Genomic DNA, 127,722 nt, shown 5'->3' on the forward strand with positions numbered 1-127,722 from the left:
ATTATATATCAGCACTGGTTTCATTTGTTTTTATCCCTTTTGTTATCATGCATCTCATTATTGCTCCTCACTTTCCCAATACAATCTTTGACAGCTGCTGTCAGAGGCTCAGGAGTGGGTTATAAACCATGTTGTGTGTTATCAGTTTACACACAAACTGAAGAAGAGGAAATTTGCTATTCAAACTGTTAAAATTTCAACACTTCAATTCTTCACCTATTTCAGGTATGCCCGTCGTCTTCATAAGACAGTCCGTCGTTTGGTCCCGGACTCTGATGTTCGATTCCTCCTATCGGAGAGTGGCAGTGGAAAGGGCGCTGCCATGGTAACAGCTGTGGCCTATAGACTCGCTGACCAATCACGACAAATCGCAGAAACACTGTCCGAATTCCGCCTGACAACGGAACAGCTGCTGGAGGTGAGGACAGAGAGACACTGTAGTGTGTGTGTGTGTGTGTATAACAACAATAAATAGACATATACACACACTGATACTGTGATAAGTCATTTGTAAGGATGTGTGTGTGTGTGTGTGTGTGTGTGTGTGTGTGTGTGCGTGCGTGCATCTTTAACTGTGTCTCACTTCATGAATTCAAATATTTTTTATTTCTTTAGGTAAAGAAGCGAATGAGGGCAGAGATCCAAAATGGCCTTTCGAAGAGCACTCAGGACTGTGCTACTGTCAAAATGCTGCCAACCTTTGTACGAAGCACTCCAGATGGCACAGGTGACACACACACACACACACACACACACACACACACACACACACACACACACTCGTGCACATACATACATTCATATTCAAGCTGTCAACTTGTGACTGGATATGTGTGTCTGTTGGGAAGAAAAAGTTCTCTGTGTATGTGTATGTGTGTATGTGTGTGTGTGTGTGTGTGTGTGTGTGTGTGTGTGTGTGTTTGGTTACTGTTTTTATTGATCCATCCGTTTCTCTGTCTCTTTTTCTGCCAGAGAATGGAGATTTCCTGGCCTTGGATTTAGGAGGAACCAACTTCAGAGTTCTGCTGGTCAAGATTCGTTCTGGCAAGAGGAGAACAGTGGAGATGCACAACAAGATCTACGCCATTCCTCTAGAAGTGATGCAAGGCACAGGAGAGGAGGTAAGGTCCATCAGTCAGTCTATGTTAAACTGACAAAAGTAATACAGAAAGAGCACCAGAGAGAGAAAGAAACAAGGATGAGTTAAAAGCTTTGAACTTAACCTCCTGTTACCTTGGTGGTACTGTAAAGATTAGGGCAGTTAAGTAGGAGGTTGGGGGGGGGGTAGGATAGAAATAGGATAGAAGCAGGGAAGGTCGATAGGTTAGAGGCCGACAGATATAGAGAGGTTGATTGGTCAAGATTAGCATTGAGTTGACAGCCTTTTAAAACATTGATTCGAACTTGTGCACTGGCTTAGGCTAATCCTGTCTGTCACCTTTTGGCTTTTTCACCCCTCTGTCTGTCACTGTCTTATTGTCATATGTCACACATATACTTTGCCTAGTTAGACCTTTTGCTCACTGTCGTATGGGACAACTTTCTTCTTTTGTCATATTTATTCATATATGTAGTTTAGTCAAGTCACACAAAATCTAATAAACACCTAATATTTAAGGTTCACAGGGTTAAAATAGAATAAAATGTGACAAATGTTGTGTACTGTAGTATCACACATAGTTGTATCTTCCCTCTCCTTCCAGTTGTTTGATCACATTGTGCAGTGCATCAGTGACTTCCTGGATTACATGGGGATGAAGAACGCTCGTCTTCCCCTGGGCTTCACCTTCTCATTCCCCTGCCGACAGACCAGCCTGGATGCTGTGAGTGTGTCCCTCTTCCCTCCTCTCTGATATACTCTGCTGTGTCTTACTTACTCTTACTTGGCAAAACATGAACTTTCAAGCAGCATTTCTGTCGTTAGCTCGACAACAGTGCGTCTCATGAGCCCAAAGACAGTCAGACATCATATGCAAGATATGACAATCTTCAATTCTGTGTGTGTGTGTGTGTGTGTGTGTGTGTGTGTGTGTGTGTGTGTGTGTGTGTGTGTGTGTGTGTGTGTGCGTGCGTGCAGGGCATCCTGGTGACATGGACAAAAGGCTTCAAGGCGACAGACTGTGAAGGAGAAGATGTGGTGGGACTGCTGAGGGAGGCCATTAAGAGGAGAGAGGTAGGAGAAGCAGCATCATTCAGTCAAACATGACACTGCAAAAATGTGATATAGTGATGTAGCATTACCTCATGTGTTTCCTCTTTAGGAATTTGACCTGGATGTAGTGGCCGTAGTCAACGATACAGTGGGAACCATGATGACTTGTGCCTACGAAGAACCCACCTGTGAGATTGGACTGATCGCTGGTTAGTTTACCTGATAATGACTCTTTTTGATAAATGTTCAGTTTTCTGTTCTCTACCCATCTAATGCGTCTGTCTGATTCCAGGCACTGGCAGTAATGCATGTTACATGGAGGAGATGAGGAACATTGAGATGATTGAGGGAGATGAGGGACGGATGTGTGTCAACATGGAGTGGGGGGCTTTTGGAGACAACGGATGCCTTGACGACATCAGGACAGAGTACGACCGCGCTGTGGATGACTTCTCGCTTAATCCAGGCAAACAAAGGTGGAAATCCCCCTCGCACACACACACACACACACACACACACACACACACACACACACACACACACACACACACACACACACACACATATTCTTATAAATGACTTACAGTATCTGTGGTTGTGTGTGTATATGCCTATTTATGTGTATGTTTTGTGCTTGGGTTTTACAGATATGAGAAAATGTGCAGCGGCATGTACCTTGGTGAAATTGTGCGAAACATCCTCATAGACATGACCAGGAGAGGATTCCTGTTCAGAGGGCAGATTTCTGAGACACTGAAGACTAGAGGCATCTTTGAAACAAAGTTCCTCTCACAGATAGAGAGGTAAAAAATGGGCACTATGTTTTGTTTTTCTTTGTTTGCGTCGAGTGAAAATGCATTACTCGAGGAGGTGAAAAGTACTTTTGTCGCTTTTGTATTATCATTATCTCCTGTGAAAGTGGCAGCATCACTGCCTGTAGACTGCACTGTGTAGAACGGCATCTGCATTAAATTATCATTATTTATTTCACTGTCAGGCCTTTGATGTTCTTATCCTTTTAAAGTTGCATTTGCAGTTTTGGTTGAGTTTATTTCCCTTCTGATGTTGACTCTTTTCTGTGTGTGTGTGTGTGTGTGTGTGTGTGTGTGTGTGTGTGTGTGTGTGTGTGTTTTTAGTGACAGATTGGCTTTGCTGCAGGTCAGATCCATCCTGCAACACTTAGGACTGGACAGCAGCTGTGATGATAGTATCATAGTAAAAGAGGTAAGAAACAATAAGAAACCATTATATTAAAATAAGTTTTTCAAATTAGTACCAAATCAAAACATTAGCATGCAAGCATGTCTCGTAGCGTGTTTCGTAGCTAATCCAGTCTCGTGCTCAACCCTTGACAATACAACAAGAGCAGTAATCAACACAAACTCTTGACCCTTTTTGCACCACACATGGTGTTTGGAGAGAATATAGGATTTATTGCAAGGCTGTTGTACTAGACTGCATCAGTTTTGTACCTAATAAAATGGCAGCTGAGTGTAAATACTGGACAGAGAACATTGTGAAAAAGTCTGAGCTCCACAATACATTGTTATCAGGCTTGTCTTGTGAAAGAGCAAGGCTTTTGAGACAATACGAGAGTCAACACAGAGCAGACTCTCAGCATTCTCAGCATTTGTGGAGTTCTGACTTGGCAAACTGTGTCATTTACATTTAACTGCTGCAGTAATGATAACGTTTTTCACCTTTAGGTATGTGAAGCAGTGTCACGTCGTGCAGCTCAGATTTGTGGGGCAGGAATGGCGGCTGTGGTCGATAAGATCAGAGAGAACCGTGGACTGGACCATCTCAACATCACTGTAGGGGTGGATGGGACACTCTACAAACTACATCCACAGTGAGTTTAATACTTCAATAACTGATCATACAAAATTATTCACTGTCTATTAAAGTGCATAAGAAATCAAGGTGAGATGTAACCTATGATGACCAGGCCTTTCAGTCATGCCCTGAACTGACTAGGCTAAAGGACTACTACACACACATTCACCTTATTTACATGACAACAGTATTTGGTTACTGTCATCCCTGGGGTGGAAATTACTATGCAGAAGACGAGCAAATACAAACAAAGGCAGGCTCAACCTGTTGATTAGAGCTGCAGGCCATTATAACTGAAATTTGTCATGGCAGTTTTCTTTCTTAGTCATCTCACGACAACTATTTTGCAACGTACTCAACATTTTTTAACCAGCTTTATAGTAAGTGCACAAAGAAAACCACAATGTCTTGTAGTGATCAACTGATTACATACACTGGTCTGATCCACTGAACTGGTGTACAGCTAATGTAATGACATCATATTGTAAAAAAACTAATGACCATGTGATCACTGAGCCAGTTCATGGCATGCAGAGTACAAGTCGTTAGATTACATTCATGTCAACAGACATGTCTCATGCTTTATTGCATTCAGGTCATGTTGAGTCATGCTTTAGGCATGTCGTGATCAAATATAAGACATGTTGCCAGTTGCACAGTACAAGAGGGATACCTGAGTTTAAATGGCTTCTCTCACTTAACCTCCTGTCTTCAATGTCAGTATCTGCTCAAAAGCTCCATTAGTGAAACATTATTGTTAAAGTGCCTAACCCCTTTCAATTTGCAGCCAGAGTCTTAGTTTCTCCTGAATTTGCCACTGTTTATGCAAAGCTCACATTACCAGCAGAGGCAGTCCCTTGTTCAGATGGAAGAGCTCTGGCTGTTTGGCACCTGCATATACAAACTGTTGTTCAACTTGCTAAACATGTAACAGGCAAGTTTGCAGGCCTCCCACCTGCAGGCTGATTCAGTCCAGCTGTAGCAAACCAGGATCTCACTCACTCACTGAGGTGTTAGTGTTGCACCCTGCTTCACCTCAAACTTACATTTAGACTGCCTCCGTTTTTCTAATTCAGTACAGTATTTTTCACTTCACTGTTTAACATTATGTCAAATCTTTTGTCTCTGTATAGTTTCTCGGGGATCATGCACCAAACAGTTAATGAACTGGCTCCTCAGTGTAATGTCAACTTCTTGCTGTCAGAGGATGGCAGTGGGAAAGGAGCTGCACTCATCACAGCCGTGGGCTGCCGGCTAAGACAAGAGCTGAACAATAAATAGTAAATGTCTCTTCTGTCTCACTGTTATCTCCCCACTTTTCTGGGTTCTCTCTCTACTCTTGTCTTTCACTATTTGCTCACCCATTGTCTCCTTTTCCTCCTAAATCAAACCAGTCCAGTCAATGCATCACGCTCCAGTAGCTGCTTTAGTCTGTCTGCGTGACAGAGAGAGAAGGAGATAGCTTTCTCTGCTGTGTGTAGTAGCAGAGAGTAAGGCACTATCTTGTAGTTAGATTTTTTGATTAACCATTGTAACAATAGCCAAATCCTTAAGGTCTTTGCATTTTTTTGATTTCTGAGGTTAAACTCATCATAGAGATAAAACATGCACACTCAACTCCTGAGAAAATGTGCAGAGCAGAAAAAAACAAAGACTTCACACAGTGCTCCTATGTCGCCATTTGGAGGATTCCTCTGATAACTGAAGTCTGTTGCAATACAACGAGCACAGCAGCTGCAGGGCCATTTCAACAGAAAATTGCAGTATTAAAAACTTGATCCTTGCAACATGTTCAGTAGAGGCAGGGACATAAAGAAACACACTGGTTCAGTCCAAAGTCACCCAAAATGTGTCTGCTGTAGGCTACTCATTTATTTTAAAAGGGAATGAGGTGATATATATAAATGTGTAATGAGATGAATGGGAATATTTTTGTTTTAAGTTTTTAATATCTTACCCAGATATAATACAATATGTTATACATACATTGTTGCTATTTATTTTATTTTTATATTGGGAGATGTTGAAAAATTTTGGCGTTGCAATAATAATGCACACAGAGGAAGCCATCGTCCAAAATACCCTCACACGGTACCTGTGCTGTTAATGAGGGCATGACATGAAAGCCATGTCGCGTGCTCGCTGAATGTGCACATTTGTTCTAATTTAAGACGGCAATCTTATTCTTCTCTAATGTACTCTACTGTAAAATATGTCCAAAGAGCACTTGTATTTTACTAAGTAGAAATCCTGTTGTTGGTACTGATCACAGCTGCTGATAATTTGTTGTCGTCTTAAGAAGTGCTGACTTCCCTCATCACCACAGTGAAGCTTACCAGTCACCTAGCAACAGCCATGAAACAGTAATGAGGTGCTAACATAGATGCCAGAAGAACAACAATGGCCAAACTGTGTATAAGAGGAATGTTACAGTAGTTGAAACTTTAAGGGGAATTTAAACTTTTTGGAAATAAAGCTCCTTCCTACTTTCCACACTCCCTGTTCTCCATGTGCTTCTAACGGCTCAGAAGGGTGTTTAAGTGAACTACTGTATGGCTCCAGTCAAGTAGCACAATTCTTACAAATTCAATATTTATTTTTCTCTTTATTAAAAACAAATAATCATATTAATGACTGCTACTTATGATACTCATTGAAGGATTTATATTTACAAAGGTTTATTTGGTCACTCGGTTTTCTGAGAAATTTTTATTTAGGCTGGCCTTTTTTAATCTCACATAAATATATTCTCGACTATAAGAAGAAAAATGTTTTTAATATATGATATATGCATTCTTACACTTGGTATCCAGGACAGGGTATCATAAGCCAATGGCAGTTGTAATGCAAGGATGAACCCTTGAGATGTTACTAAAAATTTTACTGCCATCATAGTGAACCACTGTTGAAATTCTGGCTTGTGGGGACAAGATAACACCAGTCCAACCTGAAGCCAATACTGATAACAAATTACAGCCATGAAAGTACAAACTAGTTGAATTTCCATTCCCACCTACTGCCAAGATAAAGAAGGCCAGCCGCTCCAGCAGGTCTTCAGCTACCCTGCCCTCAGAGGTCCGTCTAAAAGCCGTCCCCATCACACAAAAACCTTAATCTCTTTGCCTCTGTTCACGAAACCCAGACTGTATCTGTCCAACACTGTCAATCAACCAGGCACTAAATAAAACCAAACCTGTGTCAATCTGCTGTTGTAGTTCTTTACACCAGAGATTTTGTACTCGTGTATGTATAGATTTAGTTTGATGATGGTGTCACTGTTCTATACAAACATAAGCTCAAACCCCAATGTGTGTTACTATTAGTCCCAAGTGTTGCTGAGCAGTGCACTAACTCTGCACCAGCTCCACACCTGTTTACAGTAGTTCCAGCAGTCATACATGTAGAAAAACCTCAATGGGTGGGTATTTACTGCACTGCAATTGTATTACTGTTCACATTTATTAAGCATATTACTTAATTTTAACAAATACAGATGTTTCACACCGTCACTGTGCGTATTTTCAAAGTGAAAAAGTTGTTACAACGAATCAAAAGGTTTTGACTACATTCTGAAATGTTTACACTGACAGGCGACATTACTTACAGCATCATGACTTGACTGTAAATGTGCAACCATCACACAAGTTGCCTATTTACATTCGGACTTCATGAGTATATCTTACATAAATCTACTCAATAGATGTCAAAGTTACATTTCACATCAGAGTCTTCTAAGTAGCAGCACTTTTTAATTTTTTTCAGATTTTAATCTGGACTCCACTGTACACACTAACCATGAAAAATATTACAGTTGTATGAACCAGTGAGATCACAATATATGAGCAACCTACTACATGACTGCACACTGTGTGACTGACATTTCAAAGAAAAGCATACTGTACAGTAATAGATATATGCTGACAATATAATTCATGTTGGAACGATTCAGCTAGTTTTGTGAAATAAGGTAACTTCTAACTAAATTAATGTCAGTTTTAATGATGTATTTATGTTAGAAACAGGAGGTGCTTCCTTCACTGCTTCCACTTTCACACAAATTGTTGTTGTATGGTTAGAACATGTTGAGGTTGGTCCTGCTGCTACACCTAGAGTTACACAGTCATAGTGTATGTGTCACTTCCTGCTTTCTGTAGCATGGCATTTGTTATAAAGTCATCAAAATGACCAATCTCAGACTAACTACAGGGGCTAACCTGCACTTTGGTGCTAACTCTGAATGATGGCAAGGTTTAAAAAACTTTTTTGAATAATGTGAGTAACCACAGAATGACTTTAAACATCACGTTGTGTATGATGATTGGAGAAGAAAATGAATGAAATAGAAAAATTAAAATGCCCCTTTGAAGTGCTGTGTCCTGTGGCAGACAAAAAAGAAAAAAAAAGAAAAACCCCAAAACATACACATTAACAACATTAAGGCTTAATGCTGATGCCACTGGACTGTTCATCCATTGTACGCACTAGAAAACCAGTAACCACAGACAAAAACTCCACACTTAAACTACAAAGAAAGGATTTACAAGATGGAGAATAGGGGAAGGAGAATGAGATCAAGTAAAAGAAACGAAAGATGGAAGAATTTATCTTCAGACTTTCCCACTAGCAGCAAATGCTAATATGGATGTCAGAGTAAGTCACTCTTATTGTTTGGTGTGCAGATGTATTTTCTCCCATTTACAACTGTATTTTCACGTGTTCACTTTGACCACTTTGGTATTGATGGCAAAACATCCATCAGCTTTATAGTCACATTCATTCATATACCGCTGTAACACAGAAGGTTCCAGGTCCCAAGTCAGGTCTAATCAACATTTCCTTTCCACATGGATGAAGGTTTGATCAGCTCTGATTGGCTGTTGGCAGCCTCTCGTTTATCTTTGTCTCCATTGGCTGCAGTCTTCACTTCAGTCAGCTCTGTTTTAGCTATAGAAGAACCCCGTTTCCTTCCTATAGAGAACATGCTCATCATGAGTTGTTTAAGTTGTCAGTAGTTGTGCTCCATAAGTTTGGCAGCTGGTGATTTTGTATCATCCGGCCTCCTCACCACATGTGCGTTGTGTGCGTTGTGTGTTTTTGACGACATGGGGTCTTTAAGCTGCATGCAAGTGTCTTGCTCTGTGTTTCTCAAGTTTGAGTCATTGGTGCTGTTTGTTTTCATCGAGGTGTGTCCGTATGAGATGTCGTTGCGGTGACTGCGTGTCATGGTGACTCTGAAGGTGTGTGTGTGCTGCAATTCCATCTTGTCCTCCTCTGACACTTTGACGAAGGGACACCAAGCAAATGCATGACGGAAACCAGCACGAAACCTGCACAGAGAAGGGAGAGGTGGTTTTCTGCTTCACGTTTTGGGGAACAGAAACTTGTGGAGGTCAGGATGTTGTTTACCTTTGGTTTAGACAGCAGTAGATGATGGGATTGTACATGGTCGAACTCATCGCCAACCAGAATATGGCCAGGTACACCTGACAAGGAAAGGAAACATGATGCCCAATAAATAGATAATCCAGACCAAAAAGAATAAATAACAGGCAGAGAGGCAGCTTCTAACCTGTTGGATGTAATGTTGCTTATAAATGTCTCTGTTAAACGATCCCAATATGAAGTAGATGTGGTAGGGCAGCCAGCAGAGGGCAAAGGTCACCACCACGACAACCATCATCTTCACTACCTATAGGAAATCACAGACAAACAATACGCAGTACAAGTCCATGTTACAATTGTATTTTCTATTGAATTTTGTCACATTTAATATCACGTAGCTCAGTTCAGCTCAGCTAAATTTAGCCCATCTTGTCTGAGTATTCTGATAATGCTGAAACTTTTAGAGTCCAGAGTTGTAGTTTATGACGGCAGAAAAGTAGAAGGGTGTGTGACCTTTCTCTTGGCTGTTATCTGGCTGTGGTAATGGTCTGTTGCCTCTCCGGGGATATGTCCACCCCACAGCGACTGGCCGACCAGACTGTAGGTCACCAGCATCACCAGCAGAGGGAGCAAGTAGATCAGCAATATCACCGCAAACTGGTAACTACACACAAAAAGAGAAAGCGAGAGAGAGGCTGGTGACTCCTGGAGATTTGAAAAAGAAAATATAACGAACATTAGATTCAGACAAGGGACTTGTCCTTAGTGATGATTAGTGACGTGACCACTTGGTCATTTGATTTCTAATGATACCACATACCTTGAGAGCTTTTAAGCCTGCAATTACAAATGTTAATAAGTCATTAATAAATAGATTTTGATCCAGACTTTTGGAAACTAGAGGACATGAAACATCCAAATATATGTATCCTTCATATACATGTAGGCTCACAGAATTTGCTGTATACTGATCTGCAAGTCACTGCTGTCATGTTATGCAGACTTTTACAGTAAGTATGCCTTTTCTAAAATGTATAACGTCACTGAGACAGTATGTGATAACTTACAAAATGTATATATGTACGTATGTGCAAGTGTATGTACATGTGTGCATGTATTGTTTTATATTATTGATCTGCCTTTTTGTAAATGTCACTGTTTCTCTTTATATCCATGTTTTGTTTTTTTTTATAAATGTTGTTCTTTCACCTTAGTTGATGTTTTCCTCCATAATCATCAGGCCAGTCGACCATGCACACAGTTCTGGGGTAATAAAATCTTGTCACGCTGTAGTAGCACTGAGGGAAAGCCAATGAAATGGCTACAATCCAAATCACAGCAATCACAACCTTTGTAGAGGTGGAGGACAGGCGGGGCTTCAGAGGGTGGATGATGGCCATGTACCTGAAAAAGGAAGAAAAGGTTTATTCATGTAGGCTATATGTGTGTATCTTGACCTAAAGATACACAGTCAGAATTCTGATGTTTAACTCTCTGCGACTCTAACCCTTTAACCCCTTTAACCCTTTGTGGCACATCTGTGCATTTTTAATCTTTGTGGCACAGATGTGCCACAAAGGGTTAAATGTTGAGTTCTGTTTTCACCCATAAAAATATACCCTGTTATTCATGAAACCATCAGATGTGAAATAACAATAAAAAATCTCTTCACTCAAAGTAATTTAAGAGTTCATGCTGTTTGTTTTTTTAATTAAACATAAGAATTTATATTAAATTAAATTTTGAAAGGAGAAAAATGCAGTATATGAGCCATCATCCTGAACAGGTTATTCTCAGCCTAATAAGCTTTACATTTGAAATATCATTCAATTCAAACTACTACTGATGTATGAACGCCCATTCACCTTTAATTCATTTAGTACTTTCACATGAGCACAAGCCTCATATTTTGCTCTGTGAAATGTTCATGAAATGATTACATTGATTCTTAGAGTAGAGGATCAGCTCAATGAAAGAGGTCTACTCTACAGAAAGAAACCATTCTGCAAAAAAATACCACAGCTCTTTTGTGTACCACATTTTGTGTGGTATTCAGAATTGTCTTGGTTTTATCTCAAGGGACTTTAATAGTCGTATGAACAATAGGCAGAGGCGTATTCATTTATAGATCTGGATTTGTATCAACATGAGGAATATTTATTTACTATTTATTTGTCTGTATGCTTGTCTCTATCTGTCTGTGGTTATGTCCTGGCCATCTTCCAAAGTTATAATCACAATATTTTATTCCTCCCTACATGTCTGTATGATAGGAACAGAATTCAATGTACTGACAGAGCGTAGAGTAATTGAGGGAAAGAGAGAAGAGGGAAAGACTGAATAATCAAGTAACTGCAGAGACTCACTGGCCATTTACATGTAATTTAAATGAAATATAAATGACCAAGGATAATAGCTAGTCTACTGTAAGTATTTGCATATCTGTTGTGCAAGAACAAGAGTCTTTATGCTCAATGAGGTGAAACCTACATTAAAAAGAAACAGTGCCTCCTGCTGTATCACCTTAAGAATAGTTCACTGACGGCAGCTTGTCATTCAGAGGGTAGAATAATACTAATAAAAATGAAATAATAATACTGAATACCAATAATCCCAGTAGCCATGGTAACCCATTGTGAATCTTATACAATATACTTAAGTCATTTAGCAACATTACTCAGTATTGCCGCCATAATAGTTCAATTAATCAGCTATGGCTATGAATCATTAATCTAAATTATTCAGGACTGAGAGTGGGATCTTGCATAAAATGATTTGCATCAAAATGATTTGCATTAAAGATGAAATTTAAAAATAATTTCTTACAGCATTCTGCTGTTAGAACAATTGAGAAAAAAAATCTTTAAACTTGTCATCTAAACCATAAAACATAAGCAGAAATAATAAATAATAAATGAAACAAACAAACTGTAAATAAGACAGGAGAACATGATATTATGTAATCAGTTATTGTGGCTCTGTTGTGTAAAACAATGACCCCTCTCAGGTCTTTTACTTGCATTAACCTTAACTCTCACTTCTCATTTTTATTTTACTTCCACTGGCCTCGCTCTTTAACCTGTTTTGATAGGCACATGTTACGTCAGTCCTGTCCAGGACAAAAAAGTACTGTGAGAGTTGTTGCTGCAGTGTGGAAGTAGCCACACACCTTGTGCCAGTTTATGAATGTAGATTGTGTTTCACAGCTTATCTGTTTAATGTGTCATTGGTTTTCCATTTGCTGCTGCAGCTGATTACACCAAAGAAGTGCCTTGAACACAGTCACTTTAACTGATGATTCAACAAAGTGGAAGTTAATGAGGAGGAATTATGGATTTATAAGCAGATTTTACACCTGATCTGATCCCTGCATATGGCTCATTCATCACTACACCTGTCCTGAGCCACAGAGAGCCATGCATCATATATGTCATGTAGAAATATGAGAGAATAATGAAATGCTGCATGAAACTCTCCTCTGGAACAATTGCATTGCAGTGTACAGTTACAAGTTTAGTAGCTGCACCTGTGCTATGAAATGCAGTCTCATACAACAGCCCTATGAAATTCATGTTCAGTTTGTGCCAGAGAGAGGAGTGGCTTCAACTCTGTAGTCATTTTTGAGGCTATGATTACTGGTGTACAGGACTGAAATGTATTAACATTCAGTCCCCCCTGTGTATGTAAATGGGGGTGGGCAAAACATTGGCAACACCCGCAGTCCAATGCAACACCATCACTAACCACAGCCTCAAAAATGATCACAGGTTTCATATAATATTCATTATAGCACTGTTGTTTCAATTTTATTGCATTGGATTGTAAAAGTTTACCTAATAAAGTAGTGACTATACATATCCTGTGTGAAGCACAGTTTTATAGTAAGAACAGACTGGCCATTCATGTTCCAGTAAGCATTAATGACATCTGTGTCTCTGCTGCCTGTTGACCCATATCTCCTTCATGCAGTGTTTTCATCTGTATTGGGTGAACAGTTTCTGCCAATGATGATGTTATCAAGTGATGCTCATTTGTCTGAACAACTGTTTATTTCATAAGAAGTTGCTGTTTAATCTCAAAAGACAAACCCCTGACTGGGCATGCCCGGGTCTGCCAGTAAACCAAACCAAAATAGACCGATCAGCCACAACGTTAAAACAAGTGACTGGTTTTAATGTTGTGGCTGATCGGTGTATGTGGGATGACATGTAGTTTTCAGGATATTTAGTATTCATCAACCAGTTTGTTAACCACATTTACAGTGTATACCATAATTATAATCCGTAAAGAAAGAAAAATTAATATATCACAGATAATAGCAGTTAAATGGGATATTCGCTAATACAACATGGTTTCTGTGCTGCTGAGTTGACTGTTTCAGTAACTGGTCATCCATCCCTTTTTGACTGTTTGCATAATGCATCTCCTAAATGGTGGATTGAGTTGAGGATCACTCATTCCATCAGTGTCTAATTGCTGGTTCAAAACAGTCTCCCAGGCACTGACTTGTCCATGTTAATGGCATTTTGGAGGAGAGCACCATCTTAACTGTAATGTATTAGAAACACATTAAATGGTTCAAGTTAGACCTAATAGGGTCTCTGCACAAGAGAGCTGTTCTTACCTGTCCACTGCGATGGCAGCCATCGAGTATATTGATGAAAACATTGCGGTGATGGGGAAGAAGTTCTGAAATCGGCAGTAGCCCAGGCCAAAGTACCAGTCGTTGTGAAGCGCATACACAAAGTTGAAAAGAGTGTTGAAGGTTGCCATGGAAACGTCAGAGAAGGCCAGGTTGACAATGAAGTAGTTGGTTACAGTCCTCATGCGTCTGTGAGCGAGGATAATCCAGATCACTGTGACATTCCCAGTGATGGACACCAGGATGATGAGGGAGTACGCTATAGCCCACAGAGCCACCTGAGAGAGGAGAGGAGAGGAGAGAATGATACTGAATTAAACAGATAATACTATCTCCAAAGAGACTTCATTTTCGGATTTGAAATCACTGGTTTTCTCTTTAAGACAAACAGGCCTCAGTCTGCAAGTAATTGTGAAAAGGGTTTGAAGAATGCATTCAACAAAGACGCTGCCCATTCAAATATTAACGCAAAACTTTTATTCAATTCTAATCGTATTTATTTCAACACTTTCCTTGAGTGTCTAATTAGTAATATGACAGCTAGATCAAAAGATGTTTACATTTTTAAACATATTCAGGACTATTTCTATTTCACTAAGACTACATTTGTCAAACATCTGATTTCTAGAAACGTACTTTTTTTGTTAAGAACAGCGCTTTTACAGAACTTTAGGTCCAGAGTCTCGTTCTTTCTAGTCTTTGATCAGACTTTCCTCTAAATGCTTGCTGGCTCTGCTGGATGTAACTCTCCCAGTGAGAAAGAGCTGTCTCTGACATCCACCAGTTTCATTTCTAATCCTCCCACCTGCCAGTCGGGCTGCTGGAACTGATTCCCAGTCGTCTCGTTTCCGTCCTCCAGCCAGTCGGCGGTCACAGATAAGGGCAATGAAGTGGCCTCCATGTCTCGTTCAACGTGTTGAATAAGACTCTCTGCGTCCATATTTTCTCCCAGTTTACCTGGTGACAGAAACTTTATGTATAACTGTCGGTGTGTTGTGCGCCATGCGTAATGAGACTGAAGGAGGTATAGATTGGTTATATTCTCTTGAAGGAGGCTTATACATGGGTAAAGATGTCTATGTGGTGTGTATTTTTCTGTGGCAAACAATAAAACATATTTCATGTATTTAAGGCTAGAATAATAATAAAAAATATTTACCCATCAACTAGACCATGTTAGCTGTACTTTATCAGAGTAAAATGCATTTTTCTTTTTGAGCCGCGTTACCTTCACTAGAGCTGCTTTAATATTTATTTTAATTTAAAGTTTTTAAAACGACTATACATTTCAGATTTAAGTTAGTCATGTTAATTACTCAGTTTCGTTGTGAAGGCATTTGGCTTGCTGAGCATCAGCAGAGTCGAGTTAATAATCATGCATCATATCACTCTGTTGGCAAGTTTCACAGTCTCCTGATAGCCTAATCTTACGGTAGCATATGTTAGTTTCAATGAACATTGTCCTTGTGCGTTAAATAAAGCTGAGCGCACTTGGTTTTTATGCACATTTGATTGAAAAAAAAGACTTTAACAACTATTACTAAAGCGAAATAAATTCATGAGCTAACATGTACATAATCCAGGCATTTGGCACATACACTCACAATAACAGGGTAATTTGACTGCAGAAGCGCAACAGCAGTGATAAATTCATGCAGGTGGACGACCCCGGGGATGTTCTCCTCAAAAATAAGACAATATATCTGTCAGATTATTACTTTCATCTTTCTTACCTCTCTATCTACGCTGTTGAGGGGTCAGTTTTTAACATCCGTTTGCCCAATCCATCGCAATTCCTGTGAGAAGATTAGACTCCTTCTGCGTAATGGACAACCAGGTCCATCCAATAATCCATCAAGACATCTTGATGTGCGCCTCTCTCTCTATCTCCCTCACACACATAGACACACACACACACATACACACACACACACACACACGCATATACAGGCACTCTGTCTCTCTCCTAGAATGTGTAAGTTGCTTATCACGGCACAAGCTGCAGAGAGTGACGGAGGCGCACGGACAAGCAGGCACGCGACTGTGCGCGTGGAGCTGTGCCAACTCCACGTACAAAGAGAGAGAGAGAGAGAGAGAGAGAGAGAGAGAGAGAGAGAGAAAGAGAGGGAGAGAGATAGAAAGAGAGAGAGAGAAGGAAAGAAAGAATCAAATTTAGCTCCTGTTCTCTCTCTGATCTTCAGCTGTAAAATGTTGCAAAAGCAGCTGTTAATGAACCAGAAAATCTTGAAAGAGAAAGAGGTGAGAATGGGATCCATTGTGTGTTATGACTCCAATCTAAAACAAGAGGCAAATGAATACACTATGAGTGGAATAGAGACTAAATTAGCGACATGAGAAAAGAAAGGTGATGAGACCTCCACTGCTATACCTGTAATTTCTGCAGCCATCAGCTCCCAGCTCCCTTGAAATCTGAATCAGTTTTGTGGTGGTTTCACGTGAAATTGCCTTTAAACTAGCCATTATCTGTTTTCCTCTGTGTCTGTTTGTCACAGCACACAGGAGACACACAGAGAGGGCTCATGCGCAACATGTACAGGGTTAGACCTCTGTGTCTTTGCATGATTTGAGAACAGATAGAGAGCTCTTTGGAGATCTCACTATTCATATATTTTCATTATATGTGGATGTAAGCAAAATAAATACAGACTCACTTCCTCAGTAAGATGCTTCTTCATTAGAGTTTATAATCAATTCCATTAATACTACATAACCTCTTGTTTGTTTGTTTGTTTTTACACTAAAAACTCTTGGGGTCCATTCTTGTGGTGATGGCGGTGTTCAACCTACATGCCTCCAGTATGTTGTAGGTTCGGTAATCCACAATCATCGTCATTGTAATCATCATCTGCAATCATCCAGGATCGAGTGAGATTATCCTCCTGCCTGCTCCAGCCGACAAGACCTCTGTTTTTGAGGTTGTGCTTGATGTTTTTTTTTTTTTTTTTTGTTCCTCTTAGCTAGGCACAATCAGCACATGACATTATTCATCATTATTTTTCTGTTGATCACACTCTCATTTAATGAGCTCTGTTGCTGCGAAAAAGCGAAGAGGTGTTCCATTGAATGGCTTGATATCTAAATTAATTGCAATGTTTCCTCCAGGATGAGATTTTATCTGAGTTGAAGTGATTGCAGGGTTGAAAATGAGGAGATTGATCAAAAAAGCTGAAACACTTGCAAACTACAGGGCTGTGTTTGCAGATTGGCAGTCGCATGTTTAAAGAAGCTGCTGCTGTCTGTGCTCCTAGTTAGAGCTGTGGCATCTGAAACATGACAAGACACTTAAATGTTCCCCCCAGAGACTGAATGAGTCAGTGTTTATGTGCTGCTGCTTTAAGAATATAAACATAGATAAAAGTATTAAAATATGTGTGTGTAAGTTAAGTCCACAGGTGTCTGTGTGCCCTGGTGTTGTGTACAGTATGTGTGTTGTGGAGGGGGCAATTGTTGGCCTGGTGTGAAACACATGCACTGTGTCTATGTGTGTTTGATACAGAGTAAATATGTACTTTTTATCCTATCACTTATCACTAACCATAAGGTGCCACTAGGACGCGTACACTTACTGCGCTTTCACAATGTCCGCATTTCACATCTCCACAGTTCAGTGCGTAATAGCTTCTATGCCTCTCTTTCCTCCTGTTTTATCTTTCTTCATGCTTTGCGTTGCTTTTACTCTCACCCACCTACCACTTTGTTTGCTGTTATCCTCACATTTATGCTCTTTTTTGTGGTTCTCCTCCCTCCTGCTCTGTGTGAGTCTCCCTCCCTCTCAGAGGAAATCAACTGTATGTGTTTGCATGTGTTTACACAGAAAAAAGAACAGATAGTCGTAGAGTCTGATCTCATTCATCTGAACTCATTCTCTCTCTCTTTTTTTGTTGCATGTGTACAGTATGCAGTGCATGTGTGTGTTTTCACATGCTCACAGATCCTTACTAGCCTGCAGGGCCTGCTGTGGGGCGTGTTGAAGGTTTCAGGCAGGGGAATGAAAAGTTTCAACACAGCTGGTGTAACTGTATTTAATAAGTGTGGTCTCCTGAGTGAATTTGAAGCCCGGGGCGTTGTGGGTGAAGGAGTTACCATGGTGACTATCTGAGGCTTGATGAGGAAGGGATGACATCTCCTGTCTACCCATGACTAGCACCAACAAAGACAAATGGCTGCATCAACTCACATTTCCTTATGTCTTCTGTTAAAAGCTGCACCTGAACACACCACAAGGACTACACTGACACACAAGAACATTTTGCAAAACATCACTGAAGGACAAAAAAAAAACAATATATATTTTTTGCTAAAGAGAATCTGATATAACGGCCTTGTTTTATTCTTGGAATACAAATTAAGAATAGGTCTGATTTGCTTTACTTGACTTTGCTGTCATGCCAAGGTCTTTTGCCTGTTGAAAAAGATAAGAAAAGATGGAGGGGACAAATAAGGAATCACCGCACTAACCGGATGAAAGTAGCGATCCACTTGACTGAACAGCCACTCAGACAATTTTCTCGGCTGCTGATAAGGATCAACTAGAGCCGATACAGACACTGCATACACTAAGGGAAATCATTGGTGATGCTGCCTCTCGTTTAGGTGTAAAATGTCTCTGTGGTCCTTGGCTGTATAGTCATCAATACTTTGCACGCTCTGGGTTTGAATCCGAGCTTCAGAGAATTTAACTCAACAGCAGTCATATTATATAAAACCCTTTCAAAAATACCATGCAGCAACATTTTAGATTCATGAGCTTTCACTTTGCACTAAATTCAGATCAAATTATCACCTATCAATTAGCAACAAACATTACAATGTTTTAATGATGATGTGTATGGAATGTGCTTGCATATGTTTTATTGATCCAGTGTGTGGTTTGTTTGATTTGCCAGTCACAGAGGTAGTGGTGAGTGTGTGTCGCTTTAACAAAGATGCATCAAAAGTTGTTGGCAAGTTTATCTGAGGGATTCATTGGCTGTTTCCTTCTTTGGGACACAACACAATAGTAGTGTCCCATTCTGTGTGTCTCTCTATTTCACTTGACCACTAGGGGGCAAAATGACATGTTTGAGCACAGACTGTGTATGGTTTTAAATGACTGTTTAATCCATTAAAAACCCGTGCTACTAATAGCTGTATTTGAAAACTTTATAAAATCATGCTTAAAAAAAAGAAGAAATAAATTATTGAAAGTGTGTAATACTAATCCTGTTTCTGTGTGATTATACTATACTCCACCATGTCCATCTGAGGCTCATACATGTCTGTTATTAGTAGATGATTAATACTTCATGGAAACACATGACAGTCCTATCTGGTTGCACAAAGAAAAAACATAGTTTATAATCTTTCAAATTTACCAGTGGTAAAAAAAGAAGGGGGGTGAGTATTAGTATGTGTGTGTGTAGGAGCACTGTTTTTGGGGTTATAACCTGATCTCAATGAGGCTTTTACCTGGTTAAATGAAAAGAAGCGGAAATATAATGAGCCAATAATTCTTGGACACGCCCCCTAGCAGAGGAGGTTATAGGTATTGAAATCCATTTTGAGGTTCATCGGTCTAAAACAATTGTATTTCACGGAAGGCATCATTCATTAAAAAAAACAACTCTCAATAAACATAAAAACTGTTATAATGTAAATCTCCCCGTCCCTCCCATTTTCCCAGTTCATATCAGCCCATTGATCTCCCATCCATCCACCCATTCATCCGTCCTTCCATCCCTGCTTCACGCTTACAGGTGTGGTGACGAAGACAACGCGGAAGTGTGCTGTCAACAGCAGCGCAGTAAGCCGCGGAAGTTAACTGTCCCTCAGGCAGACACGATGTCCAACAACAACGAGATCCGATACTGTCACAGGTTTTCCTACATTTGTCTCAAGTTCCTCCTGTTCTCCTATGCCATCAGCTGGTGGGTGAGTACTGCCATGGTTATCTTTTGTTAAAGAGGAGCGTTCGCTTTGTTGGGACAGATCCCGGCTGGAGGAGGTGAGACAGACAGGGTGTGTGTGTTTCAGGGACAGCTTGTGCTGTTTAGCTCCATAGGGAAAATACGAGTAGACCTTGTTGTGGCAAGGGAAAGATCGTGCCAAGACTTGGTCTCCTTTTGAAATTACAGCTTTGAGTTTTGTGCTCCACAGCTTTGAAGCGACAGGTGTTGTACCTGTTGCTGTAATGTTATTTTGCAAGGTTGAATCATACAACATAACCGTCTGCCTGCTCCAAGGTAGCCACACCCTCCTCTGTGCACCTTTACCCTACTCTTATCTGACTTATATAGACACTGTGTAAGTACATAGAGAGAGGAGAGAAAAGATAAAAAGAAGAAAGAGGATCAACAGATTCAGGCTATAAGAAAAACCCCAAACTGTACCCGAGTCATGTGTGGGCCACCACCTGACAGACCAGCAAAGTGATTTCAGGAAATGAAAATGAAATAAAGGGACAGCATTTTACTGCTTGAAATGACAAAGTTGGTCAAGTAATGGTTCGTCCTTTTAGGCTACTTACAAATATAATTCTTCGTGTGTGGTAGCCTAGAGTTAGGTATTAGCATATCTTTGTAAAGTTTTCAAATATATTTCTGAGAATATACTTAATTTTTATACAGAAGTAGACAAACAACATTAACATACTAGAGTGGAAGTAGTGTGTAGTTGAGTGCAATTTAAACAAGGAAGGCAACACTAAAATTTAAATAGATAGGACTAAGTATAAATGCAAGACAAATACTATTGGCAGACAGCTCCTTGTCCCTGGTAATAAACAGTACATCCATCATTTGATAGACCTGCACTGTCGTCTTAGCTCATCCACTTGCTCTAGAATAGTTGAAGCCACAGTCTACAGGTGCTTGATGTAATTTTTAATGAAAATGAAAGAGCTGCCAAAAAAAGGCCCATCATCTGATTCGGGACTCATTGCTGTGTCTTTTAGATCAGACGAAATAGGAGTCTCTCACACACGTGAAATGATAATAATGCATGATTCAAGTGCCACTGTTTTGTAAATAAGTTACTGAAAGCCTGGCCTAATTGTTCAAACCATTAATTTCCACGTAATTGATTGTTTTGGGCCTTTATTATAGTAATTTTCTCTAAAGTTGTCAATAACTGCTTATAGAAATATACTGTATATGAACAGAGCAAGGTCACTAAGAATATGAATGGATCTGTTGATCAAACAGCTCAGGGAGGGTAACTGATGGCTTTGTGCTGCCTCCGCATGCCTAGATTACTCACAGGGACAGTGGGCAGATGTACAGGGACCGAGGACCATGAAAGGCCACAGAAGCCACAGTTAGGATAAATATGCTGTGTCTTTCTTCAAGGAGAAATTAGGAGTCTGTGTGACAGAAATACAAACACCTACACAGGAATAAGGGGCTACATTTTATCTCTAAGACAGTGTTTTCAGTCGAGATGACAAGTGAAGTCTTGGCAGAAGAGCACTTTTTGTCCTACCTATGTACTTCCTAGATGAATTGGGGAAAAAGGAAACTAAAAACATACATCATCTTAGCAGAAGACGTGATACCTAATAGGGTATAAACAGTATATTTGAGTCTATTGATTCTACGAATCATATTCAGCTGCAATGGACGGTTTGTCTGAGTCTTTGTCCAATGTGCTTAAATATGTTCTGAAGATGCAGTGATTTGTCAAAACAAGGATGGGAGGCCTTAATGATAATAATTTCACTTAATTTTTTTGCCTTGAAACAACTTTGATCTCACTAAAACAAGTTGTTCTGATGGCTTACATTATGTCAGTGTTTTTAAGAATAAAGATTTTGTGCAGCCTAGCCAAACCCCACAACCGCTCCCTCTCATAGACAACATGACAGATTGTATATTTGTGCAGACAGATGGCTGATTGAGACGACACTTGGTGCACGAAGAAAATCACTTTTTTCTGAAATGCTTATTTACAGAGAGAGAGAGAGAGAGAGAGAGGGATAGTGGCATAGTGGGATAGTGTGGCAGAGAGAGGTGAAGGAGTCGGTAATGGGTGTATTATGTAGAATGAATGCTGCCTTGATAGAAGGCGGTGAAACGGATTAAGAAGTTATATTTACTTTGCTGCGACAGCTTGTTGATTCAGTCGTATTAAAGAGGTATTCTAATAGCACACTGTTCCTGAGGAATGTGGTGCAGGATGATACTGTCGAGAACAAGGAGTTGTTTAGGTCATATTGTCACATCCTGTAGGAAAATGGTCGCACACTGAGCGCTAAAAGTGGTGTCGGTGTATTATAACGGGCCACAACAGAGATCCTGCCAAAACGTTTCATGAAGCAGGTGTGTGGGACTTATTTTTAGCTGGCTGCATGGTGCTCTCAGTGACACTTCCACATTTCTTGTCATGATGGAAACAACAAATGCTGATACAACTATGGACTATGATACAACAACAGGCAGAGTTATTGGCAGCATTGCAGAGAAGCATTGGCCAAGTATTCTGATGGTGATTTATTAGGAAGTTGCCCAAACAAATTTCCATGGCGCATTTTTGACCTCAGACCTTTGCTTTCTCATATCTTTACTGGTCTTTTAAACATTTAAAAGATTATTGAAGAATATTATTGGCTCAGCTGTCTCGTTTTCAGGTTTTTTTCAATGACTTGTTCTTCGCATTGACTCGGTGTCCCAGAGGACAGGATATCCGTGTAGTGGAGATCAGCTGCTGAGGCTGTCAACAGCCAAGCAAAGTAGCATACTTTGCAGGAACAATGCACAGGAGATGGTGAGTTATTTTGTGCTCACTGTGGAAAATGATTTGAGTCATGAAAGGACAATAGCTTAATGTGATCTAGCTTTATTGTGTGTGATCAAAGATGTTCCGGTTGACAAAGACTAAAACCAAAACCAAAACATGTGGGCGAGAATACTGCGGGCGTCTTACAGTCTTTGGAAGCCGCTCTGAGGTAAATTGTTATTCCACAACAGTAGAGACATAATGCAAACAGAGCATTTGCTAGGCAGAGGTTATTATTTTAATTACTGGGACGTCATTGGAGGTATGTAAAAGGATTTCTGTCAGTTGTCAGTTATGATTGTTAACTGTAATAATCTGTTTATTCTTGTCAGTTTAATGTCAGAGTAATTCTAAAACAACAGAAGTTGTTTTTTTTTGTTTTTTTTTAAGATAACGATCCTAACTGTGATCCCAGCTCTGAACGTCTTGTTCTCTTCACTCCAGTCTGCTGCATGAGGTTATCTGCCTTTCTTAACTTGTATTTACCCAGTGAAGGTTTATTTAACACTGGTTCATACAGATAACACACGGAAACACCTTCACACTTTGGGACTTACCAGCTTAATGTCACTCTTTGACTTTTGACCACTGAATTTATGAATTGTTTTTTTAGACGTCTGTCTGCAGCTTATCCTGGTTTCAAAGCTACATTTGAGTTTCAGCCTTTGAGTTATGCCCCCATAGAGCAGTTAGTCAAGTGCACTGATAGGACCATGAGGTTGTTTTAGCAGAGTGTAATAGATTTTATAATCCAACTTAACCTTGGACTAATGCCCTGATATTTTCACTAAGTCATCTGCTGCTAAGTGCATGAGGATAAACACAGTACTGCCTGTGCTATTATATTATCACAGCTATTTTAGTTAAGATTTGTTTGCATGAACCATGAGTGATTCACAAACCATCAAGACTCTTTGTACAGATATATCACTCCTGAATGTTGACATTTTATTGTTGGCAGAAATTTAAAGTTGCTCTGTTTAAAATGCTGTCAGCTGAATGGAAGTGAGTTTCAGGGTGGGTGGGTGACCAGCCAGCAGCAAAATACCATAACAGACAGCAAGCAGGGACATGTAAGGAGAAGACATCACGGTGGAGTATAAACAGTGCTCGGACCTTCAGAACACAGCGATGAGTACTAATTTTCTTTCCTTCCCTCCTTCCTTTGCTTCCTCCTCTTCTCTGACATGTTGTCCATCTTAATTTGGAAAGGCTGAAGATAGATTGTGGGGAGGCTGACAGCAATTAGCAAAAAATGTGTCAAAGAATGAGCAGTATTCAGTAGCAACATGCTGTGAGTGTACGTGCATGTGTATGTGCATGTGTGCGTGCGTGTGTGTGCGTGTGTGTTTTGAGACTCTGAATCAAAAAGGTTGCCCCCACCTTTTAACAGTTTTTCTGTTGACTGACTGCTGGTGTGGGGTAATAACCATCTCAGCAAGTGTGTAGTGTGAAGACAAACAAAAATGTAATCAACTGTAAAACCACTGAAAATTGTTTAAAATGGTTCAATAGCTGTGTCTCGTGAAATTGGCTGGCCTGTGCTACAAAAACAAACCTGAAGTTTTAAAAAGTCTTTTTTTTTTTTTTTTTTTTTTAAATACAGGGTGTCTTCCTCTGGTTCCTTGTGCAGCAGAAGCTCCAGTTTTAGTGAAAAACTGTATTGTGTTTATTGTGTTTGGCAGCCTACAGGTAAATGTAAAATGTACATGTGCTGCAGAACATTGCAAGGACGCACACTCACTTGACCCTTACATAAAGGTTGGGTACATACATAAAGGACAACAAAATAATTGATGTCACTATAAATGGGTCATTGGTATTTGGCCAGTTACTACATCAGTGGCCTGCTCACATTACAGATCTGCATGTGCCCTTGTGCAATTTGCCAGTAATTGAATCTATGCAAGTTGCCTTCTTAATTTTAGATTTGCTCGTAGCACATTGTAGCTCTCTAGTCTGTGTCACGATCAACAATAACAGTAGTAACGACTAGTACAATGAAGTTGTATGTAAATGTATTCTTGCATTTTAGCATATTACTGCTGGCTTATATATTTTTGTTGCCGGTAACTGCATTGTTTCAGTGGACACTTTCATCAGTGATCAATTGAGCTTCAAAGTGATTGAGCTGTGTCTGTGTCTTAATTATTATTATTATTATTATTTAACAGGGACAGATTCAATATTCATATATAGACAAACTGAAAACAGCTATCCAGTGCAAGTATCATAGTGTTTATTGTGGATGCTAATTTACAACACATTTAGTAGTAACTCAGCTACAGAAAATCAGAGTAAATCATGAGTTAAGTCTGTTCCTTGGTGGATTCCTGTTTCAGTTTAGTAAAAAAACAGACTTGATGTTATCAGTCTCTACACACTGTTCATGACCTTTTAAATAAGAGTCAAACCATGACCGTGACCGTTATGACAAATTGCACATTGAGAGTTTTGTGTTGTGATTTATGGTATGAAATGCCTCTTTTTAAATCCATGAACACTGCACCTAACTACATTTCCTTTATCAAGTCACTGTCTTATATTTTCTAATAGTAAACAAGTGGCCGACTCTGTGGAATGGTTATGTCTGAGGCTCAAATGTAAAGGGTGCAAATTATGGTTTGTCTTCAAGTAATGGAGCAGTTGTTCTGAGACAGTCTTCTCCAGACAGGACTGGAAGAAGACTAATTGGTCTGTAGTTGCTAATCTCTTCAGCGTCCCCGGATTTTAAAATGGGCATTACCAAAGCATTTTTTCATCCATGCGGGAATAGCCCCGTTTTGATGGAAACATTAATAAGATGAATAAAAGGCTGAACCAGAATGCTGAAGAAACACAGTATCTAGGTTATGTAGGCCTTTATCCTTTGAGGATGTGGTGTTTAGATCGTTAAGATTTCCAGACAACTGATGGGTCAACTTCCCCAATCGCAAGTGATATGAGGGGAGTTTTCTTAGACAGACTGAATGAAGAAATCATTAAATCTGTTAGCAACTTGTACATGATAAAAGATGATGTCTTCCCCATTTGTAAATTCATGTTTGTGGGTAACACTGGCCTTCAGTTTTATCAAACTATTTAGTTGTTTCCAGATTATATTACCTTTTCCTTTAGTCTCTGATAGGACTTGAATATAATTTTTTGCTTTTTAAAATGTGTGGTTCATTTACTACCTGATTTCCCAGTCCTGGAAATAATTGCAATTTTTTGAGAGTTTATTTTCTACTGGTGTAGAGGTGAGTTGAATTCCACTCACATCCTTTGTAGCATCAAAATGTCATATCTCAGAAACTTAGCATAAACAACCAAAACCATCTTCATGTCTCGATAATGTTATAGCTAAAAACAAAAACAACTTGATTCTCTTTAATTATTATGTTTACAAGAAGGTTTGTTATAAGTTAATTAAATTGACCTTTTAAGGAAGCATCAATTTAACAGCTTTAATTTCTACTTAAATGAGCATTGATTTGATATATTCTTCACTTAGTAGCTAGTGCTGTATAGCTGCTTGAAGTGGAGGGATTCTTCCAGTCTTTAGTTGCGGCCTTAAACTGAATGTCTCACCGTGCAGCCCAGACCTCTTAAGGACCCTTGGAGGAGTCTCTTGTGACTGACCTGTTTACATATGTTTGAGAAGAGAGCCTGCAATTAGTATCCATTAATGGCTGTACCGTACTGGTTGAGACCACTTCTATTTCTGTCGTACAAACACAAACCAGGCAGTTGATTGGTGCACGCTACTATTTGAACACTAGAAAAGCCATGCGACAAATTATATTTGGCCCCTTTAATTGGAGGCTTGTCAGATCCTCTAAATTGTTGAAATGAAAAAATGTGATGCCATTTGAACAGAAGAAAAGACATTTCAGTGGTGATGTTGATAAATTGATTTTCAGAAGACTGATGTAGTGGGTGTATGATGGCGCCTTGTTCTCATGGTGTACACAAAGCGCCAGCCAGTGACCCTTTTAAGTTTCTGAGTTACAGAGATATTATTTTAGTGTCTGAGTCGGTGGCCTCACAGGAGGAAAGTCCTGAGCCAAGTCAGTAATTCTGTGATACACTGAGTCTCTGTACCCACCTTTTAGAAACCTGATCAATGAAGGTCTGTATAGAAGAATACATGGTTAGATGCATGAAAACCGAACACTGAAGGACTGAAAAAGAAATAATCACAAAGACAGTGATAGAGAGAAGTGTGTATGTGTGTTTCTTTTCACAGTCTAGACAGATTATCTGCTTCACAGCATTGACAGTTCTTCAAAATTCTAAAGTCAGGCCTGAATTAATTATTGAATTATGGTGGAGTAACTGAGTGAGAGAAGGACACCGAAACTGATGTGTGTGTGTGTGTGTGTGTGTGTGTGTGTGTGTGCGTGTGCGTGTGTGCGCGCGCGCGCGTGTACTTTAGACATCATTGTTCCCAGTAGATTCACTGTATCCCCAACTGAAGAGCCTCAGAGAACCTAATTAAAGAAAGCTGTCATTTACAATAACAGCAGTGAATTGTCTGTTACTGCAGTCCACTCCAGTCTGATGAAAATGCAGGTTATAATTAGTATAATTCCCTTGAAGCACAGGCAGACACAAGTTGCTTTCTTGCTACTGATAGAGTATATCTCTCACCAAATGTACCGTGAAAACACACAGTATAATCATATTAGCTCAACATAAACATTAGCAAGCGCAGCGTGTGGCTTTTGGAATGACAGTTTAACAAAGTAAAATAAAGACAATCAAAACAAATACCTCGTTGGCTGCATGCTACAACAGAGGGAGTAGGCCTTGAGTCTTGTCCATGCTTGCTGCTTGTATCAACCTTGTTGCATGTTGTGCAGTGGCTTTATTTTGGTTTTATAAAACATTACAATAATGGAATTAATAATAAAACTGGCACAACTGCCAGTGAGTAATGACATATTGTCACCTATACAGGATTCTTCACATGACACTTAAATAATTGCATTATTTATTCCAGTAAGGCAACAAGATAAACATGTTTTCCAGTATTCGACATCTCTTGTTCATTATATATATTACTCATAATATGTGCAGTAGCCATATAAGTATTTACATAAGTACTACATGATTGTTCTGTGTTAGTTATTTAAGTTTGCTGGGTAGAATCAGTAAGGGATGTGAAAATTATTCTAATTGAAGAAGCTGATTTAATACTGGATTTAGATTTGACCAAACCCCAACACTTGTTTATAGAACCTGCCTCTGTCATTGTATCTTGCAACCTGGTGACACCATGACTGTCCTCCGCCAATGCTTCTTTATTCATAATCTGTTTTTCATTTGTCTATACTGTATATGTGTGGAGACAATTTTGAGCCTTTGTCTTTGGCCCACCACATGCTTTCTTCTTTTAGTCATATTTAAAGCTACTGAAATTATATGAATTCAGAAATACTACCTGTTTCCACTTATGTTCAAGCTGATGACTGACCCATGCTATCTACTTCACCTTTGTGTTTCCAGTTAATTGGTGGATTTATCCTGGCTATTGGCATATATGCTGAGGTGGAGAGACAACGCTACAAGACACTGGAGGGGGTGTTTTTGGCCCCAGCTATAATCCTGATCCTCCTGGGAATCATCATGTTTATTGTTTCATTCATCGGAGTCTTGGCTTCACTCAGGGATAATCTAACTCTCTTGAAAGTGGTGAGTGTTGTCCTTACAGCCAAAAAATGTATTTTTTAAACAATAAAGTACCTGCTAGGATCCTTAGTCTGTAAATGTTCTATTTATTCTTTGTTTCTGTTTTGTTTTTTATAGTGGCACACCATAAGGGCAGTACTTTCACTGTGTATTCATTGTGTGATTTCTGGTCTTAAAGCTGCTTTACTTATAAACCAGTGTGTTGACTTTCACCTTTATTTGTACCCATGAGTCAGTTTGAAAAAACTATAAAACCTGCAAAAAATATAGATAAACATACACTCGGAAAGCACTTTATTAGAAACATGCTGTACTAATACTCAGTAGGGTCTCCATTCGCTCTCAAGCTGCCTCAGTTCTTTGTGGCATTGATTCCACAAGATGCTGGAGACATTCCTTTGAGATTCTGGTCCATCTTCATTTCTGCAGATTTTTCATTTTCACATTCCTGCTGCCAAACTCCTGTTCTATCACGTCCCAAAGGTTTTCTACTGGATTCAGATCTGGTGACTGGGGGAGGCCACTGCAGTACAGTGAACTCATTGTCATGTTCATGAAACCAGTTTGAAACTTGCTTTGTGACATGTTGCATTATCATGCTGAAAACAGTGACTAGAAGATGGTTAAATTGTGGTCATAAAGGGATGCACATGGTCAGCAACAATACTCAGATCGACTGTTAAACCATTCAAACCATGATTGATTGGAATTAAAGGGCCCAAAGTGCGCCAAGAAAACAATCCTCTCACCAGTATACCACCACTGATGCTATCCTGTCGATGCTAAATTCTGACCCTACCATCTGCAGCCTCAGCAGAAATCCAGATTCATCACACCAGGCTACGTTTTTCCCTGTCTTCAACTGTCCAGTTTTGTTGAGCCTGTGCTCACTGCAGCATCAGATCTCTGTTCTTGGCTGACAATGAGTGGAACCTGACGTGGTCCAAGGTTCAAGGTTCAACGTGTTGTGCATTCTGAGATGTTTTCCTGCTCACCACGTTTGTAAACAGTGGTTATCTGAGTTATAACCTTTCTTTCCATCCACAGAACTGCTGCTCACCAAATGTTTTTTGTTCTTCGCACTATTCTGAGTAATAACGCTAGAGACTGTTATGTGTGAAAATTCCAGGTTATCATCAGTTTCAGAAATACTCAAACCAGCCTGTCTGGCATCAACAATCACGCCACAGTAGAAAGTCACTGAGATCACATTTTTTCCGCATTCTGATGTTTGATGTGAACATTAAGTGAAGCTCCTGATCTGAATCTGTATGATTTTATGCACTGCACTCCTTGCACAAAGCACACTGGCCAACAAGCAGGTGTACACGTGTTCCCATTAAAATTCTTGGTGGGTGTATAGTTGCAGTATAACATAGTGCTTATTTAAAATTGTGTCCCATAATAACTTAGTTAGTATCAATGGCCAGTTCTTCAGATGTTGCTTCATTGTAAGGCAACTCCAAAAAAACATTCTTATAAAGATAAAGATAAATATGTAAGTATATAATGCCTCCTCTCTCTGTTGTCTGATTGATTACAGTTCATGTACACCCTGGCAGCGTGTCTGTTCCTGGAGCTGCTGGGGGGAATCTTGGCGCTGGTGTTCCGCAACCAGGTGAGCTGTCCGAGGTACTGATCAATAATCTGCTAGACTCTCCCACCTCAGAGCATTTGTCAGTGAGGTTCTGAGTCAGGTTAGTTTTATTTATATGGCTTAATATCACAAATAACAAATTTGCCTCAAGGGGCTTTACAATCTCTACAGCTTAAGAGACCCTCTATACTTCAGCCAAGCAACTTCCAGGTGCCGCTCCACCATGAAGACCTGGAAAGAGGACAGATATGCTGTATCCATAATGTACCTCTTACAGTGGAGGAACGAGAACAAACAAAGCTTTATACATCAGTAAACTGATATGGACCGGCCATTACATAAAAACAATAGCATGATTGAGTGGGAAGTTAAAGAAAATATTAATGTCATTATGGTTCTCATTTTTCAAAACTGATAGTCACCAAGTGGCGTATTGTAGACAAATAATGAGCCAAACCATGCAAGTGGTATAATATCCAGAGGCTTCACTGACATCACACTCAAACCTTATTTGCTCATATTTCTCGTCAGGAAATCTACTGCGACAGTATAACCAGAATTAATCTGTTCAAAAAGAAGATAGGATTATTATTTGTGTGATATCAGTGTGTTGATGTCATGTTCTGCTTCCCTGACCCTTCTTTGTGTTGCTGTATCAATCTTTCTTTTGTCTGTCTCTCTCAGTTTTAATACATCGTTCCTAATCCTTCTCTCGTATCCTTTCTTTGTTTCTCCTTTTGTCTCGCGCTTCAGTTTTTTTATCTCATTTCCCTCCTTGCAATAAAATCCAGTTACGTTCCTGTGCATGCTAACACAGTGTGATCACTTGTTTTTATTTCGTCGTGACTCAGCAAGTGGCTTCTGTTTGCGATCATGAACAGTACTTTTTGTGAAAAAAGAAGACTGAAGGAAAGACCTTAATGTGACATGTAAAGACTGGACATTATTAATTGGATATTTTCATTGTTTGAAATTACTCAATTGAATATAGTAACCATTGTGGTTGTTCAGTGATGCACTGCAGGAGGATGATTCAAAATGCAGTGTTTTCTCTGCCACTGAGGCAACCAGCCATGGAGTCTAGACCACCTCCCAGTGAATCCCCATCGCACAACATGACTTGAACCTCTCATTTGCTACTAGTGCTATAATGAACTTGTATCTGATTAATCTGCCATCAATGTGCACCAAACAATTCTAGCTATTGCCTCAGATTAAAAGCCCTTCATGGTAGGAACTTGAAGGCAGTTGCAGAGAGTGAATCCTAATCATGAAGTTTAGTGACGGCGTTAAGTCTCTGGTCATCAAAAGCATCGAGATATTTTTCTGTGTTTTTTTTTTTTTTTTTCATAGAGGATCAGTTTAAATATTGAAAGGCAGGAATGGTTTCAGAAACAGAAAGCTGTAGGATGCAGAGCTGCAGGAGGCAGGAGCTTGTTTCAGTTTAGGTGAACCTCCACCGGATCCTCAAAGTAAACAACAGGGTAACCATGCTGAGATGATTGGAAACCCACAGTGTCCACAGCAGAGGCTCAGACCATGTTTACTCATGGTACAAAAATTCAACGCATCATTGGTGAATGTTATGAAAATTAATTTATAGCAAATACAGTCTTAACACTCCCACCTTTGTTGATTTAAATTTGAATGTAAAGGAAACAACAGTGTTCTGTGCTTTAACTCACTGTTTTATACTTACAATACATACACATACAATATATACAATTCTGACCAAAACTATTAGATCATTTTTATACCGTATAATATGTTTATTATATATAGCGAACAACATTACGAATTAACTGTTGGCACAGTGGAAAAATACTAACTGTGCTTACTGTATGCTAATGAGAATGCGCTATATGAATAAAACTGCCTTGCTTTTGCCTTTAGTGGCCAAAACATACATAGCGGCCAAACCGGTGTAAACCCAATGCAAAGTAGACTGTTAGAGTGGAATTAGGAAATAGTTTCTTGTCATAACTCTCTTACTCACACCTGCATGACATGGCTTTAAATTTACATCCAGACTAGGAGGAGAGCTGCTGTTGCTGTAGGAATTACTACAGTGTGCTGAATAACACTGAAAATGAAAAACATGTTGAAATTCGTGGTTAAAATCAAAATTATGAATGAATTTGTTGGGTCAAAAATCACTCCTTGAGAACTGAGGTTTTATGTAACAGATATTGGTGGAGGATTACAGCTAATGTGCCTGGGATTCCCAGAGGCAAAGTGGTATGATACCGACAGTCCTCTACTGAGATATTCATTGCATCAGTTTTCTTGATAAAACGCTCTCTCATTCATGAATGTTTTAATGTGGCTCTGTGGGGACCAGCTTGAGTTTCTGGGTTTGTGTCTTTTTAATGCTCTTCAATCATCTCATTTACATGACTGTGACATTAAACATAATAATGGCCTGTTGTCGATTAACTTTTTTAACAGTGCCATGTAATGCATTTTAATATTTGTCTCTGTTTGACAAAAGAAAAGCTAAATTATCCACAATGTGTTTTTCATTCCAGGTTATTAATGGCAGTTTTTTTTTAAATACAATAAAGTCTCAGCTACTGATGTCATTTTTTATTTTATTTTACTTATCTCATTTACATTGAGATTTAAATAATATAGCAGTGAATGAGAAATGTGTGCATATTAATAATATTTCAGTTGTATAAGTAGATTTTTATAAAGATGGATTTTTCTTTGCTATCTCATTTCCAGTAACACCATGTTTAAGATGATAATGCCATGTGAGCTAATAGTGAGCTCTTTAATAATGGTCCAGTTTCATCTTTCTCACAGGGAAATGCCTCAGTAGATGAACTCCAAGTCTATAAATCTGCTCATTGTAATGTGGTTTAAATGTGGCTGCCTTGCCCCTATAGATTCACTGTGAAGACGTGATATATTCTGAGAAGGAAAGAAAGAAATTAAATGAAAAGCTCAGTCCCTTAAATCTCTGACTCTCATGAGGGAAGCAGTCTCAATTCATTATTATTAGTGGGAACAAGAATGAGGGAAAAAAAAGCCCAAAGCCTAAACTATAAATAAAACTAATACATTAGAAACAGAGTGCAGTGAAGTGAAATTAGTGGAATAAATGAACGGCTCACTTAATGAAAACATTCAATGAAAACCTCTCCATGAGTGTATACTTAGCGGAGTTCCAAGTTTCAAATATTTATTCTCAGTCTGTGGATAGATTGATACATTAACCTAATGTGACCCTGCTGCACCAGATTGTGACTGACAGATGTGAGCTGTCAGACTGTCATATTTTAATATTCCAGTTCATTGGATCAGTCACCTTGACTAATTACAGCATTTCCTCTCCAGAGCGGAGCTGCCTGTCTGACACATTAATGGTAGATCAGCTGTGTCGCTGACAAAAGGAACATGGTCACATGACAGCCCTCCATTATCATTAACGCACCCAAAACTGTTTATTTTCCCCCTTATAGACGCTGGAATTACTGAACAAGAACATCCGAAGGGGCATAGTGAACTACTATGATGACCTGGACTTCAAAAATATCATGGACTTTGTTCAGAGGAAGGTAAGGTTATGTCACTCACACAGAGGAACATTCCTGTCCACAAAAGACTCAACACAAAGGTGTGTTTTAGCTTTATAAATGTGCTATAATGCAAATGCAGTGCAGACAGTACAGACAGCTGATTTAAGGTCTGTGTGAGTAGAAAGAACGAGTGAACTAAGATGATCACAGCAAGTCGTGTCCAAAATAATGAGAGAACTGTGCCGAGCCATCACTGTGCACCTGCTCCCGGAGTACATCAAACAGCCACAAACACAGCCTAAAGCTGAAGCTCTCATTACCAACTTTTGTCAAACACATGGGGATGCTGGGTCTGGGGGCAGGAGAACGATCACTCATTGAAATTCACAAGCAGCCTGAACAAACTCTCTCATTAACAGAAGAGAAAAGAAAAATGCTCCTTCAGTCTGCAGGCTTCACACCTTGTATTATAAGGGAATATGTGGGTAACCAGCGCAACAGTCACCAGCGGAGCGAGATTGTGACTTTATTAAATGATATTCAAGATGCTTGAAGGCTCAGAAGTAGTTACTTAGCTGGTTGTGTGGCAGCTAATTTGGTGGTTAAGCAAATGGAAGCTTAAGCACCTGCTGGGGACCTGGTCAGCGTTTAAATACTTGAATCCAAAAGTCTTAACTTTCTCACATTTGTAGATTGGCAGACTCGTCAGGTGCCTTCCCATAATGTCCAGTGTGCTAAGGCGATTTAATTCCACCATTCATATTGGTTATTTACTATGACCAATGGGCCTACAAGAACACAGTATTGTTTCTGTCAAAGTTGGGGCTGTTATGGTCATTTCACATGAAAGATTTCTGTATTTGTGGAGGTTTTTTCTCACTGGTTTGTAGAACTATGTTCAACATTTAAATCTAAATGTGATGACAGTTATAGAGTTGTGAGTCAGATCTGATCAAACCACACTGACACACTTCTGAAGAGTTTTATTTTAGCATTAAACTCTTACTTAAAGTGACTATAATCAGTATTTTATAATAACAATGTGTCAACATGAAAACAATGTGACAATGTGAAAATTGAAGAACCGACACAATTATAACCACAATCTGCAGCTCCTCTTGTCCTTTATACTGAGTTTAAGCTTATTGTTTGTCCGTCTGGCCCACGACTTTCAGCCGTTTTCACTGAAGAAGATCTAAAAACCCACTGTACACAAACCGCTCGGCACCTAACAGCAGACACACAATGTTGGCGACTAACTGGTGAACACAGTGGAGCATCTAGCAGCTAAAGACACAGATATTTCCTTCAGGATGGAGGAGGAGACCAAAAAAAGAGCTAGAAGAGAGTGAATATTGTGCTAAAATTCTCCACGTTGCCAACCACAATGACTCCATGATGATAATGTTGATTAGGCAACTGTTTGCTAACAGGTTCTACATATAATGTGATATCATGCCAATGATGTGTTCAGAGCTTGTTTTCACCGCGCTAAGGGCATTTATTGCAAGATTAAGACATTCATGAATGTCTCAGTTGATTAAGAGACTCTGTGCCAGTCGTATCAGTGCTGCCAGGAATAGTTGTTGTTGCTGGAGAGACTTCAGAGCATGACGGCTGTGTAGTTCAAAGTTTCGGTCAAAATATGACTTTGGCATTTTAAATTTTGACACGACTCCACAGCGTCGGTTAACCTCGGTTGTTCACTTCAAAAACTGTTCCACTTCATTATCAGTCCAAATAAACGGAGGCCAGCTTCCTTTGGCGGCAGATTTTTCATGTTTATCCTGTGATGTGCTCTTTGAAGAGCTTAACTTACCTGTGCTGTGATCTGCTCGCTCTGTTAACAACAAACAGCGCTTCAGTAATGGTAGAGAACCATTTGGCAGCAGTGGTGTAAAGCTATTTCTGTATTTTTCCTGTCATGGTGTAAAGCTGATGGTGTGCTCAAATGTCCTGCAGCAGGAGAGATTTAAGTGTTTTCCCGGAGGACTTGGACAATCAGAAAACCTTTGTGCGGACTGGGGCCGTTTCCACAACCAAATGGGGGTTGTGGATTTATTTGTGACGACAATGGTCTGAATTCTGCCTTGCTTGTGTGTTTGTGTTGAGTAAAACAGACAATGGTGATCATAGACTACGATGGTGACACATCAGTTACTACTGTTGCGCTGAAAATCCCTTTGTTGTGTGTGGGTTGGTGACTGCATAGATATTTCGGGTGTGTTTGTGTGTGAGCAGTCAGAGTGAGCCTGCACTTTTTGTTTTGTTTTTGCCCTGTTCTTTTTAAGAGGTAGATCATATTCCCTGACCAAGTACTTTTGTTTTAATGTTTTATTGTATTGTTATTCTGTGTTCCTGTCAGTTATTGACAGCCTTATTTCCAGGCAGTAGAACATTTTCTAGTGCTTGGAATTTCAGTTTAGGAATGACAACTATGATTTGAACAGGTCACATGAGTCTTTCCTGGAAAATACCAAGTTCAGTGAAAACTAAAAATATAATTTCAAATCATATCCTATCATCAGGGGTGAGATGTTTTTGTACAGCTGCTGTTGTTTTATCCATCAGATTTCCTGCCAGATATTTCAGTGTTTGAATCAGACTTGTCACTGTTATCTCATGTGTTCAGACCAGGTTTGGCTTTAGATGTGTTCAGATAACATTTCATATGAATGAGTGTAGAGCTGAAATGATTAATTGATTTGCTGATAGTTAATCTGATAATCAGTATGTTGTCATTTTTTTCAAGCAAAAATGTTGAACATCCTCAGGTTCCAGCTTTTCGTTTGTGAGGATTTGGTGCTCGTCTTTGTCTTCAGTGATTGTAAGTTGGACTGTTTTGGACTGTTGGTTTGATGACATCACTTTGGGCCTCAGAAACGCGTGATGGTTACTGATCCCTTTAACCCAGTGTGTCCTGTGACAACCCCCACCTGTGAGCTCTTTGGACAGGACGTGTAGCCCTAAATTGTATCAGGTCTGCAACAACGGGAAATGAGAAAAATCTCATCTTGGATCCAACACACAAATCTATAGATTAGTGGCAGGTCATGTCATATCCTGAGATGAGTTAATTTATAGATGGCCTTTCTATATCCACTGCGCCTCGCTATTCTAATGGAAATGTGACATTTGTTTCACCAGAAATGGCCGTCTGTATCTTCAACACGGGGGGAGGCAGTGACTGCCCTTTTTCCCCACATAATTACATTATAATTAATCATAACACTAATCTTAATGTTGAGTACTGCAATGTTTTATTGCAATAAGCTGCCATTTTTCATTTTTCTCATTAGAGAAAACCTTAGCAACTCCAGACGCCCGTCCACCATGCAGCTCAAATAGTTCAGACCATTTTTTATTCACTATTTATATTGGAGTCACAGCTATGAGCGTTCTCACAGCTGCCGCAGTAGGATTTTGTGGTTCATATCAAGAAGTCTTACAGCACCACAAACAACAGAGCTATTCAGTCATTCAGACAGACACTGACTTCATTTCCCCAGTGGTATGTGGTTGTTTGACATAAAAGTGATCATGCATATTTATAAGTTCATTTTTGATTCATCACAGGCAGCATTACTGGCATTTTGGCGAAGCAAGCCAAAGCAATTTTATTTACAAAACACACTTTAAACTGTACCATGTAAATTTTAATATTTGAACTCGGTGTCCTTTTACATACATACACGTGTGTGTGTGTGTGTGTGTGTGTGTGTGTGTGTGTGTGTGTGTGTTTGTGAAAGAAAACATAACATCAAAACACATTAGTAAACCTTACACACATGCACACAAACACACACACAGACTCATCGTATCTTAGTCTTGGTGGTCAAGTCAAGTCAATTTTTATTTGTATAGCGCCAATTCACAACAGAAGTTATCGCAAGGTACTTTCCGAATAGAGCAGGTCTAGTCCTTATATAATATTATTTACAGAGATCCAACAATTCCCACCAACTGCAAGCGCTTGGCAACAGTGGCGAGGAAAAAACTTCCTTTTAAGAGGCAGAAACCTTGAGCAGAATTGGACTCCTGGTGGGTGGCCATCTGCCTCTACCGGTTGGGTCTTCTGTCACTCTCCAACATGATTCATAAAAGCCTGACATCTAACTATCAATGCTGAGAAGCAGATAGTCCATCTACACTGCGTACACAACAAACTTATGCAGTTATAAAACCACTGCATGACCTGAGACCTGAGAGATCTGACTCAAGGCCAGTCCATTTTATTTATATAGCCCAATATCACAAATCAAAAATTTGCCTCAAAGGGCTTTGCAATCTGCACAGCACACCTCACCCTCTATCCTTAGACCCTTGGATTGGAGGCAGTGAGAAGGTCAGAGGACATGGCTTTTATCAACAGTTTTTGTTGAAAGATTTTTTTCATGTGTGTTTTGTGGATTATTAGAATCAAGCCACTTTTTAGGAAAATAATGGAAATGCTTTTTGAGTCACTATTGATGTAGATGTCATTAATTGTCCCGCAAGGGCTGTTTTGGTGATTAGCTCTTAAACCCAAGTTGACACTTCATATACAGGACATGTATCATCTAGTTTTCCCCGTAGCCGAATTATTCGTGGAGTTCCCCTCCTCCTCTCCAGAACAAATGGAGCAGGTGATGAAAACCGGTAAAAACACTGAATAGAGCAGTTTCACAGGATTGTCACTAACGTGTGCTTGGCTTGTTTCTCCGATAACTTAAGATCCAGCTACATCCAATGACTAAAATCCTTCATCTGGTTAAAATATATTCTTAAAAACAACCAGAATGTGGCTTAAATGATGCAATTGGTAGGCGACTAAATGAAACTAACCGTTACCTTGATTAAAATTACCGATTTCTCTTGGTTTGAAAATTGATGGAGACATTTGGAATAATGTAACTCAACAAAATCTATAGCCGAAAAAAAAAGAAAAAAAAGAAAAACAGAGTTTGCCACTGTGGCTCCTGAAATAATATGAGTCATAGAGAAAAACCTGCTTCATTCATACTTGTTCATACATGTTAATGAGTATTAAACACCAATTGGTGGAATGATGTAACCAAAGGGAAAGACTGACAATAAACAAAAATAAAATGAAGAGAATCAAAGTGTTGTGATATTAACATTATTTAAAATCTATAGGTCAGTTCTCTCTGAAGAACCAATCAATAACTACATTTATCTATTATTGATACCTGGCCTCATCTATTAGACCTGGAGAAGCCCTGATTGATCAGTTTGGTCTACAGACTATGTCCATCCATTAGATAAGATGCTGGCTTGACACTGGCAGGAACAGTCCATTATTTATGTAGAGCGATAGATTGTTTGTTCAGGTTGTGTTACTGTAGATCCTCTGCTGCTCAAGAGGAGCATCACTGTAAGATATGAGTTCCTCCTTCTTATTATGTAGCATTGGTACTCTGCCTGGTTTTTCATAAAGCATCACTAAGTTTTGCATCTGTAAGCAGGAGGCTATATGTAAGCTAACCAGTCCCCATATTACATATTACATATAGATGTAGGGGAGATTATTTTTATGATGTTCCAGTGTTTATTACAGTGACAAAAAAAATACTGTACCCGTTGAGTTGCTACTGTGCCATTCATCAACTCTGTGGATGAGTGGGTGTTGACACCTAGACTGTTTTTGTAAGTATCTAAGGCAGTAGGTTCCCGGTGTCAGTCAGTCAGTCAGTCAGCCACTCGCTCATTCACTGACATTCGTTATTATTGGGTTGTCCCGGCTGTTGCGCTCCAGCCAACAATAGTAACACAGCGTGTGACATAAAGAACACACAATAAGTTAAAGCTCACAAAGGTTGATATATCAAGAAAAGCATATTGAACTTTCATTGAACTCGGCCTTGAAAGCAATTTTACATTTCATGCAAATCCTTTGGTCCTTGTCTTGATTACTGTTAATTTAGACAGAATCAGCTCACACTAATATAAACTCTGAGGTGTGAGTTTTTCTAATACTTTATGGTGCCACTAAAAACAATTTGAGGTGGAAGGGGAGAGAATGAGCCAGCAAGTTTAGCAAAATTATTTAAAAAACATCTTTTAATTTTCAGCCTCATGCATGCCACAGTGTTGCTACATGGGTGCCATGGCAGGGAGCACAGGATGGACTGACTTGTGTCTTATACAGCCCACAATCTGAGCAGCCAATTAGCCATCTAGTTAGTTATTCATTCAGCCAGTCTGCCAGTTAACAGCCGATCATCAGTCACTCAGGCAGTTGACTACAAAATCAGTCATTCCTTCTGCAAATTCTGCGAGACATGACTTACTCTGAGGATTTTCTTCCATTAATTGACATATGAAGAATATTTGCCATCCAACAGTGAAGAAGACGGTAGAAAACCACAGGAAATATGCAAAAAGAAAAGAGAAAATGGTCAATAAAGGTCCATCTGTGAAACCAGCAGAGCAGTCTTTGTTTCAGGGTCTAATAGAAACAGTATTTGATTGAGACAGGGATGAAAACAGAAGAGAACACATTTCACTTGACTCTGTGTTTTGCTATAACAATACTAAGTAAACTGTTCTGTAATCCAGTCATCACTTTGAAAGTGACTGCAAGGAGAGTCTCTTTATGGTCGTAGAGGATGGAGGGCCTTCACCCTTCTCCTGCAGTCTCAAATGTTTTGAGAGACTGGTGCTTCAGGTTGGTCCCCTGAACTGCACTCAACATCAATTTTCCCGAAGAAAGGATTTACTGCAGGACTGTTGGATTGCTTTATACTGTACAGCTGCGCCTGCTAAATTGGAAACTTAGTCTCAACTTGTAATGTTTTCAGATTTATTTGCAGACATTAATCACATCATAACTGCTTTGCCTTCCTGTGAGTCTTGTTTGGGTCCTGACCCAGTGCTGGCTTTCTGTAGTGTCATGCCAGTGAGAAGAAGGAGTAACTTCCTAGCATACTGGCATCATGTCAGCATACTGATCACGCTGCCTGGCAAAGAGCAGCCTCATTTTTATTCATTTATTCATCTTCTCTCTTTATTTCTTGTCTCATCCCCTTACTGTCATCCTGTTTGTCCTCCATTTCTCTCTTACTGCCTTTCTCACTCACTTTCTCCTTGCTCATAAAATATTTGCCTTAGTAAATGACTACAAAGCACAGCTAAAGCTCCTGGGTTATTCTGAGTGTTTACTCTCCACTGCAACTGTGCAGCTGCTATCTACCCAGTGAAAGTAAAAAATCAAATAGAAATTACTGATTACAGATTACTGAGACATTAGAGGGTTGGTGTAATTTGGATTGAGTGTTATAATTTGAGGCTGTGTGCGTATCCGTGTGTGTGTGTGTGTTTTTAATTCAAATACTGAAAAGCATTTGGTCTCAGGTGGTTGTCATGTCTATCCTATAAACAGACACTAAAAACTAATAACAGCTGCATCCCGTGAATGTTATGCCTTTACTGCTATAAGAAGTCAAAATGTCCTCTATGACAAATGCTCTGTTGTTTGCATCAGATGATATTGTTTTACATTATCATGGTTGCTCGACAGAGCAGTAATCTAAACAGCATTCAAACAGTGTTACATAGAAACACTCAATCAAACCAAATAATGAAGCTGTTTCAATGTGACTCAAAAGCACTCTTCCAAAAGCAATAATCATACCTTAACAAACCTCATTTGTTGTCCCTATGAAGTAATAATGTTTTTTGAGGGTTTGTCAGTAATGGCTGAAATAGAGGGCAATAAAAAGTAATTGGTTGGTGTCACAGTATTTTGTGCCTGTGAACCAACAGCACGAGGTTGTCAGGTATCAGTTTGTTATATGCGGCTGCAAGTGTTATTGGCTCAAGGGGAAACACTTCAGTCTGTGAGGCTGCTGCTTTCAAATGTTGGCTAAGTGTGTAGGAAGGGTGAGAGAGACTTTATATTGATTTTGGATTTTAGTTTTCTTTAATGTGAGCAAGAGGACACATGGAGCTTTGGGGTCCTTGTTTGGATAACATCTGTGTTTTTTATTATTTTATCCATAGAGCAAAATGTGAGGTACACCCTATAATTCAAATTTACCACAAGACTAGGGAAAGGGTTCATTTCAGGGTTGTTGTACTGCATTGGGTTTTATTTTCAGTTGTTAACTTCACTGTTTTCTTTACTGTACCGATTGTATTGATCATATATTATTTACAAATTTCTAATGTCCAAATTAATGATTCAGAGCAAATAATAAAAAACAATGTTTTTGATTGATTTGCTATATTGAGATACAGTATATTGATACAATAAAAAAGGTATGTTGTATTATGATATTGTAATAATTGATTTGATGATTGATTTAAACCATGTGGCCCAGCCTTACCACCACCTGTACACAGATTTTTGCCAAAGTAAAAGAGAGACAAACACACACTATAAAAACAGACTCATAATTACATGCAGATTGTTGTTAATTATGGTTCATTTCATAGCAAATGTTACTGGCGTTGCGTGAGCACAGCAGTGATAATGTTTAGTTGTTTACTTTTTTATCTCCCCCCTCCCTCTCATTCCTGCCTACCCTCTCTCTATCTCTCATTCACCTTATACATCTTCTTCCATCTCGTTCCTTGTTTTTTGTCTCTATTTTTCACTCTCTTTCTCCTTCCAATTTCTGCACTTGTGTCTCCTCTTTTCTCCTCTCCACTTTTCTCATCTCTGGCAGTTTAAGTGCTGTGGAGGTCAGGAGTATAAAGACTGGGCGGTCAACATGTACCACAATTGTTCTGCACCTGGTCCATTGGCCTGCGGTGTCCCATATACCTGCTGCGTTACTACTAAGGTCGGTATCACTATCACTTTTACTGTTAGTGTCATTACAACGTTATCTGCTACAGTATCTGACGTTGCTGTCATACAATAGCATATACTGTTGTTACTGTCTGCGTTTCTTGTGGTAGGTAATATTTCTACCATTTCTACCACTCTTGGCACTACTTGGTGGTGGTACTGTATATGTGTGTTAACCAGTTTTGAAGGTCAGTGTTAGATATTAGTATCTTTAACATTATGGATAAAGTCATTCTTGTCTCTATTTATTTATTTATTACAGGTCTGTGAAGCCCTGAACAGTCAGCTCAGTTCGTATTTCATTATAGTAATAGCTGTAATAATAAAGAGTTGCATTTAAAATGCATCTCATCATCCTTATAATGGTGATTAAGCCTGTTCCATGCCAGACACACTCACAGGCAATTTTCTCCCACGCAAAACATCACAGTTGCTACCTTCAATTTATACACCTACACTCTCTCTGAGTTTATAAAGAGAGAACAAACAAGACTTTTATTCTGACAACAATTTGATGAACAAGATTACATTTCCCGAACCTACAAATATAGAAAGCTATTTCATACATCTGTTTGAACACCGTTCTTTAACAAAAAAACTAATATCCCACATGTACAAAAAATTAATGATGGATATGTCAGACAATACACTACACATCAAGCAACAATGGGAACTGGAGCTGAATGCAATAATAGATGATGACTCTTGGGAAAACATATGTTCCAGATGCCATAAGGGGGTTGGAAGCCAACTATACAAAGAATTTGACTGGAAGGTCAAAATTAGGTTCTTCAGGACACCACTAACAACTTTTGTTTCCAAGAACAATCCCAGCAACAAATGCTGGAGGAACTGTGGTATGGTCGGTGACCATACTCATATATTTTTGGACTGCCCGAAATTACAGACATTTTGGAAAAATGTCAAAGAAGAACTGGAATAAATTCTGGCAGTGGACCTTCCTATGGACTCTTTGTTATTTCTATTAGAGGTGTTTCCTGATCACCTGTTTACCACTGAACAATGTTATATATTACATATTTTATTGATGATTGCAAGAAAAATGATTACTATCAGTTGGATGAAGACTGACCCTCCCATGATCACTCAGTGGTTACAGAAAGTAAAACATGTCTACATGATGGAATATATGACTGCCCAATTACAGCTAAAAGTACCTGTTTTTATGAGAAGGTGGACCCCAGTTACTGACTATCTCGCTTAGGACTCTTATACACTTATATTATACTCATTTACTATTATTTTTTTTATTATTATCTAAAATATCCCTTTTTTGGACTACAGAACTAGATAAGATGTGTGCTATACCCTTTACAGTGCTATCTCTGTGTGACAGATGATTTTTTTTTCTCTCTTTTTTTTTTCCTTTTTGTATTCCTTGGCGATGTTAATTGCCTGTTAATGTACATTTAAGGCAATAAAGTTAAAAAAAAAAAAAAGATTACACTTCCCCAGGCTGAACTCATGAAAGTGACACCACCAGTCCTTCACCCTTAGTAAATATTCAATTCAGTTACCTACAGTCCACATACAGTTAAGATTTTCTTATTCCACAAGTTTGCATTGTTGTGAGCCAGTTCTGATAACAAGGTGAGAAAAATGTCAACTATTTATTTTCCTATTAAGGGGTAGCATGTGATGTCTCCTTTCCTTTTCCTGGTTCATTTCCTTTTTTCTGTGGTTGTAATTTATTTTTCATTCCACTGTTTTAGTATTTAGTATTTTCTCTATAAATGTTGTAGCTGTGTGGCTCACTTGTGTTAACTGAAGAGGAAACATTGTTAAACTGCCTAAAGGCAGCCAATGTAATATTTTTACTGCACTCAGTCCTGCTGTTTTCATCGTGTTAAGATATGGAACAGTGACAGACCAATAATTAATTCTCTTGTTATTCACTGTTTCCAGTTTCCCATATTTGTCAGTAACTATTAAAATAGGCAGAGCCACTGCCACCAGGATTCATCTTCTCTCCGTATGAATATACCAAGACAAAATTCTTACATTGAGATAATATGGTTCATAGGTCGCGTTGCTCAAACAACACATTTGTTCGTGACACACAGTAGCTGATGGATAGAAAAAATGACGAACACAACCCTGTGTGGCAGACAACACATAATAGGCAACAGAAGCTCAGAAGCAGAATGCATGTCATATTATACTTGACTGACAACTTTATTTAAAATACTTAAGTATTATGTGAGAAGTAGCAAGTACCAAGTGTGAGTTAAAGTCAGAGACAGCATATATAATTATAAAATGCATGTGCACTCCATTCTTCAAAATGTTGTCCATTGGTACGAATGTAAAATAGATACAGCTGATGTCTTTCTTATAGGTCAATTGTTAATCATTCAGATAAAAGGTTTATCATTCATATTTAGATGATATATGATTTCCATATTTAGGTTCACATCCATTTATTATGCATTATCACTGACAGTCCATGAGGTGTAGCTCCAGTGACTGGTCAAAGGTCAGGCGACGGTCGCTCAAAAGTCCAGGTGTCTGCCTTGTAATCCTTGTAATTATGCTTGAATTTCAAGGCTGCATGTTCAAATTAACATGAAGCAGCAATTAACTACACTTGATTGAGTATGGTGTTTCTTTTTGGATGGAGGACTCCAATGAAATGAATGCAGCAGCGTCAGCATCGCCTGCTATGTATCAAGCTCATAACTGTACCCCGATCCTTGTAGATTCTTCAGTAGTAAGGAATTTCATAGATGACGCATGGGGAAATATGGTGACAGTATTGTGAGTTTTCCTCACATTGTAATCGTACCAATCCCATAGTAATGAATTAAAAATCTCCAAAATAAAGTCATTGAAACAATGACTTAAATACGGTGATCACTCCTTCCCTCCTCTTCTTCCTGTGCCAGACAGTCATGAGAGACTGGCAGTTTATTTCATCTTATTTGAATACATGAATATATTTCAATATTTGAAAGTGGAAAAGGCTTGTTCACATGCTCACGCACGCTCATGCACACACACACAACACACACACACACACACACACACACACACACACTCTTCGAACAGTCTCAGGCAGTTGAAGTGTGTGTCTTTGTGTGTGTCTCTTTTACAGATTGCCTCTGGTTTTTTTTACAAAAATTTTACAAATCCCACCTCTAAGGATAAATTTTGACTGAAAGCGTGTCTTCCTCTTTCTGCTGTTCACTCCCCTTGAAGCTCAAAGCTTTGTGCAGGCTACTGTCTGTCTCCCATTTACCTTTTAGGTCTAACTTTTAACTTTATCTCCTGTGTCTCTCTGCTTCTCTCTCCTCCAGCCTAATGAAGTGGCCAACACTTTGTGTGGCTACATGGTGCTAGCAGAAGAGGTAAGATAATGAAGACTGACTTATATGACAGATGTCTCTTTACCCTCATTAAAGTGCAGTTCCTCTCTTTTACTGTCAGCTTAAAATTCCTGCTTTAAAAGCTTAAAGTTAGAGTTTAAAGTGACAATGGACAACTTTTCAACAGGGCTACTGCTGTCAGCCTGGCTACTGTCCAAACCAAGAATCCCAATTTGAACCAGAAACCCAGATCTCAATGCTCTGATAAAGGCTGCGAAAAACACCTGGTTGTATTAGTCAATATGCAGGCTTTGTTCCTTATGCATCTAGTAGAAATAAGGCTCAGCTGAAGTTTGGAGCTCTGTCCGTAGTTGGACTGGCCATCATCAAGATTAGAAGGATGAATCTCGGTGGGCCAGTGGACTGTAAAAAAAAAAATCCATAAAGTTTTTACTGGCCCGGCCAGTCTCTTAACCTGCCCCCCCGCTGGTCCTGGCAGGGGGAGGGCCGGGGTTGAATTTCTGTCCCAGTGCGACCATGGCATTCTCCATCAAGTGAGTGACCATCCGAGGTTCATTCTTGATTCAGTTTCTACCACTCTCAGTCTTCACCTTCTTTGCCTATTCTACCCTAAACCCATAAATTAGGCTTATAGGGAACCAATGTAAACACAGATGGTGTCATTATTCTATAGCCATTACAAGTGCAATCAATATTTACTTCATAATGATAAATTAAAGAAAAAAATGCGTTAATTTCCACTTAATAATTAAACTGGCAGATACAAAACATGGGACAGTTACTATGTATTTGTTTAATGTTGTGAAAGGTAATATAAAACAGGTAAAACAAGTGATTATTGTTTTCTCAAGTACTGGCTGTAACTATTATATAACTGTTTATTTTGTTTCCAACAGCGTTTGTCATTGATTGAAAAGATTCATATCAGAGGCTGCACCGACGCTTTCTTTATCTGGCTGATGGACAACTATAAGATTATGGCTGGACTGCTGTTAGGGATCCTCCTGCCTCAGGTACACACACACACACACACACACACACACAGAAACACCTACAGTGTAGAGCCTCACTGTATGTGAAGCAGAACTGAACTACAAGTCAAAGTTCAGTGTGTGCACTGTTATCTATATAGACACAGGCAGGTTTACTGGTCTCCCTGAAGAGAAAAAATGGACTTTTGTGTTTTGAGTGAGTTTGAAGATGAAGTCCATTTCATGATTGTTCAGTAAATGATGATTTATGATTATTACTAACCTGTTTAATCTTTTAACTGAACTTTTTGATACTCAAAGGGGAGCGGGGTTGTGTCTTTTGTACCTGTGACATTCACAGAAATTTGCTAAAACTGCTGGAAGGAATTAAAAATTGCAACTTTAGTTTCAGTATATTTGTGAATATCAGTAGCACAGTGAAATAAAACATTCATCCATATTCAACAGCCTGTCTAATGCAAGCAGCTCCGATGAGCAGGAGGAAATGTAAATTACTTTACCTCAGGTACATCTGACAACTCAGCTGCATTAGCAGTGATAAAATAAGCAGGGCAATTTTCCCAAAATGCTTTGCATGCTAGTCCATTTCATTAAGTTTTAATGCAAAATTCTTGATACATCAACCTAATGACAAAAATAATATTATTCAAATGATACATCTGAGTTTACATGAACATTTTAACCACAAACCTTTTGAAATTGTCTGACTTTGTTGTTTGTCCAGCATTGGGAAAAAAACATCTACACATTATGGGTTCATACACTACATCTGCCATTTCCCTTCATATCCATTTTCTTTTTTACCAGATCCAGTAGAGGATGTGGGTGTGAGAGACACGGAGCTATTTTTCATCACTTTGTCATTTCTGTCCTCTCACATCTCATTTTAACTCACATGATGCATTAAAATCCAGACACACACACACACACACACACACACACACTGGCAGCTATGAATGTATGAATAGAGATGATGCTTGACTTTAATAAGCACAATGGGCTTTGGTGAGCAGAAGCTGTCAGTCACTCATCCAGTCCATACATGTGGTGCTTCTCATTTCATGTCTCCTCACTCATCGCACTACAGCTGACTTGAATTAATCTGGTCCGCCATAATGAAGGACATCTCGGTTCCCTTATTTATGTTCAGAGGTGCGAGGACACATCCTTCACAGAAGTCTTCTGATTGGACCGATCTGATATGACATCACTGCAGTCTGATATCGGGACACAAAACAGATGCAGTTCTGGTGCAATATCTCCACCAAGTTTAGATTTTAATTTGTGTTCTGATTCACCATTTAGTTAAAAAGTATTGGATCTGTGTTAACTGTTGGTCTGATTAATGAAGGAAAAATTCAACATTTTTCATCATTCATCAGAAAGATTTTCCTTTTCATTGTTGGTCGTTTCCCCATTTTAACCTGTATCGTGTGTATTTAGCATTTCTGCGGATATATGCTACTAATTATTCTTAGACTTTCTGTTGTTAATCAGGCTTATGTGTTTTCAGTGTCAGAGCAAGGTGCTTTGATGGATCTGTTTACAATATACGGTAAATACAAGTTTGTATTGAATGTTCAGATGCAGAGGTATTTCACGTTCACTTTTGTCATGTTGGAGGACATCACTACACCTGCAGGGTGACAGTGATTCGGCTGTACTGTAGTCATCAGAAATTGATGTTGATTCAGATGACGGTTTAGAAATCGTGTTTCCTCTTTTCTTGTATCTTCCTTGTATCCTACGTGGAAAGGACTAAGACGTGAGGGTTAGATGCAAGAGAGGGAAACAAAGAGACATTTAAGACAAATGAGAAGCACCCATGATGACCTTCCCTTCTCCCCTTCCCATACTTAGCCTCTGTCTCTCTCTCACTCTCTCTAGTTCTTTGGTGTGATAGTCAGCTGGCTGTATATCACTCGTGTGGAAGATGCCATCAGTGAGTACAGTCACTACACGGATGGGTTCCTGGACTCAAACCCACAGGAAAGACAAGCCAAGAGCCAGGGCCGCATGGCCAAATGGTTTAAGTGTATGCCAGAGATCGACTGATGGAGACAAAAAAAAAAAAAACAGAAAGCAGCGAACAGCTGCTCCAGCCAACATTCACAGCTGGTTAAATCACTCCAGTCAATCAAGATACTGCTGCAGCCACTGTGGGAATCTGCCTTTGAACTGCAGGTTTACTACAAGCTCACTGCACTGTGGGGAAATAATGTTTGTTTGTGTTTGTTTTTTATTGGGAAGAAGGAATTTTTCAGGAACCAGATTATATGGAGTTTACTATTCAATTGTTATTTTTTCCTATAAACTTACTGTAGAAATAGAATAATTATCACTTTATGTGTTAACCACAGTGTACTAATGTACAAGTGTTAAATAAGAGCTCATTCAGATATGTGCTTTTAGCTGCACTGTGCCTCAGACAGTCTCAGGGATACACACAGTGATAAACAGAAACACCAACACAACCACTTTGCTTCTGGTATTATGATATGACATCAAATCCACAGCACTGACTTACTTTCATACCAGTGTTCATTGTGTGTTTTCTACTACCAATTAAAACATTTCTGTACTCCTCTACAACCTCTGATCTTATCATCCAACCACTACTGTTGCCAAAACACTTGCAGTGCTAGATATTGTAGAACACCATTTCTGTTGTGTGAAAGCAAGACATGTCTGCCTTAGTTGTATATAGAACTGGACATACGCTGAAGTTTGAGACTGATAATGAATTATTTTCAAATATTAGCCTGAATAATAAGAATGTATATGCTGCATATATCGCAAGTGTCCACTGAACCTCCATGATCTGTCCCGCTAAAGAAGTGTTGTCTATAATGCTCATTATAGACATTTTCTTAATTTGTTAATCAAAACTTTAACTTTGTCTCCCTGTTTGAACTCAAGTCTGCTGCTGAATGAAGAGAAAATGCAAAGCATTATCCTTTGTGAGACAAAGGGCTGAATATTGAAAATAAAATAGTCCAAGATGTAGAGTAGATGGAATTGCCTTAGAAAATCCTACAACATATAATCCTGTGGAGTATTACATTTTACAGATACACACTTGATATGAGTGAATAATGTGAAGTTAATGTGCTACTTAAGCAATATCACACTGCAGTGTGTGCTGAAGTATCCAGGCTTCTTCTCTTCATCCTCTTCTGACATCCATACATCATTTACTTCTGGAAATATATTCATCTTTGCAAAGTTTGTTACAATCCAAGATAGATACCGACCGTAAACATAACGCTAATTAATGGTTACACGGGGTGATACATGTAGTTAAAAGTCCCAGTGCTGTTGTACTCTCCATCAGTACTCATCATCATGCCTCTTGTCCAATCTAATTACTTGGTCAGAACTAACTGTTGCAGGATGAACTTTGTTTGGTTTGGTGTGAAGATGGAAACTGAGACCAAAGACCTGAACTCTCTGGAAGTTGATTTTTATGTCACATCTCTCTGCCTTTGTCTGCTTAATATATAAAAATCCATGTTGGATTGATCACTCAGTGCAGCTCAGGCTCAGCTGGCTGCAGAAAACAGTCAATTTACAAAAAAAAGTCACTAACATGTCGGGTTGTCTCTCACACTGATACGTTCTGTTTGGCTTTGAATAGGTGAGGGGGTTTTGAGGTGTCAGCTTGGTCCCTGTTTGACTGTAACTTGTGAAGGTATTAGCTGGTGGGTTGAAGGTAAACATTATATGTATGTACTCACTTGGTTTAGGTTTTTTATTTATTTGTACTAACCCTGCTTCTTACAGTGAGGCTGCATTCACACACGGATTTTCAGGCTTTTTGACACATTTTTTTTGTCAGTGATCATGGAAATAAGTCAGATTCAACATAGAGTAACATATAAGGTCTGAGTTTTAGAGACTATATATTTTTTTAAATAAAGTCTGATCAGACAGTTGGTTTCCACTTGGGTAACTTCATTTCTCTGCCTCATCAAGCCAGACTAATCTAATGGTGATGAGTTAAAAGGACTGTCCTTTAGCAGACACACTTTTCAATCCAAGTTATCAAGGGAATTTGATTATGAAATGTGAATGTATTCACCCAGCTCGGATAGAAACATAACTATTACTTTATATACTCTGTATTTTATAGTATGTATGTCTGTTAGTATAGTATGAATCCTAAGCATACTGCACCATACTTATAGTCTAACCAAAGAAGGTCCATACATATTACCTGTACTGTGTACCACATGTCAGAGGTTGTAAATATTACATGACAAAAAGTTTTATGTAACTATCATGACTAGTTAAAGTACCAGTGTTTTCTCTTTAAAAGAATAAGATGATACATAGATGTAAATTCAAAATTCAAGGGGAAAGTTCAAATTCAATGGAGTTGCACAAAACCACAATTATTAAAAGAAGTATGGTCTGTTGACAAAAGGTTTTGCCTGTTCGAGGGTGGACAATAAAATGATTTGCTTTTTGATGAGTTGTTTATCTTTGAGCTGACTGTAGCTCTGAATGGATCTTCCGGTAAAGCATTTTTTAGAGGTTGGGGGGCTGTTAAATAAATAATGGCTGATATCTCACTGTGTGTTTTTGAGGGCATGCCTCACACTGAGCCACAAGCAGAGTCTAAATTTTTCATGCAAAAGTATGCAAATGAAGTTTGTGAAAGGTCTAACTGTGACTACAGTGTAGAGGGAAAAGTAGAGAGGACCCGCCAGAGGGCATTTTAAAATTACTGCTGCTACTATCTTAAAACAAGCTAATTAGTTGAAAGTGAAAATAGTGGCTTTCAAAGTCATTAAATTAAGACTACAATATTAATTAAAAAAAAACATAATGGGAAGTGAATTCATTTTTCTACTGAAATTAATTTCTTAAAGTTAATTGATATAATGTTTTTAAAAAATTGTTTTTACAATCAAAAGAAATAAGTGAACTCAAAGGAATTAAAGCCAAAGGTAAAGGTTAGGAAGAAACATCTGTTCTTAAAATATGAAAATCAACAATATACTGTATACACCTGTAGGAAATGAAATCTGGTGAGCAACATTAAAAACATGATTTTAAATCAAAACAAAATTTCATTGTTACCCTCCAATGAAAACGCAAATGAACGCGTTTGATCACCTTGTTCAGTCGCTCATTATGTGAGTGACAGTTTTAAAACTGCAAAACAAATTATTTGAACTGAAGGAACCTGCATTACAGAGGGAAGCAAGATTTGTTTCTCATACACTGAGGTTATCTGCGTGTCATTTCACCATTATGTGGCCCTGGTTCAACCAAGTTCAACTCCTTTACTCAGAAGAACTTGTGTGGAATGCAAAAAAGACTGAAACCTGGTGATGTGTGGGGAGTGTCCAGTGTGGTTTGGTGTTTCTTTGTTGTTTTATATTTCCTGCTCTTACTCCTGCTTCTCCTGCTGCTTCGAGGACTTCCTGCTGAATAGAACCTATTAATATTTTACTCCTACCACCACAGCAGAGGAGAAAATTATTTTCCTACATCACCAACAAGGAAGGAAGAAGCTGTTGCGAATGGTCTGGATGTAGTGCTCATGTTGCTATGTTCCACCAACATACAGCTTAAAATAACTTGTTTGGTTTCTTCCCACCAGCTCTTATTCTTGCTACTACTCCACAGTCAGAAAAAATATATATATATTATTATTATCCAATATAATGTTAATTCCTATAGACACTGGACTGGTCTAGTGTCGTTGGTCATTCCTAACAGTTATGATCACATTATAAGATCTGTGCATGAAGCATCATCCCCTACTCTCCATAGTAATGGACATTTCAAATGCTGTCATCACTAAAACTTTGACTATAGATGCTATCAGTTTCTCACACTGCACAGAACCTTTCTAACAGTGTCGCCCATCAACAGTCAGCTGCAGTGTGAATAATCCTTTGGGATTATGTCATCAAGGTTATGCAACTAAAAATTTGGGTGACATTAAGAAAATGTGTCTTGACATTAAAATTCATGCAAAGAAATATTTACTTTAATGAAAGTTCAAAGCAAATACTGTCTTATTGTTTGCCTTCTGCCTATTTCATTCACATTAACTCGGCCTCCTCTTATAAAGTATAAAGTGTGTGTATGTGTGTGTGTGTGTTGCTGATCGTAAATACAAATTTGAGATGCTCTGCCTCTCCATCAACTACTTTATAGACTCTCACGGTCTTTGCTGACAGTTGTGTTTCCCTCTCTCTCTTTTTCCTGTGATAAAGTTTGAGCTGATCTGTGTGACTGTCCGTCATCTCTGCCCATCTCCGTCTTGCTGTTTTTCCCCTGACTTTCACTTCTCCTCTTCAGCTGTTCTCACTGAACCACATGAGGAAACAGATGTACAGAGAGCAGAAGAGAGTCGGGCAGACAGCCAGCCTCACATGACTGTGCATGACATGGTTACTGCACTGCTTTAATTCAGATTTTCCTGCTATTTCATTCTGAAAACATCATCAAGCATGTTCATGAAAGGTTCTGTAATCCTACTATTCAATAATACTAGGCGCATTTTGTGACTTGAAAGGATGTCACTCAACTATGGTGTAGCTTTGACGAAGTACAAACTGAAGTATGAATCAGTTTATATTACTTGGGAGGCTCCTGAAGCAGGAGCACCATAACACAGAGACACAAAAGTATAAATCCACTTTAAGTGTGCTACAAGCCTTCACTCCACCGGCTTACACGCGCAACTTAAATTCTCCTGCAGTTATTTACCATCACTGTCAAACTTTAAACGAACATACAGAAAACTGACAACATCATGTTTTATATTCTTCTGGGGATACTTTGACCAGCAAAGTTATCAACACACACACACACACACCCATCCGGCCTCTACTAATGGACTTCTTCTAAGAAGTTAATGGTCCCAACACAGCTACAAAATTGTTAAATTAAAAGCATGCTCTGGTTGACAAGGCCAATAAAGTCTATTCAAATTAGAGCCAGTGGACTGGGAATGAAGCACTGCACACCATATCTGATACGTCAAAATCAATCATTATCAATCAAACACGGAGCTCAGTAATACCACATTTCAGTTAATGCAAAACAATGTAATGTAATTCAGTTTTGGCAACCATTGTCGATTGCTTGTTTAAATGTTGTCATATCCGTCTATATGAAATAAAACAAACCTAAGGCAAAACACAAACATAACAACCAACATAACGTAACACATCTTTATCATTCATCATTTTTTGTATACGTAAGGAAGTATAAGTGAGTCACAGCTGTTACTGATGTGGAATTTGCAATGTTTCTCCCTGACATGACATGACAAAACTCTGCACACATTAAATTAAACTTATCCACTAACCCTAACCAACAAAACCCTTAGAAAGATATCCACATGGTGGTGGTCAAGGACGAAAATAGGAATGTCTACCTGCAGAGGGTTTACGGAGTAATTGTGATATTTCATTAATTTTTTTTAAACATTTTGATTGTTAAACTAATGTTGAACAATATATATACAAATATTCAATTAACAGTTAGTTGAACCATTTCATGGTTAGGGTCAGGCTTACTGAATTGCTGAAACCCAACTAATAACCTGTAGAAGTGTTACAAAATTACCCCAAATTTTGGCTAGTAAAATATTAGGAGGTTAAAACTTGGAGATGTACGTGTAAACATTTAAAATTCATCATAAATGTTTGTGTGCTCTAACTATAAATATGTAGGAAATCAGAAATCATGGAGCATTCAGCTTCTTAGAAAGTAGACCATTGTGTTTGCACAGATATATTCTCTACTCTTCACACTTTATAGACACACATACCCTCTCTCACACATACACACTGACACTGTGTCACTGTGTCCAATAATGTGTGGGAGGACGCTGGTCATTTATTACTCTGATACATAGCCCCGTGTCTGGTCTGATGTTGACATTTAGCCCTGCACAAGGAAACAAACTAACCTAATCATTCAGTGTGGGCAGCGGCGGGAACGCAGGCGAAGGGGGGAATCTTTAGAGCCAGGTGGCTTTTTTACACAGACATTAACTCACAGGTTTCTGATGCTACTTTTTCCTCTGTATGCCTCTTAGCAGGGAACAGATGTGAATCATTTCAGTCAGTTCCAACACATCCATGTATAGGCTACATACCACATCAGAAAAATCTAGTGGACCGTGGCATGAATTCATACACCACATTTATATACTCCTCCCTCTGTGACTGTGGAGAAATTAGACATTCATTCTTCAGGGCAGACCAAACAAACCCACTGTTTTGAATGTATCAACCAAAGCACCACATCATGACAACCAATATCATGTGCGACTCATTTATCGGTCTTATAATCAGTCTGATCTGATGCTGGCATTTAACACCGACGACAACACTCAATAAACAAACAGTAAGAATAGATTGAGTCTGAGATGCAACAACAAACAGTGGGTCCACAACAAATAATCATCAGCTTTCCTTTACGAAGGTAAATATGCAGTAAACACCGTGGACCTTCACTATAGCTGTTTCTCCTGTACCTTTGCAGTAATTGAAATGATCGAGCAGTAAGGAAGTTTATTGTTTCAGGTGGTTTTCTGGTGAGTCCTCAAATGAAGAGTTTATTTTTTGGAATGACACTGGGCCCCAGGAGACAAACTATATCGACTCTGTTCGGGATCCAAGATCATGAACCAATGAGTTTGAAAATTAAAAAGGTCAAGTAGGTAAAATAAATCATTATAAATAGCCCAGATCATTTTTAGGAGAGCAATAATTTCCTTTCCCGTGTCATATAAAGTTGAAACTTATGCTCAGTCATGCACGTATTAGCTAGCTTTTACATTCTGTTGTTGTCTTCGATGATGCCAGCAACTGTCCGTCAACCGCTATCAATACACAACATTGGTTTTAAAGTACAAAACAGAACATTTCACCATATTAAAAAAAATCTACAGCCATGCTAGCTGCTCTGTGACACTGTACTTGCTGTGCTGTACTTACAGCAGGACTTTGCAAAAAATATTAACTGTAGCATGGCAACCTGTTCACAGTGGAAATGCTAACATGCTGATGTTTAGCAGGTTGAATGTTTACTATGTTCACTATTATAGTTTAGCATAGTTTAGCATTAGCTTAACTATAGCATTGGCACAGTTTTCCAGGTAGTTGTTTAAAAACCAAAGTAGACAAATGAAAACTTCGACCTGATGATGTTGCTTGAGGAAACGCTTAGGGATCACAAAGGGTTACCACATGCTCTGAAGTCACAAATTCACAGTTAGTAGTGTGATGTAGGCTACTACTGTGTAGCCTCCGTATGGCTGTATGCCAATATGGTCAGTGTCATTTACTGAGTTCAGTGTGTGATCATTTGCTTCAGTGCAGAATGTGGCTTTATGAAATCACTGTTTAAAAATCTGCATTGCTGTGATGAAATTGCTCTCTGCTGCTTAGTTTAATGAATTGAATACAAACTCAGACATTTTTCTGTTGAAGCTGATTTTATAGGTAGATTTATTTTTGCTTGTAGGTGGAGGTCGGGTTGTGGTGGTCCAGGTTATGTGCAGATTACACAGTGCAAAATTCCATTACATTTTTTGTTATCACACAAGCACTTCAAAAATTGACTGTGAAACGGTTCGGTGATTACTGGGTCAGATGCATAGCGAAGATCATAAAGATCGTGGTACACAGCAACAGCTTGTGAATAGTGAAACAGCAAAAAATGTTGGGTCGTTACTCCAGAGTTGCCAGCTCAAGTTTAAAGCCTGGAAGAATATGATGAATGAACCAATTAACAATTCTCCTCCTATAATAACTTCTGTCCAGATGCCCTTGAAAAATGCTGTCACCTTTGACCTCCCCTGGTGGAGCTGCTCTGTGGCCAACAATTGATGGTATGTGGTTGTACTAAGTCAATGTGAAGAGGTATAAATAAATGCTCTGTAACATTGTGCTCCCAAAAGAAACAAGCATTTTCAGTTAAAGTAAACATTCAGCGGTTGCTGTGCTGTGCTGTATATGTGCACTGTTTATCCCCATTCTGTGTGTGCCGAGATGAGATGAGATGACATTCAAATCAACTTATTAATTATAATTAATTCCTGCACCCTGCCCCACATCCCAACATGCACTTCCATTGCTTCATTGGCTTTCTGGCTGATTAAACCTGAATCTGCATATATGAGGTGCTTTCACCTATGTTTAAGTGTAAGGTTAATTGAATTTGTTCTTATAATGAGGTGATATTAAGGTCATCTGCCAGTTTCTTATATACTTACTTACTTAATGTGTTGCAAACATTGATGCACTGATGCATTTCTAGTGCAGGTCTTTAGGTCTTTTTCACACATTGTGACTTTTCAGAATGAGGAAAGCACAGATGTAAAAGTACTGATGGACGAATTCCAATTAACTGCTGCAGTTTTTCTTGGTTGTGTTGGTTCACAGTCACACTGTTATGTCTTACACCTGTGACAAGTCCAAATGTCTGCCGTGAAAAAGGCCTATTACTGTAAGTAAAAACAAAAATCTTACGTTTTAAAAGCAGAGGAGATGTAATTTTTACAGTAAAACATGAATTTAATGTGGTATTTGTGTTTAATAGCATGGTCTGTGTAAATTGGATTCATAATTTTGTTCTGTTGTACCATAAACAGTAGGACAAAGTAAAGATGTTTGATTCGGTCAGAAATGAGTAAATTATGATTATTTGCTCTAAAAACGTGGGAAGTAACATTACCTGATAAAAACAACTTTCTGCTATAAAAAATAAATACATAAAATAGAATTAAAAAGTCTCTTTTATTTTTATAAGTAAAACAATTTAGATGAACAAATATGTTACAGTGCAATTATATTCTGTGATTTGTTCAGTTTGTTAATTTCTTCAAATGCTTTTTAGAATGGACAATGGACTATACACACATAATATTCAAGAGGCCACTGGAAAATCAATACGGTGATCTTTATGGAATCTTTAAGTAGACCAGAGGAGGACCATGAAGACGACAAAAATCCAAACAGCAGACACTGGGAGGTAAGAACCCAAGAATGTCAATAAGAAAAGAGAGAAAAAGGAAATGAGTAGGAAAGTAGAGGAAATTAGGAGGTCAAAAGATGGAAAGAGGAGAATTTTCGACACACAGATATACCATGAAATTGGTCTGACATTTTTTTAGTCTTTCTCCAACCATATTAATGCTTCCTGAATGACATTTATGTAATGTTGTTTGGCTCCCTTGGCTCTATCAACAGAGCAGAGCTCTGATAAGTCAGATTCCCTCAGGTTACACTGTTAACAACAGCAACGATTTCACACACACACGCACACACACACACACACACACGCCTACATACACATAGACAGGCAATATCTGCTTCTGCATACCCACATACACACATGAAATGCCTTTGAAATCTTCTTTTATTGTGTATTTATGTGTATCATCATATGTATAATATGTATCAAGTTGTTGACACAGGACTGAAACCGGGGGGGGTGCTATTTGAAATTTGAAGCTGTGGTTGTCATAGGCGGGATTTACTGGGTCAGCACAGAAACTATGGATTTGTTTTACAGGACATAAATGTATATACTCTATATTCTATGTGTATGAGTGTCAGAGTATGTGATGCATCATTGAAAAGTGCAGAGTAGTTTACGGAAAAAGAAAAGAATGGGATTTGGATTTTTTTTTAAACTGATCTTTGTGATCTTGACTTGGGTTCAAACACAAACTTACATAGGAGCAGTCTATTTAATAAAAGTGTTTAATGATTATTTTTCTGTAAACAGGCAGAACCTCTTGCCCTGTCTTACAGAGACAGTATTGACAACGCTAGAATAGTTTATTATTCTACACAATACTATTCTGTTCTGCAGTAAAACAAACTTCTCTCTGTGCATGAAAAGGTACGGACACATATAACTGCAGATAAACCCAGCCACCTTGAAACACAAACAAACCAGTCAGCTCAGATCTTGATAATGATTTAGGGAAATATTGTTGCACAACTTTCTTTTTTTAAGTTGTTGTAGTTGTTTGTTTGTTTTTTTGGTTCATGAAAGTTAACAGTGTTGATAAGATGAAGATAGACATGCACACAGACACAGGAGAATGGAAAGAAGTGTTCAAATATAGCCTAACTGCCTACAATTTGGCTACCTGCTGCAATTTGACATAATGTGTATATTCAGAATTCAGGTTTGGCTGATTTTCATGTGCATGTTGAGGATTCAGGTTGGGATCAGGCAAAAATATAGATATTATTTTCAAACATCAAACATTACTTCAGACTCTTACTTTCAATATTAAAATTCCAATGATAAATTAGATACAGTATATTATAATGTATTTTTCCTTGTATTGCTTCATGTCACACACACATGCACCACCCTACAGATAATCACCAAGCACCGCTTCCCAAAGCAGTCCATGTTTCACAAAGTCAAGTTAAGAAGTGCTGCTCAGAGAATATATTGTTCATCATGCACCTGCTGCTGTCACACACCTGACAAAGGATATAATGGTGGCTCATTTGGCTTGGCCTGGACATGAAACATCACAAACACCAAAGTGTGATTAAAAAATGTCAGACAACAGCTGGACCACGGCAAACTGTATAATCCTGATTAGAAAAAAAAACTGAGCTTTGAACTTCTTGCAAGTCAGGTTTTGTACATCTAACACCCACAAATGTCATTCTCAAAAATGATGTATTCCACGGGACCTAATCATTGAAGAAGAAAATCTTTGTGTCTACTTTTGTACTACCTGACTGGGGTTGACATCATGCCTCTTCCAATTCACATGGTGTCGCAGATGCTTCTCTTCACTTGCCAGCAAGGAGCCTCAACAGGAGGGTGTACGATGTGAATATGTTCGTGCCATTACCGAGACAGCTCTTCCTTGAATTGTGTCACATGTCCAGATGCAGCTGCCACCGTCATCTCAGATGAAAGCTGTTTTTGCTAGTGACCAGTTCTTGGGCAGCTGCTCTAGTCTTAACCCTGTATTTGAGTTTTTGGTACAGCAGACAATGCCACGTGCTCAGGTTCAGCTCACCGTGTCAGCCTGTGACGTTAGATGGATGAGTTTTCAGAGGAAAAAAGGGCTCGAGCTCTTCTTTGATCAGCTCAGTGTTGTCACATCCCGCTATCACATCATAACACACCAGCTGTCTTTTATAACACAGTATGATGTTTGTGTTGTGTTGTTGTTTGTTGCGTTATTGTGTAGTTCTCTTTTTTTAGTTTTGACCAAAGTACAAAAAAACAAGGTTAATAACTGAATAAAGAGGTTTTACAATGCAGTGTCACTATCACTACAGCATTACACCACCATGTTTAAAAACTGTTGCCCCGCCACCAACTTGTTCTTATAGTGTATTTGAGGTATTTGATTCGCTAAGAAAACACGTATTGTCTGGTCTCATGTTATTGGAATGACATTATCATGCAGCTAGAGAAAAGAAATCAAAAAAATTTTAAGACTGAAAACCTGGTGCTCAAAATCATGAAATTGGTCTGACATTTTGTCAGTCTTTTTTACCAGCAATATCAACATTTCCTGCTTGACATTTATAATGCAGGCTGGCTGGCTCATGTGGCTCCTGAGGAAATGGGGAGGTTCAGATTGTTCAGTTCCATCAGTGGTAATGTTAATAATTTTGTGATGAAAATTAATGGACAAGAATTACCATTAATATCCTTCTGGTGGTTGGTGGGACATCCATTAAGAGCCCACTAGGATTTAATTAGCAATGTCAGGGCAACACAAGGACTCACCGGTCACTTCACTCTCATCTGGTGTGTCATTCTTTTGTCCCTGTTGTCAAAGAAATCACCATGTGGAGAAGAATAATCTTACTGGGGAAGAGTACACATTGTGTCAGACGACCTTACACCCCTCCTCCCCTCCTTTGTCTGTCTATCACACTATTTTAAAGATTTTCTTTTCATCTTTTAATCCATCAGTCTCTCAATTACATGATTAAAACTTCAAACACATGAAGCCACTTTCCTTAATAAAAGGCAGACATGTGCCAAAAGTATACTGAAGTTTACATGCCGGAGGTTTATATCACTCAATTTACTGAGAAGCAGAATCAGAGTCAGACAGCAGCAGAGCCAGGAAGGACAAATTTAAACCTTAGTTGCATTTCACAATTACCTGTATCAAAGAAGTGCTCTTGGTTTTTTCTGGGAATATTTTTGTATTTCTTTGAAATATAATGTTGCAATGTTGGTTAGGAACGAGTTTTTGCAATGTGATTTTAAAAGATTTTGAAATATACACTATGTTAATGGCTAATAGTGCATATTTATGCAAAACATTTTTGTCAGGGTTTGACCAAAAAAACAAAACATCAAAGAGACAAAATAAAAGCTTTTTTTCAGTTTGCCCAATGGAGTTAAAGTTGTGCCAGTCTTTGATGAACTACATCGAGTGCTTAATGAGCAACGCATGCTTGTGCATATCAAAAAGCTTGATCATTAACATGTAGGAAGAGATCGAAAGGTCGATTTATTTAGGTATCCAGGTGATTTGCTTTGCCACTAATGAGTCTAACAAAGACCAATTACCTCTCTGTCTTTGCCTCTGTCTCCCTTTTCTGGCTTTCATTCTCTAAATTTTGCTGTGACCTTTATAAAAAAGAAAGAAAGGAGAACGTCTAGGGCCTTTAAAAAAGACAAAATGAAATAGTAAAGAGAAGGGAAATGAATGAATGAATGAATCAGTCAGTCAGTCAGTGGAGTGACTGGGTCAGATTGTGTTAACATGTAGTGAACACCAGAGTTTACTGTGAGTGATCCTCATCCCAGAGCTGTAGCTCCTTGATAAATGCATCATGGAGGTTCACAGTCAGCGTGGGGCACACATTGATCCTTTAATCCCTGTGAGCTGCTGCACCCACACTTTGACAACATATCAGAGTTTCAGCAGCAGTGACCCGACAGCTCTGCGGCAAATTCATATCAACAGATTTCCAATAAACAATAGGTGTCACCTAAAAGTCAAGCTCTATATTGGTTCTGTGACCTCTGGAAGCCACAACTTTGAATCAAAGTATGGCTGATTCCTTTGGAGCAATAATCTTTTCATATGCGACAGAGTAAAGCAATAAAAAGATTGATTGTGTCATCTTGTTTCTTCCTGTTATGTTTCATTGTCTCTTTATTACAGTCATTAAATACAATGAACTTACCAAACAAAAGCAGATAGATGTGATTATCTTCAGTGTGTGCTGCGATTACAGCATTTCTTTCAAATCTATATTTGATAATTGGGCTAATTAGGGTCACCTAGCGAAGACAACATTCTGATCATTACTTTGTATGACATCCATGTTAGCACCATGATCTTTCCTTTGTTTTCAGTATTGCCAATTGAATATACTCATGACACTCCAGCTAGTCGAGTATTATATTATACAGTGTATTCTATAAATGAACCTCCATTACAGTCAGTATCCAAGAAACAGTTAGTTTTATTTTTAAGTCACTGACATGAGCAGTTTGACGTGTTAGGAGACAACAGCTGATAATAAACACCTGGTGTGTCAGCTGCTCAGTTATATGCAGATGATGTGACTGGACTAAATTGTTGGTAAATGGGCAGTACCTGTGTTCTTTTCTGGAGGAAGTCTTTTACAGTTTTGTACTAACAGGAAATTAGATGTGGTATCCTTCCACCTGCAACTCTGTGCTACTTTATGCCAAGAGTGAACAACGTGTTTCTTCCAAAGATTTGTTTTGCTTTAATATTTTGAGATCTTTCTCCAGCTGTCGCATAATCATCTGTAACCAGGTCTAATGTTTTCCAGCTGTGAGATGCTCATATATCATGAGCCCACTTAAAAATCTGGTGTCATTGAATATTTTTTCCCCCTTTTTCAGTCTGACTTCAAGATAAAGTCCAACCCTGCTTACAATAAGTATGTATTGATTATTGATTCCAGAGAAGAAACAATGAGAGCAACCTGATCAGAATGAAATGAATGTAAGCCACAGAGTACAGCTGTGTTGCACTCACTGTACTCTGTGGTGCAATGAAAGGACTAGTCCAATTTTGTGACAGTATGATAATGGCTTTACAGCTCTTTGTTAAACATCTAACGTAGATGTCTAAGAAGAAATTACCATGGTGAATTACATCTCAGGAGTTTGTCAGCTGCAATTAGAGGGATTATAATTGCGAGCGTTCTGACATGAATTGAACTCTTGAAGTGAACTGAAAAAAATCTAATAGACTGGACCTTCTGAAGATCCCTCAAGTGCAATGTGAGGGAGATTAAACACCTGAAATGCTATAAATGGCACAAGGATGTTTTCTTGCTTATGTTAACAGCAATACAATAGCAGTAAAGAAGAATGAAAGCAAAGCCTCAAGTTGCTGCTAAGTGTTTGATTGACAGCTGGACCTGCAGGGGAGAGAAAATGACATTTACACATTACCCACAATTACCTACAGATGATACAGTTCACTTCATATCATTGATCTCTATTTACCACAAGCTAAAAGAAAATTATGAGGTATTATCTTCTTTGTCCTAAGACTATTTTGCAAGTGTTTATACTGTACCTGTTCACAGTATATGGTAAACACACAGGACTCAGTGTTAGGATGTGTGTATCAGTGTGCACACACCAGAAATATTCACAGGTGCCACCTGTGAGCATATTCACTTTAAAAGCTAAAATTTACTCTTCATTTTTACTGTTTGATTTGAAGCTGAGGACACAAACCAGATGCAAAGCTCTATATTACTGTGACAAAAAGCAAAATAAAAAAGCATTTTAATTTTAACTGTACTTTGGGAGCAAAGAGACAGAGGTGTGGGGTCTGTGCAGAGTGAGCTGGTATAGAAGCATCTGTCATGTTGGCATGTAAAGTTTACATGACGCCTGACCTAATGTCTGATCTGCTGTGCGTGTGTGTGGGGGGCCCCCACTGGTATGTTATTGTCTGACCATACACACACAGTGAACTTTAATCCTCACATCTCAACTAACAATACCATGAATGGTATTTCTGGTATTTTTCAAAAGCCTGATGGGCTAATGCAAAGGAATAAGTCCATAGAAAAACAGACAGTAAAAATAATGTATAGATAAAGTAGCAGAAATGTTCAAGTAAATGATGGGAGTAATGAAATAAATCAAAATAATCATCAAAATCTAATTATTAAAATTAAAAAGAAGACATTTTCAAAAGTAAATCAGTATAACTTGTTGTATATTTTATGTTAGAAGATAATCATCAATACTTGACAAGCATTATGCTTACCGAAAAAAGGATAAGTTGATGACCCAGGAGGTTTGAGTCAGGTTTGAGTAGATGAGTGCAACTGAAAAATGAGGGGGGAATAAATCTGATGGATACCACCACCCGCTGGCTGCAGCTGTGACTGAGGCAAATGTCACTCACAACAATAAAAGCATTGGCATTTTAAAGTAAAGGTAGTCAAGTGTCTTCAAAATTTGCTCAAGGTTTACCAGGATATCTGCTGTCACCTCCTGGTCAGCAACTGCAAATACAAACTGCAATGGTTTATTGTAACCAAGGTTTATATTTAGATAGACAGATAGATAGGTGGGTTGTTTCATAAAAATAAAACAGCCCTGAATTTGTTAACTGTTTTAGTTCCTCAAATTTTCCACATTCATCCTAAACTGCAAAGTGAATATATTTTCAACATAACCTGATATAAACTGGCAAACTTACTGTTGAAAACAAGATTTTTACAAGTGCATCTTCCTCTGGTCTTGTTTCAGTGTTTTGCTCATTGACCACTGGGGGGCAGCAAAGCTCCATCATGCAGAGGGACTGGGTCCATTGTGTGCCTCAGCGTCTGTCAGCAGCCTGTGTTGCCATGTCCGTTTGCTTTCAGCGACTTTGCTTCTCCACAGTGTTGATTCGGCTGCTTTTGGCAGTTTCCTTGGACATGTTTAGCGCATATTTATCGTCTTAAGTTATCTTCGCGTTATCTCGCCGTCTGTCTGTCTGTATAACAGAGCTGAATGCATCACAGATAAAACTGTCAATCAGCCTGATTCCCTGTTTCTTTGACACACTGCCCTCATACAGCCCAAAAGCACGATCCGAAGCACAGAGGCTACTTATTGACATACGTGAATAATTATTAGCCTATGTGAACTAAATTACATAAATAAATCCAGTTGTTCCGAGATTTGTTGGCAAATAAAATAAAATAGATTTTCATTTTATGTGCCATAACGCATGCATATTGTATTTTGTTTTAATTAAAATAATAAATAATTAAATAAAGTTATATAATTGTATCCTTGATGTTTACCTTTAAAAAAAAAAAGTCTTAATTTGAAACACATAGCTAAACCAGCATAAACCTCAAATTCGCACTGGCTCGTTCATTATAGCATAATAATTATAAAAAGAAGTTTACTCTAATTAAAGTTTGTGCCTGACCATTAATCCCATTGCATTTCAAAGGGATGGCGATGGTGTGTATCTTTTTACCTCTTACAAACAATTTTTCTCGCGATATTTGGCAACCCAGCGAGCAGGCAGTCTACAGCTGTCAGCCCGTCAAAACACGGACTGGAGGCTCATCTGTCTCCCGCGGAAATGTTCAAAACAGAACAACTAAAAGCTTTGGTCAACGAGCGCCTGAAGGCAGCTGCGGAGGAAATATTCAGCCTGTTTGAACAAACTATTAAGGACTATGAGGACGAAGTTTTCCGCTCAAAACAGCAGATCGACAAACAACGCAGGCGTGCGGGGTGGAAAGGTAACGGGGGGACGGACTCAGGTTAACTTTAACATTCACACCACTAAGCCGGGGAGTCGGACACTTTAACCTTGTTAATGTTTGATCAAATGCATCACAACCTCCAGTCTTCCGGGCCACTCCTAACACTCAGTCCGTTACACAGGAGATAGAAAGTAGCGCCATTTTGCATCCCTGAGTGTATCAGGAAGGGGGATGCAAAATGGCTGGCTATACAGTATGCCACATTAATGAGCAGGTATTTCCCCTGGCATGCTTTTAAGTAAAGCAAGTAAAAGCAGACTTCAGCTCATCTGCTCTTCCCATCTTAACTATTAGGACTTGAAAGGAAGAAGGTGGAGGATGTGCTCTTTATTGCAAATGTTCAGATTCAATTTAAACTGCAGTACCCATATTATTTACGTTATAGTTTTGGATTATGTTTAATCTGAGTCTACTACTGGTGTTTGTAAATTTGCCCTTTGATACAGATAGACAAATGTGACAGTTTCTTCAATGACTTCCTTGTTCAAATGGAGTGTGATGTGAATCTTCCCATATAACAGGAAGTGAAAATAACAGAAAATCAAATTATCACCCAAACTGCCAGGTGTGAATTTTTTTGAGAGCTTTTTTTTTAACTTGTTGTCATTGAGCAGCTGCAGTTTGAAAATGCAGACAGATATTATAACCTTTGTTTTTACATCAAAATAAGCCCTGTGAGTCTCATACAGAGACAAATCTACAAGCAACAAGCAAACACAGAGGCACTTTTACCACGTCTATCCGTCATATTCCCAACTGCATCAGAACAATAATGCTGTGCGTGCTGTAATGAAGCTGACTTCTTGGCTCTAAGTACATTTTAGATATCATTGCATTTGTAAGTTGATCAGCATTGTTTGTGTACTTTTTTGTTTGCAAAGACACCATCGCAAAGCAGACTTTTTCATTTTAAGAATGAGCAGCTATTAAAAGATAAGCACCATTACACCTGCTGTTGTCTTGAGCAAAGAAAGACTGTACTTACAGTGTAGCTGTTCCCATCTTTTCCCCTACACATTGTACCATAACTACACATCATAACACATTTCAACGTGCTGTCTGTCTGGTCTAGCTCTGTTTTAAACATACATACAAATCAGAATGTGTTTTGATCAACCTAAAGCCTAAATTTCTTTTCTCCTGTGTGATACTATCCAGCCCCCGTGCAGCTCTCTGTGCGGGAAGAGGACATCCCTTCTGAACAGGAGCCCTGTGAGAAGAAGACTGGCCCGGGTGAGGAAGAACAGGAGCCCCTGCATATTAAAGAGGAACAGGAGGACGAACTGTGGGCTGCTCAGGCAGGCGAAAAGCAGGAGGAGGCTGATACCAAAGAGACTATGTTCAATATAATTTATGTGCAGAGAAGCAATGAAGATGGAAGACAGTCACCATATCAAAACCAAGAAGTTGAAAATAAAGGGGACCCTTTGCCCAGCAGCTCATCTGAACATTTGACAGCAGAACCTGACAGAGAAGGGGCGTCAGAGCCAACCAGTGACTGTCAGATGAGTGGAGACAGTGATGATGAATGGACACACAGTGGGGGACTTCACTCAGGTATTAAGAAACCACAGCGAGCTGGTGAGACACTAGACAGACCGTACACCTGCAGCGTTTGCAACAAGAATTTCAGGATTAAATCCATTCTGACTCGCCACATGAAGACACACACAGGAGAAAAACCTTACAGCTGCAGTGTTTGTGGCAAAAGCTTCATCCAGCGCTCCTATCTGCAGACTCACATGAACTCTCACTCTGGTCAGAAACCGTACACGTGTAATTTCTGTGGCAGAGGATTCACACAGGTTGGAAACATGAACGCTCACATACGAATCCACACGGGAGAGAAACCTCACAGCTGTGCTGACTGTGGTAAAAGTTTTAGAGAGAAAGCAGACCTTGTCAAGCACACAATAATACACACTGGCGAGAAACCATACACTTGCACTGTATGTAATATGAAATTCAGCGCTCAGTCCAATCTAACACGCCACATGAAGACTCATTCAGGGGAGAGGCCGTATAGTTGTGCTGCTTGTGGGAAAAGATTCATTCGTCGATCCCATTTAATCATTCATATGAAGACTCATGCAGGAGACAACTCATGAAACAAAGCGAAAATTATACCTGGTATTTATTTGATAATTTCCAGTGTAGAGCAATTCAATGCTCCACTCTACAAACACATAATCATCTTTCAGTTTGTTACAGTGGACATGGACTCGCATTAGAGGAGTAAAGTGAATAACAAAAACCTCTTTCCTCAGAATCATCATGTTTCATTCTGCTTGTAGTAATTCTTCAGTTTGTTAGTAGATGCTCTTTGTGCTTTTATTGGATGATGAGTTTTCAATTACGCAACTGTTTAAAAACTCCTTTAAAATGTTGATTGCCTTTGTCTGTCCAAAGTGTAATAATAAATGATACTGTTATTGCACTTTTAAGTCTCACAATTTCCTTCAGGTAAACATTCTTAGGAGACAGATCAAATTAACATCATATAGCAATGCAAGCAGCTCTGTGAGGTTGCTCTGTGATGCTTTGAGCTAAATGCTAACATTTAGCACGCTGACATACTCACAAGTGACAATGTTAACATGTTGGTGTTTAGCAGGTATAATGTTTACCATGTCCACCATCTTAGTTTTTTGCAAATTTTCTTATTAACTCTAAACACAAAGTGCAACTGAGACTGATGGGAATGTCATTAGTTTGTATTTTGTCATAAACCAAAATACTGGACAAATTCAAATTTTGACCTGATGATGTTGTGAGGTGAGGGTCACCAAAATTATTAGTCCTTACATACCCAACAACCTATCTGAGGCAATACGGTTTGTTTACACTATATATTAAACCTGAACAGCACAACACATACATTTATAAAAATGCAATAACTTCCTAAAGCTCCCATCATGCTTTAGTACTTAAATGTTCTACTATAATACCAGTCTGGATGTTGCTGAAAGAACCTCAGCAAGCTTAATGTAGAAGCAGTGTAAGTTCTCAAACTCTGATCAATACTTAATACTCTGGCTGTATAAATATTTTTGGTTTATTTTCTTTGTATACTACCGTGTTTATTTCTATACATTTTAACTGGTGTGATAGAAAAAAAACCCAGTAAGACAACTTTGAGATAAGATTTTTATAAGATTTTTTTCTTTTTCAGACAGAAGTGGTGGACAATAACTAAGTGCATTTACTCAAGTAAGTTTACATTTGATTTACTTACTGAGCATTTTCTTTTCTTTTGCACAGTAGCTTATGGTATATCACTCACAGTGCCATTTTTGTGTATTCAGTACTTTTAGTTTTAATACTTTGATTATACTTTTATACTATGATTTTTGACTCAGTTTGCATTTTTAACTAACATTATAGGTCCATAAAAAAAACACGAGTTTTTGGCGGAACTGCACTCGACGTCATTTCCGTTCCGCGAAACAGAAATTTTGGCGCCCCGGATTTTTAAACAGCTAAAAACACAGAGGGCGACAACTGAAAGATGATGAAGAAGAAGACTACAAACGTCGAACCAGCTCGGCAGTTTTAACGGAAAACATCGCTGGCTCAGGCCGGCAGGTCAGTGAGTAATCCCCCGGTTCTGGAGACGTAGAGTCGGTAGAAATGAAGCAAAATAAGCTCTGTTCCTGTAGCTGAACCTTGTGCGGTTAGCCTCCTGTTACAGTTGGTCCGTTCGTTAAAAACATAATGCTAATAACAGCTCATTCAACACACAGATACACACACCTGCCTGCGGTCTAATCAGAGGCACCATGAACAGGACCAAGCTGAAGAAAACCAAGGTGAGCAGAGCCTCCATGTAACAATGCTGTCTTTAGTTTTTCTTTCTGGGCAACAAAAATAAAGGACATCAGACACAGAAAGGACGTTATTCACAGATTTATATGTAAACAACAAAACGTTTCACCCATTCTAGGTCCTCAGTAGCTTGCCAGTTGTTAGCATGTCTTGTATGTGAGATAGTGGTGAGGGAAGTATTCAGACCCTGAAGTACCAGCATCACACTGGTAAAATACTACTACTGCTACTAGGCCCGTATGAGTGTAATATTGTTCTATAATTATACTGTATGATTATAAGAGATTAATATTGGTGGTTCATTAATGTGTAACTGTAAGACAATGAAAAGTTATTATTACGTTTGAGAAGCTAAAACCATGAAATGTTTGGTATCTTCTCATGAAAAAATGACTCAGATAATTAATTCACTTTTTTCGATGATCAACTAATCAATTAATCGTCTGTGAGTGTTTCAGCTCCAATTATACACATCACTGGGGAGTTTACTGGCAGGAGAGCAAGAGACTAAGCTGTCCACTAGCGATAAAGTTGAACCAACCACTCCTTCACTGGAGCTGCTCAGTCTGTATTGTCTAAATTAACGGGGTGATTTATCGCTGTTACCAGGATCAGCTATTGATCACTGGGTGTGAAGCTTTGGTACCTAAAGATTTTTTCTACAGTCTAAAATGTCACATTTTTTAAACGTGCTGTCTTTTTGGACAACAAACAAATGGTGCTGATGAAATGTTGGTACATGTTTGTTTGTTTGTGTGGTTTCTGACAGGTGACTCTAGGAGGACAGAAGAACATCTCATCCTTCTTCTCCTCTCAAAACCAAAAGGTAAATAGGATTTTTTTCCCCCTTTTTTAATTAGTTGTTTCTCTTTATGCTGCTTTTTCTTTGCTTTCTTCTAGGTTTTGACAGTTCTGTCGTAATTTCATTTTAATATTAATACTTAATGCCATTGGTGCTAATCTAGACAGATGGAAGTTTAGAGATAATTGTTGGTAATGTCCATATAAGAATATCGGGTTTCTGTTTGTTTGTTCTTTTAGTTTAGCTTCTTTTTTCTTAAATCTGTTTCTATTCTGCTGTAATACACAGTCGCATTGCTCTGTGATGTAATAAATGTGCTGTGCATAAACTGTTTGCTAACACTGTTACTGGTACAATTTTCTGGGTTATGTATTGAAATACTCATTTGACTGTGTTGCTTTTAGGATGAGTCACTTTCAAAAAAGTCATCCATCACTGACACTGGATTTGTCAAGACTGAACCTCGGATCAAGGATGGAGAAACTGCTCCACTCGGACTCCACTCCCCCTTAAAGAGACGTGTCCTTGGGGACCTTGAGAACCTCCTGCCCTCCTCGCCAGATCTTCTTCTCTCCGTGCCAGAGACCCCCAACAGTCAGATCAGGTGTGCCTCCTCCTCCTCCTCTCCCTCCAGAGAGGCAGGTTGTCTCAGTCCCAAGCCCAGCAGAGAGAGGGTGAGCCTGGTGAAGATCGGCCAGCTGTCCCCCATCTGTCTCAGTCCCCGCTCCAAAGGGCTGAGTGTACGGAGATCAGTCACCAATGAGGGAAGAAGAACCAAGAGGGAAGAGGGATGCACTGACTCCCGGAAAAGACTCTTCAGCCCTCCTGAAGAGTCCCACAATGCCAAGAGACCAAGGACTGTGATGAGCCCCACGGGTAGCAACCTAAAAGTAACAAGTCCTGTGATTGGCCATGGGAAAACACCTTATGTCTCCAGTGACCAGTTAAAGGGTCAGTCTAAGAGGTTTGAGGGTCACAGCCGAGGTACAGACGTGGTCTTTAACGACAGCAGAAACACAACAACGTCGCTGAATTCGGTTTCTTGTCACTCTTTGGGGGGGCACAGAAAACATCAGGGAGAGAGAGATGAAGATGACAAAGATTCTGGTTTTACTGTGATAACGAATGGAAACCCACATACTCGTCTGGATGAGGACACTCACACACTTACTGCTCATGTGCACAAACCCAGAGCACAAACTATCACACCTGCACTGCAGAGAAGTGCAGAGGAGGAGGAGGCCGACCTAAACAAGAAAGAGGCTACAAGAGCAGCCATGACATCACCGAACGGAGACGAAGACAATGTGCCACCGTCCAATCAAGAGCAAGGTGCAGGTACACTGACAAATTTGGGATTTTACCTCCAACTACATGTTTTGTATAAAATTGTGATTATACTATCAAGAACTGCATGTTGGGTTTTTCCAAAGCAAAGTGTGTGACTGTTAAAACATGGTATCATCTACCATGAATGCATCAATTAACACGAAGAAAAAACAAGATTTAAGCTAATTTCACGATTTTATAAAATCACAGACTACTGTATATACATTATCTTATCACGACATCTATAATATTATAAACACCGCTCTGATTAACATCCATATCTTCGAATATGTTTATTTTTATGCAAATCAGGAATGACATCAGCATGTCCTATGGAAGAGATGGTGGATGAGAGCTGGTTTGCAGAACATATGGATGATAAAGAACGTCGTGTCACAGAAGACAAATTCAAAAACCCCCGGTGAGAAACACATGAGCACGCTGGCTCGAGGTGTTGCTTCAGAGTTTGGTCTGGTTAGGTGATCGTAAGGTTGCCTTAAAGCGAGAGCACATAACTGCTAGGTATCTTAAGAAGAGTTCAAGCACTTGACTGTGTGAGAGCTGAATAGTTTCTGTGTTAAGAGGAAAATAGCCTCATAGCTGGAGAAGTGAGCTGTAAAGTGACAGGAAAGTTGATAACTAAACAAATTGCTGTAAATTTCTCTGCAGTACTAATTAATTCACTTAGGTTTACAAAACATATGCATGAGATATGATTGAAAAAAGAACCATGGGAATGTATGATGATAACAGTCCCTGCTGTCCCTACAGCAAGGTACCAGACCATGTGATCCTTTCTGGAGGCGTTAACAACCGCTACTGGGTTTTGGATGTGGAGGAGAGGCCTGGTCACAAAATACTGACCATCTCGTGCTTCAAAACTCTACATCCAACGGAGACGTGTCTGCTGAGAGATGGATGGTAATGCTGTGTGTTTGGAAATCTGTTATTCAGTTCCTTATTTTAATCATAATGTGCATCACATTTTTTCCCCTAAAATTCAGAGATACAGCCCAGATTTATGAATTTTGCTGTAAATTTTCAACTTCCATATGTAAAAGAGCAAATATTAAATACCAGTTAACGTGCAAAGTTTCAGCTTTTCCTACTTTTAATTTAAAAAAAAAAGATGAGTAATGCATAAAATTCAGTTTGACTTGATGTTTTATTATGCATTAATTACGTTAATCAAGTTCAGTGCATAACATGACAAAATTTGGACAAATTCAATGGGCACTGTATGTTTCTGTTTACATGTACGTATTTATGTTCTCCCCTTGTAGAAGTTTTTCACACTTAAACATTCAACACATGTTTAAGTGTTTTCACGTTCATATATGACGTGCTGTTGAATTTGTGGGCGACCATGTATCTGTGCGATAAATTAACCATCTGTGATGATCAGAGACTTTGGGTTTGGTATGTGGATGTACTTATCTTTGCATATAGGCTTTCATTATGTGTGTGTGTCTCTGTCTTTATATGCTCATAATGATAATTTCCTGGGTGTTTCCAGGGAGATGACGCCTGTTTGTCGTGGTGATGTGGTGCATCTGGAAGGCCACTCTGATGGTGGGTCCTGGTTAGTGGACAGGGAGCAGGGCTTTCTGGTTTTACTGCCTGACAGCCTGATCTCAGGTACCAGCATCTCAAGCTCCATTCGCTGTATGAGGCGTGCAGTACTGGGTGATATGTTTAAGGTAAATACGATTTATAACCTAGAATATATCCTATTTTATCTTGAAATGGATAACCGACAGGGCACTTCGTCGCCACAAGGGCAGTATTTTGACAACAATACATCATAATATTGTCGCACCCAAATACTTTTACATCTGACTGTGTGTTAGCAGAAGTGGTAAATTCAGTTTGTTTAAGTGAGCAGTTGTAGTGCTTAGACAGTCTGTTCGGTATTAAAACATGACAGATTAAATTCCTGTAATAGTTTGTCTACACCATCACACATACAGTATATCATGTTCAGTTGCTATGAATAATCAGCTGAATACCTAACACTTACACAAGGTGTTAATGCAATGGCCCAGCAATAACTTGTACATAGAGTATAGTGAAATTTTCCTTTTGTTCACTATCTCACCAAGGTTTTGATTATTAACTCTGTGGTAATCTTTGAGGCCATAGATTTATGTAGTTCTATTAGATACATTATATTTTCTAGTGTTCATTTTATTTTGTATACACTCACCTGGATAAGACAATGCTATACTCTTTACCTTCTCCTATTCTTTCTGTTCGTGATCCAGAGTTTTGACGGTGGCTCAAAGCAGATGCTGAACGGCACCATGGTCCATGAAGTCTTTCAGAGAGCAGCTACAGCAAAAGATTTTTCTTTGGAGACGCTGTCTAAGCTGGCTGACCAGGCACTGCACAGTCCTCAGTACCTGGGAGACATGTAAGACCCATTCAGAATAAAGTATTTAAACAAAGCGTTAAAGACTATAAAGAAATGATAAAAAGCACTGACCAGTTAGTTGTAAATGACATTTTATGATCTTTGTCTTGTTCAGTTACGTTTGTGTTTTGTCTGTGTCTCTCCAGGTACAGTTTGGGTGTAAGTCAGGAAGAGATGAAGCAGGAACTGCATGATTATCTGCCTTCACTGGAACATTGGGCAAAGGAATATCTCAGCTCCCCAACGCAAAAAGCCATCACTCTCAAAATGTATGTACACACACATACATACACACACAGAGTTACAGATTTGCTAACAAAATCTTATTAGCTCTGCAGTCGCCGCTTGATTGTTTTGTGTCCATATTTCAAATCAATCAATGTAATAAAGGTGCTGTCACATTTTTATTTATCCAAGGTTTTGACTAAAATGCTGTGAAAAGTGAGACTCGTGATACTGAGAATATTTTTTGCAAAGTTTAGTCACAGTTTATGAAGTAATTACCAGAGTGAATACAGTTTTGTCAACTGAAAGGGCTGATCATATGTCTGTCTCCATGACTCCAGCCCTAGCAACAGCAGAGCTCCAAGCAGGGATCAGGACTCTGCTGCTGTTGTCACGGTTACAGAGCTGGCAGATATAGAAGAGAACGTGTGGTCACCAAGATTTGGTCTGAAAGGGAAAATTGATGTGACGGCACGGGTTCGAATCCAACGACCCCGAAACGGCGGGCACAGAACCCCGGAGGAGAAGACTCTGCCCCTGGAGCTTAAAACTGGAAGAGAGTCAAACTCGATAGAGCATCGCAGTCAGGTTGGTGGAGCACAGTGTGTTCAGCAAGGTAGATGCACACATGCAGACTGGTGGGGTCAGGTGAACAGGCAAATTTAATCAGACTCACAATTAAGGTTTCAAAATGTGTTTCCATGTGTCTAGGTGATTCTGTACACTCTGATGAGCATGGAGAGATACAACCCTGAGGCTGGCCTCCTGCTTTACCTCAAGACCGGTAACCTGCACCCTGTAGTGGCCAGCCACATGGACCGCAGAGGTACATTATATCCACATGTGCTTCACCAACCTGCCAGCTGTGATCAATCATGTCACAGTCTAATTTTGTATAATTTAAAATCATGGATTATTTTTCAATTCCACAAAATAAGAAAAAAAAAGATCAAAATGCATCTAGAAAGAACCTGCTCACTGACTGTAGTTGTAAAGAGAAAGCTAAATGTTAAACCCTGACCGCACACACACACACACACACACACACACACACACACACACACACCCAATATTACTTTGCCATTGAAAGTCCCCTTTCAGCTAAACTGTAAACTGAGAGTATGACCACAACACGACAACCAAAGAAGAGTCTTGTCTCCTTACATGCCTTGACAGCAGCCTCTCCTCCATCACCTTCATTGCTAATACTCTCTGTGTTTATGTCAGAGCTGCTGAAGCTGAGAAACACACTGGTTCATCACATTCACAACTGTGTGGAGAAAGAAGCGGGGCAGAGCCGCTTGTCTAGACTTCCTGACATCCTGACAAACAGACAAACCTGCCAGTATTGTCCTCAAAGGAGCAACTGTGCTTTATATGAGAGGTAAATCTTTTTAAACTAAATTTCAATCGTGGAAATCTCAAGCATTAGATTTTTTTTATGACACTAATAAGCTTTGAAATGGTGACTTTAAATAGTAATTGAATGGTCTCATAACACTATGATTCCTTCTCTGTCTGTGTTGTCCTCTTTTCTGACCACTTCCTCTCTTATTTTCCCTCTTTTCTCAGAGCGGTAGACAACAGCTCTCTAGACACCAGCGAGGATGTTGTGCGTGACTTCCTGCAGCAGGAGACAGGTCATCTAACTCCACCACATCTGAGCTATTTTTCCCACTGGCTGCTGCTCTGCTGCCTTGAAGCTGCAACTATGGAGGCCAAGAATGGCCGAAAGCGTGTGTGGCTTCAGACGGTTGAGGAGAGGTAAGAAGTTGGTCTCTCAAATTTAGACCTGCAAGTTCTCATAGTCTTTGGCCATTACTGAGTGTTCCAGCTGCTGTTGCAAGCCTCCTAGTAAAGTCAAATACAGTATTGGGTATAAAAACCTATGTATAAAACCAGCCCCTTCATACGGTATAAAACGCTTTGCAGAATTTAATTAAATTCCACAATCTATGTTCTTTTAGCTCAGTATACTCTGGCTTGTGTTTGTAGTGAGAAGAAAGGGAGCTGTGTGGGGAATTTGCAGCTCAGTTGCCCAGTGATCATCCAGTCTGAGGGAGTTTTCCTCCATCGCTTCCAGAGAAGTACTGTAGCACCACAGCAGGGTTTGGCTAACAGCGGTCTGGCCAGCAGGGATCGCATCGTTGTTAGCGACCAGGGAGGTCGTCTTGTTGGCTTGGCAACAGGATACCTGTGTGAGGTCAGCAGGACATCGATCAGCTGCACTCTGGACAGGTGAGAACAAATCCATGTATAGCTGCCTTCTGAAGTATATCAGCCCAAAGACAGTTAATTGGGCTTTTCTTTCAACAGCTGCTCAGTTGAAGTCACTAACTTGATTTGCACCTGTTTTGTTTAACGTGCTTTACAGAGACTTGTCAAAGTTCAGTGATGTGTTGTTTCGACTGGATGGTGATGAAGGTGTGGTGGGCCTCAGTACTCATCTCACCAATCTCTCAAGACTCATGGAAAACTGTCAAGACAGGTGGGTACAATAAGATAAGATGTCAAGTTATAATAGCATAGGATGTAGGTAATAGTAAAACAGGCTTATTCCCAGTAAATTAACTAGGTGACAGTTTAAATAGTCACGTACATTTTATCACTCATCTTTGTTGTGTGTAATAGCACCTCTGACTTTGTCAAGGAAATTTGTTATTATGTCTGTTCATGTGCAGCGATCGTCTGAGGGAGCTGGTTGTTGACCTTCGTCCTCCAGAGTTTATTTCCAACCTCAGTTCTGTTCTTCCCAGAGAGGCCAAGGACACTGTGGCCAACATCCTCAAAGGTGACAAAGCTACTCTGCCTGTCTCATGTGCTTTCTTTTGTTCTGGTCTGTATTCAGTTTGGTTCTTCCCATTACTGTGTGGGACAATGTTATAAACGAACAACGTCATGGAAAACCTGTGTAGGGTCAGTTTATGCATTTGTGTGTATATTTGTGTAGGTCTCAACAAACCACAGAAGCAGGCCATGAAGAAAGTGTTGTTATCTAAAGACTACACACTGATTGTTGGCATGCCCGGCACAGGCAAAACCACAACCATCTGCACTCTGGTAAACTCCCAAACATGACCTGTAAACCCATTACCTGACCCATGAATCAGCAATATCTACTCCCTGGAGACCAGAACTCGAACCCTCTCTAACTTCTTTCATGTGTTATTCTCTACCATTCTCTCTTTTTTTGCTCCTTTGTCTCTTCTTCACTCTTTCCTCCAGGTTCGCATCCTGCATGCATGTGGGTTCAGTGTGTTGCTGACCAGCTACACCCACTCTGCTGTTGACAACATCCTGCTGAAGCTAAAGCGTTTCAGGGTCGGCTTTCTGCGTCTGGGGCAAGGGCAGAAGGTATGCCATAGTTGACGTCTGTCTCTCAGTGTGTGAAGTACTGTTAAAGTACAATAAATACGTTATCACTTGCCAAAATTGTTTTATAACAGTAATATTAGTATATTATATATATATATAATATATATCATTTTGTATATATATCTGCTTTTTAAAAAAATAAAATAAAGCTGGTAAGCTGGCATGGTAATCCCCCTCCCACTTTCTCTCTCTAACTTGCTTTGATTTCTCTCCTGTTTTCTGACTCGTCCTCCAGGTTCATCCAGACATCCTGCCTTACACAGAGGAAAGCGTCAGGAAGAAGGGCGTTCACACTCTCTCAGAATTGGAGCAGCTTTATAACAAAGAGGCGAGGAACTAGTTTGTGGAATATTCTAATCATAGCACTTTACATACACTATACCCTGAAATCAGCTATTACATAACAGCTATAATATTTTATGCCTGATCTCAGTATTTTCCCTGCTTCAAGACATCTCACTTGTGGATATTGTAACTTATAACATTTAAACAAAACCAGTAAACAGCTTACCATTCAATACCAATTTCGTTTTTCTCTTTCTAGCTGGTAGTGGGAACCACCTGCATGGGCATCAGGCATCCCATTTTCACACGTCGGCGGTTTGATTTCTGCATCGTAGATGAGGCATCGCAGATCAGCCAGCCTATCTGTCTGGGACCGCTGTTCTACGCCAAGAGATTTGTCCTGGTTGGAGATCACCAACAGCTGCCGCCAATAGTGCAAAACCACGAAGCTAGGTAAACGATGTGCATGTTGATCTGTGTTTCACTCTAGGCTGGGGAAAATGGAAAAACTATTGTCATAAGTAAGTGCAGGTATTGTAGATGTTTGTCTTCATGGCGACACACTATCAGACTTCACGATAAAATGGTTCATTTAAAGGGAAGATTCAACAAGACGTGAATATGCTGTGTTCAGTTGGTAATTAATGCAAACTTTAAAGGAACTTTTGTTTTTTGTTTTTTTTTTTTTTTTACTCCAGGTCACGTGGAATGGATGAAAGTCTATTTAAGCGACTAGAGCTCCATTGTGAAGCAGTGGTCCAACTCAATGTCCAGTACCGGATGAACAGGTAAACCTACATGAACAGGTAACACTGTATGTTTCTGTTTCATTTGAATGGTCTTGAGGATGAAATCATGACATCAGAAATAATATGAATACATTGGACTTTATTATGAACCTATGATGAAAATGATGATAAAATTTGGATGCACTTTGATCTTTAATACAGTGTGTTAGCTACTTTGGCATGGCAGAGAAAACTTAATTCTATTTAGACGACAGCTACAATAGTTTCCCCCCTGTATGATAAACAGTGTGTGCTCTCTTTATTCAGACAGATAATGTCTCTCAGTAACTCCCTGATGTACGAGGGCCGGCTGGAGTGTGGATCAGAGAGAACAGCCTCGGCCCTGCTCACCCTGCCTTTCCTGCTTTCTGTCCAGTCGGACCTTAGTTCCTCCTCTCAGGCTCATCCCCAGCATGACCTGGCGTGGATACAGGCCACATTGTCACCTAGCAACCCTGTTTGCTTCCTTGATTGCTCAATGGTTGGTTGAATATTGAGAGTACACTTCAAGCAGTTGTGTGTTTTTTAATGTGTTGTGCGTTGAGAGCTGAAATGAGTCAGTTCAAGGCGAAAAGGATTTGGTATTTGAATGGAAGATTAAAATTTTGAAAGAAGGTTCTGGTCGTCCCAGCCTTGTGAGGTTTGTAATCTAGCAATACTGCAAATTGTCTGAGCTTCACGGATTAGTTATGTTATTAATCTTCTTACATCCGTCAGTTTGGAGTTGCAATAAAATATTTTTTGTGTGTTTGGATGTTCTTATAAAATGTTTTTTTTTACTCTTTACTTTTTTATGCATTTTTCTTCCTCCTTTAGGTACCAGCACTGGAGTCGGTGGAGCAGGGAGGCGTGAGCAATCACACCGAGGCTGCTCTCATTCACAAGTTGCTTTCACTGCTGATAAAGGTAATCCAACTGGTACTGGTATAATAACAATTCAATACAGTTACACTAGTGGGCGTGAAAAATTGTTTAAAATCAGAGAAATGATCAGTGTAACTAGATATTGTACTGACCCCTGCTTATTTCTGTCTCCAGGCAGGGTGTAAGCCCAGTGATATAGGTGTTATCGCTCCCTACAGACAGCAGTTAAAGAGTATCTCTGCTCTGCTGCAGTCCTCTGCTTTCATCGGCGTGGAGGTGAACACAGTGGACAGATACCAAGGACGGGACAAAAGTCTAATTGTGCTTTCTTTTGTCAGGAGCACTGCAGAGGAAGGAAACGTAAGTGTTTTCCTTCCCATCTCCCCTTTTTGACTCTTCTTTCTGCTCTCTTCTCTGTGCCTCTGTCTCTTTATGCATGAACAAGCAAATGAACAACTGAGTAGAAACCCCCCCCCCCCCCCCGGTCCATTCACAGTTAGGAGAGCTGTTGAAGGACTGGCGTAGACTGAATGTAGCCATTACCAGGGCGAAACATAAGTTGCTGATGGTGGGCTCTGCCATGACGCTACGACGCTACGCACCTGTGGAGAAACTGCTCAACCATCTCCAGCAGGAGAACATGATATCCTTTTAGAAGTCTTGAAACTACCACTCAGCATTTCTTCATTTTCAATACATTAGAAGAATTAAGCTTCACATGTAAACGAAAATTGTCTGTCACAAAACAAATACTTTTTTTTTTTTTCTCCACGTTCTGTGTTTATTCCTGAACCCTTACTTCACATTATCCAGCTCCCGCCAGCTGCCCACAAGGCCTTACCCAGCATGCACCTGTGACAGAAGGCTGTGAAGCCATATTGGTCTCAGATCAACTGCCTGTCTCACAGAAGAGCTGACGACGGCTGTGGGGAACTTCAGCAGAGCAGAATTTGAGTACCAGTCTGTTAAAGTACTCCATAATCTGTCTGGAGGTTTAGCTGGAGAGATAGGTGACACTGATCAACAAACTAGCACCTGAACAACAACATCTAGGCTTTGAAGTGAACGCTGCGTCTGATCCACACCACACTCGTTTTGTAAGTTTTGTAAGAGAATAATTTTATATTAAATCCTTTATTCTACAAAGAACTTAGACGTGAAGGTGGCTCTATGGCATAAAAGTGGTATTTTGGAAATTATAGCAGTTTGTAACGTTTGTAGACAACAAAATGCTTTACACAAGATAAAATGCTATTGTGATTTCACATGCACCTTTCAACTGAATATCTCCTCTCACTGACCGATTTTTGCAGAGTGTGAGATGGTCATGTGGCGTTCTCTAGTATTATTGTAAAAACATTCATATTGAATTAAGTGGAAAAGACTTAGAAGACCTCATAGGCTGAATCTACAGACTGAACCTCAACAGGCTTTGTAGAGACCTTAAGGGTGTGTCTGCTCCAGCTGCTGTTGGTTTATTTTACAACGTGTGCACTGTGTCTGTAATTGTCCTTGCTGTGAAACACTGAAGAATGACAACTTAGGAACTGACCACCTAGTTGCACACAAAAAACTAAATCTGTGGTTAAAACATGCTGAGCTGACTCCGTCATAGGTTAAGGTATGAAACATCAAACTAGAACTGTTCACTATTCATAAAGTCTGATATTTATCAAATACCTCTATCAATACACTGTGACAATATTTAAGGCCTGTCTTTTGGTACTTTGACAAGGCATTTCCACACAGCACAGATCTTCAGTAATGTGAATATGGAGACCAAACAGGTAGAGTTATCTATAGTTCATTTCACTTAGCTATAACAGTCAGATAAGCCCATAAATGACTGTCAGTCAACTGAATTGCAGTCTTAAGGAATGACAAACCTTAGACTAAAAAGTTTAGCTACATCACAACATTACAATTACCTGCAGTCTTAAATCACAATATCACAAAGCAAACATAGTTTTGCAGCTTAAAACTCAAGTAGCTGTTGTGTAAAGGATGAGGTGACAGCTGCAGTGCAGTGCGTGACTTCTTGTTTAGATCGCAGGACATCATACATACTTGAACTTCGTTATATGTCTTGTTGTAGGCCATTGTATCTTATTCAAAGACCTGGAAACCACAAATTGGTTGATAAATAATTTAATTCTCTTTTAAAAATTAACTTTACAGCATTGTATTATCAGTAACAGCAAAAACTAAAGCATTTAAGTCATTTGTCTCCATTCCTTTGTGCAAGGCAGAGCTTGTAAGCTATACAGAGACTGAGAATAATACATGGTACCATAACAGGTAAAACTCTAGGAAGTTTTGTTTGAAATATAATACTAATGAACTGTGATGATTTAAGTGATGATACTTTTTTTTTTTTTGCCTCCTTAATGTGAGCAGAGCGTTACAGATGACGTACCGAAAACCAGGCCAACTGTGATTCTACCACTGATCTGTTTTACTTCCAACACAGCCTCTGAATTTACATGTTTTGTTGTTGCATTTGTTTTTTTTTATTTATATTGTAATTTTTGTTGTAGTGTTACGTGAATAAATAATACAAATCTGAACAAAATGTGCAACGTTCTTTTGTTGGTTAGCTAATTGATGTTCTGATATTTAGATTGAGCAGTCTGCACTTGAGTCTGTTTTGTTTTTTTATTTAAATTCATCCCATTTTTATTAAATGGTACAAAGCATTCGTCTGCTTCTCTGGACAGGTGCATGTTGACTGTCTTGGCATCTCAAACCCTCTGCTTGCATGTGTCTGTAACTACAGTGTGATTGTTCCCTGCAGTACAGTGACGGTTTGTCCAGTTATGTTGATTCTTCCGTCGTCTTTCACTTCCAGTTCCAGCTCCCCACCTCGACTGGAGCACTGGTAAGCTACACACACACACACACACACACACACACACACACACAGGATGGATAATCTCAGTGTCAATATGGTTCAGTTCAGTAGTAATGGACAATTTATTATAGTGGGAAACAACACCTGTCATCAAGTAAATGATTTAAATGGTTGTTAAAAGACTTTGCTTCTAAGTCAAATTGTTGCTGATCAAATTATAATGTGAACTAGATTAATTACCCAGCATTTTCTTCTTTCCTAGTTTCTTAGACCAGTAGCTACCTAGAACGGTGTGGGCCGACCCTGCAAGGACAGAAAGCGCAGAACACCAGAAACTGATAAACAAAATTTACAGACCCGCACGGAACATTTAACAACTGTAAAAACAAGTGAAGTAGTTAACTGCTGGACATCTGATACAGTCCTGCCTACAGATGTTTTTGGAGCTATTGATCTGATGTAAATGTGTATGTTTCTCAGATGCATATTTTTTGAGAAACAAAATCCATCCTACATCCAAATGAAGCCTGTGTGTGAGTAGATGTGCAGGCATTGGGTGGTAGTAGTAGTAGTAGTAGTAGTAGTAGTAGTTGTTCACTCACCAGTGACAGGATCCTCTGGGATACCATTCCATGGAGCAAAGTATCTGGAGTAGAAGTCGTATCCCGGCTGGCAGTCTGGAGACCCTGTTAGCAGACACACATTGAAATTATTGTTTGTGGTCTAGCCCAACAAGACATAAAGCTGTCCAATAATATCCCCCTGGTCTCGCTAAAGGATCTAATTTTTTACCTTTCATGGTGAGGATCAGCCCTTTGACTCTTCCACTCCTCTCACTGCTCTGAAGAGCTACAGGGTCAACTTTCAGACTGGTTAGCACTGACCTGTAGACAACACACAATGCAGCACATGGAGGGATCTAGGAAACTGAGCATGACCTCTAGACAGAGAGGTGTGTGGTGTGTGTGGAAGGTTAGTGGTCTGGATTTCTGGCTGGCTTTGGTTAGGTTTTTGGGCAGGTGAATGAGTAACCTGCTTTCCAGCTGGACACTTTGTCCCTCTTGCTACTGTGGAGCAGCTTAAGGGCCAATAAGAGACACAGGAATATAATTGAAGGGTATTGCTGAGTAAATGTTTGGCAAAGAGCTGATCACTAAATAGAGGAATTCACCAGGAATGTGTCTTTGATCCTTGTTCAACTGCTCTTAGTCTCGATTCATCATTTAATTACGTCAGCAAGCTAGTACAATCAGTTTTCTGTGTGTGTGCGTGTGCATGTATGTTTTGCTTATAACCTGTCACAGCTGTCAGCCAGTCGAACCATCAGTTTCTTAGTGTTGGAGCTCAGATGAACATCCTGAACTGGGTGGTTTCCAACTGCCGCCTGTATTACACATGCAGAGGCAGAGACACAGTGAAACACACGCATACACTCACAAAAACACGACAGTGAGATCACACTGATGCAAACTGTTGAAACTGATGGGCTCGTGGGCAGTAAAGCAGGAGGCAGTGCTGTAAAACATTCGCTCACAGAGGAGGTGTCTGTCTTACTGACCTTGATGATGTCTCTGAACTCATTTGGATCCTGGGGGGGAAAAAAGGTGTTACAATTGCAAGATTTCTTAGTCTGTTGAAACAGGAGCTCTGCTAATCCATCGGCAGCTGTGTGTTATACTATTGAAAGATGGTCGCAGAGTTTCTGGGTATCACAAAACTTGTTTTCTTAATAGTGATGCTGAATTACATGGTAGTGCTGTGGGCATTGAAGAATGAATAGTACTGACTGAAAAGGAAATAAGGGACTGTGTGTGTGTGTTTTAACTACTTTTTCTTCAGTTAAGTGAATTTAAGGCCTCGGTATATAGTTTTATTTCTCACAGTTGCGTGGTGTTGATGTCGATTGTAGATGTCGGCTAAGAGGGCCTTGTCCTGCGACATTGTCCTGATGTGTTTATCTGACCAAATACTGTACCTTCTGGGTGGGTGGGTTAAGAGGAAAGTCCATGATGTAACCGTCCCCCTGCTTGGTAACAGCCAGATCTCCACTCTTGGTCTCAAACACCAGTACAGGATTCACATTCTCTAACAGATGTAACATATATAACATAATATATAATATTATACTCACAGACTAGCTGATGAACTAAGTTTACTTAAGTATTTATGTGTAACTGACTAACCTGAGTGTCTCGGCTTAAAATTCTTTGTACTTTAGTGTATTACTCTACATTATGTTTTACACGGAAGAGCTTTACAATAACAGGATAACTTCAAAAGGCTGCCAGTTAAATTAGTGTTGGTACCTTCGACGGCATGGCTTCAATAGCCTTGTGCTTTGTACCTTGCTGCCAATGCATTACCTGACTGATATAAGCCTTGATTTTCATGTCTGTGTGTGTTTGTTTTGAATCTTACTCTTATGCTGGAACAGCACTGCTGCAGAGGCCAGAGTAGCATGACCACACAGATTCACTTCAGTGGTTGGTGTAAACCATCGGAGGCGAAACCTTGATCCTGTTGATCGCATCACATTTTCAGACGGGTGCTATATCACACAGGACTTTAATATGTTAGTCTACTCTACATGTAACTGTCAAAAGAGCCCTAGCATTCATAATCACAATTATCAAAAATTGTTTCAAAAAATGGTTTGCTTTAAATTTAGCAAAGCCTTGTCCTGAAAAGGGAGATGTGCATATCCAACATTTCTCATGTGAATCTAAAACGTGTAGATGTTGCATTTATCTGTACAATGATTAACTGCTTGGCTGCAACCAAATCATGTAAATGAAATGGACATTCCTCTCTGTGCAGCTGAACCATTTGTGAAACGCAGAGTGATTCCATGCTGCATTTTAACTGTGGCAGCTAATTGACAGCCTTGTTTTTCCCATTCCCTACAATACAAGTCTTAACTGTATGTTTAACATTGTTACGTGTCAGACTGCTGAGGACAGGTGTTTTTTTTTAGTTTGCGCACACACAATGACCTTAGTAAACTGCACACAGGCTCACAGCTGTGTCCTTTTATCCCTACAATCACATACAATCATTTACATGCATATTATGACTTTAATAAAATTGCTGCTAAAGACTGGTATTAATTTAATAATTAAATCTGTTTGTCTTTCATCAGTGTGCCTGGATTTTACAAACTGATCCTGTAGCGAGACATAAATGTTAAATGAATGTTGTCCAGACTTGCAGATATAACCTGGGCTTTCCTCTGAAGGTAAAACTGTTTGTGCATTTTGTTCCTGAGTCTGCTGTGTTTTATGTACCGTGCTCACAGATGCACAGTATGTAAAGTTGCTGTTGTGCCCATTTAGCATATTTTATACAATTTTTATATTAATGCCATCACCAAGCAAAAATGTCCACTTCTACAAATATCAAATTCTTATGGGCACACTGTGTGAGATTGCTGCACAACATATCCAAGGGCTGATCTTTTGTGAAATTTGATGTGGATATTGACAATCATCAGAGGGTGAACTCTCTGGACCATCACTCTCTTGCACACGATTACCATGAGAAAACAACCTTTGCATACTGTGATTTATAGTTTTAAATATAGTATTAAATTATAATAGTTGGCTCCACTGAGTTGCTTGAATAGTCCCCATTCAAACAGCCTCAATAACAAGACATGGGTCATAAATGAATAGTAAAAACATTGGGGTTAATTGTAGTGAAACATTATCTGACCTGTAGTGAAATCATCAGAGGGGTTGATCCTGGTGATGAAAGCAGTTTCTGATAGGTTCATCTCCACTGCTATCTTCTGATACAAATCATCACTCAGCTCCTGTTAGAAACATAAATAACAGAAATATAAATATTTTGTTGTTACTAATAATCATTGTGCTCTGACGTCCATGCATACAGTAGCTATAGATAGATAGGTAGAAAGTATGTCAGGCTCTTTAGACTGTGCCTATTTTACCACAAATTGTGTAATCATGTTACACATGAACAGCTTCAACTTTGCTGACTGACAATGCACAATCAACAAATGTTTCAAAGAACAACCCAGGTATTTGACCAAACAACCAAAGGATACATTCCAGAGGCAGCAAGTTGAAGTGTCTTGATATCTTTTTTTAGTGCATTTTTCAAGCCCTAGTGCAGCAGACGAGTGTACAATATGACATGCGGTACATTAACCTAACTGATCTTACTCACATGCATGAGTGGACATATTGCTGCGGGGTTTCCTTTGAATGGTAGATTAGTGAAGGCATCCAGCGTAAATACTGGAATCTCCATCGTGCTGAGGATGAAAGAGAAAATGACTTAATACTGACAAGTGTGTCCAGCGAGGCAGTGAGTACGGCGGGGTTTGACAATGTAGGCTCGCACTGCTGCCGTTGGACTTTCGACCCCGTCTGCTTGGTTTCAGCAGTCTCCCCTCACTGTCAGGGTTGCCAGATTTTAAACCTGTTCTCCATGTGTGTAGTGTCAGACGCTCAAAGAGTGTTTATTGTTATATCTGGAGTACTGGCTTACAGAATAAGATCTGCGCCTTCATATATAAACAGCTGATGAATTAAATGTATAGCCTAGTTCAAAGTGTATTGCTTTGGATGAGTGTCAAATCTACATTTTCTTTTTATAGCCAGTAGTTTTTCTTGTCATATATGCCCTATGCATGACTAAGAGGGATACATTTTTTTCTCCTACAATTTCCATACTCGATGTCTGATTTATGATTGTAGATGATCATAAAAAAATGACCAGCATGTTTTTGGTCTTATATTGTGTATTCACAGTGCATTACTACACATGGTGCAGCATTCAAAGTGTTCTGCCTGAATGCAATGTATCCAGACGTGATCATTAAATTAATTTACTGGTTTATGATTAGAATGAATACATTTCATTATTTGCTCAGGAAAAAAAGTCTGTCCGGCAATATAAACACACGAAGCACTTACTCGAGTACAGTTTTGAGGTACTTGTAGTTTAGTAGTTCCATTACGCTACTTTTTAATTCTACTCTACTACAATCCAGAAGCAAATTCAGTACTTTTTACTCCACTACATTTACATGATTTACAATTTGATACAGTTTACAGTTTCATAAAATATATTTTAATAAGACTTAATTGATCTTTATTGAACTTTACAAGCTATCCAGCAGTGTCATGTCCTTCAAATTAGCCCCATCTTCACCACCTGCAACATTAAAGCGATGTACACATTAATGCAAATTATAATAACCCAAATAATATGCTTGTACTGAAATTGGCCAGTCTGCAAAATGAATACTTTTGGTGCTTTACTTATATTGTGATGGTAATACTTTTGTGCTTTTACTTTTTGCACTATGTGACAGTATTTCACAGGTAAGTAGCTATAACAACAACAACAACAACAACAATAATAATAATAATAAAACTAAATAATAATTAATAATTGTTATTATCTGTGTCAAACTTTATCAACGTTGTCGCCTACATATCCAAGTCTCGCGATAGCATACCTGAGCGCTCTGTCTGCAGTTGTCACCTGAGACTCGGGAGCTCGGGACAGGAGCAGGAGTCCGGGGATAAGAGGCGACTGTGAGATCATTTCACCGTTTTCAGACGTTTTTCACTGACATGTGACATATTTCGGTTTGGAGTTACATTTCGATACTCAGTAACATCATACGTCCGTTACGGAGTGAACTTGTTTGTCTCGTACGTTTGACCGCTGTCTGTGTCCTACCGTTAGCCTTAGCTGCTAACGGCTAATGATACCAAGCTAACGTTAGCTCACCAGACTGATAGAGAAACGTTAGCATCATTAGCTTACCATGTATCCAGGCTGACAGATACTGTCCAATGGCGAACTTCAAAGACGCAACTCTACTTAAGAATAGATAATGTCTTGTAAGGATATGTTTGAAAGGTGTTCGTGAGTTGAGGTTGAAACCCCTTGGATTTACTAACACTTCGTGGATTAGTTGAAAGGAGGAAGTAACAAACGTTAAGTTAGCTTATTTAACTGCTGTCACAGCTGCAGTAACTTGCATTATAGTGCTAAATTAGGAGATATTTCCTTTTCTCCTATTCCATACTGTTACTCTTAATTCTGAGTACAGTGCTGTTGTCCCTGGCAATTGTTTATAACTAATAAAAGCTTCTTGCAAAATGATGATGTGCTTTGTGTTATTACACAGAGGATATTTGTGAACAATATGCACGTTTCACACTTGAATGCTCTGTTTATAATAACTGTACAAATAGAAGTAACACAATGTAAATTATATCTGTCGTAATTAAGAGTGATTGCACCCATAAGCCAAGTAGAAATGGCAGACAGACAAATGAGACGAGCAGTAAGTTACTTAATGATAGTTAATAAAAGCACATCTAATGCTTAGAATTGCTTCGTTCTTATTTTAGACCTGGACTCTAGACAGTGACCAGAGCTCGAAGGTCAGGGGATTTTGGAAGCACATCGTTATTTGATGATGGCAATGCTGTAGGTAAAAGTACAATTGACACAGTAATTTAATGTCTTGCTGCTGTGTTCTGCTCTCCGTGGCAGTGAGAATGTCTTTGAATGAAGAGGGTTACGTGGTTCGGATCAGAGGACTACCCTGGTCCTGCACTCAGGAGGAGGTGGCCAGTTTCTTCTCTGGTGAGAAGGCATGACACATGAACAGTTTTAGTAAATTTCATCTTTAACGATAAACTCAACTTTTTCGCTCATTATTACACTGTCACGGTTTTTGATCCATTTTAGTGGATATAATAGTTTTTATGCAAGTGAACATAAAGGTAATGGAAAACTTTCTTCATATTTGCATTGTGTTTAGAGTACCTGCAAACACAAAGCTTCACAGTTGCACCTTAATTATTTTTATTAACTCTGCAAGTCAAACAGTATTTTGACATTCAAATCAGTGGGATTTTAATCATGTCAGGGCTCCGTTGCAATGCAGTGCTGCTCAGACATGCAGTAGAAACCTGCCTCAAAACTCTTATTGGTTGCACAAGTATAAGTGGAATCTATCTGGTCTGATTGCCATTTGATTTGTGACAAATTTCAAAAGACTTATTTCCCTCCGACTACATGTCTTGTTGTTATGCACAGAAACGGTCAGTGTTTCTCCACCTTTTCTGAGCTGTAACCTCATCTTAATGTTTCAGTTTTCACATGACTCCAGCCATTAGAGTGCTGTCAGGATCTCCAATGAATCAGCAAATATACCGTTGGATATTATTTTCTGGAGCTCCAAACAGTTCAAATTAGATAGGATCCAGTTATAGCCTTCAATGTGATTTTTCCTTTCTGAATAGGCATCCTTTAAAGAAATCTCAAACAATCTTTAATTATTTACAGACTGTGACATCGTTGGGAAAGTAAACGGAGTGTGTTTCACCTACTCAAAAGAAGGTCGACCGAGTGGAGAGGCATTTATTGAGCTCAAAACAGCCGAGGATTTCAAGAATGCCCTTGCCAAGGACCGTAAATACATGGGACACCGATACATAGAGGGTAAGCAGCATAAACTGGCATAACAGACTGATGGTCCAGTGAATGTTTTTCTTATTGTGTTGATTTTCTCTTTGAATATTTGCTGCATCATGTGACATTACTGCATATTACTCAGTTGCTAACATCTTATCAGTTTACCGTTATTGTCCTTGTATTTTAAATGCATATAAAGGTTTGTGTCATGGCTTTCCTGTACTGATTTCCATTTACAGATATATGTTTCTTTGTCCTTTCAGACAATATATGACATGTTTGTTATTCTATGTCCATCTGTTTGTGTATCTGAATCAGTGTTCAAGTCAAACCGTAGTGAAATGGACTGGGTGCTGAAACGTAGCGGTCCTGCTGACTATGACAGCTGCAGTGGCTGCATGCTGAGACTTAGAGGCCTACCCTTCGGCTGCAGCAAGGAGGAAATTGTTCAGTTCTTCTCAGGTACATGAACACTTTTAATTACTCTATTGAATTGTACTGATATTACACCATTCATGTTGATCTGAGGGATAGTTTTTACACACTGTTTAACAAGAGTTGTAGTTTTTTTACACCACAGTGTAAGGTGCTGACAAAACTACAACTAGCAAATATGCAAAAGAACCTCTTCATTTGTAGTAAAAGACAAAACCTGAGACAAAACTAATACTCAGTCACTTGTCAATATTTGTATATGGCCCTCTATTACCTAACCATAGGCTTCACAGGCCCTTAAGATCAACAGTTAGCCGCAATATGAAATACAGGCAAATGGATTTATAATAGCCTATAATAGCCTAATATTATTCTAATAGCAAGGTTATGTTTGTAGAAAAATTAAACACGATCAATCAACTTTACATTTACAAGTCCTTTCTTCAGCACTGACATAAGATCAGGAAATGTGACTGATTGTATCTTGAAAAATCCAAAGTAGTGCCGACTGCACTTTGAACGGTGCTTTGCTGCACAGTAGATCAGCCTCACACAGCCACACTACAACATCCATATACAGCAACATTTAGTCTTATAGGTAGACAGTTTTACCTTATTTGCAAACATCTGTCCCAAAGGTAGGCAGGCCGACGCATCTGCATACAAGTGTCTTTGTGTCATGGCCCAAAGGCCTAATGTTTGTTTTTGTAGTATAGTAATACTGTGTTGACTAATTTGTCCTTGTAGTGAATCATTAGTATGATTTTTACCACAATAGTGTTAACACGTTATTTAGCATATTTGTGCTATATGACCTTGATATCATGCCTCCTCAAGAGGGTTTAACGGGCTGGGCTGGTTTGGCTGAGGGAGACAGTCCTATGACACTGATCTGGGGTCAGTACTGTGATTCTACTTATTGGCAGCCTCTTTCTAGGATTATTAACAGCAAATAATTATTATTATTATTACATTGTGTGTCACTCAACACTAAACAATCATTTGGCCATTGATTTAAATTCAGTAGTGTAACAGAGAAAAAAATCTCCTCTGCATCCATTATAATACTCTGACTCCAGGCCAGTATTTCTTTTATTCCCTTGCTGGGCACTTAACAAGTGTAAATTCAGTCCTCTGAGATGCCCCTTTCTAATGCAGTCTTATGAGATACAACAGCTGTTGTTTATTCGCTGTCATGACGTATATTAATCCTGAAAGCTCCAGTGATGCAGTGGGTGTTGTTCTATCCATTCTATATCAGTCTACCTACCGACCTATGTATTTATGTGTGCTTGGGTTGAAGGGTTGAGAATCGTGCCAAATGGGATTACTCTGCCAGTGGACTACCAGGGGAGGAGCACAGGGGAAGCCTTCGTGCAGTTTGCCTCAAAGGAGATAGCAGAAAAGGCTCTGGGGAAACACAAGGAAAGAATAGGGCACAGGTGGGACAGACGGGAAAGGGACGGGCTGGACTGGGTTGGGCTTCTACTGTAGTATTAAATGGGTGGTCATATTAGTATAATTATGGTATTAATGGGATGGGTCTGTTATAGTTGAATGATAAGCATGGGTTGGTGTGCTAGAATAATTGTTAAGATAAAATTGTAAATTAATTGGGTGGGCCATGTAATATTTATGAAAATGCTAATGGGCTGGGTTAAATGGCTGGTTCTAATGGGTTTATGTATTGTAATTATGGTGACATGTTGACAATTGGGATGAAACGTCATGTATCTAATCTTTAGATTAAAGGTGGTGTGATCATTTTATGCCATAGACAGTTTTATAGGTGGTCATTTATGACATGGGAGTTCTATTTACCTGTGTTAGCGCAACATCATCATTTTATTGGCACTTCCTTTATATCCTTTCATACATGTACCATATAGATAATTTACTGTGAAGATGGGATTAAGCATAGAAGTATAGCAGAGGAAAGACAAGGCAGCTTCCACCATTGATGCATCAGACTTATTTCTGCTGTGCTAAATCATTAAAATTATCAATACAACAGGTAAAAGCCCTGTAAGGATTTCTGTAACTGTAAGTAACAAGAGGTGAGGTTGGTATAGAAATCTACTACAGCCCTAAGCCCAGCTAATGATGAGATTTTGTTGAGGTTGTTCAGTCATTCACTCAGCTCCAGGTTAAAACAACTTAGACCACTATTTAGAATATTTGTTTTATTTGTGTGTGTTTATCTTCTCTCTCTGTAATTCATATCTCTGTATGTAACCTGAGCTAAGCCATTTCTACACCGTAACCCTCTCCTCTGCCCCCTACACCCAATTGGCCTCTTATATTGCAGGTATATAGAGATTTTTAAGAGCAGTCGTAATGAGATCAGAGCCTACTATGAGCTGCCCCGGCGGGGAATGGGAGGCCAGAGACCAGGGCCATACGATAGACCCATGATGGGGGGCCCAAGGGGAGGGTTTTTTGGCCCCGGGCCTGGCCGTGGTGGGACTCTGATGGACACCATGAGGAGTGGAGGAGGTTATGGAGGAGGTAAGCAGCTTTTTGTTTTCGTGCGTACAGTAATATCCTGCCAGTGCTTAAACTGGCAGAACATGTGATGCTGTAGAAGGCAATATAAAACTATTTTTATTAACTTCAGCCCATGTTCTGTTTTTGTTTTCACTGGTGCTGTTAAACACATCACATCAAGTCATGTGAAATAAACAAACTGCAGGAAACACAACCATCCCAAAATGAGATTCAAACAAGAACAATTCCAGTTTTGAACTCACTTTAAGTAGCAGTCATGAGTATTTTCAAAGAATGCTGACAATTGACTGGTCCCTTAGCCACACATTTTATTTTATATTTATATTTTTTGATTTTGTCAGTTAAGTAAATAAACAAGCCTACCTTAAATTCCTATTTTCTTCGGTCAGTTTCATTATGGTTATTTTTTTGTAGCAGTGGAAAACCATTTAGAGTTCCATTCTTAATTACAGTATTTATCTATAAAGCAGTATAATCAATAACTTGCAATGATAAGTATAAACAGACATTATAGAGCCACTTGAATATTCACTTTGATGGTGGAGGGGTTGACTAATGGGTTCACCTGCCCAAATTAAGTTCTTTTGAGCCTGCAGAAGTTTTACTGTTTGTTTTATTTGTGTGAAATAACAGTTTGAGTTTTCCTTTGTTTCTCTGTCTTTGTGTCTGTGTCCAGGTTACGGTGGCTTTGACAGCTACAATGGTTTCAACAATTACTGTTTTGGCAACGGCATGTTTGACGAGCGAGTGAGAGGAGAGAGGGGAGGAAGAGGTGAAGTCCAAATTCTATTTACCCTAGAGTCTGGCATTTAGATGTAATGAAATGGTGTTTGAAAGCCTCAGTTCATAAATACAGTTTCGAACCCCTGCTGAGAGGCTAAAATGTTTTCCAAAAATGTACATTTTCATCATTTTTAATTTTTCATGTTTTCACTTTGAAATGAATGACTTTGGTGCAAATCTTTAACTATTCAGCATTTTAGATTTTACATTCTTGATATGAATAAATTAATAAAACCAGAAGCAGGCTTTGTAAAGCAGTGGATTTTGACCATCTTCACTCGTCATTCCCAAAATTAAGACTTTGAAGATTTCACATCTTTAATAAGAAACATTAACAACTTCAAAAATACATCAACAACTACAGTATGTTTTCATTCTTATCAACTGTTTCCATTTGTTCCAGTATCAATAAGACAAATAAAGGTTGATATGTATCAGATTACTTCTCTCTTCTACATCAGTAAAGGTGGTATTGGTAATCTGTGGGTTCGTTTGTGTGTGTTTTGTCTCAGGGATGGGTGGCCATGGCTATGGTGGTCAAAGTGACGGTGGCTCAGGCTTTCACAGCGGCCATTTTGTCCATATGAGGGGTCTACCTTTCCGTGCCACAGAGGGAGACATTGCCAAGGTACTGCTAAGAACACACACTGAGACCAGTTACCTTTATTATTTTAAATATAAATGAAATTTAGGATTGTAGCGACTGGATCGTGCCGGAGGCTGAGTTTCTGTCAACACCATCAGACCATTTGCAGCAAACAGTTACTGCTGTTAGCTACTGCACCTAGGAAGCTCAGTCTCATAATGGTGACAAGTCGATTTTAGCAAAAATGTAACTGAAAAGAATTAATCATTTTAATTGTTCAAGCCATCCATCACTTCTTTGGCATTTATTCGGATCCAGGATGCATTCATTTTATTAATTATATTATCAGGAATTATTGTTGTATACTGCTGAAAAATGCCTTAAAATTATAATAACTGATTGTGAAATAGGTATTAAATTGCATTCATTGTGCTATTAAAAAAGACTTAGAAACTCAGAAATTTAACTTGGTGAACCCTGTTTCTGTTTATGTTGTATTCATACTGTATAATGTTGTTGGTCGAGAAGCCCATTAAGACCAGCTGCTACATTTGAATAAACACTGAATGTTGATGTCATGAAAAAAATTTGGACAGATGGGACTGTCTGCCTGCCTATTCATGTGTATATATGTATCTGTGTGTGTATATGTCTTTTTTTCCCTTCATGCAGTTCTTCTCTCCTTTAAATCCACTGAGGGTCCACATTGATGTGGCTCCTAACGGCAAGTCAACTGGAGAGGCAGATGTGGAGTTTCGCTCCCACGAAGACGCTGTGGCAGCCATGTCCAAAGACAAGAACCACATGCGTATGTCCTCTTTTTCCTCTTCAGCTTGTGTGTCCTGCTGTTGGTCCTTGGGAAAGCACTTTTTTTTTTTTTTTACACAACAATACACAAAACTACTTGTTGATTAAAAGCAAAGTAGTGGATCAGTTGTATCTACAGAGGCAGAACAGTAGCAGAGATTTTCAAGCTCAGTAGATAAACTGCCAGGATTTTAGTTGGCCGACTCAGGGTCGGGCAGGTTTTAATGTTGGAATCAAGAGAGCATTAAGTAAGCACAATCAGATATATACATGTGTGCAAGTATTTTTCGTGACAGTATTTGCGATATTGCAGATGATAGTTCAACTAGTTGGGAAAGTAACCAGGTGGATTTAAACCTTGAATAGGTTGAGTGATGAATTGATGTTGTTCTCCACAGAGCATCGCTATATTGAGCTGTTTCTCAACTCAACAGCCAGTGGAGCAGCTGAAATGAGTGAGTTTTCATCAACAATTTTCATCTAGGCGATTTTAAAATTTTATCACCATTTTATTTTATCCTTTTATATTGTAGTTGTATTAATTCACATAGTGTCATCCTGTGTAAACTCCTTTCAGGTCGTGGCGGCGGTGGTTACTATGGTAACTCAGGAGGGGGCGGAGGCTCACGGAGCAGCGGGCTGCGAGGTGCATACTGATAAAGTCATCCCACTCTTCAAATCCATCCTGGCATTTGTCTCACGTCTCCTTAGGCCACATTTACTCAACTAATGTTTCGAAGCAGGAAAGCTGCTACGAAGTCACTCGTTTGTTTTGTTACAGCTGTTCTTAGGTGAAGTTATACCACGACCCCACAGTACTAAGATACTACAAACAGGCCAAATATGACCTTAGCAAGCACCATTATAACACCATTCCTAAAAGCATATGAAGAACAAAACAACTTGACAATATGAAAATGTTGGAGCTGTTGAAGGTGCTGAACATGGTCAATAAGTCATTATTTATTGATCTTCTATTTCTAAAATTGGATGTAATAGATTTTCTCTAGCAATCTAAGAGAAATCAAACACCTTTTTATTTTTCCAGAGATCTGAATGGGATTGAAAGGGCAGTAGCTGAATATGTTAAAGTTTGTAATGACTTTATTTGGATGCACTTTAATTCATCTTGTTACACATCTGGCTTGTTGGCAGGAGATGTAAATCAGTGCAGATGCAGCAAGGAGGCAGACCTTCATTGGACACAGACTAACAGGTGTGGGACTTTGTGTGATACACAAGAAAGAACAATTTTGATTGTCAGTACACTGTCAGGACCAAGCATGTTCACTTTGATCCCATCACTTGATGATAACAGTGCTCTGGCTTGGGTGACGTGTAGAGGTGAATGATGCTCTTTAAGAGGCCAAGCAGTGGAGGGCAACATCAAAACAAGGAACTTTAGCTAAGAAATTCAGATGTTTTAAACGCACTCTAAAAAACTTATTTTCAGCAGAACAAATAACCAACCTGTAACTATTTTATACCTGATTTCAGATTGGCTTTCCTGCTTTGAAAAGTGTACCAAATGTGAGCCATTGTGTTTTTTATGAATGTTTTCACAGTTCATTACAGAATTTAAAATTAAGTTGAATATTATATTCCACTCTCAAAGAGTGGAAGTAAAATAAAGTCTCTATATTTGAGCTGTAAAATAGCTTATGCAGCTGTTGTACATTTTGCCTAATAAATTTTATATTTAATTCTCCATCTCTCTCCCTGACTGATGTCACTTTTGAAGAGGTATTTGTATCATGGTTGTGAATACATCTGAATATATTAAAAATAAGTGATTTCTCTCCTTAAGACAAAATCAGTGAGCTGATTTTAGCTGGATACAGGAAAAAGACCTCAAAGTGCAACAACAGTAAATGATAAAAGGAAAATTTCAGTCACCTACAATAAAATGACAGTAAACCAACACGAGCGAATCTGTCTGTAACTTGATTTAATCTCAATCTGTTACACAGTCAAGGCAACATACTGTTGGCAATAGAGCTGATATTAAACTGGCAGGATTTAGTAAGCTAAAGGGCCACAGTGATTATCAACATTATGTATATACAACATACAGCTGTATCAACACTGTACAAGTCCCACTGAAAGCTGGGAGATTTGTAAGAGCAACACTGTACAAAGTGTTTCAGGCCTGGTGCAGTTCAGAAACATTTGCCTGTAGTGCTTAATGATTATATGATAAATTTGTGATATTTTATAAATATTTGAAACAAGAAAAACACTTCTTGAAATGAACTAAGTCCTGTTTTATCTCTTCATGGGAATGAATTCTTCCAGTTCTTAAAAAAAAAAATCACAGGTTGTAAACACTGTATACAAGTACAAAACCAGAATGTGCAGTGGAACTTGTATCATAATCCATCTCTGAAGAGCGTGTACTTTACAGTCATCAGCATTAGTTTGACAACACAAACATCACATGTCTCAATCTTGATTTAAGAAGAAGAAATAAAAATGGTTCAGAGTTTCAAACTTTCCCTCACAGGAATGGAGCAGCAGTAAGATGTGGATCTTCCTCAACATCTCCATCTGCACAGATTACAACTAACTTCAAGTGAACAGGGAAACCTCAAACAAGTTCCCTGGACTTCTGAAAGTAAAAATGAATGTGCATAAAACACAAAATCTAATATAAATACTTTCAAATTAATCTACATTACAGGAAATATAGTATTGGAAAATGTTCAAACATCCTGGCTTACAAACAACTGGATATATTGTCAGATGTGTGTAACACTCAAGTCTATTCTGAACAACCACTGACTAGCCAGTGAAGTGGTCATGTTGTAAGAGCCATCAGTGGGTCATCAGCAAGAGTCAGACAGACTGACCTTGATTTAAATCACCTACCAAAGATGTAATGATGCCACCTCTTGCTTCTCTTGGTCCTTTAAGCAGAATCTTCTGCATTAGTGTCTCAAACAGTGAAATGTGCCTTTAATCTAGACTGCTTGCTTGGCTAGTATAAGCTAGTGTTGCTACTTTAAAATATCTTGGGCCATTATTTTAGGCTGCTATTGTCTCTACAGAAATCCTCTCTGTAGAAATACAGGGTTCATTTGGCAACATGAGAAGCCCTAGTAGGTGATATTCAATGCATTCACACAGGCACAATTAGCACCAACACATCATAAAGGAAAAAAGTTTCAGTTCCTTTTAAAGTCCCATGGGGAACTAGTACAGTTATTGTGTCAACTGAGCTAAACCTGTTTGGAGCAATGAATGTTCCTGGAATTAGTTTGTAGATAAGTGGCGCATTGCACACTTCGTATTTTGAGAGTAGAGATCTGACCAGCAGGACTTTATGTCCTGAGACCTTTGATGATGGCAGGTACAAAATATAATCATGTTGCTTCTGTGAAATAACTGCACTTCAAACATGAACAGAAAAACTGAGACCAATTTCATTTTGTGGCACATTTCTGATCCAAACTAAACAGAATATATCCAGTTGACGTCAGTTTAGTATCTAGTAGGATTTAACCTGTCAAGTTGATTCAGTCTTTTGCGCCTGTGCTAATGTTGCTTTAACAGTTTGTGTCACCCCACCTCAAAGGGCAGTGCTTTGGAGTCAGACTCAAGAGTAACAAGGCCACCGTACTGTATGTATAAATTATATAATCACATCTGTTTGGCTATACACTTTCTGTGTACAGTTTGAGGCTTGATGCATACATTATAATGCAGTACCACATAAGACTGTAGGTTTGGCTGAAAAAAACATCTGCATTAATCTGCAGCAGTGCGAATCACAGACAGTGCAGTTTCACTTTCAGTTCATTGTTAAGCTGTTCCTCTTTTTTTTTTCTTTTACTTTTTTTTTTTTTTTTTTTTTTTTTTTAAATATGACCACCAGTCACAACGTTTCCTTTATTATGTTTTAACTTTGTTGTATTGTGTTGAGCATATTTTGAATTTTGGAAAGTGTAGTTGTCATACGTGGCCTTTTCATGCCCTCTAAGTCAGGCCAGTGCAACACTTGGATTCACCCAAAGGCAATTTGTACTCTCTCTCGACAGAGGAATGACATGATTGTTTATGACACTAAAGTAGACCAAGGACTCTTACTATTTCCTTTTCCAACTCAACTGTTATCAAGTAAGAAATCTTGGCCTGTATAGTGGACTGATTGAATGTTTTACACAGCAGACAAATTGGTGATTTCAAACAAAGACGGACCTGAAAGAAAAATGACTGTGAGGTGACTGGGTACCTGGATACTTCCTTCTTCAACATGTAATTAGACTGATCAAGTGGTCTTCATGTTCATGCACATGGTCCATTCCTAGCAGCAAAGATAAATTAGGAGATGTGTCTTACAGAGGACTGAAGGGTGGGTATTTACGGGTGTAGTCTGTTATAGTTTGAAGCAGTCCTGATAGATGTGTGGGACTCCCTCACGTTGGATTGGAGGAGCAGCGCTGGAGAAGGAGGGCGTGGCAGGTGTCACAGACTCGGACTGGTTTTGGTGAGGCGGGCAGAGGAAGCTCATTGTCCGAGCAACTGTTACAGAAAATCTCCCCGCAGTTCCTACAGTGGTGCTGGAGACAGACACGGGACATAAATATTAGTGGTTTGTGTTGGGATTGCAAATGTAAATTGCTGTTTATTAATTTTCTATTGGTTGTCAGTTTCCTTTCATTATTTGTTTAAATCTTTACAAAAAACAAAGTTCATTTCTAACTCTAGTTGTGACTGTGGGATTTTCAATGTGGAAATGCAGATGTGTAAAACTGACCTTTCGTCTCGAGATGGAAAACTCCTTCTCACAAAGCTTACAGTGGCTGGCTTCCTTGTCCTTCAACCAAACCTGACCCCCCTGAAACAACACCACACATTAAATCCCAACATTATGTACCCTACTTCACTGATCCCAAATCAGCTTTGCCAATAACACATAACCAAGATGCAGGTACAGTATGCAGTATTTCTCTCAAGTTCTTTTAATGTTTTATATTTAATAATGATCAAACTCAACATCTTGCTGATGGAGAAGGTTTAGATTAAAGACTTTGTTCTGCTGTTTTCTTTTTTATCTCTTGAAGTGACTGCTGCTTTACCTGAAGAGCTTTGTTGGCTTCTTTGATGTCCTCAATCTTCAGTTTGGATCTGATGACAAAATGAATAGGACAGCGCAGGTAAATGAAATAAATAAAATTAACCATCACAGGTCATAAACCATTTATCTTTTGGCTGCTGTTCTTCAAGAGTTATTAATAGCAAAAAAAAAGTTTTAGTACTTTAATCCTTGTAGAATAGGTTTTCTTAAAGGGCTAATTGTTTTTTTTCTCCAAAGAAAACCTAAAAACTAACTTTGTTACATATTCCAAATCTTACATTGGACAGACAATCTTCAAGCTTCGTAAACTGTCTGCAAAAACAGCATGATTACCATATAGAGAGAGCATTTTTAATTTAAACATGCATACTCGCTGAGTTTGGAGCCTAGTTCCTCGAGAGCTTGTTCTTGGTCTTCACAGATAGTCTTCAGCTGAATGTTTTCATCCTGGAGACGATGGAACTCCTGGAAAAATGTTAAAACACAAACAAGAGAAGACATGTATCACATATAGTATAATATTATATACATGGTTATGTTTCCTTGTCTCTCCCTTCTTACCTTTTTTAGTCCATTGATCTGCAGCGCCTCTGTGCTGAGCTGAGCTACTGTCTCTCTCTCTCTGTCCAGATCATTTTGTAATGTCTGCCTCCACTCCCTCTCAATCTTCAGGTCTGTCTCCAGCTGCTGGCTACAGGAGCACCGCAAACATATGCACGCAACAACCAATAACAATAGTAAGGAGGACAAACGGGTGAGGAATAGATTATGTTAGAGCACATTGATTTATATTTGTATTAAATGTTTGTCTTGCTTTTTAAAATCACACATCATCAACAACAGCTGTATAAGAGGAAGTCTCCTGAGCAATTAAGTAAACAAACCTTTGCTAAGAAAAATGTGCCATGCTTCAAACTGTTTTAATTGGTTCATGAATTAGGACCCCAACAAGTTTCAGTTCTACCACGATACACAGGTTCTCTAGATTAAGTGTTGATGTGTGTGCATAAGTCTACCAGTCAGTCTGTGTTTGGAGGTGTTTTTCTTACAGTTGCCTTTCTCTGTGTTCGATCTGCCGCTGCAGACTGTCGGCCTTGTTGGCAAAGTCCAACTTGAAGCGTCTGGTTCCCTCCTCGGCCGAGGTGCGGTGCCTCTCTGCCTCCTGTAATCTGCACCATTATAACCAGGGACAAACTCAGGACCATGGAGAGAAAAAACTGGGGGGTTGGGGTGTTGAAAGCAGAAAAGGACAGAGGAAGATGGGAAGGACGACAATGGGTAAGGAGGGAGGTAAAGAACTAAGGTTTCTGGCGGGGGAAGATGAAGGAAGTATGGCTGAGGGTGAATGAAGAAGGTTGGGGTGAAGGATGGCGTTGTAATATGCATTGTTGGTAAAATTTAAGAGTGCAGGGATGAGAGGTGAACAAAACAGAGCTCAGTAAGGAATACAAAGGGGTGATGAGTCCAAAATAAAGACACACGATAAAACAACTGCCTTAAAGCAACTGAATGGACAAGAAATAAAGAGAATATCTAACTGAATGCAGCATCTTAGAGCACTCAGACAGAGGGAACTGGAGCATAGCATCACTGTGTTGTCTTTTACAACACTATACACACTACTTTGTTACACAATCACAGCATTTTGATTTTGAAAAATATGCCAATGTCATTGTTTTTCATCCAGTATCGCACAGGGAAGAAACTTATTTCATTGCATGTTTTGGGGATTTGGGGAATTTAACAAAGATTAAGATCCACTCTGATCATGGCCAAAAACTCAAACCACACTACTTTCAAAACATCTAACTTTATTTGTCACGGTGGTAAAAGACAGTAGTTGTGAGTTTTCAACAGCTGTACTGAGCTTTTATTCTTCTACAAACTGAGAGGAGTTACAGTACTATGAACGTGGAGTTAGAATAGGTAGAATGATTACTTCCTGATATATCACAAAAGTCAATAAATATACCAAGACGAGACACAACAACACATTCAGGGTCCCTTGACAGAAGCTCCAGAGGTTTACAGCTGTGTAACTACAAGTCTTTACACTGGGCTTAGCTGTCTGTTCTGCAGAAACAAAGCACATGAATTTTGCTAAAGCTGCTGGTCCCACTGAGCTGTTTACATCTACAAAACTTGACTGAACCTTACAATTTTCAGCGTAGGTGAATCTTCAGGAGGACAAGGAGCAAGAACGAGATGGGCTGTGTCCGAAATCGCTCCCTTTTTTAAAAAGGTACAGTGCACTACATCTACCCTCTGCCATTTTATTTGAGTGTCGAAATTTATAGAACATATGCTCTACTGTATATACTGCCTAAATGTTTGTTTATATAATCTTATTATGTGACACACCAGGGATGACACAAAATGATGATGGTTTATAAGTGCCCAAAATCTCAATTTACTTCTCACCATTGTGTAAACTACCGAGTCTATTATATAGGGAGTAGTGACTGAGTGAGTGAATGAGGGACTGATTTCAGACACAGCAAGGGTCATCACAGCTGGTCAGAAGCAGGTCAGGAGGTGCAATACATGCAGAGCAAACTGGCAACAAATTAAAAGCAGGAGGTGTCACACTCCTGTCTGACTTAACATCTGTAGTGGGCACCACTGACCGACTTTGATGAAATGCAGGCAGCTGTAGAAACACTTTGTCTGGGTTGTATGATAGGTTTCATGTTTACCGCTCTAGCTTCAAGCTGAACAATAAGGTTAAAGCAAATGCCCCCGTCTGACAGACAGCAAAGCACAGAAGCAGTTACTCAAAAATCTCAGCAGAGCCAATATGGAGGCCACTATGGGACAGGACAAAAATTCTTAGGAGGGAAGGAAGTTCCGAAAAGGAGGAGTGTGTTGTAGGAAAATACCAGTTCACTCATGTGGCAATGTGTTTTGCTCTGTGTGCCGGCCCTAAGATAGCTCCCCTAATGTGTAAATCGCCCTTCCTCAATAACTTTTGTACAGTCCCTACTGTGAATACTACAGTGTCTCAACTCTGTCAAGCAGTGGCTCTGGGGATTGCCAGATAAAACCTCTCAGTAGTTGTGATATGAGTGGTACAGCTCACTGTACTCATTTAACTCAATGTGACGCCTCGTTAATTACAATTCAGAGTCCAAACAGTCAGTTATCTTACTGTCAGTGATACTGCATATAAACTGACTACCAGAGAGAGGAAGAATGTGTAGCATGTGTATGTACGTGTGTGCATGCCTGAGCATGTGAGTGAATAGATAAAGTCGTGTGGTTAATTTTAAATGTTTTTTTTTCAAGTTTCTATTAAAGTATAACTGAGGTAATATTCAGACAGTTCTCTGACGGCTCAACACAGCCTTTGATGATGCTAAGTGAGGAACAGCAAGACTGACAGGGCGTATCCTCATTTAGCACAAACCCAACTGTTAAAAGTTGTATGAATGCAATTTAACTAAAGACCATGGAACATGTTGTGGTGGTCTCCATGAATCCCAGCTCTCTGCTGATGATGATCATGTTTCAGTAACTAAATGACCAAAACAATGCATTCTAGTTTCACCTGATTCTGTGGCTGCACTCAGGCCATAAAACCATCTGAATATTATGTGCAAAAAAACAGGAATGTTACTTTAATTTGAGTCCACTTATTCATTCATTCATAAGCAATCATGTGTCTGCATGTGTGTGCATATGTGCATATGTCTGTCTTCAGAAGGAGATGTCCTTGACTAGCTTGTACTGGTGCTCTGTGTCTGTGCTGGCACACTTAACAAATGACATAGCAAGCGTTCTGGTCTGACTTAGTAGGTCCTTATCACTGTACAGAGGAGCAGGGATAAAATCAGGAAAACAGACAAATCATAGAGGTTTCAAGGGAGCAAAATGGACGGATGATTGGATGGATGGTTTAAAAGAGATGAACAGGGAGGAAAGAAGGAGGAAAGAAAGGAGGGAAGGAAGAAAGGATGTCAATACATCAGTATTCTACGTGGCCCCGGTTACACTAAACACTTTAAGTGACTTTCAACATCACAAGCACAGCAGGAAGTGTAAATGAAAGGCATTAAAACATCAAAATCTGATTTCACGCTGCCAGATTCACTCTGGGATCAGATTTCTGCAGTCTGGATATACAGTATTTCCTTTCACAGTAAGTGTATGAGTAATGATTAGAGGTGGGGAGGAGATGCAGAGAAAGGTAATGTGGTCAGATAAATGAAATACAACTACAGCAGACAAAAACTGGTGAAAAGTGCAGAGCTTTACAATCATAATGACAGTTAAGCCTGGAAAGCAAGCTCTATGCTAACAGCAACACCTATAGTAGTCATCCCTAGTTCGATCTCTCTAGCCTCAACGGCATGTTAAATTCTTTCTAATTTCTCATTAGATGGCATAAATAAATGATTTGATTTTAAACAGGGGCTCTGATCAGAGCAGTTTTAACTTCTTCATTAGACTTTTCAACCACAACAGCACAAAACTCACGGTGAAAATAACAAGTGTAACCAGGGTCTGCATCCTAGCAACCTACAGAAACCTAGAGCAGCAAAAAACATTCACAGCCAATCACAAATAGGATGGAAGAGATTCAAACCAATGGGACTGGGGAGGGGAGGGATGGACTGAGTTGACCGGGAGACGATGGGATGAGGAGGGACCATAAGCTATCAATGAACCAGCAGATCTTATAATGACTGAAACAGATATGGAGCACTTACACACTGACTGAGGGAACTTGGCATGCATGAAAATATCTGTGTCTTATCAGATTTGATAAATTAAGGAAACACAAGGAAACTGTTTAGCAAACCCTGACATATCTCATCTTGTAATCTATGTAGTTAGTAGATGATGGCCTAAAAAATAGCTTCAACCAGTCAGTATACGGTGTGGCATTTGCTGTCTGAAATAGCAAGTCTGCTCGTTCCCTGAAGGTTAATATTTTATTTCAGTGAAATCTATTCAAAAGAAATGATGTTATGATGTAGGTGGAGGTGGCACCCTGAAACCCTGCACTGGCGCAGGGACTTCAAGCATATTTTTGGTAATTTTAATAGAACTGATCCGCAGGAAAAATGCAAACCTGTATTGTCTCGGTGTCTTGTCCCTTGTCTCTTCGATAATGCAAAAAATGTTCTTGTTTTTCAATAACAATGTGCAATTTTACTTCCAACTTCAACTGGACAGTGTGTTTATAACGTACAGATTTAACACACAAACAATTTTTTTTTTTATCTATTTACTTTACTAGTTTAATTTCACACACTGGTTTCAGACAGTATTAAGACACCTTGACTTGTTGCACTTGATATTGTTGTAAATGAATAAAACTGCCATTTTTGCCCATCTTCTACACCCTAACCCATAATAACAAAAGTGAAAACATGTTTTTAGAAATGTCTCAAAATTTACTGAAAATCAAAAGGTTCGGAATAGTTTCTGAATCTTCTTCAGTTACCAGGGTTTCCCACAGCTATTTATAGCACTAATCCACTAATTAAGACAACCTCTGCTACGATCTAAAGTAATGAACACTCCTTTATGCAACAAAACCTTAGAAATGTGTTATTTCACTGACAAAGACTGTGTAATTGATGACTGCAGCTATTGTTCAGACTGCCATCTAGTAACTAAATAGATCACAAAAGACAACGTGAGACTCAGCTCAGCACATGACAGACACTTGCCAATCATATCCCATGTTGCGATGTCAGGTAAAAATCTCAATGGTGTCACTTCAGTTAGTGAGGTTTTGTACTCTGAGAAATTTTGTGTTTGCAGGATGGTGTTTTGATTAGTGTGTGCTGTTATTTTACAGGCAGTGTATCTCACCTTTGCTCCAGCTGCTTCATGGTGGCAGTGATCTGATTGGTCTTCTCCTCCAGACGGCTGATCACATCGTTCTTCTTCTTCATCTCCTCATCGGACGACTAAGAAATGAGAGTTACTGGCTGTCATAGGTCATAGTAAGTAATGATTACAATATTTCTACTTCATTCATTTATCTCACAGAAGACATGAAGATGAGTGTGTGTTTGTGTCTGTACCTGCATCTTCTGGTACATTTCTACATTGATGGCTTTGACCTCGTCCAGTTGATGTCTCAGTCCGATCAGTGTGTCCTGTAAATCAAAAGCAAAAGGTTTCAGGAGTGTTGTGGCCCAGTACTGGCTGTGCTGTTGACACTGTCATGTGACTGCTTGTGGTTTCCTACAACAGTTACACTAAATGAAGTTCGTACAAGATGGAACTCAGCACTACATACACACAGATAATTACTTTGGCAGTTTTGGAGTTTAGTCGTATTTCTGTTTTCATATTTCATGCAAAAGTACTAAACAAGCTGAAATAAAAATAGGACAAACTTCATGTATCAACACATAACACAAACATTCCCATGATAATGATGCTGACATTATTCCCAAGTCTGACAGTTGAGTCACCCGTTGGTATTGTTTTAATGATCCCAGCAGCTACCTGAAAAAGCTGCCATGATGAAGCCACCATGGCACCTCCTGTACCTCACAGCTCGGCTACAAATGCCAGCTGTTGGTGTTTATGTTGCAGAGTTCACACGTTTTGTGGTGAGAGGCCTGACACTGGCAGGGCTGCCAGAGAGACGGGCACAAAAGCTTGCACGTTATTACTGCTCCATGTGAGCAAGTACAGGCAGGTGCTATACTTTTAGTCTGTGCACCCAAAGGGCTCGTTATCATCAGCTTCCACCAGCATCATTCTTAGGATCATCCTCCTTAAATGTTTGTGTCTAAATACATCTATAAAATGACTGATTCAGCCTCATCATTAACAATGCCCACAAGTTTTGTTTATTCAGTTGGTGCAGTCACTATAAGTCACTCTGGAGACTTACAGCATCCTTTCTGCCTACTTTAGCTCCTCCTTTTTTGTAAATAAACCAGTGGTCAAAAAGTACAACAAAGGGAAGTCAAACATGAGTTAATGTATGATGACCTGTTTTTCATGAATATCCTTCTCCAGAAGTTTCATGGCCAGCTCCATTTCCTGTTTCATTGACACCTGAACTACCAACTCATTCTCCACATCCTGAAAAATAAACCAAATATACGTATATAGCATGTTATTACACAGTCAGCTTGCACATCCCACACATTTTCTATACACAAGCAGCTACAGTGTGACCTGTCTGAGCTGGCACTCCTCCTTCAGCTGTCTCCGAGCCTCGTTGTACATCTCATCCAAACCCTGACGAGACTGTTTGTATGTGTCTCTCTCCACTGACACATCGCCTTGGGCTACCTAGAGAAAACAACATGTCACATCATTATGCATCAATTTTATTGGGTTGTGGTCCAAACTATGTCTAATTTTCAGATCAACAGTTTTGGATTCAGGTTTAGATGTATGTCTGTGTACCTCTAAATGTTGTTGTGCCTTCAGCAGAATGAGGCTGTTCTCACTCCTCAGCTGCTGGTTCTCTTCCTGCAGTTTGATGATGTTGTTCTTGGCTATGGCTAACTGCACATACATACATGCAGAAACGTACAATGACAGAGAGTCAGAGTCAGATAACTAGTCATGCCAGTAAGACTAGGTGAACCCAACTCATATCATGATCCTTTACTGACTAGTTTAACTTAACAAATGCATTTGAGTCATGAAGTAAATTTGTATGACACAGGCAAAAATGATTAGGACAGCTAGAGGTTTTGCTCTGTACACAAGTACACATTTTAGATTACATATTAAATAACAACTGGGGTTACAGTGCTGACTTTCATCTTCTTTCTGATATACAGATATTTTAAGTGTGAGTCTCACCTCCTCTATGAGTTTAGAGTTGGACTTCTCCAGAGAGTCAACTCTGCCCTGAAGACCATGGACTGTGGAGCTAGAAATACAAACACACAAAAACACAGAAATTATATTCAATCTCTGTTCATTTGTAGTCTCACAGATTTTTATCAGGCCAACATTTGGGATTATGGGAATATGGGAATATGTGACTGTATTAGTTGTGGTACAACCCTTAAAATGGAACTTTTCATTCCTCTGGTTGGATACTGCTCAGTGGAGAACTATGACTTGAGAGAGCCGTTATCATGATCATGAGGTTAAACAGCATTCACAGGTTAAGAGGACTGAACTGTCTCAACACAGACTGACAGACCTGAATTTGACTTTTAATGGCCACAGCAACAATACATAAATGCCATTGTTAGCTTGGCTTATGTTCAGAGGGGACACATTTTGAGGTTTGCTAACATGAAATCATGAAACAGTTGAAACTGTTTGTTTTCAGCTCTATCACAGCTGCAAAATTTGAATGAGGATTCACTAAACCTAAAGATCCATTTAAGGCAGCCGATCAATCCAAGTTATCTTAAAGGAGATACCAGGTTTGTGAGAAGAGGAAAATTTGAAAGAGGAAATGTGACTGAAATTCTTTTACTCAATCTGTCTGAAGGGAACAATGAGCCAGAGCTGCACGTCTGAAACCACCAGACTGGTTCAAATCTAAACTGACTGGATCTATTTTAACATGCAATCAAATTTTCGGCCATCTGCTTCTGATATTATGACTCAACACTAGACATTCAACAGATATAAAGCAAAACATAAGGTACACATAAAGTAGAATGACTGCCTGTCTCAATCAGCCACTGCTTAGGTACAAAATACACAGCATTTTAAACCCAGGACTTCCATTCCTTGAAAAGTCCTTGAACATCTTTAAAGTTTGTAACACTGTCGTTTCCAGGAATTCTGTGGAAAGCCCCGCAGATAGGTCTGTTTTCAATTTAACAAAAATGTCTTACTTGAGTTGTCGATTCAGCTCCTCTACATAGTTCTTCTGATCCAAGATGGATGCTATCTGGCTATTCCTGTTGCCATGGAAACAGACATAAAACAGAGCTCTGAATCACATTTATGAGGCGTAAAAGACCCTATGGTTTAAATAAAGTGGAGAGACAATGACAGATCGTACCTCTCTTCACTCCTGTAGTCATCGATGTCGTTTTTCAAGTACATGGAGAAGTCAATCACCCCGACCTTAAAGAATAAAAATAATTTTAAAAAGTAAAGATTTAGCTGATAACATTTCCTGAGGGAGGCAGCATGTACAGAGAAGCAGTGTGTGCACAACCATTGATTCAGTGAGATGAGTCATTAGGTCTTCAGCTGTTTCAACCCACCAAAACAAACTTAATAATTAGGTATGTTGAAATCATCAGTACATGGTTACACAAATTAAAACGCAGACAAAACAAACAAAACCCAAATTCATGCATGAAGGCAATGTCAAACGATTCATCTGTAATTAGCCACTAAGTGCCAACAGTGTATGTCTGCATTAGCTTATTGAAGTCATTTTTCAGTTAACCACACATATACAGAGAAATCACCATAAACCAAAAGTCAAGAATCCATCCACCCAGTCCATAACATCTTAACTATAAGGTCAAGATATCAAGGTGTAAATCCTCACCTCGTGGTCAGAACATGACAGTATCTGAACATACTCCTCCTCATGACTTCACATTACTACTACATCTCATTCAGGCACATGCACTCAGGTGTGAACTCTGTGCAGGGTGTTAGCCATAGTGAGAATATGCGTTTGCACTCAGGACAAAGTCTCCACCCATGGAGTAGAAACATGACACCAAAGCATCTGCTCTCCACCTGCCATAGCCAAAATGTGACGAAACAGATAAGTCGTGTCTACATTTCTGTTTTTGAAAACCAGAGTGACAGCCGTTCCACGTTTCATTTCAATGAACTGAAAGTAGAGTTTGTTTTGTTGACGTAAGACATAATTGTATTCCTCTGCTTAGTATGGTGCAAGCAGATTAGATCCAATCATAGTGAGAACAGAATTGAGAGAATAATGCATACCAGCTGTAAATACACCACATCATCAGATTTGCTTAATCTTGATAGCATACCCACATTAAGATGACGCTTTAATGTATTTTTTAAATCAAATGGTCTAATATGATTTCAGAAAAGTGGTTACCTGAGAGTCCAGGTCCTCGCCTTTGACGCACAGGTTGGCATCGATGACATTGAGGCCCACCAGCAGGCCCACGATCACAGCTCCCTCCTCCTCTAGCATCAGCGCTGAATTCTCATAGAAATCACTGTGGAGGAAGAGTTAAACAAGATTATCGTACACAGTTTTTGTAACCAACGTTTGTTCTCAAAACATAACATATATATTCTACAAGAAAAGTTAAATGTACCTTTTCCCATACATCTTGTTTGCGTGTGTGACGAGTGTGTATACCTGAGCAGATCTTTTCTGGTGATGAGGAGTCGCAGATAGTCAGCTAGCCGTTTCTGCATGAGCGCCAGACGCAACCACGCCCTGGCCCTACCTAAAGGAGTCCTGGAGCACACACGCACACACATACACACAAACACAAACATTAACACACACACACACCAGCAATAATTTTTTTTTTAGGAAGTTCTGAGGGTCTTAGGCTGGTGGTGCTGAGACATGATTAGATCAATCTGATGATACGCTTTGTTGATCAGGTTTTTCCTTTTTTGTTTCTGTCTCTGTAATTTGAGCCTGTGTGTGTCTATGAGATGGTAACAAAATATTCATTTCATTTCAAACTAACAATTCTAAATTCAATTTATAACCATAACCTTTTCAAAAGAATTCTTCCCCTGCCCTGGATGTTTAATGTAATCTAAAGTTGTGTGGGCTCATTCTTTTCAAGAGTTCCACCCTTACAACCTACCCTCATCGTCATCTAAATGACTGCAACCGTGTTTTTATTGCATAACATTACTCTAGAGTAAAACTGCAGGCACTGGCACAGTCTGCACTGTCCTGTCACTAACCTTTGAGTCCATACTTGCTGTTGCAAAAATTTCTGCTCTGCTACACATCTGTTGGTCTGACTCAGCACCACCAAAAGGAAACAGACTCTGTTCTCCATCTAAAACACCACAACTGTTCCCCATTTTGCTAGATCGGACGAGACCTGAAAATTACTACTTGATTCCCTGCCTGGAAGCTCTGCTATGTAGTGACTGATAACTAAATAACAAAGTGAAGTCTAACATGGAAATCATGTGCATGAACTAAAGTGAGTGGGAGCCTTACTACAGCCACTAGAGGACACAACTTGAATATTAATGTAGGATGCAGCAGTAGGGTTTTTGATGTTGATATGTTGACATACCATACCATTGGGCAGTCAAAAAAGTCACAAGCGGCAAAGAGTTTTAACATTTAACTTGCTTGTCACATCTTTGAAAAATGTATCTACACCAGTTTTTATTTTAAAAAAAAGGCCTGTTAAAAGAAGGTAGAGGAAAAGTGAAGTGAAAGAAAATCACACTCAGGTACTTCCCTGATCCAGCTCAGGTCACATTATGATGTTACTTGTGCATGTGCGGTGTTGGCTCGTGTTCCTCCACCAGTATGTTAGGTCAAGTTGTATGTGTTGTGTGTGTATAGAAATGTTGTCCTTACTTAAGTCCAGGCAGGTCTCGTACGGAGGCTGAGATCTCTGCTGCTTCAGGACACAGTTTCTCCACCAGCTCTAGTGGACCCCATAGAGACTTGTTAAAGCCCAGAAAGGACTTCTTCACTGGAGAAAGAAGACACAAAGCGGAAGAGAGTCAGACATAAACCTGATGAAGGCAAACACACACACACATTTCTGCTGCTTGGACATTAAATTTTAATAGTGGTGGGAGGGTTGCAGATATAGCCACATCATTTAAAACAGGCTCTCTCCTTCTTACCTCTGAGGCCATGTTTGAGACAGTGCTCCATGACAACAAAGAACTGCTGAAGAGGCGGGTAGTCTGAGTCCAGTGTTCGTCCGAAGCTCAGAGCTGATTCAATTAGCCCTTTAATACTCAGCTTGGCCATGTTCAGCAGGTTGGCTCGCTCCATAGTCATGGGGTCTCGCAGGGCTGCAGGACAAAAGCCAAACATAAACACTTAAATTAGAATATATGGAAAATACTCATGTCAGGACAGTCACACAATCATTTCTGCAAACTATCTTTTTTTATACATGGTACAAATGTTTATTATAATTAATATTATTATGTTTCTATGTGACAGAACAACTGAGTCACTTGGCCAAGTTGATGTCTTACAACTGGTGATTTTCAGAAACATACTTACAATAGGGAGGTAAAATAAATGTAATGCAAGTGCAGTGAAGGCAGAATCCACCCTGCACATCAAATACACATTTACATTTCTGTGTCAGGTCAGTGCAGTCACACAGATCCACAGATGGTATAGGAGTCCACCCTAACAGATCTGAATGTATATTATAAATCTGTGATCAAAGTATAACCACTTTTCCAAACCGGGAAATTAATTAGCCTACAAATAATGAATTTGACACTCAGTACCCATGTTTCTAGATATTTGTCTTGCCTGCAAATGTTGTGTTAACACGATAGCAGAACTGTGCCTGGCAGCAGCAAATTCAGTATGCCAGAATGATTAGTGGTACTTAACACTTACATGATAGAGAATCTCCAGGGCCAGAGATTGTAACCTCCTACAGAGATAGGCTTTATACATGTTCTGCACGTGGACCTCCGGGTTAATGTTTACCCGAACACCAGGACAGAACAATGTCAGGTCAAAACGATGTTTCCTAGCAATGTGGAAGAGCTTTAATTGCCCCGCACATCGGCCTGGAGGCAGCTGACAAATCAACAGATGATTTCTTGGGAGGTGCATGACTGTTGGGTGCCCTGGGGCAGTGGGTCCCCAAGCAGTATCTTCACATGACTTCTCTATATCATATCTAACTCAATGATGTGAAAAGTTATAATACTAAAGATCTGAAACCATGAAGCTAAATTTGTGATACAAGATTTAATTTAATGCATAAATTCAACTCATGTTTCTCATTCGGAACATTAAAATGATCCAATGAGTTTTACATACATACTGAGGTATGTTGACTTTGAATTTGGGACAAAGAGACCATGTGGTTTGGGCACTGACAGTACCAGGAGAGAAAAAGATGGATCGGTGCATCCCAAAAAAATAATCCCTAAGTGACATTTCCACCCTGCACGGTTTGGCCAGCCATCCAAAACACACAGATATACAATTACATAATAAAGATAAAAGCAGCAAATCCTCACATTTGAGTAGCTGGAACAAGAAAATGTATGGCATTTATGCTTGATTAAAAAAACCATTAAATGGCCTGAGTCACTGATCAATTGGCTAATCATTTCAACCCTATTTCATTTCGTCTGTGATGTACACTTGAAAGGAGTCTGAAACTAAATATAGTTGTGAGTGTGGGGGGTGGCAAAGAGAAGGGGATGCCAGCTGATGGGCATACACTGACAGCCACACAGTAGAGCTCTTAGATCTGCTACACAGTTACTGGCTACAACAACATACATGGCTAACAGCACACCGATTATTTCATTTGCATCAGGGCAGCATGTGATGCTTCAGGCAGTAAAGTTGTGTTATGGTCTAAAACAGCAGAAGCACAGAGAGATGTACCATCAAAGCCTGAGAGCAGAGCTGATGTAAGAAAAATCAATTGGCCACAGACAGATAATGGAGAAGTAATGTCAGATATAGAAGAGAGAGGAAACAGAGGTAATTTGTCACATTGTTACATCCACCAACTGAAACCATGACTGTAACTGTGCTCCAGTTATTAACTGACCGCATGATTGATTGTTCCTGAACATCTTATTCTGTGTAGAGAGACTGATAAGCAAAGGGGTTAGGGGTCACATTTGAGCATCTGTCCCTAAATCAGATACTGGGTGTCATCAGACCTGTTATCAGCCCCCCACCTACACCCACCCACACACACACACACACACACACACACATATATACACACACACACACGCGCGCGCGCGCGCGCGGCCCTTGATGAGCTGACCAAACTCTACCTTGGACGGTCCAGTCCCCTGGCAGAGACGTTCTGTGCTCCGACACTTTGGGCAGGACGTGAATGCTCCCTGAAATGGTCTCGGATGCTTTTCTGGCCAAAGCAAAGATAGGAGCCTGCCATCGCCCGTCTCCCCCACTGCCTCCACCTCCTCCTCTCACTGTGCTGCTACTGTTAGCTTTATCACCAGCAGCAGATTTGTCTTCCTGCAGCCTCAGGATCCCAAACACCTGTGCTTTCTCCTTGCTGCTGTCCGCTTCAGACAGAGCCAGGTCGTGCTCTGCGGGCGATGTCATGTTCATGTACCTCTGAAAAGATTGTAGCTATCGCGGGTCCGTGCGACAACAGACCGATTTACACGGTTTGCTAACCGTCAAAGAGCTAGCTCTGGTGTACACTTCACCCGGCAACCATTATGACAACCGCAGCATAAAAATACCTGCGATACCACCGGCCAAACCAATGACAAGTCCAGCTACGGTGTCAGAAATCAACCGTCGTAACGCTCCCGGGCAGCAAACCTACTCGTCGGTCTACATGGTGATCGTTAGCATCGGCGGGGAAAGCGCGGAAACCTGCTGCTCGAGAAACGTGTCTTTCCCGTACATTTCGGTGTGGTAGAGATTTGTTTACAGCCAGCAGACCAAACCGAGAGTTGGCTCCTGATGGTCCCGCTGCACCCTCCGGAGGGGCGGTGTCAGAAGGCTCACAAGACACACAAAGGCAGCACTACGTAATGATTTTAGTGGCTGCTGTGTTGTAGACCTACCGCTCTCTGCTGCTGGAAGAGAGAACTGCACGACAGCGCTACAATTCAGGGGAAATACGTATTTATCACTTCCACTACAGTTACTTATCAAATTAAGATTATCATAAAGCATATGATAAACTTATAAAATAAGATGGTAACACCTTACTTTAAGTCCTCCTAATGATCATTTATAAGCACTATATAAACATTTTAAAAATAGTTTATAACACACTACAATGTAGTAGTAAGAAGATATTAATGTTTATTGATGTATTTCTCAATAAATAAAGGCTATATATAATAACATGTTACACATGTTAAGTCTTAACTTTAGGCCTTAGTCTGATCATTTTAGGTTAAATATATTTGTCTTTTAAACAAAACACACAATTTTAAACAATTGCACAATTTTAAGGCCAAAAAAGGATTTAGTATTCTCTGCAACAATTACATACCTGGCAGCGTTGTGACTGAGCTTTGAAACAACATTTTCGGAGAAGATGAGAACATTTACAGGGTTTGATTGGTGGCTTGTCCATAATTTCCTAGGTGGGTGGGGTTCTGCTGGGGGAATTTTGACTCACAACCTCAATATTTCCACAGGCCTGGCTAAGGCCCTTCTTACTGTACAATTTAGCATGTTGAACCCATAGAGGAAACTTAAATAGCAATGCAAAACAGAATTAAGTAGAATTTAGAGGCAAAGCAGTGGAAGCAATAAACACCCACACAGGCAGCAGTAAAGATGAGGAAGTAGACAAAGAGAGTAAGGCTGAGTAGGCTTTGGAAACTTGATTAAGGTTTCAAGTGAAACAAGCAGTCTACTTGAATTTTAAGGCTGCAACTAATGATTGATTTAATTATTTATCAATCTTATGATTATGCTCCCAATTTAATCTGCCGAACAAACATGATGCTTCCTTTAATCATTGGTGCTGTTCTTAACATTAGGTTTAAGAATAGCACATAAATAACTGAATATCTATAAACTTTAGGTTTAGAATAGAAATTGTTAAGTGGTCAAGAGTGAACTACAGTCTGGAGAGAGGCTTTTGGATGCTTATGCATTTAACCGGTGACTGTAGCTCATTCTTGACCCATGGAAAAGTGTTTTCTTTTATAAAGAACACTGTATGGAACCAGGTTCTTATATCATCATATAACAGATTAGGTTATTCATTCAAATAGAAATTTTCAACCCACCTTGGCTGTAGGCTAACCGCTCCATGCTCTCACTATGAGTGATGCCCCAGCGGTGAAGACTCTGAGGTGAGTACATGATAGGTGGAGCTCTCCTCTGCCCACTGCCGTGTTGCAATGAGGTTAGTAGATCAAGCAGATCCCTGAGCCCTGAAGTGGCCCGTTTCTGTCTGGTTTTTGCTGAACTGGTGTAATACAGTCAAGTTTCCTTGGATTTTCTGATTCCCCAGATGACCCTCCCTCCTAATCTGTGGTGGACTAATATGGTGTGTTCCAGTTTGCTCTAGTTTTGCCACAGTCTCAGGCTGTGCTGGGTCTCTGCTGAGCTGGACAGGGATGCCTGGAAGAGAACAGACAGCGGAGACAGTAAGAGACAGATGCTCACAGTCATAAATAATATGCACAAAATAGTTATTCTCTGAAATATTCTACTAAACTCTAATAAATCTTGACCTAATGAGAAAATAGTAGAATCATCTCCAAAACTGGCATGATTTTTTTACCAGAATGCATTTTACCTTTTTTCTGAGTAGCAGCTTATGAGGAATGTATCCAGAGGGCGTCCATCTCACCACAGTATGGATGTAAAAGTGTCCAACCACACCAACTGTACAATGTTAGATCCATAACAACACAGAGCGAGACGAACTGTTGCAGCACAGACCCTACAGTACACTGCATTACTACAACCATTGCTTTTCTTTACTCCTTTGTAGTTTCTCTTGTTCTGCTTCTCTTCCTCTGTTTGACTTACTCTCTCTCTCTAATAGCTCTGGGCTGACCAGGGTCATATGACCGCTTTCTTGCAGATCCATAGACTCCTTTGTTGTTTGTATGCTGCCTTAGTTAATCCAGTGAACGGCTGTGTCCAGTCAGCAGAGAATTCATAAATCAGGCCGCTGCTGTCCTTTCTCAGCATTTGTTTTCCTGTTGACCTGACCGTGTTCTGCCTAACACTTAATTTCTCTGTATCTGTATGTATTTATATGCCTTGATATTTGACTTTCATGTTTTTTTACTGTGCTACCTGTTTCACCCATCAATGACACAGTATCAATAAACATGTAAGCCTCTTCATCATTTTGTCATTCTGCAGGTGTGACCATCTGTGCTGCTTTGAGGCTGTTCATACATTTTCTGCCTGGTTGTCTGTAGATCAACCATCATTAACACTTTAACACCATTAACACCTATAATGACAACACACAACTATGCCTCATCTTAAACGTATTTGAATTTAATGTAATTGATTCAATATTTTCATCCTGATGCAAGTGAAAAGGAGAAAATACATGCATAACCATGCCAATATCTTCATTCATAATCGGATACTTGCAGCCTACATAGGAGTTCATTCTGATTTCACATCAAAAGTGCACATGACTCAAAGGGTCTTTCTCAGCTTCTCTCTGTATCATTTATCCATCTCTCCTCCAACCCTCCATCCACTTTCCTTCTCCACTCTGTCTTCTCTCTGAACCACACCTAAACAAACACACTACTCAACACTACTTCCAGGGTGGTATGTTTATACCATATGACCATCTTTATCACTGTATGAGCACGCCCTTCCACGTGACCGACAGCTGGACCAACCAATCAGCATCCCTCAATGGAACCTCTCTCCACCAATAAGGGCGTGATGCTGTTTCATCGTAGTAGCCAGCCTTTCATTCTGCAGCATTGCCCGGAATTAGAGTGGTGCTATGCTCAAAATTTTATTGCATCTTATTTGTTATTATTCTTTTGATTAGCAGAGAACAAGAAACAGTAACTATCCGGAGACATAAAATATACATTTTAGGCAACAAAAATTAAAGTAAGATCATTACAACATGTGCAGTACATACACTACTGTCAGCTGTAATTATTCCAACTAAATGTTTCACACCATCATCCCTAATGTGCTATAATTATGTAAACATTTATGTTATCAGGCAGTAATTGTATCTCACCTTAGAAGCAAGAAGCAGAGTGATGATTCTTGATTATGCAGATTGTCAGCAATCACTAGACTGGTTCAAAAAAGGATAAGTCTATTCTCTGGTCTTGTGATAGATTGTCGGCGATGACTCGGTGAAAACTGGCCAAGAGGGGCTTGTGTCAATCCCAGTCCAATTGTAGCAGCTACAGGCAGCGGTTAGTTGCTCCCAGATGTCCCATGATAGGCACTTCAGAAGGTACTATTACTTCTACTGCAGAAATGAACAGATATGGAATAGGGATATCTTCTTAGTATTCTCTTTCACATATCTATCTATCTATCTATCTATCTATCTATCTATCTATCTATCTATCTATCTATCTATCTATCTATCTATCTATCTACCTACCTACCTAGCTATCTAGATGTTCTGCGAGGTTGCTACATTCAGTTCTGAAGCAATAAGCCGGTACCCACTCTGGAGACATCACCGACAGAAACCACAACCATCACCCCACACAGCACCCAATGACAAGAGAGCAGGGAGACTCAGAGAGGGGGAGGGGTTAGGGAGTAACACAGCAAAGAGAGGAGAAGAAAGGGAGAGGAGGGAGGAGGCTAGAAGCGGGGTAATTACACTGAGGAGGAGAGGAGAGGAGAGGAGAGGAGAGGAGAGGATGGGGGTAGCAGAGGGTTGACAGAGAGAAAATACACACACAGCAAGAGGAGAGCACACATACACGCCCACACATTACTGTACATGTGAATGAAATACATGAAGATATGAATGAAAACATACAAATGTTGCTAAACAGTATTTTCTCAAAGCAGAACACAAGAGAGGGGGGTCAGGCTTGTTCTTACCAACCAATCCCTGGCTGGGGATTGAACAGAGAGGGAGGACGTTGTTGAGACAGATAAGAGATTGGTGTGCGTGTGTGTGTGTGTGTGTGGAAGTGAATGACTTTGCAGCTAAGAGAATGAAATAGTATCTCTGCAGCTAGAGATTACTCTCAGTGAAATAAAAGATGAGGTTGATTCTGTCATTACTTTGCTAGAAACCAACAGGGTGCAAGGAGTGAACAACAAACAAGACAAAAAAGATTTTTGTGTACTTGCATGAATAATAAAAATCAAGGGCGTAGGTTTGCATATGGATGGTAGGGATATGTCCCCACCAATATTTTGGGAGGACAGAATTTTCCCCACAAATATTTGAGTGAACTCATTCTGTACTGCGTTTGGAGTGAAGTCATATTAGATTATTCCAATGTGCCCTCCAAGAGGCTATGTCTCCAAGATAGCCAATTTAGGCATGCTAACATTTGATTGACTGAAAGGGTGGGAGGTTTCTGAAGGCTCAAGTCCTGTGAGAATATCACAGTGGTACCTAACGACACCCGAAAAATGTCAACTGATGTTATTTAACCATGTTAACTAGCGTTAACCAGCAAGCTAACCCTGGCTTCTGTAGGCTAGCAGTTTGGTTGCTAGCAGCAGTAAACATAAAGTGATGCATATATCAAAGTATGAGTTTAATTTCTGTCGAAAAATGTCACCATTAATACCATGATGTTGTTATGCCTTACTATACTATGACATTTGTATGCCTTACTGTATGATGATTTGTTTATGGAGAGGGACAGTGTTTCACTGATTACAACTGTCGCCTCACAGTAAGATGTTTAAGGGTTTGAACCCCGGGCCTGGGGCTTTTCTATGTGGAATCTCCCGCAGACATGCACATTAAGTTTATTGGTGACTCTAATACCTTACTATACTATGATGTTTTTATGCCTTACTATACTATGTTCCGGGTCTGGGGCCTTTCTATTTGGAGTTTGCATGTTCTCCTGACTCCAACTGACTTTTTTACAATATAATGACTTTTTTTATGCTTACTATACTATGACTTTTTTTACGACTTTTTTGACTATACTATGACTTTTTATACCTTACTCCAATAATGATGTTTTTATGCCTTACTGCACCATGACTTTTCTATCAGGCACTTAGAACTGTTGCCTAAAAGTGAGAAAGTTCTGTGTTCGAACCCCGGGCCTGGGGCCTTTCTGTGTGGAGTTTGCATGTTCTCTCTGTGCCTACGTGGGTTCTGTCCCGGTACTCTGGCTTCCTCCTGCAGTTCAAAGACAAGCACATTAGGTTTGTTAAAGACTCTAATGCCTTATGGCCTTTTTTAATGCCTTACTATACTATGACTTTTTATGCCTTACTACACTATGACATTTTCTGCCTTACTACAGTATTACTTTTTATGCCATACTATACTTTGACTTTTTTATGCCTTAGTATACTGTGACGTTGTTTTGACTTACTATACTTTGACTCTTTTTTCTGCCAGGATCCTGTCCGTGGACTTCTGCTCTGCCTTCATCACAATCATCCCCACCCTGCTGCAGGATAAGCTCTTCCAGGAGCTGAACACTCTTAAGACAGTGGAGATGATAGTGGACTAAGAACCCAGCCCCACCCACCCCCATCACCCTGTGTGACTCCCCCATGGACAACGTGGAGTACTTCTGTTTCCTGGGCACCGCTGTCACACAGGACCTGAAGTTTGAGCTGAACATCAGCTCCCTTACCAAGGCAGCCCAGCAGAGGATATACTTCCCGCAGCAGTTGAAGAAGTTCAACTTGCAGAGGACAATGATGGTGAACTTCTACACTGCCATCATCGAGTCCATCTTCACCACCTCTATTGCCACCTGGTACGCTGCTGCCATTGCAAAAGACAAGCGCAGACTGCAGTGTATCATTCACTCTGCTGAGAGGGTAATTGGCTGCAATCTGCCAACCATCCAGGACCTGTACACCTCCAGGACTTGACCCCTCCTTCCCAGGACACAAACTGTTTGAGACACTCCCCCCTGACAAGAGGCTGCGGTCCATCAGCACCACAACCTCAATCCACAAGAACAGCTTCTTCCCTATTGCAGTTGGCCTCATTAACAAGGCCAAAGACCCCCACTGTCACTGACACCCCCAACACCCTGTACCTCGTGAACTATTGCACACACACACACTCCACCAGTCTTGCACAGTGTACATATTTGCATTGTTGTTATATATATATATATTGTGTTATATTTATAGTTTTCTATTCATTGTTTTGTATAATATTTCTTCACTTTTTATTGTAAATATTTCACCTTTTATCTTATTGTTAAATTTTTCTATTTATATCTAAGACCTGCAGTACTTGCTTGTTTCAGCTTTGTTTAAATTTCTGTTCCCCTTAATATGTTTGTTGTCATTCTCTTAAACACTAAAAAAAAATTCTTGTATGTTGAAAAACCTACTTGGCAATAAACCAGATTCTGATTTTCTGATTTTCTGATTTTTTTTATTGAATTTCTATTATCACGTTTGTATGCCATTACTAAACTGACGTTTTTTATGACTTAACATATTATGACTTCTTTTATACCTTACGATACTATGAAGTTTTTATTCCGTTATTATACGATGACATTTTTTATGACTTACTACTAATACTTCTTTTATGCCTAACTATAGCATGATTTTTTATGCCTTACTATACTATGACTTTTTATGCCTTAATATACTATGACTTTTTATGACTTTTAATGCCTTACTATACTATGATGTTTTTATGCCTTTTTATGCCTTATTGTACTATATCCTTTACATAACTTGTTATGCCTTGCTACAGTATAACCTTTTTTAGGTCTTACTATACTATTACTTTTTTATGCCTTGCTCTGCTATGGCATTTGTACGCCATTGCTATACTATGGCATTTTTTTTATGTCTTACTATACTATTAGTTTTTAGGCATAACTATACTATGATTTTTTTATGCCTTATTATAAAATGACTTTTTCTGCTTTACTATATACTGTGACTTTTTTAATGCATTTCTACACTATGATTTTTTATGCCTTAGTATTATATGAATTCTTTAATGCCTTAATATACTTTGACTTTTTTATGCCTTAGTAAACTGTGACATTTTAATGCCTTACTATACTATGAAGTTTTTATTCCATAACGATATGATGTAGTTTCTTATGACTAACTATACTAAGACTTCTTTTATGCCTTACTATACTATGAGTTTTTATGCTTTAAAATACTGTGAGTTATTTATGCCTTACTATACTATGACTTTTTATGCTTTACTATACTATGACTTTTTCATGCCTTACTATACTATCACTTTTCATGCCTTAATATACCATGACATTTTTATGACTTTTTATGCCTTACTATACTATGACTTTTTATGCCTTACTATACTATAAAGTATTTTTATGCCTTACTTTACTAACAGGTTTTTATGTCTTACTATATTTTGACTTCTTTATGTCTTAGTATACTATGAATTTTTATGCCTAACTATACTATGACGTTTTTATTCCATTATTATATGATGGTGTTTTTTATGACTATACTATGACTTTTAATGCCTTACTATACTATGACTTTTTTATGCCTTACTATACTATGACTTTTTAAGCTTTACTATACTATGACGTTTTTATTCCATTAATATACGATGGTGGTTTTTATGACTAAGCATACTAAGACTGCTTTTGTGCCTTGCTATGGTATGACCTTTTTTTTGCCTTACTATACTACGGCTTTTTATGCATTACTATACTATGACTTTTTATGCCATACTATAATATGACTTTTTGTACCTTACCATACTATGAATTTTTATGCAGTACTATACTATGACGTTTTTATACCTTACTATACTATGACTTTTTTATGCCTTAATATACTATGACTTTTTATGCCTTAATATACCATGACATTTTTTATGACTTTTAATGCCTTACTATACTATGACGTTTTTATGACTTACTATACTATGATGTTTTTATGCCATTTTATGTCATTTTATGTCTTACTGTACTATGACCTTTTTGTGCCTTACTATACTATGACTTTTTATGCCTTAATATACTATGACATTTTTATGATGTTTTTATGCCTTACTATACTATGACGTTTTTATGCTTTACTATACTACGACTTTTTATGCCTTACTATAATATGACTTTTTATGACTAACTGTAATATGAATTTTTATGCCGTACTATAATATGACTTTTTGTACCTTACTATACTATGAATTTTTATGCCTTAATATACTATGACATTTTTATGCCTTACTATACTATTTCGTTTTTATGACTTTTTTATGCCTTACTACACTATAACTTTTTTATGCCTTATTGTACTGTATAGTGACTTTTTATGACTAACTGTAATATGAATTTTTATGCCGTACTATAATATGACTTTTTGTACCTTACTATACTATTAATTTTTATGCCTTAATATACTATGACATTTTATGCTTTATTATACAATGATGTTTTTTAGACTTTTAATGCCTTACTACCCTATGACCTTTTTGTGCCTTACTATACTATGTTGTTTTTATGGCTTTTTTATGCCTTACTATACTATGACTTCTTATGCCTTTATATACAATGACTTTTTTATACCTTACTATACTATGACTTTTTTATGCCTTAATATACTATGACTTTTTATGCCTTAATATACCATGACATTTTTATGACTTTTAATGCCTTACTATATTATGATGTTTTTATGCCTTACTATACTATGACGTTTTTATGACTTTTAATGCCTTACTATACTATGACGTTTTCATGACTTTTAATGCCGTACTATACTATGACATTTTTATGCCTTACTATACTATGACTTTTTTTATGACTTTTAATGCCTGACTGTACTATGACCTTTTTATGCCTTACTGTACTATGACTTTTTTTGCCCAAATTATACTATGACTTTTTTATGACTTTTAATGCCTTACTATACTATGACGTTTTTATGACTTTTTTATGCCTTACTATACTATGACATTTTTATGCCTTACTAGACTATGACTTTTTATGCGTTACTATAATATGACTTTTTGCACCTTACTATACTATGAATTTTTATGCCTTACTATACTATGACTATTTTATACCTTACTATACTATGACTTTTTTATGCCTTAATATACTATCACTTTTCATGCCTTAATATACCATGACATTTTTATGACTTTTAATGCCTTACTATACTATGACGTTTTTATGTCTTACTATACTATGACGTTTTAATGCCTTTTTATGCCTTACTGTACTATGACCTTTTTATGCCTTATTAGACTATGACTTTTTATGCGTTACTATAATATGACTTTTTGCACCTTACTATACTATGAATTTTTATGCCTTACTATACTATGACTATTTTATACCTTACTATACTATGACTTTTTTATGCCTTAATATACTATCACTTTTCATGCCTTAATATACCATGATGTTTTTATGACTTTTAATGCCTTACTACCCTATGACGTTTTTATGCCTTACTATACTATGACGTTTTTATGACTTTTAATGCCTTACTATACTATGATGTTTTTATGCCTTTTTATGCCTGACTGTACTATGACCTTTTTATGCTTTACTATACAATGACTTTTTTATGACTTTTAATGCCTTACTATACTATCATGTTTTTATGCCTTTTTATGCCTGACTGTACTATGACCTTTTTATGCTTTACTATACTATGAATTTTTATGCCTTACTATACTATGACTTTTCTTGCCTTAATATTCTATGACTTTTCTTGCCTTAATATACTATGACTTTTTTGCGTTAATATACTATGACTTTTTTTTGACTTTTAATGCCTTACTATCCTATGACGTTTTTATGACTTTTAATGCCTTACTATACTATGACGTTTTTATGCCTTACTATACTATGACTTTTCTTGCCTTAATATTCTATGACTTTTCTTGCCTTAATATACTATGACTTTTTTGCGTTAATATACTATGACTTTTTTTTGACTTTTAATGCCTTACTATCCTATGACGTTTTTATGACTTTTAATGCCTTACTATACTATGACGTTTTTATGCCTTACTATACTATGACTTTTCTTGCCTTAATATTCTATGACTTTTCTTGCCTTAATATACTATGACTTTTTTGCGTTAATATACTATGACTTTTTTTTGACTTTTAATGCCTTACTATCCTATGACGTTTTTATGACTTTTAATGCCTTACTATACTATGACGTTTTTATGCCTTACTATACTATGACTTTTCTTGCCTTAATATTCTATGACTTTTCTTGCCTTAATATACTATGACTTTTTTGCGTTAATATACTATGACTTTTTTTTGACTTTTAATGCCTTACTATCCTATGACGTTTTTATGACTTTTAATGCCTTACTATACTATGACGTTTTTATGCCTTACTATACTATGACTTTTCTTGCCTTAATATTCTATGACTTTTCTTGCCTTAATATACTATGACTTTTTTGCGTTAATATACTATGACTTTTTTTTGACTTTTAATGCCTTACTATCCTATGACGTTTTTATGACTTTTAATGCCTTACTATACTATGACGTTTTTATGCCTTACTATACTATGACTTTTCTTGCCTTAATATTCTATGACTTTTCTTGCCTTAATATACTATGACTTTTTTGCGTTAATATACTATGACTTTTTTTTGACTTTTAATGCCTTACTATCCTATGACGTTTTTATGACTTTTAATGCCTTACTATACTATGACGTTTTTATGCCTTACTATACTATGACTTTTCTTGCCTTAATATTCTATGACTTTTCTTGCCTTAATATACTATGACTTTTTTGCGTTAATATACTATGACTTTTTTTTGACTTTTAATGCCTTACTATCCTATGACGTTTTTATGACTTTTAATGCCTTACTATACTATGACGTTTTTATGCCTTACTATACTATGACTTTTCTTGCCTTAATATTCTATGACTTTTCTTGCCTTAATATACTATGACTTTTTTGCGTTAATATACTATGACTTTTTTTTGACTTTTAATGCCTTACTATCCTATGACGTTTTTATGACTTTTAATGCCTTACTATACTATGACGTTTTTATGCCTTACTATACTATGACTTTTCTTGCCTTAATATTCTATGACTTTTCTTGCCTTAATATACTATGACTTTTTTGCGTTAATATACTATGACTTTTTTTTGACTTTTAATGCCTTACTATCCTATGACGTTTTTATGACTTTTAATGCCTTACTATACTATGACGTTTTTATGCCTTACTATACTATGACTTTTCTTGCCTTAATATTCTATGACTTTTCTTGCCTTAATATACTATGACTTTTTTGCGTTAATATACTATGACTTTTTTTTGACTTTTAATGCCTTACTATCCTATGACGTTTTTATGACTTTTAATGCCTTACTATACTATGACGTTTTTATGCCTTACTATACTATGACTTTTCTTGCCTTAATATTCTATGACTTTTCTTGCCTTAATATACTATGACTTTTTTGCGTTAATATACTATGACTTTTTTTTGACTTTTAATGCCTTACTATACTATGACGTTTTTATGACTTTTAATGCCTTACTATACCATGACGTTTTTATACCTTACTATACTATGACTTTTTATGCCTTACTATAGTATGACTTTTTAGGACTTACTGTAATATGAATTTTAATGCTGTACTATAATATGACTTTTTGTACCTTCATATACTATGAATTTTTATGCCTTACTATACTATGACTTTTTATGCCTTATTATACTATGATGTTTTTATGACTTTTAATGCCTTACTATACTATGTCGTTTTTATGACTTTTTTTATGCCTTACTATACTATGACTTCTTATGCCTTAATATACTATGACTTGTTTATACCTTACTATACCATGACTTTTTTATGACTTAATATACTATGACTTTTTATGCCTTAATATACCATGACTTTTAATGCCTTACTGTACTATGACGTTTTTATGCCTTACTATACTATGACATTTTAATGTCGTTTATTGCCTTACTATACTATGACCTTTTTATGCCTTATTGTACTGTATCATCTTCATGACTTTATAACCCTTACTATACTATGATGTTTTTATGACTTTTAATGCCTTACTATACTATGATGTTTTTATGCCTTTTTATGCCTGACTGTACTATGACGTTTTTATGCCTTAATATACTATGACTTTTTTATGACTTTTAATGCCTTACTATACTATGACATATATATGACTTTTAATGCCTTACTATACTATGACCTTTTTATGCCTTACTATACTATGACTTTTTTTGCCTTAATATACTATGACTTTTTATGACTTTTAATGCCTTACTATACTATGACATATTTATGACTTTTAATGCCTTACTATACTATGACTTTTTATGCCTTACTATACTATGACTTTTTAGGACTTACTGTAATATGAATTTTTATGCCGTACTATAATATGAGTTTTTGTACCTTCATATACTATGAATTTTTATGCCTTACTGTACTATGACTTTTTTATGCCTTATTGGACTATATCGTTTTCATGACTTTTTATGCCTTACTATACTATGTCATTTCTATGACTTTTAATGCCTTACTATACTATGACATTTTTATGCCTTTTTATGTCTTACTGTACTATGACTTCTTATGCCTTATTGTACTATATCATTTTCATGGCTTCATAAGCCTTACTATACTATGATGTTTTTATGACTTTTAATGCCCTACTACCCTATGACGTTTTTATGCCTTACTGTACAATGACTTTTTTATGACTTTTAATGCCTTACTATACTATGACTTTTCTCTGACTTTTAATGCCTTACTATAATACTATGACGTTTTTATGCCTTAATATACTATGACTTTTTATGCCTTAATATACCATGATATTTCTATGACTTTTAATGCCTTACTATGCTATGACCTTTTTATGCCTCATTATACTATGATGTTTTTATAACTTTTAATGCCTTACTACCCTATGTCGTTTTTATGAATTTTTATGCCTTACTATACTATGGCTTCTTATGCCTTAATATACTATGACTTTTTTATGACTTTTAATGCTTTACTATACTATGATGTTTTTATGACTTTTAATGCCTTACTATACTATGACGTTTTTATGCCTTACTGTAC

At 38.7% G+C, this 127,722-nt stretch overlaps 8 protein-coding genes across 12 annotated transcripts in view; 5 read left to right on the forward strand and 3 right to left on the reverse strand.

The window, feature by feature from the left end:
- hk1 (hexokinase 1) overlaps positions 1–7,192 on the forward strand; it is a 20,780-nt gene extending 13,588 nt beyond the window's left edge. The window contains exons 11-21 of the mRNA XM_022745455.1: positions 226–418; positions 616–727; positions 973–1,121; positions 1,704–1,823; positions 2,078–2,173; positions 2,262–2,361; positions 2,445–2,628; positions 2,800–2,955; positions 3,289–3,376; positions 3,859–4,004; positions 5,122–7,192. Of these exons, the coding sequence (XP_022601176.1) occupies positions 226–418; positions 616–727; positions 973–1,121; positions 1,704–1,823; positions 2,078–2,173; positions 2,262–2,361; positions 2,445–2,628; positions 2,800–2,955; positions 3,289–3,376; positions 3,859–4,004; positions 5,122–5,269 (1,492 nt within the window). The 3' untranslated portion in view covers positions 5,270–7,192. The remainder of the gene's footprint in view (positions 1–225; positions 419–615; positions 728–972; positions 1,122–1,703; positions 1,824–2,077; positions 2,174–2,261; positions 2,362–2,444; positions 2,629–2,799; positions 2,956–3,288; positions 3,377–3,858; positions 4,005–5,121) is intronic.
- A 1,801-nt stretch (positions 7,193–8,993) lies between these two features.
- On the reverse strand, positions 8,994–14,952 carry tacr2 (tachykinin receptor 2). Its single transcript, XM_022741691.1, has 7 exons — positions 14,818–14,952; positions 13,995–14,290; positions 10,580–10,774; positions 9,884–10,034; positions 9,558–9,677; positions 9,395–9,471; positions 8,994–9,315 (listed from the first exon to the last, which is right to left on the reverse strand). The coding sequence occupies exons 1-7, from the start codon at positions 14,950–14,952 to the stop codon at positions 8,994–8,996; spliced, it is 1,296 nt and encodes a 431-aa protein (XP_022597412.1).
- A 4,826-nt stretch (positions 14,953–19,778) lies between these two features.
- Positions 19,779–51,182, forward strand: tspan15 (tetraspanin 15). Its single transcript, XM_022746000.1, has 8 exons — positions 19,779–19,943; positions 28,275–28,460; positions 30,001–30,075; positions 33,522–33,617; positions 42,248–42,364; positions 45,690–45,740; positions 46,616–46,732; positions 48,599–51,182. The coding sequence occupies exons 1-8, from the start codon at positions 19,854–19,856 to the stop codon at positions 48,764–48,766; spliced, it is 900 nt and encodes a 299-aa protein (XP_022601721.1). The 5' UTR covers positions 19,779–19,853; the 3' UTR covers positions 48,767–51,182.
- Positions 51,183–65,287: 14,105 nt separating this feature from the next.
- On the forward strand, positions 65,288–67,871 carry LOC111221624 (zinc finger and SCAN domain-containing protein 2-like). The gene is made up of 2 exons (XM_022745081.1): positions 65,288–65,457; positions 66,640–67,871. The coding sequence occupies exons 1-2, from the start codon at positions 65,295–65,297 to the stop codon at positions 67,587–67,589; spliced, it is 1,113 nt and encodes a 370-aa protein (XP_022600802.1). The 5' UTR covers positions 65,288–65,294; the 3' UTR covers positions 67,590–67,871.
- A 3,916-nt stretch (positions 67,872–71,787) lies between these two features.
- Positions 71,788–80,435, forward strand: dna2 (DNA replication helicase/nuclease 2). The gene is made up of 22 exons (XM_022744444.1): positions 71,788–71,858; positions 72,209–72,358; positions 72,954–73,137; positions 73,702–73,850; positions 73,997–74,119; positions 74,417–74,663; positions 74,787–74,901; positions 75,303–75,459; positions 75,648–75,839; positions 76,071–76,313; positions 76,450–76,563; positions 76,757–76,866; positions 77,026–77,135; positions 77,301–77,429; positions 77,686–77,778; positions 77,995–78,188; positions 78,434–78,523; positions 78,791–79,004; positions 79,340–79,429; positions 79,562–79,747; positions 79,884–80,030; positions 80,192–80,435. The coding sequence occupies exons 1-22, from the start codon at positions 71,809–71,811 to the stop codon at positions 80,243–80,245; spliced, it is 3,141 nt and encodes a 1,046-aa protein (XP_022600165.1). The 5' UTR covers positions 71,788–71,808; the 3' UTR covers positions 80,246–80,435.
- A 1,317-nt stretch (positions 80,436–81,752) lies between these two features.
- Positions 81,753–88,199, reverse strand: pbld (phenazine biosynthesis like protein domain containing). 2 transcript variants are annotated; one of them, XM_022742994.1, is made up of 11 exons: positions 88,041–88,199; positions 86,427–86,514; positions 85,950–86,049; positions 84,657–84,755; positions 84,214–84,323; positions 83,797–83,826; positions 83,534–83,622; positions 83,031–83,122; positions 82,841–82,924; positions 82,479–82,541; positions 81,753–82,270 (listed from the first exon to the last, which is right to left on the reverse strand). In XM_022742994.1, exons 2-11 carry the CDS (start codon positions 86,508–86,510, stop codon positions 82,158–82,160), a joined length of 864 nt encoding a protein of 287 aa, XP_022598715.1. In that variant the 5' UTR covers positions 86,511–86,514; positions 88,041–88,199; the 3' UTR covers positions 81,753–82,157. The 2 variants fall into 2 exon arrangements, with proteins under 2 accessions (XP_022598715.1, XP_022598706.1); XM_022742985.1 differs by lacking the exon at positions 88,041–88,199 and adding an exon at positions 87,727–88,009.
- hnrnph3 (heterogeneous nuclear ribonucleoprotein H3) lies at positions 87,745–96,532 on the forward strand. Of its 2 annotated transcripts, XM_022742966.1 has the most exons (11): positions 87,768–87,805; positions 88,779–88,871; positions 89,577–89,732; positions 90,024–90,167; positions 91,444–91,582; positions 92,449–92,648; positions 93,325–93,420; positions 93,944–94,059; positions 94,690–94,825; positions 95,223–95,279; positions 95,402–96,532. In XM_022742966.1, exons 2-11 carry the CDS (start codon positions 88,784–88,786, stop codon positions 95,479–95,481), a joined length of 1,212 nt encoding a protein of 403 aa, XP_022598687.1. In that variant the 5' UTR covers positions 87,768–87,805; positions 88,779–88,783; the 3' UTR covers positions 95,482–96,532. The 2 variants fall into 2 exon arrangements, with proteins under 2 accessions (XP_022598694.1, XP_022598687.1); XM_022742973.1 differs by lacking the exon at positions 88,779–88,871 and having other exon boundaries at positions 87,745–87,805.
- Positions 96,533–98,701: 2,169 nt separating this feature from the next.
- On the reverse strand, positions 98,702–117,990 carry rufy2 (RUN and FYVE domain containing 2). 3 transcript variants are annotated; one of them, XM_022743012.1, is made up of 20 exons: positions 117,706–117,990; positions 115,754–116,090; positions 111,644–111,817; positions 111,369–111,486; positions 110,163–110,264; positions 109,893–110,016; positions 108,861–108,925; positions 108,691–108,756; positions 107,693–107,762; positions 107,288–107,389; positions 107,054–107,170; positions 106,865–106,957; positions 105,940–106,014; positions 105,725–105,822; positions 100,951–101,070; positions 100,463–100,592; positions 100,272–100,366; positions 99,903–99,951; positions 99,581–99,661; positions 98,702–99,383 (listed from the first exon to the last, which is right to left on the reverse strand). In XM_022743012.1, the coding sequence occupies exons 2-20, from the start codon at positions 115,827–115,829 to the stop codon at positions 99,240–99,242; spliced, it is 1,899 nt and encodes a 632-aa protein (XP_022598733.1). In that variant the 5' UTR covers positions 115,830–116,090; positions 117,706–117,990; the 3' UTR covers positions 98,702–99,239. The 3 variants fall into 3 exon arrangements, with proteins under 3 accessions (XP_022598733.1, XP_022598727.1, XP_022598742.1); XM_022743006.1 differs by lacking the exons at positions 115,754–116,090; positions 117,706–117,990 and adding an exon at positions 113,801–114,494; XM_022743021.1 differs by lacking the exons at positions 98,702–99,383; positions 99,581–99,661; positions 99,903–99,951; ... (3 more) ...; positions 115,754–116,090; positions 117,706–117,990 and adding exons at positions 101,691–103,706; positions 113,801–114,494.
- Between the last annotated feature and the right edge of the window lie 9,732 nt (positions 117,991–127,722).

This window comes from Seriola dumerili, unplaced genomic scaffold (assembly GCF_002260705.1).
Source record: "Seriola dumerili isolate Sdu_G_001 unplaced genomic scaffold, Sdu_1.0 BDQW01000003.1, whole genome shotgun sequence".
NCBI lineage: Eukaryota > Metazoa > Chordata > Actinopteri > Carangiformes > Carangidae > Seriola > Seriola dumerili.

Bases quoted from the DNA above. Each gene is read 5' to 3' on its own strand.
- tacr2 (XM_022741691.1), bottom strand. From the start codon at position 14,952: ATGGACGCAGAGAGTCTTATTCAACACGTTGAACGAGACATGGAGGCC. The intron at 14,291-14,817 runs GTGGGAGGATTA...CTCCTCTCTCAG, and splicing joins TCCAGCAGCCCGACTGGCAG to GTGGCTCTGTGGGCTATAGC. The intron at 10,775-13,994 runs GTAAGAACAGCT...TTCCTTTTTCAG, and splicing joins GCTGCCATCGCAGTGGACAG to GTACATGGCCATCATCCACC.
- tspan15 (XM_022746000.1), top strand. From the start codon at position 19,854: ATGTCCAACAACAACGAGATCCGATACTGTCACAGGTTTTCCTACATT. The intron at 28,461-30,000 runs GTGAGTGTTGTC...GATTGATTACAG, and splicing joins ATCTAACTCTCTTGAAAGTG to TTCATGTACACCCTGGCAGC. The intron at 45,741-46,615 runs GTAAGATAATGA...TGTTTCCAACAG, and splicing joins ACATGGTGCTAGCAGAAGAG to CGTTTGTCATTGATTGAAAA.
- LOC111221624 (XM_022745081.1), top strand. From the start codon at position 65,295: ATGTTCAAAACAGAACAACTAAAAGCTTTGGTCAACGAGCGCCTGAAG. The intron at 65,458-66,639 runs GTAACGGGGGGA...GATACTATCCAG, and splicing joins CAGGCGTGCGGGGTGGAAAG to CCCCCGTGCAGCTCTCTGTG.
- dna2 (XM_022744444.1), top strand. From the start codon at position 71,809: ATGGATGATAAAGAACGTCGTGTCACAGAAGACAAATTCAAAAACCCC. The intron at 74,902-75,302 runs GTACATTATATC...TGTTTATGTCAG, and splicing joins CAGCCACATGGACCGCAGAG to AGCTGCTGAAGCTGAGAAAC. The intron at 79,005-79,339 runs GTTGGTTGAATA...TTCCTCCTTTAG, and splicing joins GCTTCCTTGATTGCTCAATG to GTACCAGCACTGGAGTCGGT.
- pbld (XM_022742985.1), bottom strand. From the start codon at position 87,815: ATGATCTCACAGTCGCCTCTTATCCCCGGACTCCTGCTCCTGTCCCGA. The intron at 84,324-84,656 runs GTAAGATTCAAA...TACATCTGTTAG, and splicing joins AGTGCTGTTCCAGCATAAGA to AGAATGTGAATCCTGTACTG. The intron at 82,925-83,030 runs GTAAAAAATTAG...GTCTGCTAACAG, and splicing joins GCTGATCCTCACCATGAAAG to GGTCTCCAGACTGCCAGCCG.
- hnrnph3 (XM_022742966.1), top strand. From the start codon at position 88,784: ATGTCTTTGAATGAAGAGGGTTACGTGGTTCGGATCAGAGGACTACCC. The intron at 93,421-93,943 runs GTGAAGTCCAAA...GTTTTGTCTCAG, and splicing joins AGGAGAGAGGGGAGGAAGAG to GGATGGGTGGCCATGGCTAT. The intron at 94,060-94,689 runs GTACTGCTAAGA...CCCTTCATGCAG, and splicing joins CAGAGGGAGACATTGCCAAG to TTCTTCTCTCCTTTAAATCC.
- rufy2 (XM_022743006.1), bottom strand. From the start codon at position 114,101: ATGAACATGACATCGCCCGCAGAGCACGACCTGGCTCTGTCTGAAGCG. The intron at 110,017-110,162 runs GTATACACACTC...CTTCCTCCACAG, and splicing joins ACCAGAAAAGATCTGCTCAG to TGATTTCTATGAGAATTCAG. The intron at 108,926-109,892 runs GTAACCACTTTT...TTATTCTTTAAG, and splicing joins GCGAGGACCTGGACTCTCAG to GTCGGGGTGATTGACTTCTC.